At 42.6% G+C, this 144179-nt stretch overlaps 3 protein-coding genes across 3 annotated transcripts; 1 reads left to right on the top strand and 2 right to left on the bottom strand.

The window, feature by feature from the left end:
* The first annotated feature begins 5312 nt into the window (after positions 1–5312).
* LOC127053766 (pancreatic triacylglycerol lipase-like) lies at positions 5313–26341 on the top strand. Its single transcript, XM_050959040.1, has 13 exons — positions 5313–5327; positions 6496–6544; positions 7296–7450; positions 8435–8560; positions 12253–12387; positions 14184–14292; positions 17844–17963; positions 18239–18358; positions 20374–20492; positions 21461–21590; positions 22617–22728; positions 24768–24935; positions 26278–26341. The coding sequence occupies exons 1-13, from the start codon at positions 5313–5315 to the stop codon at positions 26339–26341; spliced, it is 1422 nt and encodes a 473-aa protein (XP_050814997.1).
* Positions 26342–41191: 14850 nt separating this feature from the next.
* C6H10orf82 (chromosome 6 C10orf82 homolog) lies at positions 41192–47200 on the bottom strand. The gene is made up of 5 exons (XM_050959069.1): positions 47143–47200; positions 45869–46090; positions 43866–44052; positions 41876–41976; positions 41192–41346 (listed from the first exon to the last, which is right to left on the bottom strand). Exons 1-5 carry the CDS (start codon positions 47198–47200, stop codon positions 41192–41194), a joined length of 723 nt encoding a protein of 240 aa, XP_050815026.1.
* A 7514-nt stretch (positions 47201–54714) lies between these two features.
* HSPA12A (heat shock protein family A (Hsp70) member 12A) lies at positions 54715–137787 on the bottom strand. The gene is made up of 12 exons (XM_050958989.1): positions 137400–137787; positions 113339–113424; positions 107287–107414; positions 98355–98541; positions 97314–97418; positions 94341–94457; positions 69111–69282; positions 65479–65565; positions 64747–64851; positions 62815–63073; positions 61010–61113; positions 54715–59066 (listed from the first exon to the last, which is right to left on the bottom strand). The coding sequence occupies exons 1-12, from the start codon at positions 137425–137427 to the stop codon at positions 58432–58434; spliced, it is 2013 nt and encodes a 670-aa protein (XP_050814946.1). The 5' UTR covers positions 137428–137787; the 3' UTR covers positions 54715–58431.
* Between the last annotated feature and the right edge of the window lie 6392 nt (positions 137788–144179).

Here is a 144179-nt window from a genome sequence, read left to right as displayed (position 1 = left end):
GAGATTGCTCAGGCATTAAGAGCAAAATTTAAAAACAAAATGTGGTTACACAGGTAAAAACTAAAGGCAGAATTTGGCATGAAGAATCTGTATTACTGATGATGACATAAGAACAATGTTAGCGTGACTCAGAGCCCAGAGTGGGCTTCTCAAGCTCCTGGTTAGGAGTAACACCAGAGTTGAATTTGTTCTTTGGGGTTGCAGACCACCCAAGTGCCCAGGCAGATGTTTACAAGCTCTGTAAATAAAATTATTATTTTCTCATTGTTATTTTTGTGAGCACTAAATTCTCCCCAAGATTATTCTACAAGCAGAATATTAACATAAACTTGTAGTGACCCATAGTGTCTTGATGAGAATGTACTGAGACTTTAAAGGGCTGCTGCAGCTAAACACAGTAACCCAAATCATCAGCCAGGCCACACTTATATTCAAAGCAGTTTGAGGGAATAGAGGCAGGGTAAGAAGATTCTAAAGCTACCGTTACCCTGTCTCAAGAACCATAACAGTTCCCAATGTAACTTAGAGCCACCTCAGAGCTGCTTTAATTTGAGCCAGCTAGAGTGGTCTCATAGGGACAACTTCTCCAATCAAGGCTCAACCAGATTCCATTCTATTCCAGGGCCCAAAAACACCTCCTGCATGGAGGGTGGATGAGCAGCTTGAACCTGCCTGAACTTGGGCCAAGTAGATTAGGCCAGTAACTACATTTGCTAATGATTATTGTTTATGGTTATTCAGAATGGGAGAATCAGATCAGTTAAAATAGGAATCAAGCTGCATGTTCTCGCACTGATTCATAAAATTGATGAGAGGGGCTATTGCTCCCTCTTATCATTCATGTGATCATTTAATAGGGACTCGCACAAGTCCCAACAGCTCTCCGCATCTGAAACCTCTCCCTTACCACCCATATGGGCCTACTTACAGGGTGTGGTATTACTCAGAGTAAGACTGGCAGAATCAAGCCCTGAATGAAGTCCAAATGTCATTAAAAAAACACCTCTCGTTTCTGTGGTTGTTGTCAGCTTGATACATATGTGCACAGCTGGTGTCCTTTCATTCCTTCTCACAGGTAGAGATTGGGGGATATCAGCTCCTGGAAGGTCAGATAGTTCTAAGAATACACCTCATGGGCATAAAGAGGCTGGCAAACCCTTCTTTCCCACTTCAGCCTGCTCCAGAGGACCAGCACAACATCTATGCACTTCTTGAGCCCACTTCAGGCCCTTCTATTTTAACCCAGAGAGCTTATTTAACAATATTTTATTTATCAGGAATGCAAGAAACCTACAGGTCTACACCCTGCAAGACATGAACTTACGTAATTAGCATGAGGCTGTGGGTTCCCTGATCCTTAGCATGCCCAGCTAGCTCAGTCATTAGAGCATGGAGTGTGAGTATTGTGGGTTGGGGTTCCCAACCAGACCATGAACTTAATAACCGGAAATGTTAACAGGTAACCGCAAGCAGCCAGCCTAGGATACACTGCTCTACAGCCAAAATGCTTCTGAAATAAATGTAGTCCAACTTTAGTAATTCTGGGTCACTGAGAACGAAAATGATGCTTAAAATTGTTGATTGGGTCTAGTTTTCAAGATATGCTATTGGGTCAGTATATGCGACCCTTGACTTGGGAATGGCGGAGGATAAGTGAGTTATAAAGGGAAGGGATCTCAATTTAAACCAGAAATGATTAAAATACATGTTTGACTGGATCTATGAATAAATCTATGACTGGGTTTGGATAGTACTTGCTTTTTAGGCAAAACAATGAATGATGCAATCTGAAGCTGGTATTGCATCATACATGATATGAATTGCATCATGTTATTCCTAGAAGTCATGGATGATGCAATCATAACGAAGCTTACATCACTCTGCTGAACAAATTGCCCTTATCAGCTCTAGAAATCATACAGTGTAGTGCTCTCTTATTTGTCAGTGTTTGATTTTGCAAAGGGACACATTTCTGTTTAGCCAAAGTGAGCAGAGATGCCTCGTACTTGTGTGAACAGTGCAGATAACTTCTGCTATGTTTGTGGTGAAGTGACTTTTGCATCACAAAAGTGCAGTATAACCACAATGGTTAAGAAAGCCTATCACCTTTATTTTGGCTGCAAAATTGGAGATCAGGACAAGAGGTGGGCCCCACACATATGTTGCAACACTTGTGCAAGAAATCTTCGCCAGTGGTTGAACAGGAAAAGGAAATCTAGTGCCAATGATTTGGAGAGAGCCAACAGATCATACCAGCAATTGTTACTTCTGCATGGTGCCTCCAGTTGGGAAAGGTGTGTCCAAGAAGAAAAAGTGGACTGTGCATTATCCAAACATTCCATCAGCTATACGCCCAGTACACCATGGAGATGGACTGCCGGTTCCTGATGCACCAGAATCATTCTCACTTGAGTCAGACGAGGAAGAGGAAGAGGATGAAATTTCTGGTCCTGAACCATCAATGTCACAGGACCCACATTTTCTCCCATCCTCCTCCTCTGAACCACACCTCATAACACAAGGTGAACTGAATGTCCTTGTCAGGGATTTGGAACTACCCAAGAGTAAGGCAGAGCTGTTGGCTCCAGACTACAGCAGTGGAATCTCCTGGCAGGCTATCAGGGCAAATGGAGCCCATCAATGCTTGCAGACTATTGCTGGACAGTGACAAGAGATGCTCCATTTAATGAATGCAAGAGACAAGCCAAGAAACACCGAGTAGACACTGAATAGGACTAAACTATGCACATAATAGTTTTTTGCCTTTTGTTTCATCATAAATTTTATTTATATAACCCTTTTGCTGATTTTTAAAGTGTTACATAAACAGGACAGGTGAAATATTATCATGTAAAGCAACCATAAACACATGAAAAAACCTAGGTTTACAATTTATGATTAAAACTCTACTATCTACACAATATACATAGACATAAAATATAAAAACTTAAATATCTTAGAAACAGTAGCCAATCAGTTGTTTTAATTGTCATATTTGAATTCAGCACATCAAAATACATAATAAATATCACAATTTATCTCTGAAGCAGACGACTTCTCAAAAATTGTAGACCAGTGATATTTAAAGATAGGAACATCTGAGCAAAACTATAGGATGTGAGTGAGACTCAAGTGGTGCAGAAGCCTGGTGCTGGGCCTTTGCACAAGTGTGAATGTCACTTCCTGAAACTTATGTCCTTTACAGACAGAACTACAGAATTCCTCAGCAATGATACAAACCCCTCCAGATTACAACAGCCGCAAGGCAATGCGAGGGGAGGGATTTATTTTTAATAACAATGACAGCAAAATTTACAGTTAAACGTGTGATGTGCAATTTATCAATGCTATATACCAACCTAATGGAGCAGGGTACTATTTGCAACAAATGATTTAACCAGAGCTAAATCTCAATTCTGCTGTATGCAACCAGACCACTAGAGACGAGCAAGTGAAGACAGATGGAGTTAAAAGCCTTAATTTACAGTCAAGAATGAAGAAGGCATAGGCTTATGTGGTATTATTATTAATATTATTACCATAACGCTGCTAGTATGTAAAATACGAGCATTCTAAGGGCATAGCTTAATTTGGCAAACAGAACTTTTTTCAGTTTACAGTTCCTGCAGACCATCTGGGGCTCAGCGCCTTGGGATCTTTTCCCTATTGCATTGTGGGATGCCAGGAATGAGCTTGGGGAATTATGGAATCTTGGGGTCATATTTTCACAATTTTCTTTCCAATATCCCATATGTTTTTGCCATCCCATAAATTTTGTGCCATTTTTTAAAATCCCCAAGTGCCTCACACCACTTTTTCTCTCGGCCACCTCACGGTCAGAAACATGGATCCTGCACAGACCAGAGTCCTCGTGTCTGTTTTAGAGACAGGTCACACAATTCTTCTGTAATTCCATAACATCAATGACTACTTCTACAACAGCAGCTGGAGGTGCAACAAGGGTAAGATGGGACATGCTGAGGTGGATGAATGTGTGATGCAGACATTGTCTAAAAACCTCAGGATGTTACAGCATTCATTGACCAGATGCATAAGGTTTCTCCATTAATGAACAAAACCACACTATAGGCCTGATCTGGTAATACATTCAAAGTCCCTTCAATAGGTCTTTTGGGTGTATACCGTAAATAGTATCAGGAAACTTATAGGTAAGTAAATATATCTAAAATTATTAACATCCTTTGAATTACAAAATATGTCAAACACAAAAACTATTTCTGACACATTCAGATCTGTATTTTTTATATTTTAAAGTTCACCACCAAAATAAATGACATATGCTAACAGTTTACAGCAGTGCTTCTCAATCAGGTTTATATGTACCTTTGGGGGCATGCAGAGATCTTCCATGGGGTATGTAGGCTCATCTAGATATTTGCCTAATTTTACAACAGGCTACATAAAAAGCACTAGCAAACTCAGTAGAAACTAAAATTTCATACAGACTGCTCTATATATTAGATGATAATGTAATAGGCTGTACTACACACAAGTCTGAGGTCATTTACTGATGTTGAAGTTGTCATGGTATGTATGTAGTTGTGTTTTAAAAATGGGAAGATTTATAAAATGAGGAGTGGGAAGCGGCAGTAATGACAACAGTGAACATTGTAAGAAATTGAAAATGACTGAAAAAAAATCCATTGTCAGTTCTGAGAGAAAGATATTGCTTTTGGATTCACATCTTGTTGTGTTTCCTTTGCAGAGAAACTCTATTAAATAACACTATGAAGCTGGCACATTTGCAACAACATTTGAAGACAAAAACACCCTGGGCATGTGGGTAAGCCAGTAGAAGATTTTTCAAAGAAAGCTTTCTGAGTTCCAGACTTCTCAGCTTAAAATGAAACCAGCTTCAACTACTTCTACAAAAGCACTGGAAGCTTCATATGTAGATCATTTGGCCCACTTGCCATCTGAGTTCAAGTCATATTTCCCCAACATTCAACACAACTCAGCTCAACTCGACCAGGTATGAAACCCATTCATTTTGTCAGATGTTAGCAGCAATAACCTCTCTGCCACTTAGCATGAAAATCTTGAGCTGTCCCCAGACCGTGGTCTGCAAATGAATTTAATGACTCCACACTAATGCAGTTCTGGTGGTGTTTAGTACAAAAAGCATACACTGACCTTGGGAACAATGCTTTGGATGTCTGTTACCTTTTGGGTCAACATTTCTTTGTGACGTCTCATTTTTTTCTATGACTGGAATCAAGACAAAGAGACTAAGTGTGGGGAAAAACCTAATTGTTGCTGTAGCTTCACTGTCTCCCAGAATGACAAGGCTCATGAGTGAAAAACAAGCTCAAGTATCACATTGAAATATAAGTACAATGTTTATATTCCATTTGATTTATTTTATATAGTAAAAATGAGAATGTAAGCAATGTTTCAGTAATAGTGTGCTATGACTCTTTTGTATTTTTATGTCTGATTTTGTAAGCAAGTCGTTTTTAAGTGAGTTGAAACTTGGGGTACACAAGACAAATCAGACTCCTGAAAGGGGTACAGTAGTCTGGAAAGGTTGAGAACCACTGGCTTAGTATATGGATTTTTTATCATTAAGGGTCTATGACCTTTACTCATACTAAATACCGTACTCTGCACTATATCAGAGGGGTAGCCATGTTAGTCTGGATCTGTAAAAGCGGCAGAGTCCTGTGGCACCTTATAGACTAACAGACGTATTGGAGCATGAGCTTTCGTGGGTGAAAACCCACTTCGTTGGATGCATGTCATACAAGGAAGTGGGTATTCACCCACGAAATCTCATGCTCCAATGTGTCTGTTAGTCTATAAGGTGCCACAGGACTCTTTGTACTCTGCACTGTCACGGGGTGAAATTTCTGGCCTGTGTTATGCAAGAGGTCAGATTAGATGAAGACAATGGTCGTATATGGATTTAAAATCTATACAGCTATGCATAATCCTCTATTCTTTAATGGGACTATTGAGAGCCACGTGCATAAAGGCAGCAGAACCCAGTTCAGAAGATCTGTTTATTTAGTAAAGCTATTTTTCTTTAAGTACTCTGAAAGCATCATGCATTGGCACATGCATTTCTAAAATGCACATTTAACAAAACACCTTCTTCTGCTCCAGAAATTTAACATGATAAAAACAAGTTACCTGATACATGTGCTGGAGCTGCTGTGTGTGTTTATGATAATCTACAAATGAAGTACACACCTGCCATTTTCCATCTTTCTGGGAGTTTCCTTTTGAAGAAAAGCCTCAAGGATAAGTCAGGTTATAAAAGCACACACAAAGTTTGTTTAGCAATTCCTGGAGACTCCAGGTAGAGCATTGAACAGTAAGTCACTTTTTATCTTATTTAGTAAAAGCTGCTGCTGAGACACTGTCATTGTGTGGTACAGTTACAGATTTATAATGAGAAAAAGGAATCGATACAAAGCTTTGCCTGTCAAATGGATTAGCCAGTCTAAGCTTTTCCCTTTTGACTTGTTCTAGATGCTTGGAATTTGGATTCTTGCACTTTTTCTACTTGGTACAGCCAGAGGTGAGGCATAGGATTTATGTTTATTTCAATACAGCATTTCTATTCTAATCACAATCATTTTCCTTTGCCAGGATTTTGCTTTATGTGATGAAGGTTCTATGTGTAATGACTATCTTGAGTTTGCAGCTCATTTATAAGGAGGGTGAGAGGTATGGTTTGCCATTCCCTCAGGAAGACCCAGCCTCAGTTTCTGAACCTGGCAGGTTGACAAGCAGGTTTACAAAACAGGAAGTATGGGAAGATTTCTTTCCCCCCACAATGTTGGTATCGTGGTCTTCTCCACAGGGCCATTAGATAAAGTGAAAGGACCTTTGTTCCTACTTCCTCCCTTGTGCATCCAGATTAGCATGGGCACAATCTGGCTGGCAATCAATTAGGTTCACATTGTGCAAATTGCCCAGGACAAGGGACAGTGCAGAGCCAGGGAGAGCCTATGGAGGAATATTCTCCAGAGAGTAGATCAAACCTTGTCAGGGGGAAATACATACTCCCCACTGTATGCTACCCCTATTCTGTGGGCCTGTGCAGAAGGCCTTTTCACCACTGGGGTGGATTGTGGCCCAGGGGGAGCAGTTGCTATGTCTGCCAAGGGCAATGCCTGCAGTTGTAACTGGCCTGAATGCAGGTTGCTGTGTTCAGAAAGCACCAAGACACCATTGGGGGAAAGGTGCTGTCGGGACAGAATGTGACAACTAGAACCTACCATATCTTTGCTCATTCACATCCTAATAATTTGATCTGTGTGCTACAGGAGAAGAAGTTTGTTTTGAAAGGCTCGGGTGCTTCACAGATGATAAACCATGGGCTGGAACTACAGAAAGACCAGTGGGAAAGTTACCATGGAGTCCAGAAACGATAAACACCCGCTTCTTTCTTTACACAAAAAAGAATCCTAATGACTTTCAAGTAAGATCTATTGCTGTTTAAATATTGCAAGTGACACGTACACACAGAATCATCACCTTCTAGTGCTCTTGGCATTCCCAAGGCCAGTAAGAGAAATGGTCAACTCTCCAATGTGGTCAGGAGGCAACATTTTCCAGCCCCTCCGAAATTTCCTGTCCACTGTACCCCGGGCTGGCTCTACAGTTTTCGCTGCCCCAAGCAGCGCACTGAATTGCCCCCCTGGGTGGCAGGGACAGTCCGTGCGCCCTTAGGGCGGCAGGTGCTTTTCCGCGGCGGCAGCAATTCAGGGGCAGCTTCTATGTTTAGCTGAAGCTACCCCAGACAGCTAAACATAGAATCTGCTATCGAATTGCCCTCATCGCGGAAATGCATCTGCTGCCCTAACGGCACATGGACTGTCCCCGCTGCCCGGGGCGGCAATTTCGTGCGCTGCTTGGGGGCAAAACAACAGGGACTGCCGCCCCGTGCAGAATGCTGCCCCAAGCACCAGCTTGGAATGCTGGTGCCTGGAGCCGGCCCTGACTGTGCCACAAGTTTCACTAAGTCACAAGGGACAAAATTCTTACTGGTGGCTGCAACAGGTGATTCTTTGAATAGACCCCTAAAGACTTTTCCAACCCTGTGCAAATGACAGACTGAAGGCTCCCTCACAAAAGTCACCCCTACCCACATGTCACATTTTTCCTGTGTCTACTGAGAAACGTTAGGAAAATCTGTAGCACTGGAAGTTGTTTGGTGGGAAATGGAAAGGACACATTAAAGGTGAAATCCTGGCTCCACTGAAATCAATGGTGAAACTCCTCAGCCCCTGTCCCACAAACATACACAGACCTAATGTCACATGTGTAAAGTTAAGTGCATATATAAATGCTTGCAGGATCTGGGCTTACATAATAACAGTGTTGTTTTCTATTCACATTGCTGTTTTGACAAGATTTTTATAGGAAATAGCTAAAACATTTACTATTTTAATATCTACAACAGGAGATCACTGCAATAAATCCAGCATCGATTGGCTACTCAAATTTCGATCTAAGCAAAATAACACGTTTTATTACCCATGGATTTCTAGGCCAAGGAGAAGAAACCTGGCTGTCGGACATGTGCAAGGTATGGTACTATCTGGATATTCTGTGATTCTCAAATCACTTAGTTCACATTTATGAAGGTATCCTTGTAAATTAATCGTTTTCTCTATGTCTGACCAATGCATATTGTGCCATCTGGGCTGACAAGAAGAGGAAAGCTGTCCACATCTATCTTTACAAAATTAAGACATAAAATGTTGTTCACCTGAAATCTAGTCAGTTCTAGCTCTGCTTCCAGGAAAAATCTTAAACAAAATGGGCCAAATTGTACTCTGTGTTGAAGTCAAAGGGTTTGTATAGACATAAATGATGACAGAGTTTGGTCCAATTAATGTTTTTTCTCTGATATACAACAAAAATGCAGTAAAATGTGGCTTAGAAATTAAGGAGATTCCAGAGTTTGTTAAATGGGGAGAGATCAAGTTTGTTGCTTCCCAGTTCTGCCGATAATGAGCTCGATTAAGCTGTCATGGTACAGGAAGGCTCTGAGTGTGGAAGGTCCACTGAGGAGAGGTGGGACTGCCCATGACACTGGACTGGGCCTGATAGCTGGGGAGATGACATGGCTCCTAATATATCTGTTCCAACCATCTGCCCCCAATGAATTTTTATTCATCTTCGGAACCATCTCCTCTTTTGACATTTATACAAGACATTTTTCTGTAAGTGAGCATTTGCAATCAGGATGGGTGAGCTGTCAGGGCAAAGCTGTGCGTTTAGTCCTTTGTCTCCAGTCAGTAGCTAATTCCAGTGAAGCCTGGAGCCCAATATCTGAAAATCACATTCTTTGTTTTGAAAGTTGGCACTTAAGACAGATTTTTTAAATATATTTTATATTGGTCTAAACAGACTGCTGCTATGATTGGTTATAATCCTTCTGTTTCTAAATAGGCATTAATATCAACAACTCAAATTTAGAAAATTTATAAAAAATCAATTCTCCTCGAAGAGCTGACTTGCTATCTGGTAAAATTCTGCTACTACTTCTTCTTTCTGACACCAATTGTGACCCACCTGCATCAGTGGATGGGGGAAATTGATGGGGCAGGTGGTGAAAGGGGCACAGTCCCAGTGGCAAGGAAGGGAGACACTTGTCAAGGGACAACAGTTTGCTCATCCCTTGGGAGTCTCTGGCACCCATTGGCCAGTTGGGGGAGAAGCAGGGGTGAAAGTAACTTAAAGGACTTACCGGTACTCCAGAGTCCTGCGGAGGGAGAGAGGCATTGACCGGATGAGGTATGGCCTCTATAAGAAGAGGTGGGCCTTTAAATCCCGGGGCTTTTAAATCAAGATTTAAAGGGCTCGGGGATTCAGCTGAAGCTAGGAACTGGGCCCTTTAAATCACCCCCGGAGCTACCAGCTGCAGAAACGGCTGGGAGCCCTGGGGTTTAGGCAGGGGCGAAAGTAATTTACATTTCTTACCTATATGGTCCAATCACAAGCAACCCACCTCTTCTACATACTTCATGGATCCCTCCAATTGCATTACATAGATAGGGAAAATAAAGCTACTATTACTAATACCAGTACTGTCTGTAATAAAACTTTACTATTGGAATAAGCCTGAAAAAGTGAAAACTCACTGTCACATTTTTCTCCATGTCTTCCCTCCTCCTCCAGCCAGGCTGCCGACACTAGGCTCCATGCTTTCTCCCTGCCTGGCACTCAGCAGCAGCAGGGGCTTCCCTCTAGCTTGCAGCTTACAGCAGGGAGCAGGGAGACTGGCTGAGGGAGGGAGAAGCCTGCCTCCTGCATAAGAACAGCTTAAATTCAGCTGTTTCCTGCTCAGTTCAGTAACATTTCAAAGAGGATCTGCAAGCAGTTTGGACATCACAACTATGATCCTCTACTGGGGAGGGAATGGGATAGATTTGAACTTGGAAATGGTTCCTGATTTTGATTGCATTTTTTGTGTATAGGAGATCCCCTCATCCTGGGGGCAGAAAAGAACTGCCTCTGCCATGGTCTCTCTCTCTCTCTCTCTCTCTCTCTCTCACACACACACACACACACACACACACACACACACACACACACACACACACACACACACACACACACACACACACACAACAACAACAACAACAAGTGGGAATGAAATTAACAAAGATGCCAAAAACGGCTCCTAACGCTGAGGGCTCAACTGCGCAGGGAACAGCTGAGGTTAAACTGTTCTTATGCAGGCAGCAGCACGCATCTCAGCCAGTCTCCCTACTGCAAGCTACAGCCTAGAGGAGAACCCCTGCTGACGGGGGCGTGGGAGGGGGGAAGGAATTCAGAGCCTTGTCTGCAGCCTGGCTGGAGGAGGGGGAGGGAGGAGACGGGAAACCAATGTGACAATGAGTTTTCCCCTTCCATCTGCTTTTATTAGCTCTGGATTTAAGCTGTGCAGCCAAATGCTTGTATTTGTTGTGTATATTAGTATTGGAGAGATCCCTTCATCCTGGGAGCAGAAAAGGACTGCCTCTGCCATGGTCAAACACACCCTTCCCTCCACCCCCCTGCTGTGAGTGAAATTAACAAGGATGCCAGAAACCACTCCTAACCCTGGGGGGCTGAACTGCTCAGGGAATAGCTGAGTTTAAACTATTCTTATGCAGGGGGCAGGCTTCTCCCTCCCTCAGGCAGTCTCCTTTTCTTACCGGTCCTCCATACAGGCCTGTACCGGTTTACTTTCACCTCTGGGGAGAAGGGTGCTGATTGGCCAGCATTCCCCAACTCCCAGGATTTTAGCCCAGTGCAGGAGACATGTGGAGCCTTTTTGGGCTCCATTCCAGCAGTAAAATGCTATTTCTTTATCTTTGTGCGCTACTAGAAAGAGCCCTCTAGTTGACAGCTCTGCACAAAACCACCCTTTTGCAGCTCCAAAAGCAACAATACACAAACACAGGACTTTGCTAACCTTCTCCCTGTGCTGAATCCTCCTCCTCTCTCCAGCTTTTATCCCCTCCTTCAAATTTCCCATTGTTTGGTTCTAAATGACCTCAATCTCCAGATCACCAAAGAGACTGGTGGTCCATTGATCACAGTTTGAGAACCACTGACATACAGCCAGGTTCTGCCATCCTTATTCACAACAAGAAGTACTTTACTTGCTTTCATTGGCATTACCGCCACGTAATCCAGAGCATAACATAATATACAAACTATATCACAGCTGTTAAAACAGAGTGTCTTTAGCAAACCATTCCACAGGTCAGAGCAAGAAAAGCAAAATCTAATATTATGTGACAGATAGCTGAGCGGATACTTTACTGTGTGGATACTAAAACAAAACCATAAACTTGAAACCAATGTAAACTGACAGCAGAAACTTATGTATCCTCTTGAAAACAAAAATCCATGTGTTTGATAAATACAGAACATATGTAAGTTCTTAATTATCCAACCTTTTAATTATTATGGAAAATATATGCTTCTAACTGAATTTATAATTTATAGGCTGTGTCTTCGCATCATTTACATAAAGAATCAAGATATGAATAGAGTCCTGGTGTAATATAGAAGGTGCCACAGGATTCTTTGCTGCTTTTACAGATCCAGACTAACACGGCTACCCCTCTGATACTGGTGTAATATAGGGACTGTACTTGAAAAAATGTACAGGGAATTCATATGACATTTGTAAGTCTCTGACTGCATTAAGTAATCAGCAAGCTGAACCGGGGTTGATAATATTTGCTTCTGTTCTTTTCAAATCTATATTTGCACCAGAGGATGTTTGAAGTGGAAGACGTGAACTGCATCAACGTAGACTGGAGTGGTGGGTCAAGGTGCCTATATTCCCAGGCAGCAAACAATATCCGTGTCGTGGGTGCTGAAGTGGCTTATTTTGTAAATGTGCTTAAGGTAAGGGGTCTTCTTCTTGTTCCATAATAGGATTATAGTCATAGAGCTGCTGAAATTTATTCTAATCTAAATAGACAATGACAATGAATTGTCATATAGCCAGCAAAAGACTCCTCCCAGCAAAAGACGGTTCTCCTCCTTTGAACTCCTATCAATTCCCCCATAATACACAGAGTTTGAATATTTTCATGCTGCGATTACTTTTATATACTCTTGTGGATGTGAAGGGTTGGGTAGTTTTAAAGATAGAGAAGTAATGAACACAGCAAATTACCCTTTCTCAGCCACGAAAGCTATAGGACCCATCTTAAGTGATACCCATACAAAAGCCTACAATAATTGGCCATTGGATAGCAACAGCCACCTCCCAGGGGGAGAGAGCAGGGTGCTCTCCCCAATCCATGAAGAAGTTTCACCTAGGTATGGGTGTTTGGGGACAGGTGGGATCTTCCCAGCTGCTCTAGGGCAGGGAGATGGGGTGTGGGTCTGTAATCAAACTAAGAGCCAGATGTTCAGCTCGTCCAAATCACATAGATCTCAGATATTAGGAATGGCAATAAACAAAAACCTGTAGGAGAACACTTCAATCTCCCTGAACACACAATAGCAGATCTAAAGGTAGCCATCCTGCAGCAAAAAAACTTCAGGACCAGAGTTCAAAGAGAAGCTGCTGAGCTTCACTTCATCTGCAAATTTGACACCATCAGCTCAGGATTAAACAAAGACTGTGAATGGCTAGCCAACTACAAAAGCAGTTTCTCCTCCCTTGGTTTTCACACTTCAACTGCTAGAAGAGGGCCTCATCCTCCCTGATTGAACTAACCTCGTTATCTCTAGCCTGCTTCTTGCTTGCATATATATACCTGTCCCTGGAAATTTCCACTACATGCATCCGACGAAGTGGGTATTCACCCATGAAAGCTCATGCTCCAATACCTCTGTTAATCTATAAGGTGCCACAGGACTCTTTGCTGCTTTTATAGATCTACTGATGTCAATGTAACTCACCATTTTACACCACATGAGGCTCTGGGGGGCATTTTCAAAGGCACAAAGGGCCATTAGGGGCCTAATTCCAGTTGAAAGTCAGTAGGAATTAGGCACCTAACTGCCATTTTTGCCTTTGAAAATCTCTCCCTCTGTCCCTAAATCTAATGACTTAAAAATGCTTGCAACCAGACCTGAGTGAAGCTATGAGGAGAGGGATGGTTCCTAATATTTTCTGAACTAATTTGCCTCTGGTTAGCGTAAATACTAGAGGGCTGGCTCTCCATTTCCTTGCAACCTGCGTTGTCAATTACATCAGTGCAAATTAGATATCAGAATGGTAGTGTTTAACACTCACATTGCACTGGTGCTCACTCCAACACAAGGTGCAAAGCAGTGGAGAATCAGGCCTTAGAGTGAGGGTGTCTTACACAAGAGCAGCCATGAATTTTTTTCCCTTTGCCATTCATGAGTTGGCTAAAACAATGTCCACAGGAAACCAAATACACTTCGTTCGCTGTGGGGCAGGGAATAAGGGGTCTGGCTGGTGGAATCATGACTATCCACTGCCAAAATCTCACATGTGTGCAGAAGTTGCAGAGGTTAATAATGCCTTGAGGCTGTAGTAGCAGCTACTGAATGACTCTGTTACTGCTCTACATCCTGGACTCTGTCCTCCTTCCAATTCCATGGACCTCTGCTCTGTGCAGCCCATTTCTGGCTTTAGTTGTGTGAACCAGAGCTTCTCTCTAGGCCTCATATTAGAGAAAATATAGATTCCCTTTTGTTACAATTGATGTTTTCCTCAGGAACAATATGGATACTCTCCTTCCAAAGTCCATTTCATTGGCCATAGCCTTGGAGCACATGCTGCAGGGGAGGCAGGGAGAAGAAGTCCAGGCTTTGGAAGAATAACTGGTAGGTTAATGAATTATAGTTCAGTTTGTACCAATGAAGAATTTGAAGAGAGCATTGTTAGACCTTAACATTACCTCATGTTTTTTTACTAAAACAACTACAGTATCTGACTGAAGTAAAACCCTGCAGTGTAATGAACTGGTGAGTATGAGTGTGTTTGCCACTGCCCCCTACAGGATGGAATCAGAACTGCACAACTGTATTATAACCATTTTGCTAACAGCCAAAATTGTGCCCTCCCTCAATAACACCATCCAGCTCTCAGGAAGGTATTACCCAGGTGGGAATCTCCATAAGGATCCCTTCATGGTGTTCTTGTCCTAACTTTAATCTTTGGGGGAGGAGGTATATACCCCCTGAAGAATGTCCCTGAGACCTTCTTACATCAGGGCTGAATTTGTCCCCAAGAATCTCTGCATGAAGTGCAGTGCACAGGAGATGGTTAGCTGCATGAGGTAGTGATCTGCACCAGCATCCCATCTCTAGAATATGGCTGGCCTCTGCTCTGTATAGCAGGTCCCCTTTTGTCAGGGGGAAGGATAGCTCAGTGGTTTGAGCACAGGCCTGCTTAAACCCAGAGTTGTGAGTTCAATCCTTGAGAGGGTCACTTGGGGAACTGGGGTAAAAATCTAAGGATTGGTCTTTCTTTGAGCAGGGGGTTGGACTAGATGACCTTCTGAGATCCCTTCTAACCCTAATATTCTATGATTCTAGCTGTGCTCTAAGGATGGTCCCAGGGAGCATGGGTTATTCTGGCTCAATACATGATGACTTGACACTGTGGCATGCTGCACAGTGCAAACACACAATAATCTACATTCATTTGACAGATTTTAATTTACTTGAACCAGTGTTAATGAGTCTGATTTTTCCCAAAGCATTTGCCCAACCCTATTATGACAATGTAGGCTTGACATGGTGATTCCCACTTTCCTTATCCTGGTAGATTTTCTCCTATCATTTCCTTTTCTCATTAAGCCAGCTTGTGCGGGTGCAGCCGTATGCCCAGTATTTAAGATCACCCACTATTTGGAGGCCTGGCAAAGTGTGCTGTAGGCAGCACAGTAGTGAGCAGAGCTAATTGTTTGGTGCCATGGTTTTGCTGTCCAATATCCATTCCCAGAAAAGGATTAATTGAAATGGATGTAGCGAAGAAAGAAGGTTGAGCCTTCAAATGTAACCCTTTAATCTCCCTGCTTTGCTAGGTTTACATCAAAGCCTTCACATCTGGGCAATGCATTTACACACATTTTTTCTAGTTTATGTTATTTTTCCAGCAGATTTTTTTTAGTTTAATTTCTTAGGTTTTAAAAAATAACAGGAAAACAAAAATGTGCAGTGAAACTAACCATAGCAACTGTTTTAGGGCTTGATCCTGCAAGAGGCTGAGCACTTAGGCCCTAATCTAGCCAACCATTTAAGCATGTGTTTAACTTAAAGGTTGTGAGCGGTCCTATTGGTTTCAATGGAACTACTCCAATGCTTAAGGTTAAGCACATGCTAAAGAGCTTTGCTGGAGCATGGACAGAGCGCTCAGCATCTTGCAGGGTCAGGCCCCATGAGCCATTAAGGTATTAGGTCAAACCCTAACCCCCTCTCCCTTAAGCTCCTTGGATGCAGCAGGCTTGACCTCAGTAGAAATGCCACTGTTCCATTGTGCAGAGGAGAACAAGCAGAATCACAGAATGTGCAAAAGGATTCCACAATCACCTGCATAACCCCAGCACAATGCTCCATGGTAGCTATCTCCGGGGGATTGTGCAAAGGGTTCATAACTGGGTGGGAAGAGTGACACCAGAATGGCCATTGAGTCTGCCAACAGCAGTCACTGGCTGCAAAACCTTCTTTGAATTAAAAGAGAGAGAGAGCACATCAGCCTGTGGCCACTACTACAGCTCATGGGCCAGAGTAATAGCTGCAGACAGAGTGTTCAGTACCCTGGTACTGGGTTGGATGGATGGGCGGAGAATTCCCTCCTTTCAGAAGCCACATAGGTAACTCACACAAAGCTCCTTTACACCAGGGCTGTGGCCTTCACGTTTTATGAATATAGTCCAGACAAGCTGCAACTTGACTATTTTTAGTAATGTTATTCATTATGCCAAGAGAGCTCCTGCACAGCAAACCAATCTATCACGTAATACACATTTACTTACCTACTTCTGAAAATACAGCTAATGTATCCCCTGGACTTCAGTGTCAGGCGGTTTTACAGACATTCAGCACTCACCCGGACAAGTTGTTTGTTTGGACTCCTTGTTCAGCACACAGGCCAGACCAAGAGGGATGTGCATTAGGCAGAAAAGCTGCCCCTCATGCACAGATGCCAATTTGAGATGTTATTAACTTAAATTTTTTCCATTATAGCATCTTCCAAAGAGCCTGGGCCTGCCAACCCTTGGACTAGTAGTCTGCAAATTTCAACTTATAAACAAAACTAAAGCTGCTGCCCACGGAAAGCATCAGATACCAGCACAGGATAATAAGTGCTTTGTAATTTACAGGATTTTACAAGCACCTGAGACGGATACAGTGAATGAGACAGAAAATGAGTCTCAGTTTCATGCTAATGTCAAAAGCAGGTGTCTAAAGTTAGGCTACGTCTACACTTGCAATTGAAGGACAAAACTTTTGTTGTTCACAGCTACTTAAGCCCCCCATACGGGAGCCACAGGAGCAGCGCGCGGGGCGGCGAAATTGCCGTGTGCCTAGGGTGCCAAAAACACTGGTGCCGGTCCTGGCCACGGCAAGTGCCTGTGTGAATGCCCGCGTTGTCGGCAGAAGAGCATTCCTGTCGACAACATGAACCCCACTTGTTGGGGATGGATGTATTTTGTCCGCAAAAGCGCCGACAAACAGCATTCATACAGCCCGACTTTTAGCAACACGGCCATGTTACTAAAAGCTGTGTAATGTAGACATGGGCTTAGGCTCCAAAATCTGTATCAGGGCACCTAAATAAGCATCATGATTTTCAAGCATGTGGAGCACCCAACAGCTCCCACTCACTTCAAGCACTTCTGAGAAACAGACCACTCAGGATATGGATTTAGGAGCCTCACTTCAGGCACTCTTAAAAAAAATGTTAACCTAAAACAATAATCTGTGTTCCAGTTGTTGGGATTCAAGACTAAACATTTATGAGGCCAGATCCTCAGCTGGCAAGAATTGGTATAATCCCATTGACTTTAATGGAGCTACCAATCTACACCAGCTGGAGATCTGTCTCACGTTGTTTACCAGAGCTGTAACTAGGCATTTTAGCGCCCGAGTGAACGCTCATATTTGCACCTCTACCATTTTTTTACCCCATTTTACCACTACCCCCAGCTTTGCTTCCTGGGCTGTTACCCTGCTCACCCTGCTATGGTTACAGCCTTGGCATTTGCCACTGAGAGATCGATCACACTATATATTTCTTAGCAACTCTAATTCTGAGGTAAATAAAACTATGTGGCCTCCCTAGACCCATCTTCAATTATTTACAGTAGTATAGCTAGCAAGCTATATTTATTTGCACGCACATTTAATGGTGGATATATTTCTTTAAGGACTGGATCCTGCTGAGCCTTATTTTCAAGATACTCCAGTTGGAGTCAGACTGGATAAGACTGATGCAGCCTTTGTTGATATTATTCATACTGATACAGCTCCCACAATTCCGAATCTGGGTAAGTTTCCAGCTGCATTGTATTATTATTATTGAATTGTCCTGTGGTAGCACCTAGGAGTCCTAGTCACAGAATATGACCCTATTATGCTAGGTGCTGTACAAATACAGGAAAAAAACAACAAAAAATAAACACACACAACCAAAAATATCCACCAGTTATTGCCTCAAAAAGCTTACAAACTATAGCCCTAGCATTAGCAGTAGAGCTGCTGCCACGAAATACATGACAGTATTTAAATTAAAATTTGCTTCCCCCCGTTACAAACATTGCAGGTTTTGGAATGAGCCAGGCTATAGGACATCTTGATTTTTATCCAAATGGAGGAGAACAAATGCCAGGATGCGCGAACAATCGTATTTCACAGATTGTTGACATTGATGGAATCTGGGAAGGTAAATATGTTAAGCAGATGATGACTTCTATTGAGGGTCAACATCAAAATGTATTGAGCTAACATAACAGCAATCTTCTTATTTCAACTATTTTTGATACTTTTCTTTATGAATGCCAACAATTACAGCCACAAACAACAATGAAACTGATAGTATGGTCCAAATGTACTCTGGGGGACACATTCTGGTAGAGGGATCAAAGAATGAGTAGCACGAAGGTTTTGCTTGGGGAAAAACTTGATGGGGTTGAGGTTTGGTGTCTCTAACTCCAACCATCCAGAGTGTCTGCATTGTCAAGTAATGGGTATCTGTACAAGGTTGGGAGCGAGGAGCAATAACAATAGTTCCTGCTCCCCTTCCATGTGTGTTTGGGCTCCATGGGTCTGCAAAGACCCAGATTCCACCAGCCATGTTCCTTCAAGGACCTTGGTGGATCCACTCTTTAAATTATCCAGCTTTGGATCTAATGGAGCAAGATTAACTGGAGTTTATTGTAAATAGTCCATTATGCTGCCAAATAACAGGAACAAACTTCAGTGTGATTGTTCCAGTGCCCCTTGCTCTGTTCCTAGGTAACTCCACAGTAGAAACAAATATTCATTAATTGGTCTATCTCATAAGACACTGCTGCCAGTTATCTACTCAAAGAAACAAACTCTACTCAAACTGTGCCAGAAGTTTAGCTCTGGAAAAACAACATTCAACTTTGTTTCTATTATGTAGTCACCTGGCAGCCGCACTGGGTGGGAGTGGGAACAATAATATTCATGCCTATTTCTGCTATGGGATCTCTGGCTTCAATTGTTTTGTGAGCTTTTGCAGTTATATTCAAATGTGTTTCTGTTCTGTTGTTACCTGTGATCAATTTGGGTTGCACTGGAACAATGTAATTTTTATTAGGCACTAGGAAAGCGTTTGGCGTATGATAGATCATGCACACTCAGATTTGTTCCTTATTTTGTATATTCCAAATCCTGTTGTTGTTATTATTGTTAAGAATCCTGTACATAGTGCCATAAATTTACATTGTACCTGACAGGACATTAATAAAGCACATACCCTGCCCTCAAAAAACTTGCAGTCCAAGATCCCAAAACTGCCAAAGAATCCGCAAGCATGAACCTTTACACCTTTGGGAAATCACATTGATAAATCAAAACATACAGTAAGGACAAGACCCCAGCTATAGCAGACATATTTTCCCTCTCATAAAACCTGAACATTTTCCTGGGATTTCTTTCCTAGCCTTTTCCTACATTATTATGAGCACCTTAAAAATCATGATTCTATGAATTTCTTGCAATTACTGGCCTATTTCTGCAGTCTTTACTCACAAATTCTTGCCTGTGTAAGTACCGATCAAGCTTTTTATCAATAATAATGCAGAAAAACCCCTTGCACTTAATTACTTCTTTTTTTTAACCTAAACCCAGAACATTTAAGGAATTTTAGTACAAAACAACATATTTAAAATAATAACATGCCCCTTCGCCCCCTCCCCCCCCAAATAATCAGGTGGCCAGATCCTCAGTCTGCATAAATCAGCATTGCTCCAGGAAGCTCAGTGTTAAGGAGGACATAATACTTAACACTGCATTTTGTTTCCTTTTATATGACGATAAGGTGAGCTGTTTCCTACAGAGGCCCTTTATTCATTTTGGCGAGCAGTAATGCAATTAATCACACATTGTGGGGCTACTCATGTGAGTAAGTATTCACCAACATGAACAAGGATTGCACAATCAGCCCCTATGTTTGTTACACATCTGCATTTTACAAGTTCTGTATTACGTGCATTTCACAAAGGGTAAATATAGTCACTGAAGAAATAGGTCTCAAACTGCAACTCAGGTGCTGCCCAGAATTGTGACAATGTAACTTGGGGATTTACAAATCATTCAAATGACATGATCAGTTCAACACCACAATTCCAATTTAAATAGTTTACACAAAAGAAAAAACCTAACAACCAATAGCTTTGCAGTACGATATGTAATAGGTGCTTCTTTCCACAGGAACTGTTGACTTTGTTGCTTGTAATCATCTACGAAGCTTCAAGTATTATTTTGAAAGCATCATCTCTCCCAATGGCTTTCTAGGATACATCTGTGATTCATATGACATTTTTCAGACAGTAAGTCATTCTCACATCCCAGCGGATGAGTGGCACTTGTCTGTGCATCTGCATGAGGTAGAACCAGACTCTATTTGGCTCAGGACACTTTGCACTGTGTGAGTGCAGGCATAAGAGGAAGGAAGGGGTGCGCTGGGGCATTGGGGGATGGGGATGAGGCACAGAAGGGGCATGGTGGAGCAGAGTTATGCCTGGCTTTACAGTGGCCTGAGGTTTCTGAGAGACCTCATGCCGGTGGCATACGTTAGAGCTGCTCCTGCAACCTCTCACCCCCTGGGTCAAAGAGTGGATCAGACAGGACGAAGAATCTGCCTGAGTAATTATTTATTGCGCACATCCAAGGAGAAGTGAGCACAGCAAAGAATTTTGAAATAAAATCATTTACCTTAAGGTTCAGTGCATGCTCAGTGACTCCCCTGATGACCTCAAGGAACAAATACAGATGGGATGTGGCCAAAAGCCACTGCTTTCTCCTTTGTCCCATAGCTCCATCTATGACCCCGCTCTGTTAGCTAACACTATGGCAGGCTCATCAACCTAGCTATGTGGCCCACCCACCACTGGAGGGGAACAGAGCTTCACACGCAATGGGTAAATAACAATAATACCTTTGCACCATCAAAGCACTTTACAGCCACTCATTAGAAGAGCTGGGGAGAGCATGATTCCTGTCTGCTACCCCCATTTTAAAGCACTGAGTTTAAGAGAGGGAACTTAGAGAAATGGAGAGGCCTCCTCCTCATGAACAGCAAACTGTGATGAAGTACAAAGGAGACATCCATGCCTTCAAATCCATGAGGTGCCAGACAGGGCCCTTCCACCTCCTGCTCTCTCTATGGCAGCATATTTCAAGCTGAGTTAGAGTTAGCCCATAGACATGGCTTAGCAACATTTTTCTGTGGCCAAATGATTTTTTTCCTGTCTCCTTGGGATAGAGCCTCATTAATTGGCACATGTATTTCGATTAGGAAAACTGCTTCCCATGCCCCAAAGGCGGGTGCCCCCAAATGGGTCACTATGCGGATAAGTTTAAGGACAGAGTTACTTCTGGGATCCAGAAACTTTATCTGAACACTGGAGAGGCCAGCGATTTTGCTCGTAAGTTCCTACTTTTTTACTTGCTTCTACTTAAACATGAGCACCAACATAATTTAAAATATTTCCCTCTCACTTTAAATTAGTTTTACTGGACAAAGGCCCTTAACGTGGTGGAGAAGCAGAGCGCTGTATCATCATGCCCCCTCCCCTCCCTGTCTTGACGACACCAGTCCCAGAAAGCCCCCAATATAACTCCATAGGTGTGCTTTGACTTCTATATTTTGGGGGACAGCTCCAGTCTGGCCAATGGAGCTATGCGTGGGGTGGGGGCAGCAAATTCCATGCCAGCCCAAGGCTTACAGTTTGGGGGTGAAATGCCCCCTCACCCCCCAAACTATGCCCATGCAGAACTCCTTCCCCTTATGCTGTGGGTGGGGACGCAGCTGGAATAGGAGGTTACATAGCCACCTTTCTCAGCTGTAAGTCAACGGAAAGTTCCCCTACATGGAATACTCCTTTGGCCATCGGATGCTTTAAATCCTCTTTGCCCTGCTTATGGGCCAGAAAATCCAGTCCTCACTCTTCAGGGTTGTTCCTTACAACGCCCCCAAGTTGTGAATAGATACTCTCCTGGTCACTATGACAAGCAATATGTTCCTTCTATCACATCATGGACTATTTTTCACAAATAAACACAAAGTCCGTGAATTTCCTCTGCCTTGGATCTTCGTGTAGTCATTCACGCTGTGCAAACTGGGAATAAAATGCTACTACTAGTGTGAGCGGAGAATTGTGATTTGCTAGGGTTTGACACTCATTTTCCTCAGCTGTAAATGACTGCAGAGTGTGCAAAGCAGTGGAAAAGCAGGCTCCTAGTATTCTCCTATAAAAACATTCTCTTCTATTCTATGCTATTCTCATCATTCCAGTTAGGTTAGGATTTAATCTTGAGCTCAAAGTGAAGCGACGGTCATGTTTTTCCTCTGTTTTGTCCTGAAACATAAAGTACTGATAGAAAATGAAAATTTGGCATGTTGTGTTTGTTTCTATAGGTACAATCTAATTCATTTTATTTCTGCTGTGTAGGTTGGAGGTATAAAGTATCTGTGGCAATTGCTGGAAAGAGTAAAGTGAGTGGGTATGTAAATATTGCCCTGTACGGCACTGGAGGAAACACAAGGCAATATGAAATTGTTCAGTAAGTTCAGTATTATAATGAAAAATAAGCTTCTCTGCTATAGGAATATTTAATTCTTCTATTTTTAATTAATGCTTCTTAATCTATAGGCCAAATGCTGCTCTCACATCCAGTGGTGTAAATCCATATTAACTGTATTGACTCTGGATTTATATCAGAAGAAGAGTTAGAATTTAGCCCTACTTCTCTGATAGCTATAAGGATACAAGAACCTGGGCCTAGATGCTGATCTCAGTTGTAACTTAACTGAATTCTAAAATGATACTATGGATTTACACTAGTATAATTCTGATCCCTTATCTTTTGCATGTTTGTAAAATGTTGTATCAGTTTATGGTGCTAGCTCATAAGCAGTGCTACCAGCTCGGCCTATAATCAGGGTTGCCTGACACTTTCTTTCACAAAACCCTATTTTTGTGTGCTCGTTACTTTGCCAAACTTTAACCATTTCTGCTGAAATTTCCTATGTCAGGTGTCTGTTTTGGACAGAAAGACAGGCAGATATTATAGTTCAGCTAGAATGGTTCAGGTGTTTCTGAGAAAGAGATAAGGGGAAAATACAGTGTTTTGCCCATGTTAAAGAAATCCTTGCAAACTTTAAATTTACCAGTGGGGTCATCCTGGTGTCAGGACTGTGTCTTTTGCCATCTCCATGAAAATTCATCCATATTTCTGAAAAATCTCAGTTTGCACATGGTTAGTAAAGACCTGTTGGAGTTTGATGTTAAATTCTCCAAAGAATCCATCTGCACTGAGTATGCTCCAGCCCCTCACAAATGCTATTTGCAACCACATTGTGCATTCATCATCCCAACAAAGCTGTTGAGTATGCTCTATCCCATGGTTGCAGGGGCTGAGCAAGACTTTCCCTGCAGATGTTGCTCTAGGCAGCCAGGAGCCACTGTGGCACCAGGCCCAGGAACTGAGAGTAGGGACACTGTGTCTGTTGTACCCTCAATGTTCCCTCATGCCTGGCAGCAAGGAGGAGAAGAAAACATCCTAACTGGAATGCGGAGATGTGAGGAGGTGCAAGAAACTGGAAGAGAACAGGATTAGTGGGAAGATGGGGTTGTGGAGCCAAAGTGCAGGGGATAGATGGGGGTGAAGGGCACGGAAGCAAAGAGAGAGGAAGCAGGAGCCAGGGGGTGGAGGTTTGATGTGGCGGGGCAGGGATAGAGGAAGATGGATGGTACGTGGTCAAGTAATTTAAAAGAGATAATATGCAACTGTAAAAAGAACAGGAGTACTTCTGACACCTTAGAGACTAATAAATTTATTTGAGCATAAGCTTTTGTGGGCTACAGCCCACTTCATCAGATACATAGAATGGAACATATAGTAAAGCGATATATGTACACATATAGAGAACATGAAAATGTCTCTTGGATGAGTCTACACACCTACATTTTGTAGCACATATGGCACCATGCCTGTGTTTTGTAAATGAACTGAAGATAAAACAGGTTTAACATATGTGTAAAACACGGCCAAGACCCTGCCTACGCTACCAAATGTAACCATGCTGCAGCCAAGCCTTAGGGCACTGCGTTGTAACTGGATCCCCTGGAACACCATATTTTAATATAGGTGAGGTACTATAGAGCATGTACATGCCAGGCAAACATCTCTTTGATCAGCAGGTAATGCATTCTGATGAACATTGATTTCATATGAGGACAGGGAAATTTCATTTACAAATTTTGATATAACATGAAGGTTTACATGATATTGAGGTAACCGAGACAATAGAATGGGTTACCTAGGGAGGTGGTGGAATGTCCATCCTTAGAGGTTTTTAAGGCCCGGCATGACAAAGCCCTGGCTGGGATGATTTAGTTGGGATCGGTTCTGCTTTGAGCAGGGGGTTGGACTGGATGACCTCCTGAGGTCTCTTCCAACCCTAATCTGTGATCCTTACTCTTTGACAAGCTGAAGGCTATGTTTACTATCTATATGCTACTATTGCTATTCAAACAACTACACTGTATTGGTAATTAATATTAAACTTCATTGGACATTATATACTTTTGTTCTTGAAGGGGGACCCTCAAACCAGGCGAAACATATGCCAAATTCATTGACGTTGAAATTAATGTTGGGAGAATTACTAAAGTTAAATTTCTTTGGGACAACCATGTCGTAAACCCAACTCTACCCACACTAGGAGCAGCAGCGGTCACAGTACAAGCTGGAGAAGATGGAAATGTGTATGTATATTTATTGTGAAAATCTCAAATTCTTTAGGAACTACAAGGACAGCATGACATATGAGGGTAATAGTGCTTGCACAAGAACAGCTATTTAGAGTTTTAAAATAAAGAAAGAGGAAAAGTTTAAATTTCCTTCCCCACAAGATACCGATGTAGCTTATTGGTACATTAAATATTTCTGTCAGATATTGTCAAGAAAAAATTATAAAAACATCTGGATTTGGCTTCAACAGGAGCAAAGTTTTTGTATAAACCTCTGTGTTTTGGGTAGGAAAGATTTACCTAAACCATGATTAAGTTATCAGCACAGCTCTTTCCAGATATCGGGCTATTGAGTACTGTAAGTTTTACACTAGAAATGGCCATCAGTGTTTAAAACTTACATCAGGGGGTCTGATCCACTGTCCATTGAAGTCAATAGCAGTCTTCCCACCTACTGATTTTAATGCGTGTTGGATCAGGCTCTGGAAGACTAAGAGGTAATGGTAATATGTCTTCAGGTCCCACAGACAGAGCTAGTAGTTATAAATTGTGCTTAAAAGACCTGATCCAAAGCCCACTGAACTCCACAGAAAGACTCCCATTGATTTAATTGGATTTTGGATCAGGCCTTAAGACTGTAGACTGTAGAAGCAGTGTACAGCATGGCACTTACTGATTGGAAGGTGCTTATTAAGTTAATTCTTTTAAAACAGCATGTTTCAATCAGTTACCCACCAATGGTGTTGTGTTACCTTTTCTGCCCTTCTGAATGGAGACACAATGAAGTACGAAGTACATTCAATGGGTCATGGATATAATTTTAAAAAAATCACACAACTAAAGTCCATTCACTTGAAATAGAGATGTGCTAGGGGAATCTCAAGCAAACCAAAATCTTCACAGACCAGTGAATTATGGTACAGCAGAGCATACAAGTCTACTTCTGGTTTTTGCATTCAACAGATCAACATGCTGAGGGACACTGTTCCCAAAAACGTCCCATCAGCTATTCTATTTATTCATGTCTTGGCAAACACTGAGCAATCATCATCTCTCTAATGCTGGTGGCATGCAAATTCAACAGAAAAAGTATAAAACCAAAGGAATGAAACCAAAAGAGAGAGGCCAACCAATCAGGATGATTAGAGTCCCTTGGAGGTTTAGCAAGACATACTATTTCACATTTAGCAACCCAAAGCATTTGCTTGTTCTTTTGTGCCAATGTAACAATATTCTATCATAATTTTGTCAAAAAACAAATTAGGTTGGCTTATTCTATTAAAAAACACTGGTACTATTACAAAAAATAAATAAATCTAGACACACTAAAAACACTTTACATATTTTTTCTCCTCAGGTTTAATTTCTGTGGCAGCGAAACTGTGCAAGAGAACGTTCTACAAACTCTTACATCTTGCTAACAACATACAAAAATGTCAGCCCAGTGTGTTAGTATTAATAAAAGTTGATAATGCAGAACTGCCCCGCTTGTTCTATCATCATTATTTGTATTGTGGGAGAACCCAAAAGGTGCTGGCCACTATGCAAATGTACAAGAAGACACGCTCCCTGCGTGTAGGGACTTAAAATGTTCAAAGATGCAAACATATGGAACATAGGGAACAAGGATATGATACGTAAGCATAGTGATCAAGGAGGTTGTCATCTGTTAAGGAGGTGAATTGGTTGTCTCAGATCAGAGGACATACTGAAGTAAATCTTGATCTCAGTTACTCCCATCTGACCCCACTGAAGTCTCTGGAGCTGCACAGGTACAACTGAGTGCAGAGTTTAGCCCAGCTAATGTTTCCACAAACTGATATAAGTCTCACATTGCCCAATGTGTAAAAACAGACAGACTGAGTCTGAGCGTTCAGAGAGGTCACACAGAGGCAAGTGAACATGGACAAGCTGTGGATGAAGAAGCGAAGGAGAAAGGGTATTTGTGAAAACATAATTTTTAATAACTCTTACAATCCTGCTCCATACGGGCACTCATAGTCACACAGGATCCAATACTAAGCTGGCTCGTTCAGGCAGGCGTAACAGCCCCTTAAGAAGTGAGCGTGTTCCATTGTGGCCATACTGGTGAGTCAAAAAAACAGAAGACTCATCCAGGTGAATCTGCAGCCACTTACTCACTGAGCATGTGACCTCCACAGCCAGTCTCCACAGGAAAACAGGATGAGAGATGTACATGTGTGAGGGACATGGCTACTGGGTACATTCATAATACATACAGCAGCAGAGTGGCTGCTACCCCATCTACAATCAGCAGACACAGCCTGGTTGCATGGACACCGTACCCTGCAACATGATGTCAGGGCTCATTGCATCTTGCAACCTCTTGACATTGCAGCACCTGGTCCTTTTTATCACAGCGGGGCTGTCCTACAGAATCTGGCTCACAAATTTCAGTTACTCCTCCTAGGGCAGCTTCTATAGGGATATTAACTTCCTAATGCTGAGGGAGATTTTTGCCTTTGTTTTTCATTCCTCATGGCTTGGTATAAGCAGATACTTGCCCACACTCTTGTTTTGACCGTCATGATATTCTCAGCATTATCCTCTGCCATAGCCACTCCAGCAGACCATATAATTTTAACAAATACCTAACAGAATCAGGATATTAAAAATGACAATGGTATAATAAATAAATCCTTCTTTAATAATGAACTGGAACAGCTTCCCCCTTGTTTTAGCAGAATAAAAATGAACACTTTACAAAGCTGTTACATAAAATGCATTGTTAAATGAACAACAAATTACTTTCCCTTTTGCTAGCTTTTAATGCTAATGGTGCTGTTTATTCCTGACCTTTTGAAATATTAGATTTTTAAAATGAGAACATAAAAAGAATTCTTGTTTGAAAACGCAAGTGACTTTAAACCATGCTATTACTTCTAACTATAGCATGTGCATGCATCATTCATTTCAATGTCCCATTTATAGCTAATGGGTATATATTTCAGTTGACATATATTGTTCTCTTGCAAACGTGTCAAATTCTTTAACCATGTCAGTAACAAAAGCATAGTGCTTGGGATATATAAATTACACTCTTTACCATATAATCACTTTTATCTATTAGAAATGATGTTTGTGACAAATCATGTTCAAAATACATACCGCATTGATTTTTTTTTACATTAGTATCTCACCATTCACAGCAAATCTTTGATTGAATCTTTAAATGCAGAAATGTTTTGGTTTTACCTGCGTCATTTCAGAGATTTTTACTGCATTTTAAAAACTGACTTTGTTCATCAAAGGAAGAGAAATACAACTCAGATCTCAAAATGTCTCTTTTATTATCAACACTAGAAAACACAAGTGGGAGAGCTTTGTTGCAGAATGAGTTATTTGATGACCAATACCTTACACTGTAGTTTAGTTTTTAAAATCCCTGCTAGAAATTACTATTATTTTGTTGGTGTGCAGTGTTACTATCAGAATTTCAAATGCTAGAGACAAAATGGCTTAGGTACTTTAATTACATTTTAGATTGTCTTTGTCCTGGGCTGCGCATTCTCTCTCTCATATGCAATAGTACTGTATTTTCAGCCGTCAGGTATTTTTTTGTATATTGGACTTGAGTAAGCCTGGTGATATATACTGTATGCTGTAAACTAAGCAACATATCTTCTTGTCTGTAATCCTAATGAGGGGCTAGTCCTTTGGGAAGCAGTAGCAGGGTTAAGGCAAGGTTTTAATGCAATGACTTTTCCTGGCATTCATTAAACCTGTCCTTTCCTTTGTGTTGTAATTGGCTCCCTTTCCAAAGGGAGCAGAAGAAAGAATAACCTCTACATTAATCCATCCAGGTTTTCAAACCATCTCCATCAACATGGGAATATGAACGCAGAGGCCATGATTCAGCAAAACACTGACGCATGTGCTTAATTTCCACTGAAGTTAATTAAACGTAAGCACCTGCTTAAAGTTAAACATGTGTGTAAATGATTCATGAGGTAGGGGCTTTGTAATTAGAAAATGGTGGGTCACCTCCTGCACGATTCCATTCCTACGCATGGGGCAGGAACAGAGAGGGGAGGAGAAAAGGTGGTTTTAAGCGCTGACATTTTTGCTAATGCCCTGTGAGGTTAATAAGGGAACAGAGATGATGCTGCAGAAACATGTGTCTCCTGTCCTGTCACCCTACAAAGCGTGAACCCCATGATACACCTGTGCAAAGGCCTCGGCAGGTGCAGGGGATCAGGGAATGATCCCAGTAGGGAGCAGGAGGGGGGAATCATTCCTGACCCATGTGGAGCCCAGTGCCCTTGACTGACAGAAGCCCTATTGACACTATTATACAGAATTAAAAAGCAAGGCTCTTCCAATACGTGTAAAACAATTGGCATTTGGGGCCAATTTCCCTGCTGGCATAAGTTGTCTCAAATCTCTGTTGGCCCCCTGGTTATGCAAATTGTGACTTCCACCCATGGCCTTCTTGCAAACAATCTTTTTGGTTTTCAGTAACCAGTAAGGGGCCATTTTTAAACCAGAAGGATGATATATATGTTGTTTGGGGAAACCTCTGATATAATATAATAAACTCAGCTCCTTCCTCCTCTTCACATGCTATAGGCAGCCACTCATGTAAGTCACTTAACTTGCCAAACCACTTTTTCAAGAATCAAAGAGGCTTCTTCCACACAGAGTGCAAATGTACTTTCATCATGTAGTCTACTTCATCAGAAAACAGCTAAGTGACCCTGAAGATCTTATTTGACTCTAATTATTCTTGATGTATAGTGATACTCAGTGTTGTCCATAGAACGTCTCTTCTGATTTGCTTCATAAATCAATGCGCTAATCAAGTCCCACCTTTCTAGAACTATTTCTTTAGTGCAACTTAATTAGACAGTGATTAATTTACTTCTTGAACCTTTTAAAGTTTTTTTAATCACTTTGTTATACTAGATCTTTCTTTAGCCAGCCTAAATATTGATAAACATTTGTCCCTGCTATTGCTAGTATTTTATATATTATACTTCTCTTCAAGTCTTACTGGATACCCCCTAAAATGTAATTAATAGTGCTTGTATAAAATTTACTCTACGTGTATTTTATTATGAAATTGAATTTAAAACTAATCTAGTTTTAGAGTCCAAAAACGCATAAGTCATTTGCTATTTGGCTATTGCTTAACACTTAAATTAGAAAGCCACACCTTAGAAATTTGTATTTAAACTTTAGGAAAGCAGGTCTTGAAAATAAAGCTAGTCAAAAATTTTCCATCAACATTTTCTTTAACTGAAAATAGCTTTTGGGGGGAAAAAATGGGTATTTTCCAAAAAAAAGTCCATTTTTATCAAGAATATTAGGTTTTCATTGAAAACTCCCAAGTTGAACATTTTCAGTTTGTGGGTTTTTGTTTTTCGATAAAAACTCCAAAATCTGAAGGAAATGTTATTTTCTGACCAGCTTTAGGTGAAAAATTCTAACTACGGTCTAAATACAATTTAGTCCTGTCTCATTCCTATACATAAAAACCAACCAGAAAAAAACTAAAATATATTGGAAATTATATATGTGTAACCCTTCTACCCATCTGAGTTGGCAGCAAGAAGGGCCAGGTTCAGTATCTAGGGATTCCATTTCAATAACACAATGCAAAACCGGCTTGAGCCTCCACCCAGTGACCTGGGACAACTACATATCACCCCCCAGGTGCCTCTAAGAGGCAATACTTCCCCTCTCGCATGCACGGAGTATGAGTGTAGCAAAATCCTTTTAATAAAGGAGACAAACAATGTGGCATTCTGTTGGGGAATCACCACAAACAGGATTCATAATGCAAACCATGAGCAAAAGATGCACCCCCAAGTAAGTTTGGCAGTGTCCTTTTCCCCTCAGGGTCTTAAGTCCAGCAACCCAAAAAATCACCCAAAAGTCCAACAACCCAAATGTCTCTGTCCCTGGTCAGTGCAGCCCCAGATTTTACATGTTTATCTGCTGAGTTTTACCTCCCAGCCTGGGTGTAAATGGGGAGGAGGGCCAGAGAGGTGTTAAGGGCACCTTACATGGTCCAAGACTGACTGCGCCATCTCTCTGTTGGGTTCTGCTGCAGCCTTCATTGCGAACCACTCCACGAGCCGCTTTGCTCCACTCCAATCCATCAGCTGTCCCTTGAGCCGCTCCAGCCATCCCGCAAACATGCTCTGCTCTGCCAGCCACTCAGCAATATATCTTCAGCCCCTACACTCAATGATTTCAGGTCTTAGTAATTTTAGCTCTTTAGCGATTTCAGCTTGTAGTAGGGGAGCCGCAGTACTGGTGCACCATTGGCCCAAAGTGAATTCAGCTCAGCAGCCTATAACTAGACTCCTAATTATATCAAAATTAGCTCTGATATTCCACAGTGGAGAAAGAAGGAAGTGCAATTGGTGTTTCAGGCCCTCAAAAGAGGCCCATAACATCAAATACACATACCTTTCTCCAGCCTCTCTCAGTTCATCGGGTTTTGGAACCCATGTCCCTTGTCTAGCGAGTGCTACTTAGTTGGTGAGTTCCTCTGTCATAAAACAGTTCCACTGCCCTTGATTCACATAATCAGGGTGACCAGCTGGGCTGCTGTGGGCTCTTGCTAGGTGGGGTGGGTGTGCCTATGCAAACAAGATCAGCCTCTGAAGTTCTTTTCCACAACTTGCCACAATTCACCACCAGATGTCAGGGTAGAGCTCATCCTGTTTCTGCTTACATCTGTATCTATGCAATTATACAGTAAAAATGAGTGGATATTGCAGAGACAAGCTTATTTAAAATATGTATCCCAGACAGTCATATAAGGCTCTACTCTGTTAGGAGCTGTGCAGTTATTACTATGTATATATAGTACTGCAAGATCCTTGTACCTTTAATTCTGTTGATGAAGGGAATAACTATTGATATCAAACCAGTTAAGGGAGTGTAGAAAAAGGAAGGACCCAATCCTGCAAATAAACCACATTGTTTCATGATCTAATGATCTCACAGACAGTCTTGAATTAAAATTATACATGACTTTATTAAGAACAAAGCCCAGAATGTACAGCAGTTGCTACATATTTGGGATGGTTCATTTGAGGGCAATATTTGAGAGGCTTTAAAAGTTGGGGAGGGGTTGACTTTTAGAAAGTGCTGATTACCCATACTTTAAAGGTCACACAGGTTGGACACCCAAAAATCACCCCTAACGTCTGACAATCTTGGCTCAAATAGATAACATTCTTACAACCTAATTATAGCTGAAATTTTCTGATATTTGCCACTTTCATAGTCTCTTTCAATCACAGGTCTAAAAGTGTTCCAGACCTGTATGTCTTAATATCATAATTTTACATCTGAAGAGGATAAAACACACAAAAATCCAGTGCACTTACCCAAAATGACCCAACAAGGGAGTGGCAGAGTTGAGCATAGGACCTGTGTCTCTTTATTCACAGTCTCTTTATTTACAAGCTGTATTTACTAAAACACAGCATGTAATGCTATGAAGAGAATCCCAAGATAGCTGACACTTGATGATGAATCAGTTGATGATTACCTGTTCTGTTCATGTCCTCTGGGGCACCTGGCATTGGTCAATCCCAGAAGACAGGATACTGGGCTTGATGGACCTTTGGTCTGACCCAGTATGACCGTTCTTATATCAGAAGTTCTTGGACTTATGAGCTGTCTCTTGATACCTTTACACCTCTGGTCCCATGCTGGCTGTCACTCGATGCCTTGGGAAGGGGGCAGTGGAGATGGCAGAGAGAAGTTCTCTGATGTCACCACTCCAACCTTGACCCAAGTTATTCTTAACGTCTAGAGGTGCTTGGCTGGTCTGTAGCCCTGCACCATCTTTTCCTTACCCGTCTCCCCCACTCTCCCTGGTTAATTTGGACAGTGAGCACATGTGAAAACTTTGTATCCCTGTGAGGGCACACTCCATTTTAAAGGACAAGAGATGAAGAAGTATCCATTCCCATTGCCAATTCATCCTGCCCCAGTTGATCAACCCAACAGTGCCCCTCTCACCTTTGTTTTTTAATCAAAAAATAAAAGGAGTTGAAAGGTCAAGCAAGAATCATTCTCACAGTGCCTCCCACTGAACTGGAATAATAAGCCTGATCCAACATGTACTGATAACAATGGGGGTCCTTTCATTGACAATACTGTGCTTTGGATCGAGGTGACATGAAAGCACATCTCACTATACTTGCCACATATGGTGGAACAAAATGGAGGCAAAAGTGCAGGTCTTGTTCTACTCTCCTGTAGGGTTAACATTTTTAATCAGGGAAGCATTAGGAGCAGAAAGACCATTTACTATACTGAAGAATAATTCTCCTTTTGACCCACTGAGGAAGAGGTGCCTAATAAAAATATATGATCACGGACAATCTGAACTGTGTGTGAAGATAACTGTCTGATCAGAAAATGGAATTGTTTTCAGTGGTAAGAATGAATCCATTACTAATGCAAATAACGCTAATAATTATAATTTGCAATACAGTAAAAGTCACCTAGTCTACCTCTCTCTCTGACAGGAGACTATAATAAATTATAGGCTGAGAAAAAAATCAAAGGGATAAAGGTTAAAAGATTTTTAAAAAGAATTGAAACTTAAATGCTTAACAAGGAAATCAAAGACCTGAAAGCAGAAATTGCAGAGATTAAATTATGCTGTTGTAAAGAATTAGATAAGACGGTTACTCACCTTTGTAACTGTTGTTCTTCGAGATGTGTTGCTCATATCCATTCCAATTAGGTGTGCGCGCGCCGCGTGCACGTTCGTCAGAAAATTTTTACCCTAGCAACACTCGGTGGGTCAGCTGGGTCGCCCCCTGGAGTGGCGCTGTTATAGCACTGGATATATACCCCTGCTGACCCAATGGCCCTTCAGTTCCTTCTTGCCGGCTACTCCAACAGAGGGGAAGAAGGGCGGGTTTGGAATGGATATGAGCAACACATTTCGAAGAACAACAGTTACAAAGGTGAATAACCATCTTTTCTTCTTCGAGTGCTTGCTCATATCGATTCCAATTAGGTGATTCCCAAGACTCACCTAGGCGGTGGAGTCGGAGTGAGATGTTGCAGAATGCAAAACTGCTGAGCTAAATGCTGTATTATCTCTGGACTGTTGAACCAATGCATAATGTGAGGTAAAGGTGTGAATCGATGACCAGGTAGCTGCCCGACATATTTCCTGGATGGGAACATGGGCCAGGAAGGCAGCAGATGAAGCCTGAGCCCGAGTGGAATGGGCGGTGAGGTGGCTAGCTGGAACGTGAGCCAAATCATAGCATGTACGTATACAGGATGTTATCCAAGATGAAATTCGTTGGGATGAGACCAGTCGGCCTTTCATCTGGTCTGCCACAGCTACAAAGAGCTGAGGTGACCTTCGGAAGGGTTTTGTTCTCTTGATATAAAAGGTAAGAGCCCTGCGAATGTCTAGGGTGTGCAGCTGTTGTTCCCGACGCAATGGGTGCGGCTTCAGGAAAAAGACTGGGAGGAAGATGTCTTGATTGACATGAAAGGTGGACACCACCTTAGGGAGGAAGGAGGGGTGTAGTCGCAGCTGTACCTTGTCCTTATGGAATACCATATACGGGGGGTCCGCTGTCAAGGCCCGAAGCTCGGATACTTGTCTTGCCAAAGTAATAGCGACGAGGAAGGCTGTCTTCCACGAAAGGTACAATAGCGAGCAGGTGGCCAGTGGTTCGAAAGGAGCACCCATAAGCTTGGCTAGCACCAGGTTGAGATCCCAGGTAGGGGTCGGGTGTCTGACTCGCGGGTACAAACATTCCAATCCCTTGAGGAACCTAGAAACTATGGGGTGAAAGAAGATTGATCGGCCATTTTCCCCTGGGTGGAAGGCGGAGATGGCTGCCAGATGCACCTTTATGGAAGAGACTGCTAGGCCCTGTTCTTTCAGGGACCAGAGGTAGTCCAGGACAGTAGGAATGGACACCTGCCTGGGGACTGAGTTACGCTGAGCGCACTAGCAGGAGAAACGCTTCCACTTGGCCAGATATGTCATGCTAGTGGAAGGCTTCCTACTGCCCAAGAGCACCCGTTGGACTGAGGCAGAGCAACGCAACTCAGACTGGCTCAACCATGCAGCAACCATGCTGTGAGATGAAGAGACTGCAGGTCCGGATGGTGAAGTCCGCCGAAGTCCTGTGTTATGAGATCCGGCCAGAGTGGCAGGGGAATCAGGTCTGCCACTGAGAGGTTGAACAACATGGTGTACTAGTGCTGCCTCGGCCACGCTGGAGCAATCAGGATCAGGTGGGCGCTGTCCCTGAGGAGCTTGAGTAGGACTCTGTGAATGAGTGGAAACGGTGGGAAGGCACAGAGTAGGTGCCTTTTCCACTGGATCAGGAATGCATCTGAGAGGGAGCCTGGGGAGCGTCCCTGGAAGGAGCAGAACACCTGGCATTTCCTGTTCTCTCGGGAGGCAAAGAGGTGTATGTAGAGAAACCCCCATTTCCGGAAAACAGAATGGATGATGTCTGGACGAATCGATCACTCGTGAGATAGGAAGGATCTGCTGAGGTGATCGGCCAGAGTGTTCTGGACTCCTGGGAGAAAAGACGCTACCAAATCGATCGAGTGGGCTATGCAAAAGTCCCAGAGGTGGACGGCTTCTTGATAAAGGAGGGAGGAGTGTGCTCCGCCCTGCTTGTTTATGTAAAACATGGCTGTTGTGTTGTCCGTGAACACTGATACACAATGGCCTTGGAGATGGTCTCGAAACATCTGGCATGCTAGACGGCTCCCGCACATTGATGTGCAAGGCCAGCTCTTGAGGCGACCAGAGGCCTTGAGTACGAAGGCCCTCGAGGTGGGCACCCCAACCCAGAGATGACGAGTTCGTGGTTAGGGCCATCGAGGGTTGCGGTGGGTGGAATGGCATCCCTGCACAGACTAGAGTGGGGTTTAGCCACCAGGTTAGGGAGCCCAGAACCTTCCAAGGAATATCGAGCACCGAGTCCAGGCTGTCTCTGCATGGTTGGTATATTGAAGTAAGCCAGGTTTGAAAGGGACGGAGGCGTAGCTTTGTGTGCTTGGTCACGAAGGTGCAGAAGGCCATGTGACCTACTAGGCTGAGGCAGGTGCGCACCGATGTTGTCGGGAAGTTTTGAAGACCTCGAATAATTGAAGCCATTGCTTGAAAACGTGACTGTGGGAGGCAGAATCTGGCCAGATTGGAGTCCAGAACCGCTCCGATGAAGTCTATTCTCTGCGTGGGTGTCAGAGTAGACTTCTCTGTCTTGATCATCAGACCTAGGCTCCCGAAGAGGTCTTTGACGATGCGCAGGTGCTGCGACACTTGTAACTGGGAAGTCCCTCGAATGAGCCAATCATCGAGATACGGGTAGACGTGTACCCGCCGCCGCCGGAGGGAGGCGGTGACTACAGCCATGCATTTTGTGAACACACGCGGAGCCGTAGAAAGGCCAAACGGAAGTACAGTGAACTGAAAGTGTTGATGGTTGACCACAAAACAGAGGTACCCTCTGTGTGGCAGGTAAATTGCAATGTGGAAATACACGTCCTTCATATCGAGGGCGGTAAACCAGTCTCCCAGATCCAGGGATGGGATAATGGTCCCCAGGGTTACCATGTGGAACTTCAGCTTTGTCATGAATTTGTTGAGTTCTCACAGGTCTAGGATCGGTCGTAGGCCTCCCTTTGCCTTGGGGATTAGGGAAGCAGCGGGAATAAAACCCCTTGCCCCTCATGTCTTTTGGCACCTCCTCTATGGCTCCCATGGCTAGGAGCGACTGGACCTCTTGTAAGAGGAATTGCTCGTGAGAGGGGTCACTGAAGAGGGACAGGAAGGGAGGGTGGGAAGGAGGGGTTGAAACAAACTGGAGGTGGTATCTCACTTCCACCATGCACAGGACCCAACGATCTGAAGTTAGCTGGGACCAGGCAGGGAGGAATTGTGAGAGGCAGTTGAAAAAGGGAGGAGAAGGATCCGGTAGAGCAACTGGTGGGCTGCCCTCTGGCGTCCCATCAAAAGTTCTGCTTGGGCCCCGCTGGCGGTTTATGGGGTGCCTGATTTTGACCTCCTAGAGGGCCAGACTGCCTCCAATGATTCCCTCTACCACGCCTTCTGCTAAAGTCCTGACGCGGCCTCGGTGGAGAGTAAGGCGGTGTGGCTGGAGATGGAAGCTCCTGCGTTGGGTCAGTGGCGTGTGCATACCCAGCGAGCACATTATAACGCGATTGTCCTTCAGACTTTGCAGTCTGGGGTCAGTCTTATCTGAGAACAGGCCCTGGCCTTTGACGGGCAAATTCTGAATAGTTTGTTGTAATTCAGGGGGAAGGCCTGATACCTGGAGCCAGGAGATACACCTCATCATTACTCCTGATGCCAAAGTTCTGGCTGCAGAGTCCGCTGCATCCAGAGAGGCTGGGAGGTAGGTTCTTGCTACCTTTTTACCATCCTCAAGTAGGGCTGTAAATTCTTGACAGGACTCCTGGGGAAGAAGCTCCATAAACTTCCTTAAGGATACCCATGTGTTAAAGTTTACCCATGTGTGTAAGTTATATCTACTTAGGAGGGCTTGTTGGTTTGCTACCCTAAGTTGGAGGCCCCCGGCCGAGTATATTTTGCAGCCTAGGAGGTCCATGCGCCTAGCCTCCTTTGACTTAGGAGCCGGAGCTTGCTGGCCATGACGCTCCCTTTCATTCACCGATTGCGCCACTAAAGAGCAAGGAGGTGAGTGAATGTAGAGATATTCATACCCCTTTGAGGAGGACCATATATTTTCTCTCTACTCCCCTTACTGTAGATGGAATCGAGGCTGGAGATTGCCAAATGGTGTCCGCATTAGCCTGTATGATGCGGATAAGCGGAAGATCCACTATAGTAGGTGCATCAGCTGATAGGATGTCCATGACAGGGTCCTCTATTTCAGGGACCTCCTCCACCTATAAGTTCATATTCTGAGCCACTCATCTCAAAAGGTCTTGATGGGCCCTGAGATCAATTGGTGGAGGGCCTGAGGAGGATGTTCCCGCCACCGCCTCGTCAGGCGAGGAGAGGCCCAGGACCAGGGGGTCCTGTGGAGGCTCCTGTACTTGAGGAGCGTCATCTGCGTCAGGTGGAACCTGGGTGTCTGCAGATGGTATCAGAGCCTCATCCATGCCTGTGGGGGAAGGGCGGCTTACTGTCACCTCTGGTACCCGGTGTTCTGACGGGGCTGACCGTGAAGCCACTGATGGAGCACCTTGGGCTTGGTGGTATGCCCACAGTGTCCAGAAGGGCCAGTGATGAGGCCCTTGCTCGTGGCTCTGGATCTCTGGAAATATATGGCTGGGGACATCAGAGTCATGCTTCTGAGGATAGGATGCGCTACCAGCCTGCGATGACACCGATGTCTTTCTCGATGGCCACGGTGGTGCCGATAGGCCCTGGGACGGTGCCACTGATCTGGATGCTCGATCCCAGGGCGGTACCAGCGAGTGGTACTGGGAGCTATAATGGTACTGTGAGCGAGACCGGGACCTTCTACCATAGCGGTGCAGGGAAGTCGACCGGGATCTCAAGTCCCTTCGTCTCGAGCGACTGTGGGATACACGGTGCCAAGAGCGGTGCCGTGAGTTGGATCAATACCGGGAGTATCTGGCCAGTGAACGAGATGTCGAACGGTGCCACGAGTGCGACCGGTACAGTGATAGAGAGCAGTGCCCGGACTGCGAGCAGCGCCGGGAGCAGGAATGGCGTGATCGAGTGTGTCTGTGAGACCGTGATCATGAACGACATCTCTCTGTTGGACTAACGGAAGGTGGCCTTACTAGGGCCATTTTCCCGATGGATTGTATGACCCGCAGCAGCAGTGCCGGGGGTTGAGGTCGTGTCGGCTCCGTCAAGGCGATGAGCTCCCTTGCCATGGAGAAGGTCTCCGGTGTAGAAGGGAGGGCAAGCTCAACCACAGCATGAGCCGGGGAGCTGTCAGGCACCGGACTTAAAGGTGCCGCACTCGGTGGAGCTGCAATCGGCGGTGCCACAGTCGACGGTGCTGCGGCAGATGATGGTGCTGGACGAACGGTCTTCGAAGAGCGCTCCTTCTGTGGAGCTGAAGCAGCTGGAGCGCTATGTTGCTTCCTGGGTCTCAGGGATAGGGAGCGGTGCTGAGCAGATGTCGGTGCTGGTAGGAGTCGGTGCCGGGGCGGTCCGGGGCCAAAGGGGTGCTCCTTACAGAAGCAGTCTGTTGGGCGCTCGGTACCGACGCTGCAGGACTAAGTGCCGACTCCATGAGGAGCTGTTTCAATCGAAAGTCCCGCTCCTTCTTCGTCCTTGGTTTAAATGACTTGCAGATGCGGCACTTATTGGTAAGGTGGGATTCCCCTAGGCACTTGAGGCAGGAGTCATGGGGATCCCTATTGGCATCGGCTTTTGGCACGCCGAGCACGGTTTGAATGCTGGTGCCTTGGGCATGGGCCCGTACCGAGGTGGAGGAAAAGGGGCTAATCCCCGATCCCCCCTTAAACTATATACATTAACTAACTAATACTAACTATAGCTACAAGAACTTGAACTATATACACAATAAAACAGCAAAGAACTACGAGTAGCTAGGGACGTGGAGATCAACAAAGCCACGCTCCACAGTTCCAATGACCGTCACGGGCGGTAAGAAGGAACTGAAGGGCCGTTGGGTCAGCAGGGGTATATATCCAGCGTCATAATGGTGCCACTCCAGGGGGCGACCCAGCCAACCCACCGAGTGTTGCAAGGGTAAAAATCTTCTGATGAACGTGCATGCGGCAGGCGCACACCTAATTGGAATGGATATGAACAAGCACTCGAAGAAATTATAGAATTGATTAGCAAATCTAAATCCAAATCTTCTCCGTACAACCTCATTGGGTCACAGATTTTGACACGTTTCACAGAACAAATTGTCAGAGTTCAATATATAATGTGCAAGCTAATTATCTATAATACAGATATGCCTCTCTCACCAAATGGGGATACCAAAGCCTTGCAAAGCGCAATGGAGTCGAATAAAGCTGGGGAATTTTACGCATTGCTTTTGCCCCTTCTTTGATCTTGTTTCTAAACAGCTCCATTTGGCCAACATGGTTCTGAACAGAAAACATACCAACAGATATTTGCAGCACACGCACTGTTATGGTCTAGATCTTCTTGGTCCCTGGCCCTTTATGCATGTCAGGATTCTGGAGATCATTTGAAATTCTGATATTACTACCATCATCTTCTCTGGCCATGTGAGAGCTCTTGCATACAGGACCAGGGATAGGACCAGTGGGGCAAAAATGATTTCTGGGGAGCAGTGCAAAGCATGTGGGACAGGTATGAGGAGCCAGCCCACTGATTACACTAGGGAAACTCACCAAAAATGTGTGTCTGTTGCTAACAATGGTTCTGCTCCACCCGTGAGTTGGCAACGCTGGAAACACTAGTGTAGGTAGGCCACCAACTGTTGACACCATTTTAAAAAATATGCTGATTAGAGCTGAAGCAGAAAAATAGTGACCCTTTGAGGCCTGGAGTTGGGGAGAAATGGGGATACTTAGAGTTTTTGACAAGAAAGCATATGATTCCGCCTCCACACACCCATCAACTCTGAATGCAGTAAGGTTTAAATGATTGGCTTTAACCCAATCGGTCAGTATATTTTGCCCCCTCCTCCTCCTTTTTCTAAGGTTCTGTTTCCCAAAAGGTAGTGTTTCCATAAAGCAGCACAAAGCATGTGCCACTGTGGGGAGGAATGTGGAAGGTATATACATGAAGATATGTGGAGTTGGTTACAGGATGTGATTGCTTTCATTTTCCTGAAGTGGGACTCGACTTCTAAAAGTTTGGGATATGCTGTTTCAAACTAAAGTTTAATTCCTGTTTGTGTAGCCATGTGTACCCTGCCTTTCCCAGTGGGTCACTCTGGAATTCACTGATTCCTTTTGCTCTTTGGCATTTTTCTTTCCAGTGCTTTTCACTTCAGCCCAAAAACTGAATACTCTTATTTTGGGAAAACCGAAGAACTGAATTATATTGAAGCACTGCCAGCAATTATGCTAGAGAGTATTAGGGGAAATGCTTTAGCAATACTGATCTACATGAGTTCATAACTACTGAATCACACTGTGGTTTATAACCATACTTCCATATTTACCTCACGTGTAATTTTTCCAAAACACTGTACGTCTCAGATGACATAGCATTAAGTGTTGAGATCAAGCCTAATGACATGCACGTTTCAGATAGTATTTCAGCAGATTTTAATGAATTGCCAAAGTCCAAATCACCGCACGTTTCAACTTTTTATGTTACATTTCAAGTTCTTCGTGAGCTTCAATGTGGCATTACGTTTCTTAGTGAGATGTGCACCATAGGACTCCTCCATGTGCGTGCATACCGAGCAGCTTCTGCACAGGTTTCCAAAGGTTTTCCCAATGACAAGATGTTCATCTGCAAGAAACCAATGTCCACTGTTTAATCCCTGAAGTCCCATGAAATACTGCTGTAGTTCCAGTCAGTGGTGGTTGCCTATGCCTCATTGGTGCAAGAGAAAGGAGGTGGTGGCTGGCAGGCTGTTCTCCATTACAGCCCTGGACCTGTGGAACTCACTTCTCCACTTTATCCACAACTAATCAAGTTTGCTAGTCTTCAGAAGTTGCTGCAAGGCTTATCTTCTCTACCTTACTTGTAAGGAGATGGACGAATGGGTGAGGTAGACTAGGGACAGTGTTGGATTTCATGAAGTGGTTAATTCATTTTTGATATATTTATGTTCCTGTGGGGTTATTTAATCTTGACATGATAGGTTTATTTAGATGGGCTTTTAAAGGATTATCATGGGCTCCCAGATCATTGAACAGGCACTCTTACTGGCTACAGTAATAACATTCCAAATAAATAAATAATAAATCCGTGCTGGAAAGTAACGTGTCAAGTGCAAACCACATGTTTTTAAAGGACATAAATTCTAAATTCTTACGTGGAATATGACCGCTGTACTTTGGCAGCATCCCTTCAGGCCTGTAGAATCTTTGGTATGTGTTGGGAACTTTGCTAAGTTTAACTTCATGCATTTTGCCTCTAAATTAAAACAAAATTGCAGTTCAGAACGCATCCTCTAACTTCCATCATTTCAGAATTTGCTTACGTATCCCCGTGTTTTACATAACTATCAGACTTAATTTTTAACTCTCCTGGCCTTAGCTGTCTTCCAACTGTATGTGCTCTGCTCACTAAGCATTCCCCACATGCCCACAACACTCATGTGTTCCTTGCACACCCCAAACACTCATTGCCTTTCCAGGGAGTTTTGTGTGTGCATGGAATATGGGATCCAACTGACATCAACAGAGAGAGATTATTATACAGTTGCCACTGAATCCATACACTCAAATACAAGAACCTTAGAATAATTGGCTGAAATCCTGACCCCACAGAAGTCAATGGTAAAACTCCTTTAGACTTCAGTGGGGCCAGGATTTCATCCATTGGATCCAGTTCTGCTCTCTGCTAAACTCATGCAAGTCCATCAACTTCACTGGGCGCATAGGTATACCTGTGTGGAAAATGGGGTGCACGGGTGAGGCTGTGTAGGGGGGAGCTGTGAACATAGGTCCCTTACGCTTTCCAACAGATGAGTAAGCACTCAGCACAAAACCTCAATTACAGCCTCAGCAAGTGCTAGCACACGCTCAGTGATGACACCTGTAGGGTGCTCTGTGTGTGTGTGTGTTAGGAAACACCAACTCATAATTAGGCTTGTGCACTGTACTGGGAGGAAAATGGATGTGCTGAGGCCAGTGTATTCTCTTAATCAGCAGGAGGCAGAAGGAAGTTGCCCGCAGAGGTGCAGCATCTGTCACTCAGTGGAAGGAGGGAAGAAGGGAAATACTCCCTCACGCCAAGTTTGGGAATGAAAGTCCTTTTCTGATGCCTTGACCACCCCTCTGTGGCAATTCAAACTCCCAAGTCTTCACAGCCACACTCTTCCCCCTGCTCCACTGCCAAATCCTTTTCTAGTTAGTAAGAGACCTGCCCATTCTGCTTATAGTGGTACAGACCAACTCTCCTGTCCTCCCAAGGACAAAAGCCCAGACTCACTTGTCTTCCCGCTCCCAACCCATCATTGCCTCTTGCTGACAGCTGCTAAGGCTATGTCAACACTAAATTCTGAGGCAAACTGAAATTTCGTTGGCAATGCAAATGTCAGATAAGCAGAAAAAGATTCAGAGCTTTTTCTATTACTGAAATAAGCAGATGCTTGATGTGCTTTTCTGGATTAAAAGCAAGGTTCCCAAGAGTTTTTCCTCCTATCAACACTGAATTTTCAGTCCTACCTAGGAGCTGCAGGTCTTTTTTATACTGGCCTTTTAGCTACTGGTATATGCCTCACTGGGGCAAATAATGATGCTCTAGTGAAAATCCACTAGATGTTTGTACCAGTTAAGCTACACCAGTACCTGAGATTATTGCAGGCAAGGCATTAGATCCACCATGCAGCAGGATGTACTGGAAATACTTGAAAAAAGGATTATCATCAGGGCTTCATACAATTTTTTAGAATGTTTGTGGTTCAGCTGGTGAACAGAAAAGGTCTGAATATCAGTATAACCAAAATATAACAACGTGCTTCTGTGTACAGCAGTTCTTGTGTGGTGTCTATGTTCACTACCTCCTGTAGATAAGGAAGCTTTTAAAATACAATTATGAAAAATACATAGCATACTTCAGTCTTTCCAAAAAAAAGTATGCTTTATATTACAAATGCTGTACTACACAGATTCCTGGCATGCTCCAGGAGAGCCCCTAAAGTTTATGTAAACCTGTTATCTGTCGTACTCCCTTTAATTGCTTTAGTGGTTGGTGAGGTTATATTTATTTACTGCTCCACTCTACCATACAATTAAACATCATCATCGCCACCATCTTATATTGTACTTTTCAATTGATATATTTTAGTATAAAATTACCTCTGGAAATTGCTGGTGAGATCATCACAGACCCAATCTCTTAAGTTCTTAAAATCCTGATAGCAATTTTTTGTCATTTCATGATAACGAACACCGTGTCCCAGTTCAGTGACCCTTGCTCTGGGCACAAACCCAGTCCAACCAGGAATAGGTGGCTCTAGTAAACTTCTCTTAGTTATTACAGTACCTGCAAAATGACCAAATAAATGCCACCTCAAAATTACACTTAACTGACCAAGAAAATATCTGCTTATATTTTCCTTAGAGAATAAAAAGGTTCCTGCCTTATAACAAATGTTCTCCGTTAGTTGACATGCTTCATAGAATGTTCATTAGTCAATTTATATCACCAAGAGTGGGTCTCACCACTTTTGACATGCCCCTTAGTGGTGCCTAGATAACTTTTTCTCTTTTATGGGGCCAAATCCTGAAGTCCTTCCTCACTTTTGAATCAGTCCTTCCTCAGGCTATGAAAGGACTTTAGAATTTGGCCAATGGTCATTAAAGGCCTGATCTAAAGCCCACTGAAGCCAGTAAGAGTCTTTCTATTGAACATAATGGGTTTTGCATCAGTGCCTAAGTAGGGAATAGGCTCATGCATATAAATATATGTTAGTACCCATGGCCTGTCAAAATTCTAACACAGGAAATTACATTCTACCTGCTGAAAGATGCCTTGCAGTTTCAACAGGACACAGTTGAACTTTCTATTCTAAGCTGCAATGTTGTCTTGCTGTGCATTGCCACGTTCAGACAGAGCTGGCTGCTATTCAGTGGTGCATTAAGTGAAGTAGGAAGAAAGGCACTAGTTACAGACTTAAGAACTGTCACTTAGAAACATTCTATCTGATGACATTGGGGTTTCTAAGGTAACTGCAGGAGGAAGTTCTGAACATCTTTTACAGGGTGGTCCTGGTTCTGGAACGCTTCTGATCAGATGAGAAATGCATTTGCGGCAAGTGGTAGTTAGGAATCCATGATGGGCAATTGGGGTTGACCTCAGTTTGGGTCAAAACACTTGGAGTCATGTTTGGGCCTTGGTGTTTGGCGTTCATGGATACTCACAGTCTATGAATCATGGAGAACCACAACAGGGGCTCACTTACCCAGAGTGAGGAGCCCAAGGAAAGATTTGGAAAGAAGCTATTGCTGAAGGGAAAACCAGGATACATGAGACATCCTGAGATCCACATGAGTCCCAAGATCAAATGAAAATGTTTTGCTTTTCCTCAAGACTACTTTAAGAGCTCTCTCTCTCTCTCTTTCTTTTAAATAAAGAAAACACTAAAGGCCAGATGCTGCCAGCCTGACTCATACTCAGTAGCACTTTACTCTGCAAACAGTACCACTGCAAGAATGAGAGTACTTGCAGAGTAAGGTAGCCATCAGCATGAGTAAATGTGGCAGAACCAAGCCCCAGAAAGGCAGGACAAATTCTTCAAATGTGAGTGCCTAAAATTAAATACCCAGATAAGATGAGGGATTTTCAGGGATGGTGGCCATTTGTAGTTCCTACTGCAGTCAGTCAGGGCAGCAAGTGCTCAGCCTCTCAGAACAGCAGGCTGGTTTTACTCTAGGGTTAGGCAGCCAGGTTTGAAAACATTGGCTTCAGATTTTTAGATAATAGTATAATTTGAGATCATGCTATTGCATGAGTCTATTCAGAACCCCATTTCTGGAAAGGTTTCTGGATAACAATTACAATTGATTCAAGATCCATGTAAAATGTTTCACATCAAGATGAGACTCTGTCCTTAAAAATAAACACACCTATTTGAGAAAACCTCGAGATTTAGAATAGAAATGAAAGACATAGGGGCCAAATCCTGTCACTGAATGCATGTGTGTAACTCGTACAGAAATCAGAGCAATGTGCTAGCAACTGAAGGTAAAATTTGGTTCTTACTATGTCCCTGAAGACTGTAATTTTAATTCATATTGTACTAGTAACGTTAATTGAATGTTTGGCTGAAATCAAATTCATTACAACTTAAATACAGTACCTAGCACATAAGGATGGTGTTTATAATTATAGTCATAAAGTGCTTGTAAAACATCTTCATTAGAGCAAACAGATGGAAGTTTGGGTGTAGTGGCTGCTATGTATCTCAGCTCATTCTGTGCGTCTCTGCTTCTTTGAGTAGCATTGTGGAATGAGGTCATACATGCCACTGAATCATCTCCATAAGCAGTGCCAATTCTATAGAATCTTTGGGGGACATAGCCTAAAAGAGTAAGCAGAATACATTTTAAAAGTTCACAAGATCTAATGAACATATTGCAAGCATTTACAGACAGAGTGAAATTATCAAACCAACATAGAACATTATCTGCCATTCTTAGTTCTTCAAATTACACATGCACACTGCAATTATATAGATGGTTACAACCCCAGTGATCTCCTATAACCTTAGAAACAAGCCACATTTTGACAAGAGCTATGAAAGTACAACCCCCTTGTGACAGATCAGTTTTGCTAACAGCAATTCTCTTTACTGTACCAAAATGTCAGTCTGAAGGGTGGTTTGAAAAGTCTTTTTTTTTTGATGCTTTGAAAAATGCAGTTTCAGATCATTCATTTTGGTTGGAAATAATGATTGTATTAAAATGAACTCCTGAATTATAAGAAATAGATGTAGGTCTTTTATGTGGGACCAACCCTCAAAGCAGACTTTCGCTGTGTAATCATTTTCATTATAAAGAATAGATCCATATAGCACAACTACATATTCCTTTATATTGAACCTGAATCTATTATGACTATGTTAAATGCTAAAGAAATAGAGATAAGAATCTGATTTGAATCGGATGGGTCTGAACGAAAAGCTCACTTCCAACTGTCTCTGAATTTTGTCAGTCTGAACTTTGCAACTGATGAGCCAAAATCCTGGTTCTGAACTATCTCTGAACATTGGGGTGGTTTAGTTCTGGATCCAAACGCTGTGGATCAGGTCCAGCTCTTATGTGAACTAATCCAAGAAAGTAAATTCAAATGCAAAGCTCCTATTCTGGCCCAAATTCTCCAGATCAGCTGAGCTGTGCAAGTTGAAAATCTAGGGAGGGGACTATTTTAAGGCATGTTTACATTCCCCCAACTGCAGGGCTGTCAGGGTTTGGCATGGTAAAATAGAGCAGAGGATCGTGATACAGTAGCGGCTATTGCAGCTCTTTGTGAACGCAGGATTTTCCATGATGCAGGTGAATCCTCCACTGGCCAGTTAAGTTGGGTATAAAGCTGAGAAAGGAGCTCAGGATGTGGCCCAAACATATTATTTACCTGTGTATCCAGGTATCAGAGAATTGCACGCATCCATGGGTTTTTTATTTGGTTTCATGCTCTCTCTGTACCTGTTTGAAAGAAAGTGGACATTTATATGTGAACTTATATCCTAATATCAATTAGGCCAGTTCATGACATATCTGTTATACTACTAAGAATAAATATTAGGCAATCTTAAAACTCAGCTAATGGGCCAAATTCAGCCTATTACATTGGTGTAAACTCAGAGTAACTTCACTGCAGCAATCTGAACTCAATAATATTACTCCAGTGTAATCAAGAACAGAATATACTATATTTCTCTTTTAATATTCACTTTTTCTACTAAGCAATGTCATGCAATAGAACTTTTAAAATATACAGCTAAATCATCAGGTTTTTTGTGCAGTTATATTAAGATACTTGGAAAGGAACATTAAGGTAGATAGGATGTATTGATGTTATCACCAGGGAAAATACTAGCCAGATATGCATACACTATTTTTACACTACTGAAGTATGCACATAGGCCCTCTTATGCCCTAGCCTGCTGTTTGAGATAATGCTTTAGCTAAATTATATTTAGGCTTTAGATCATGCCTAAGTTCATATTACTTCTGTATTTGCAGTATTTCAAGTATTTCCTACAAGTATAGCTGCAAATATTGCACTGAGGGAACTATCTCTATTTATATACGGCAAAATCAGTAAGGTTTTAAAGGTGATCACTGTGCCTCCACTAGTTTTCTTAATGAAAATCTAGATGCCAGTGACATCTCCACCATGATCAAATTCCTGAGTATAAAATAACCGGAAGAAATTGGACCAACAAACTGCAAAGATGTGCCAGAAAAAAACGATACACCAGGGAAAAGTCGTACATCTTGGGACAGGTGGAATTATACCTGCAATATAGGATCGGTACTGGGACTGGTTCTGTTTAATGTATTTATAAATGATCTGGGAAAGGGGGTAAATAGTGAAGTGGCAAAGTTTGCAGCTGATACTAAATTACTCAAAATAGTTAACTGTGAAGAGTTACAAACAGATGCCACAAAATGGAGCTACTGGGCAACATAATGACATATTAAATTCAATGTTGTAGGTTCAAAACATTGGAAAACATAATCCCTACTCTACATATAAAATGGTGGGTTCTAAATTAGCTGTTACCACTCAAGAGAGAGATCTCGGAGTCACCAGGGATAGTTCTCTCAAAGCACCTGTTCAATGCATAGCAGCTGTCAGAAAAGATAACAGAACCACTAGGAAAAAGATAGATAATAACACAGATAATATTATGCCACTATATAAATCCATGGTACACCCTTACCTTGACAACTGCATGCACTTCTCATCTCCCCATGCCCCAAAGGCTATATTAGAATTGGAAAAGGTATAGAGAAGGGTAACAAAAATGATCAGGCATATGGAACAGCTTCCATATGAGGGGGGATTAAAAAGAGTGGGACTGTTTAGCTTAGAAAAAAGACAACTGAGTGGGGGAATATGATAAAGGTCTATAAAATCATGAATGGTGCAGAGAAAGTGAATAGGAAAGGGTTATTTACCCCTTCAGATAACACAAGAAACAGAGATCACACAATTAAATGAATAGGCAGCAGGTTTAAAATAAGCACAAAGAAATATTTCTTCACACAATGCACAGTCAACCAGTGGAACTCGTTGGCCAAAAGTAAAACTGGATTAAAAAAAAGAATTAGTTAAGTTCATGGAGGATAGATCCATCGATGGCTATTAGCCAGCATGTTCAGAATCACAACCCCATGCTCTGAATGTCTCTGAATCGCCGACTGACTGGACGACAAGGGATGGATCACTCAATAATTGCCCAGTTCTGTTCATTTCTTCCGAAGCATCTGGCACTGGCCACTGTCAGAAGACAGCACACTGGGCTAGAAGGACGAGTGGTCTGACACAGTATGGCCATTCTTACATTCTAACAGTGTGTCTGTAAAATTAACACTGCAAAACAAAAGAAAACACAAAGAGAGCAACAAAGATGACACAAAGATTGGTGATTAAAATGGAAGACGATGGAAGAAGCTAACATGTGACAGCCTTGAAAAGCCAATATCCAAGGCAGGGGAAAGGATATGATCACAAACTTAAAAGTACTGTCAAGGCAATAAAAAATGAAGGAAAGAAACTGCCTGCTGAGAAGCTAGTAGAAAAAGAGCAACCTCAAGGTAAGGAAATTAATGTGTCAGCTACATATTAGGAATAACTGCTTAGCAGTAAGAGCAGTGAGGTCAAGTATAGACTAGAAAACACCAGCCCTGTAGTTACTCGATAAAGGCCAGTTGCTGCCATCCTTATATATGCTCAATAGTACCTTATGCCACAAAGAAGGATGGACGTTGAAGAGAAAAGTCAGGATATAACCCCACCACCAACAGAGTAATTCCCTTAACTACCAGTGTCACGTGCCTGTTCTGGAACAGTGCTGTCCTGAGCATGGAGCTGTATGAGCACATAATGTATGGCATAGACATCAGTGCATACACATTATAAAGACAGACAGGTCTGCTTGTGACTGGTGTATATCAGAAGTAACTTTACTAAAGTCAAACGAAATACTCTGACACTCACATTTTAAGTAAGATCCTATTTGTGTATAGTTCTTGTAATCCCAGGGGTACTTTATAGATTATGCATCTTGGACCCACTGCCATTCTGTCCAACTCTGAGGTGCAGCTCTGGTGCTGCACAGCCACACAACCCAACTCTTGAGGAAGGGAAAGTGAAAGGATCCCAAGGCAGTTTCTGTAAGAGGGTTAAATTTTAATATATTAAAATATTGCCTTTGTTCTTAGGCCCCACCCCACTTTCCCACCTCCGCACCACCTCTTCCCACCCAGTTCCACTCTTTCCCCTGAGCATGCTGCATCCTTTCTCCTTCCTCTCCACCCCCCGCAGCCTCCTCCATGCTGCAAAACAGGTGACTGAGATAGGCGGAAGGCAGGGGGAGCTGCTGATCCTTGGGGCCCACTGGCAGGTGAGAGGTGCTGGAGGGGAGGAGCTGAGGGGGGGCTGATAGTGGGTGCTCAGTACCCACCATTTTTTTCCTGTGTGGCTGCTCCAGCCCTGGAGCACTCATGGAGTCAGCACCTGTGTTCCATTGTAGTGACCCCTATACCTAACATGAAACTGAATTAGATATTGTATTAAATTTCCAGTGGCGTTATAGCCGTGTTGATCCAGGATATTAGAGAGACAAGGTGGATGAGATAATATCTTTTATTGGACCAATTTCTGTTGGTGAGAGAGACAAGCTTTTGAGCTACACAGAGCTCTTTCTCAGGTCTGGGACAGGTAGTCAGCATGTCACTTCTAAATCCAAGGTGGAACAGATTGTTTAGCATAAGGATTTGACATGTTGCAAGAAACCATTCAAGGTAAAGTGGGCAGTTAACACCTCTGCTTAGGACAAAGGAGGGTTAGTGGGTTATAGCTTGTTGTAATGTGTCATATTGTACGAAAATCATTTTGTGCACCTTAGATGAAAAATGTCAAAGTACAAAAACTCATATGAGATAAACTACAGGAGTAATTTATAGAAATAAAAGTTTATAAGACTTAAGAGAGCCTGTATATGTCATCTAGAAAGCCTGCAGCTTTAGGGCCTGATCCTGCAGACATACCTTATCATTATCAGTAGTAGCCTTGTGGTAATGCCTAGGAGTCTTGGCTAGACACGGGCCCCATTGCGCTAAGCATTGTACACACTTACGGTAAATGATAGTCCTTGCCTCAAAGAATTATCAATGGGAGATCTATGCGAGGAATTGTTTGCAGGATCCAGGGTCTTAGCTCAGTCTACAATTTTTAATTTAGGATTTTTCTGTGTAATTAAAATACCCTGTCTGGGACTTTCATTCACACGCCACTAGGGTGCAGGTAAAAATGGCATTATACTTAGGGGGACAAATCTACTTTGAAGAGGTTTTTAAGTATAACACCACCAGGCTTTTAGTTATTTATTTTTAACAACCAGCTAGTACTCTGTGGCTAGTGGTCTCTGGAAGTCAATATTAGCTAGTGTAGTGCTGATTTATGCTGTGGGTATAAAAAGGCTCAGAAAAATTCAGGTGGGCCACAGCTAACAAGTCACAGCTAAGGAGCCCGATAAAAAGCACCAGCTGGAACCAAACATTCACTGCTTGGCGCAATGGCCCACAGGGGAAGTCACTCTGCACTGAAGGGACAGTGGGGCTTTGTTGTTGATTCCCCTGGCAGCACGCATTCACCCAGCCCTGCACTGGAGATATCAAGGCTTCCTGTTGCCGCTAAAGTCCCTGCAAAGCTCCCAGCGACTTAGTGGGAGCAGGCTTGGGCCTCACACTACGGGGGTGGCGGGCAGGGTTGGACTCACAACAGGTACTGGGCTGGGCTTCAGCACTATAGCCAAGGGCCCCTAACCCAGAGCTCTCCCCAGATCCGAAGGCACCAGGTGCCTCCTGCCGCTGGCTGGGCTCCACAGTTGGATGAGCTCAGCCGAGACAGCTGCTACCTGCAGGCCCTGCACCCAGCTAGGGTATTGTGACCTCAGCCAGCCAGGGTGGGATAGCAGGGGCTGGGAGTGAAGCTGTGCTGGGGAGATAACCCAGCAGGGCCTGGTCCCGAGCCCCCGAGAGCAGGGCAGCAACAGAACTAGGTAGCATTTGTGTCTGGGACTGACAATTGTCACTGTAACCCCAAAGAGCGTCTGCTCTCTGCCTGTGACACACCATCACCCTCTCCTCCACTGCTCAACCAATTACACCTGTGCTACACCCCTAGCCAACAACCAATCTGGGCTGCAGTGCACACTCCGCTTACACACAGCCTTTGCTATACCTCTAACGAACATCCAATCCGGGCTACACACCCATCTGCATCCAACAATAGACTATTGCACACTGCATTCACACACAGCCTGTGCTACACCCCCTAACGAACACCCAATTAGCCTACGTACACACCTGCATCATCTGTACTGAACACCCCCTCACAGTCTGTGCACATGGCTTAAAAAGCACCTAATTTGCGCTACATCCACATGCATCCAACAACAGTCTGTATGGTACACCCCACTCACACAGAGCCTGTGCTACACTCTCTAACAAAACCACAACCCTTGGCTATAGTGCTGATGCCCACACACCTGCAGCCATTACTACCACTCACTAACACACCCAGAGTCTGTGCCTACACACACAAATAATTACACTTTCCTTGGTGGTAACCAGGAAGCAAAATATATCCTTCAACTGTGGGGAGGTCATCACACTGTCATTTTAATACATCTCCAATCTGCAATCTGTCTCTTGATTGTTGACCAGAATGCTAGCTTGTGAAATATTATTTTCCAAATGCTGTTTCAAAATAGGGCAGAAATGGTCATTATGGGTGAATTTTGTTAACGAATGGATTATTTTTTCAAATATCTTTACTGTATTTTAATATAGCCGGTGATTATTATTCTACTTGAAGACAGAACTGAGTGAAATGAGTTCTCTTTCTGTGTTATCCACTGTTTCAAAGGTACAGTCCCCCAGTAGAAATATAGAAATGAATTATAGCATAAATATTGCACAGACATAATTCATCTATGTGAAGTGCAGCCTGAAGTGTTGAGAGTCCAACACAGTTATTCAATATATCCTATAAAATGATCTGTTTGAGTTTAAAGAGCTCCACAAGCAAGGTTTAGAACAAATGCTTTGAAGTCCTCCATTCACAAAAGCTTGAATGTCAGCATTTCTGTTTTAAATCTCCATGATCTATCTAATCCTTGTAAATTTTTACATGGACTCCATCACCAAAGCAGGTGACAGTGATTCTATAGAATCATTTAACATTAGTAGATACAATGCTCTCGAATTTACCCCTTTTACAACATTTGTGTGTTTTCTAGATGTGTCGGTGAGGGGCTCTAGAGCGAATACTAAAATAATGGTGGGAAAGGACAACTCTGTCATGTTCCTTTGAGGCAGTGGGAAGCTGAAGCTGAATTATGTACACTGCTTACTAAAGCTGCTTGGGAAATTTTCTATCAGAATGTTTTTTCAATGGAAAATGCAGTTTTCGCAACAGCTAAATTTCCTGTGAGAAAATTCTGATGTGCCTCAAAATATATTTTTCCCTTCGTTTTGATCTGAAATGTTTCAGTTTGTGGAACTAAACAAACATTTAATTTTCAGTCAGTTTGACATTAATCTGCGTGTGCCTCACCTGCTGTGCCTCATGTCCATGCCCACTGACCTCTATGGGCTGAGCTGCCGGGCTGGACTACATCTCCCAAGAGCCCCTAGGTCAGCTGCATCCCCATCCCCATCCCTCAGCATAAGGAGGAGTAAGTAGGCCTGGGGCAAGCTGATGGGGTCAGAGGCAGAAGGCGATATGGTGGAGCTCACACCAGCCTGTTTCTCTGTTGGTGTGAGCTCCATAATGGAGTTTATCCCAGTGGTAGAAGTTAGAATAGTTCACACTAACCCTAATTCGAACCAGAAATGTCGATTTCAGCGCTACTCCCCTCATCGAGGAGGAGTAAAGAAATTGATTTTAAGAGCCCTTTATGTCGAAGTAAATGGCTTTGTTGTGTGGATGGGTGCAGGGTTAATTCGATTTAGCGCTGCTAAATTCGACCTAATCTCGTAGTGTAGACCAGGCCTTAGAATAGCTCCCTGCTGCTCTACCTTCCAGTGGTGTTGGATGGCCAAGGGTAAGGGAGCTACAAACGGGTACCTGCAGCTGCCATTCTCCACTATGTCCGAGCACAACTCAGCCCTAATAGAGAATCAAAAGCTGAATCTTCTGTTATAGGAGTGCTAACTCATTTTTGTCACCTTGTATAAATAGCAAGATTTCAAACTTGTTCTGAAAATACAGCAAAAAAATTCAGATTGGTGCAAAGAAACTTAATATTCAAAATATGTTCTGAGTTCATAAGCCTGAACCAAACCAACAGACCTGAACTTTAGAATACTCAGACTCCAAATCAAGAACCAAATCACAATTTTGCAGCTGGACCCTATCTTTACAATAGTCCAAATCAGAACTGTAGCCACTGAATTTGGGTACAAATACAAATAGATACAAATAGCCACCTAAGTTGGGGGATATTTATAATCCTGATCTGAATTCTGAGGCTTGAGGCCAACTCAAATTAATATCTTGAGGTTGTGTAATTAATGTAACTTAAGATACATAAGCGGTGGCAATGTCGCTTCTCTAACTATGCTGCCAACCATTGCCTAGCTCTCTCTCATTGTTCATAATATCTCTGCAGTATACAAGAGTGTATAATATGCTTATTGGCTTTACAAAGCCATTTATGCCTTAGCTATATCTAACAATGTAGAGAGAGTTGGATCATCTGGCAGGAGCCTCCTAATAATCTATGACGTATGTAAACTATGCCATCTTTGCTCTGTTGCGCACATTAAAAAATAAGCAAATGCAGAAGTATATTTAAATATATGCTAAAATCTGCTACTTTCTAAAAACAGTTGCAATACTTTTTATAACTATTTTTACATTAAAATCAAAGATGAACAGTAATAAAACACTACCACACAAAACCCAGAGCTTTATTGTATTTTATTTGACACTTTTGAAGACACAGGAGTACTCAGGTACAATCCTAACAAGTTGTGAACTGCTCCAAAGGTCGGTGAAATTTGAATTCATCTTGCACAGAGAGGTGAACAAGACCACAATGACTGATATTTTATAATATAGTTTAAGAATACTCCAAGCAGGTGAGTACTGTAATGTTATGCCCAACAACTTTTATGCCATTCATCCATTTAAGCCACTTCGTATTATAAATATGCAGCTTATCTCAGCTATTAAATCTCTGCAATATGTAATTAGGCCTTCTCATAATAATGCATTCAATCTCCTGTATATAAAAATCAGTGTAAGAATACTGATACATGCTGTCTATACCATCACTGTACAGTTATCAGACTCAACCACAGCAAGCTGCTAACTTCCGAACAAGAGCTAAGCAGCTTTAGGTCAAACTCTCAAGTCGTCACCCAAGCAGAACTTCCACTGAAGTCACTGGGAGTTTTTCCTAAGGACTGGAGGGTTTGTTCGCTTAAAATAGCACAATATAGTCTGAAATGCCGTGTTCTGCAGGGAATTTGCTGCAGAATACACTTGAATGTCTATTCCATAAACAACTCAATTAGAAACTTCTGTCCTACTGAAGTTCCTACCAGTTTTACAAGCCTAACAGATGGTTCAATTGATGTTGTTAAAATGGGCTTCCATATGCCACTTCTATTTTGAAGTTGTTTAAAACGGCTACAAACTACAGCATGTAGTTGCAGTGTAATAGTCTACTTCTAATTCTAAAAGGCTACACCTTTTATTTTGGGGTGGGAGGGTCAGGGGAATGAACTGGGGACAGTGCGGTCATTTGCTCAGCAATCTTCAGTTCTGGGAAAATAAGTTTTACAGTGCTCCCACTAGATTGAAAGAGGAAGCTGGAAACTCTTCTCATTTCACAACAACAAAATCTTTTAAAGAATAAAAAGCTTGGATCAAGTTTGAATCTTTTAAAAGGCGAATATAAAATGTGCAAAGAATCACTGCTGTTTAGGAGCTACATTTTTGAGGGGCTGCAGAGCTCCCTTCACTCACTGCCAACATGCTGCAAGCATCACTCAAAAATAAAGGGACAAATTAATCCCTGCTGGATCTCCATTCAGTGAGTATTGCATCCATGTAACAGGGCATTATTAACCTTAATTCTGCGCTGACTTATGGCAAGGTAAATACTTTAATATCAATGGAGTTCTACGGGGTAAAAGTCTATGCAGAATTGGGCCCACATAATTTAACATTGGATGTAAGGATCTTAAACCTGCTTTTCTTTATGCAAGTCATATCTTGGCACTATTAGACAAAGTATTGGGCCACATCCACAACTTGTGCAGGCTGGCATAGCCTGGACCTGTCATGATACACAGCCTTCCCTAGGTAGTTGGGTAAGTACCTATCACAGTATCTGAAGTCTCAGGGCATAAGTTCTATATTTTCACATATTTTACAGGAGAATTCATTTATTATTATGATGCATTCTTGAAAATGAAATGGTGACCATTTGGAAAAAGAAACAAAAACCCCAGCAACTGACTAACATGTCTGTATAGTACGCTCAACTGGTCTGACCTGCATTGCAGGAAGGCTGTTGAGTTCTCTGACACAGCAACACTGCTCTCCCATTATTATAAGATCATCCTTGCACATTCCATATCTTACCATCTTTAAAAGCCTATAATTACAAAAGCTGAGTGAGAAACTGTGTTATCTCCAATTAACAGCTGAATGCAACCAACAGAGGCAAAGAGCATTTTTATACAAGAAAATAGCACTGTAGAAAGAAAGAGTCTGTACAGTATTTAAATATTGTATATACATAAAATTATATTGTTCATAACTCATCTTAAAGGTTCTCTTATTTGTAAACCAGGAAAGGCAACCAAAAGAAATCTTATATTTAACATTTTAAGCAGAGCAAGCAGCAGGAAACAATGCTAGCAAGCAGTTTGTAACTCTATAAGAAATATCTAGCCAGATAATGTGACTAGCATTTTCCAGTCCCTTTTTTATTAAATTCAGTACATTTTTTTCACATTCTACTAGGGAATTCTGCAAGAGAGAGACAAAGAATTCAAGGGCAGAACATAAGGGCCCAATCCTGCACTCTTTTCTTAGGCAAAATCCCAATAGAGCAGTATCTTCAAGTAAGTAGTGCAGAATTGGGGCATAAATTACTCAAGTGATTGATAAAGCTTCCTTTTTCAAAAGTCGTCAGTAATGGCTTCTATGGCTGTAACCTATGCTGAACTAAAGGAAAACGGTTCCACTGAACAATTAACCTTTCAATGTCTTGAAAGTGTAATACATTGCAGCAGGTGAAGGGGCAGCCTTGTTTAAAATAAAAATGCTAAAAGTATTTAAAATATCAGCGTTTTTCAGCTGATGCTACAGTTTTGTCCAGGACCTCAAGATTGGATGGGGGTTTGGATTTGAATCTGAGATTCCCAGTTCATGGGTGATGCAGGGTTCCAGGAGTGGCTCATTTATTGATTTTTATAACATGAAAACTGCCCTGTCTGGAGCTGCGGTGCTCCAGATGTGTGAGTGTTAGAAAACATCTCAGTAAAGCAGTACCATTTGGAAAGCATGGTGATGCCACAGGCAGTACTGTATTGTGCCTGCATTACAGACAGACCCCTGATCATGCATTGTACTCTGGTATCTTGCTGGTGCTCATTGCTGAACTGGGGCTTTTGTCTTCTGTCTCCCACATTACTTACTGCCTGTGCAGCACACCTCCAAAATATATTTTGTTCAACTGAAATGTTTACTTTAAAATTTATAATATTATTGATCCAGAAAACTTCACCTTTTTCACTTGTATTCACTTCTGGGGAAGTCCTCAACTGAGCACTCTTCCAAAATGACAAAACAGTGGATTAACTTGTCAAAAAATGTAATCAGAGATTTCAGATTAATACTGATAAAAAAAAACCCTAAAATGGAAAGTTTCTTTGTTATCAGAGAATTTTCAAATCTAAACCAGGGTAACAGTTAACTTTTATATAAATATGAGCTTTAGAAATAAAGGCAGACATTTTCAAACAGGAGGACTTAATGTTAGGCTCCTAAATACATAGGCAGGCACCTAACACAGAAGAGCCCCGATTTTTCCCAACTGGTGAGTATTGTCCATTCCTAGTGAAGTCAGTGGGAGATGTGGATGGTCAGCATCTTTGAAAATCAGGTCTTTATTCTTTATGTGTCTAAACACAGATTTAGAAGCCTAACTTTAGGCATCCAGATTTGGAAAACTTGGCCAAAATATCTAAAACAAATGAACACTGTCAAAAAGTGATGTGTTCTCATAGTCAGAAGACAGTGCTGATCAAATAACCAATTCTCACATCAATCCTGTAAGTAAATTTTTGCAACCATCTGGGAATCTTCAGCTTAATCTTTAGCACGTGACAACAGATTGTACTATTTAATAGAGGTGGGATTTTCAAATGCATCTAAGTGATTTAGGAACATTGACTTTCAATGAGACTTGTGCTCATAACTCTTTTAGGACTTTTGAAGATCTCACTAGATCGTTTAAGAGGAAAATAAACCTTGATATCTCTCTACCTATTGGCTGTTCTCATCTAGCCTGCTGAAATTCAAGTGGATTGCGTCATATATGAAAGTCAAAAAATGGAACATTGAAATAAGAGTTTCGTAGATGGACTATGGTGAGAGGGACTTTTAGTAATTTAAGAAATCAATACCAGCTTTGACGCTCTTAGAAGTGGCAACATCAATGGCCATGGCTTTAATCTCAGTGTCCCCAAACTGCATTAGTGTTTTGATCTCCCTCCGAGTTGGCACCAAAGTATCAGTTCCTGTGAGATCCAGACGAAGAGTGCCACACTTTTTCACTCCAGGCTCGGTGATGAAACCGACATTATCTTGCTCCGAGCTGTAGATATTGATCACTATTACTAACTGGGAGGGCTTGGCAGGTGTGTAACTGCGCGACACTGTTTCTCCAAGAGCTACAGATTGGTCGGCTGAGATAAATTTGTCAAAGACGTCAGTGCACCATCGTGTGCCGTCTTTAACCAGCAGCTTCTCTGGCGGGTGCTTTCCTTCCACGAATCGATTCAGGACACCCACCCCATAGGTCAGAGGGGAACGTCGCACTTTGATGACAGCAGGGTCTAAGCCAAAAAGGACGGCGCCTTTGAGGATAGTGAGGCCCACATCCTGAGGAATGATGATTCGACATTTTGAACCGAAAGCATTCTGGACAGCTTGTTGGAGTAAAGGGGCTTCGGCAAATCCACCCACCAGGAACAGAAACTTGACATTGGTTACTTCTGGCTTTTCAAACAGATCACCTAAACAGAGAGACAAAGCCTGCTCAGCTAGGAAAACTTCCTGATGGCAAAACCCATTAGACCAGGGGTAGGCAACCTATGGCATGGATGCCAAAGGCGGCATGCAAGCTGATTTTCAGTGGCACTCACATTGCTCGGGTCCTGGCCACCAGTCTGGGGGGCTCTGCATTTTAATTTAATTTTAAATGAAACTTCTTAAACATGTTAAAAACCTTATTTACTTTACATACAACAATAGTTTAGTTATATATTATAGACTTATAGAAAGAGACCTTCTAAAAATGTTAAAATGTGTTACTGGCACGCGAAACCTTAAATTAGAGTGAATAAATGAAGACTCGGCACACCACTTCTGAAAGGTTGCCAACCCCTGCATTAGACTGTGGAATAATCTTGCAAGAGATATGCTGGGCGCCCCATAACAAATATCCATGCATAGGACCAGAAAGAAGGGACATGTCTGGAATGGCTCCATGAACTCCGTGACACTTCCAAAGTGTCTTTTGTTCTGAAAGAGTCTATTGTTTTGAGAGAGAAATATCCTGTATTTAACATGGAGGATGTGCCTGAAGGGGCATAGGCCTCAAAACAGAAGAAAAGGTTGAAGTAGTAGAGATACTAGATACATATTTTAAAACTTATTTTTATCTTCAGCCAGATTTTATTTATTTATTTTTGCTAGATGAAAGCGGGCACATTTCTGTGCAAACCAATCCAAAAGCCAGTCTGGAGGCAGAGAGGGAAGCCGTCTAGATGAATATTCCACATGAGCTTCTGATATACAAGACAGCAGCCAGGTATTCTCAGGCAAAACTGATTAATGCTCACTTTATTACATTACATATAATCATCCAATTTTAAAATATTAATACTTCTGATTCTGCCATCTCAACCGAAATGTATTCCACCTGCAAAATAATACCTTCTTAAATTCTTCTTACATATGTTCTCTCTTTACTTTAACCCTTGTTCTCTAGTTCTGGTCTCTTCAAAACACTCATATCGATTAAGTTTAATGTTATAGTTACCTGTACCTAGTTTAAATGCTTCAATCACGCTGCTTCAATTATTTGTCAAAACAAAATAATCTTAGTTCTCTCATTTTCTATTCATATATAAACTATTTTGTTGCATTTATATTAGTTGTCTTATTATGCTGTGCTCTAATATAATTATACAATTTTTCATATAGGATGCCCCAAATTGGACACTATATTCTAGATATAAACAATCCAGTATTGTGTACAGTGTTAAAATAATATTCTCATGCTTATTATACATAATATACTCCAGTTGATACAAGCCTAATAATCTTATGTTGGATTGAGAATTTAGACATGGGGTTTCTCAATCTGGCCACATCATCTTCCACTACTATAGTAACACATCCAATTATGTTTAAACCAAGCTTGGAATTATTTTTACCCAGATGCATCACTTATTATTTGTTTATTGTCGGTGGTAAAATTGAACTGGACAGAACAATGAAGAATATTTTGTGGGGGACAGTCCTGCATTGGCACAGAAATGAACTAGATGTCCTAATATGTCTGTCTGTCTTTCTTTAGACAAGATCCAAATTAATGAGAAAGACAGAAAGAAAGAAAGGGGATGTTGACTATTAATTAGATTTCAATCGTCTAATGACTTGTATTCCTGAAAGCTCAAGAGGAAATAAAGTTTATGCAGCTTTAGTACTGATTGCCTGGTCAACAGCTACAGAATAGCCAGAAATATCTATTAAGATACTAGGTGACTTGGAGCAACCCTGATGGTCAGTTTTTGGGTGATTTGGGGGAATTAAATTTTTCACCCACCATTCATGGGGTCAAATTACTCCATTAAACATAATTCCCAGTTTTGGGGCTGTGATAGATGGGTATTTGGATAAATCATACTTCAGTTTACGTCCACTCAGAAACTCTTGACACCTTGATACATACTAAGATGTTGAATGATCTGGTCAATTGTGGGTTTGAAAAGGGCATTCATTGCATCTGGACTCATCCTTAGCATTCCTTGGGAGGACCACTTGACAAAATCCACACTGCAACAAAAGAGCAAAGGAGGCTGTTAAAATGAGTAATTTTAAGAGTAAATCGGTCCTTGAGCTGAAGGACATGGCTGGTAAGAAATTCACAGATTTACAGCCTCTGTGTTAAGCATGTCACTTGCAGCAGGTAAAATGGCCAGTCCCTGTCCACCTGCATACTTGAGTGTGCCTCCCACCAGCAATAATGCCTTCTGTTTAATTGTGGTTTTCCTGGCCTGACTGCCTCTCAGCAGCATCACTAAAGTTCAGAGTTCTACTGAAACATTTTATGTTCCCTCCAATGTCAGCTCATCTGAAACAAAGCTAATGCATCCCTCAGAAGGAAATGATCCTTTCAGTGCAAGTAGCAGGAGATCTTAAGGCCACTGCAAGCACGCAAAGAAGATTAACAGGCTTGGGAACTCTAGGGACATAAATAAGAGCACCACACGTGCATGGCAATTCCGTTCTGAGCAGTGTGCTGTGAAGTGCAGGCAAAATGGCAAGGAAATGTTTGAAAACAGGAATAGGTTATTCCACTGCTGACTCCCTTACATGAGCTGGTCACAGCTGGGTAATTTTCTCCTTTTCATTCACATATATTTAAGCAATTTTCATCCCCCTCTCATTGCCCTCTCCATTTCTTTGGCATTTATATTACTTCCAAAACGCACCACTATGAATGATTCATGGGAGGGAAAAAGGGTTTGTAGTAAGTAGAAAGTTACATTTTTTTAAGTGTCTAAGCCCCATTTTCTAAAGTGGTTTTGGTTTAGGATAGGATTTAGGCTCCTAAATCATTTAGGTGGTTTTGAAAATTTTACTCAAAAGTCTAGGAATAAGGAGGCATGGGGGTTCCAGTCAGCCACATAATTCCCCTGTGACCTTTGGCAAGTCACTTAACCTCTCTGAACCTCATTTTCTCTATCTCTATCTGCAAAATGGGGACCCCAATTTAAATAAATAATTGACAAATAAAAAATAAAACACCCAAACAATTCTAATTGATTTGGAAAAAAATAACACAGAATGCTTCTTGGAAGGCAGAGAGTTGCATGGGAATGTTATGAATATGGATGGGGTTGTGCGAAAGGAAGTAAGAGTGCAGGTGTGTTCATGTACAGAATGCGACAGATTCTTGGACTCAACTTTATCTGCTTTGCACTGCTGTCCAGAATTCCTCCAACAGCCAGCTGTGCACCACTGGCTCCTGCAAGCCACTGTATGAAGGGCATGTCAAGGGTGGAACCCTCCGTGGAACTGCTACAGTTGTGTAGGCTGCTTTCAATTACACCAGAAGCTCTTGTGGCTTCTGGTCAGCCCAGAATCAGATAAGTGGGAAGGTGACTCTTAGTGGCACTGAATATAAACTCAGTGCAGTGAAGAATCTAGCCCTACACATATAGCCAGAAAAACAAGAGACTGTCTCAATGTGGAACCTTAGGAAATGGTGCCATATAAATGAAGATGGTCTAGTGGAATTCGCGGAAAGAAGTCTACAGTAAGATGCAAGTGTTATGGAGAAAACTCTTAAGAAAAACTAGAATATAACTTTCTTTTCTGGTAACTGTATCTGAGGCAGTATGATTTTCCCATCATTTGATTACATTTTCTCACTACAATCTATTATGCTACCTGCTATTAGGATAGTTTGTTATTCTTTCCAGCAGTTGAGTAGTTAATTATGAATCTATCTAGGTTCAATCGCCTACTTACTTGCTTTTCCTTAAGGCGTGTTCCACGCTGTGACCTCGAAACTTCTTATAATAGTCAATGAAGGAGAAAGGCAGAGTGATATTCAGTGGATTAGTTCTGTCTGGGGCCGCTGCCCTTTTACGGGACTCAAATGCTATCATCAGATCCACCCAAGCAGCAGGACGCTTGATTTTAAATTGTTCAATGAAATCCTCTCCAAATATTTTACACAGGAGTTTTTCAAACTCATAGTCAACGCCTACAGAACCATATGGCCCACCTGTTTTAGAAACAAAACATAATATTAACATAGTATATTGCTCACTAGAACTTGAGCCCATCATATACAAATCCAGATCATACTGACATAGCTTAGTGGATGAAAATGCAATGACCAGAGCATGATAAGCGTATTTTCACTGTCAGGGAAAGGACTAAAATTACTGATGGTTCCATCTTGTACATGAGGAGATCAAGACGGAGCTTGTGTTCATGAATAGGTTGCCCTGCTGCACAGAGAAAGACATATGCTGGGTTCCTCTGTGGTGGCACTGGCGTCACCAAGGATGATAGTTCAGGAATCATTTAGAAGAAGACCAACCCAGGATTTCATGGGTTCTGTGACAACTAAGGAATTGTCTCAGGTGGCTAATGGCAAAGCTCACAAGGCAAAGCTCAACTGGATCTGGAGTTGGGGGTGGGAATGTACTTTGGGGAGTTGAATTTTACTTCCTGGCCACGGACCAATCATTATGTCATTTGATTTGAGATAAGGGCACACCTTTCCCATCAGGGTGATGGACCCATCTTGGTGCTCTACCTTTAGGAGTTAAAGGCACATGTGTGCTTTCACATGAATCTGTGGGAGAATACTGTTCTGCTGACAAATCACTCAGTTAACAGCCTGGTGGGACTTTACAACAATTTTTTGTTCTGATTATCAGCCAGCCATATAGTGACCCTCTAAATGCCCATGCAGGTCACCATAGTTTAGAGATGACCTAGGAGAGATGAAATGAGAGGGGAGATATCTAGTGTGTGTGGCAAATTGCCGATATTGTTATGCTGGGTCTCACGCTTTCTCTTCTTTGGGGAAGGTTCAGGGCACCATTGCTTGCCTCTGAATCGGTATTTTAATTACTCCACTAGTGTCCTTGAGGAGGGGAGTGGAGAGGGAGGGACCTGGACCCACCCTCTTCTCCAGGTCCCAACTCAGGGGCCCTGAGGTTTGTGGTGAACCACTTGAACTAGCGGTTCCTTCCCCTGGACTACCTCCCTCTCCTGCCCGTCAGCTTGTGAAGGGGTTTCTTGCCCTTCTTCTACATAAGCCAGGTGCCCCTTACCTAGGGTTTTTTGGATTTCTCAGCCCACCGCAGCACTCCTCCAAACTTTCCTTTTGGTCTCTCTTCAAAACTGTTCTCTGCTCCAACCAAACCTTCCTGCTCCAACTCCCACACTGTCTGACTGAAGCAGGGGTTTTTAATCACATGACTGACTGCTGGTGCTCTAATTGGCTTCAAGTGCTCTAATTGGCTTCAGGTGCTCTAGTTAATCTATAGCAAACCTTCATCCCCTTGCAGGGAATAAAGCTCCAAGCTAACACTCTCCTGCTGCCCTTTGGCCATGCTGTATCACATGTGCGAGTGATGGAAGTCAGACCAACACTGGTGCTGAGCCAAAGTGAGGAAGAGTTTGACACTGTGTCTTATCTTCTCAAAGAAAGTTTTACTTTTCTCAAAGTAAACATATACTGAATGTTATTTAACACTATCTATTGACAGAAATCGCATGAAATTAGCAAGACCTTTTGAATGTTGATTTTAATATAAGATGAACTATTAACTAATTTAAGCAAATAGTAAAACGTCACAGCATCCTTATTGGCAGTAAGGGTGTAAGATCAAACTCGAAGTACTACACAAGTGAAATGAGTAGTAAATAATGTAATTTTACCAGTTGCCTTGTACAGTTCCTTCAGATGTCCTTCAGGTAGCCTGATCTGATGGACAGTGAGATCCACTGTACCTCCCCCACTGTCAACAACTATGTACCGGTCACCTATGAAGCAACAGGAACAAACATACATCATTTTCATCGGTATAAACACAACAGTCTACTAACACTTAAGCAATAGGAATACTAATACTGCAGGCAATGTTGCCATCATCCCGAGCAGAAAGCCATGAACATCTGTACTGGGGACAGCTGGCTTGAAAATTAGCAGTTCCTAATGGAATAATTTGCAGTGATTTATAATGGAAGTGAAACTTGTATGCCCTATGCTACAGACTTAAGCACCCATGTGGGGAGAATGTATCTTTATGATAAGTGGAATTGTGCATGCCATCTGTGTACGTTCCATTGTGTTAACCGTTCTGTAGACATGTTACAGTGTCAGCTTGCTTATAAGGTGTATTCTGAGGACATTATGCTCTGGCTTGTATTTTAAAATCTGGGTTTGTCCCTTTTATAACCCATCAACTTAATAATACATGCTTTTCTAGAGCATGCAAAATTCTAGTCCAGTCTTGTAGACTAAGAGCAGTGCGTATACTTGTATTTTCCTTTAAATTAGTCATTTGAGAATACCAAAAGCACACAATAAATTTGTGGGAAAGGTTTGTGGGTTTTTTACCAGCAATATAAAACCAGCAAGAGTAAAGATAATTCACAAAAAGACCCTACCTTCCTCCAACTCGGACCAGATCTCTCCTATGACATTTTCCACCAAAAAGGTGCGGCTCTGCCGATTACGACGTATGTGTTCCTTAGCTAATCATTGACAGAGAGAAAATTACTAAGTATAAGAAAGCAGGAACAAGCTGATAACAAACAGTGCAGGAAGCAAACACAAGCAGAATGAGAGCTTCTATGTATCATTCAGTAAGGTTCTAACAAAACAGATGAACAAAAATTGCTGTATTAGAATTAGGAATTTACAAATTGAGTTCTGGAAAGAAAAAAATCAGATATTCTATTCTTTACTTAGAATAATTGGATTTCAAATAATGCTCTAAGATTTCTTTAAAAGCTTTCTTAATAGTACATATTTATTATATTTTTAATAAACAAAATGAAATATTTATATGTAGACACATTTTTTGGTTCTAGAAGTTCCAAGATGCATTTTTGCCAGTAGATGGCATACTTAACACATAATAAAATAATCAAGGATTGACTTAAAAATTGTCTAGGAAGTGAAGACACTTTGGCCAAGATTTTCAAAAGTGATTACTGATTTTGGGTGCCCCCATTTTTGGTTGCTCCAGAAGAGATGCCTCAAAGGAGCCCAGTTTTTGGAGGGTAGGGGCTCAGGGCCTTCTAAAAATTAGGACCCTTCGAAATATCTCCATTTCAGCAACCCTAGTCATTAGTTACTTCTGAAAATCTTGGCCTTTGTCAGTTTTGTGCTATGGACCTTCGCTGTAGGAGCAAATCCTGCTGAGGATTACTCAGGCATACCTTCCATTGGATTCCAATTAGAGTTTTGCTTGATGGAGAACCTGTAGGATTTGGCCCATGACATATCTGCACATACTAGCATAGGTCAATTTAAATACATATGATTTAAAAATGAAGTATAATCTAGTAACACATAGTTATAGCAATAATGTATTTATGAAAATCAATCCCCACATGGAATTTAAAATATGTCATGTGATTTGCTAAGTGTCTCTACTAATGTATTTCTAAACCCAGCTTGTGCAACTAAATGACTACTAAATCATTTCCAATGTAACTTTCACTCATCTTTAAAGGTCATTTATATGATACTACAGAAAAACGCAGACACATTCCATGGTATAGCAAAATATTGTTTCATTTGAAAAAATTCTATCTAAAACTAGAAAAAAGGTACATTTATTTTATATAAGAGGACAATTATATTTTGCTAGCTAATGATAATACTACTTCACATTTCTATAGTGTCTTCCATTTGAGGATATCAAAAGCCAATAAATAAAACCTCAATTCTCCTGTAATGGAAGCAAATAATGTTATCCTCAGTTTACAAACTGAGAAGCAGACACAGAAAGGTTAAGTGACACCGCAGTCAATTACAGAGCAACGGACAGAATCCAAGGAAGGGCCTGATCCAACACCCACTGAAGTCAATGAGAGTCTTTCCATTGACTTTAACAGGCATTGGATCAGACCTGAGATACATTCCTTTAACCATTAGATTATGCTTCCTCTCCTAATGCAAATTTATCCTCTGTATTCCGAAGAATACAACTTTTGTTTTGACTGCACAGCACTAAAATAGTCCTTGAACAGCTATTCTCTGTTTATGTTTAAAGGGTTTTCCTTCTTGATCTCGTTTCAGCTGTGCTTGGGTCCCTGCCATGCTTTTATTGAATTTTAGATTAAACCCAAATTAATTCACTCAAAGCTTTGTTTCTATTAATTCTAATTGAATTAAATCCTTTTTGTCTATACCAACTTTTACCTTATTCAGTCAAGAAAGAGAGCTGTAAAAAGAATTTTGACAGAATCCCATGACTTTGTGAACAGATTTTGCTCAACGGCCCAGCCCTGTAGCTCCCTTTAACCCCCAAACCAGAAAATGCTTTCGTTTGCATAGGGACAAATGCCCTGGCAGCCCAAGTAAGGGGTCACGGAAGGTCCTGAGCATGTGGCTCAGCTACACAGAGGGCGGGGCAAAATGTGTTGAACCCACACACAGTTTTGCACCCTATGTTCTGTAATAACTGAGCTCTGCAGGGGCTACATCAGCCTGAATAAGGATGGCAGCCAGAGGGCAGGTGCAGAGGCATGACCAATGCATCGACAAATACATGGTTGCACCAGCCAAAAATCGCTTGCTTCGGGGTGCACAGTTGCTCAAGCTCCAGCTGTGAAGAAGTTCTGGCACAGGAGAGATGCTTCTGTCCTCCTGCCCATCAAGAGACACCCCTGAGCAAAACCTCTTTACACAGACTTTGTCAGTGGCGAGGATCTTACCTGTGGTACTATTGAATAAACCCACATCAGGGTCTTTGTGGCATGCACAGGGCTAAAATTGTGGTGGCTAAATATTATTTCATCTAGATAAATAAGACATGCTTTTTTAAAAGGACTCAATCAGGTTTTACTAATTATGAAATTTCTGGGGGCAAAGTGTGTCATCACATCCTGTTAACTAAAAAAAAGTGGCTTCCATTAAGGACAGGGAGAAATAAAATGTCTTGAACGGGTTTATTAGCTGAATCTTCCATTTGCTTTTGTTGTTGAGCTGGAAAACATGACAAAGTATAAGATCTTTTGCCAAATTCTCTGCAGGGGTAAACTGGCACAACTCCACAGCTCTCAAAGGAGTGCACCAATTTATACTACTGGATAATTTGGATCTTTACGTTACAATCAAAACTTGTCCCATCTTTACTGCCTAACTTCAGAGTCAGTCAGAATGATAGTTTTCAAAAACATCTATAGTGAAAGATGATCGATCCATCTGCAAACCAGTTAAATTACACTCCATAATCTGCCTCTCGGTGTAAATGAGTCTGCATCAAACCTACCACAGGAGCTAGTGAAAACTCAACATTCACAAAAACAACGAGAAGTCCTGTGGCACCTTAAAGTCTAAGAGATTTATTTGGGCATAAGCTTTCGTGGGTAAAAACCCCACTTCTTCAGATACATGGAGCGAAAATTACCAACATTCACAGTAACAACAGATAACACACCATGGTATCTGAAGCACAATACTTAGTTTCTGTTCACAGTTCAAAGAAAATGCTGTGCTGTATCACGTGGCACAGTTTTGCTAACTACTGGTGAATGCTGACTATTTCATGGCGACCAACGTAATTATGAACCAAAAATCACCAAGTGCCCAACTTTTGACAAAAATTCCAGAAACATTAAAGGTCTGATGGTAAATTCAAGTGTAATCCCTTGTTAAATTAATATAGCTAGTTTAACACATCATTGTTGGCTCACAAAAGTAAACTTAAATCTGCACTAGGAAACAATTAGCCATTACATTAAAACGGATCAGTAAGGTCCCAATCCTGCAAACACTATGCCTTTGCTTAACTTCAAACCTGTGAGTAGTCCCTCATGTCCCAATAAAGTCAATCGTGCTACCTGCATGCTTAAAGTTAAGCACTGAGCACAAGCGTTTGCGGGATCAGTGCCCAAAATAGTCAAATTCAAGTAAATAGAGAAGTTCTTCTATACTAGCTTGTAATGTTCCACTAACACAAAGAAGCAATGAAAACCTACAGGAAATAGTAAGAAAACTGCCCTAATGACCAAATCTAATGTAGGCAAAAGGCACTAGATCTCAAGTTGGTTAGTAGAAGAGGTACCCTGTGTAAATCCAGCTCCTATGGTGTCACTAGCGTTATAACCATTGACAGGTGCTTTGCTGCTCAGGTCTATCATCTGGTGAAGGCGGAGCTTTCTGCAGTAGATGGAAGCAGCCTCAGGTTCCAGGGCAATTATCAGCTGCTCGGGGTTTTCAGGAGTTGCCATTCCTGCCTGTGAGACAGAATCATTCAGAGAAGTGGGGTGGGAAAAAATGTAACCAGATAGTCTTCATCTCAGACTGGTTTGATAGGTGAACAATGAACATTTAAACCAGCTCTGCATTTCTTTCTAAGTTAAATGTCACTAAAAAGCTGCTGAGCCATTGGCTAAGGATCTTGGCCTGTAAAAAATTATGTCTTCAGTTTTCACAACTTTGCAGGTTGTAACTGGGGAAGATGCATGCACTTAGCATGCTTAGTATCTAGTTAAGGAGGTGAGTGCGTATGATAGGCAGAGGAAGAGAGCTAGAGAAGACACGTTGAAATTCAGGGTAAACTGTCTACAATCTGCGCTCCTCGTTAACCCAGCCAAATCTAAACTTCTCAAGAGTCCCAACCTTCTGTCAAGAAATGGAGACATACTTTTGCCCTCCTTTCCTTGTAACAATAACATTAACGCATCATTCTTATTTTATCACTACACAGAGCAAGTGGATAATACTGTGGTTACTGTATCAGCCCAGGAAATTTTGTTTACATGTGTGGTGGGGCTGAAGAAATTTCCACACGTAGCTCTTGCAGAAAGCCAGCAAGAGGAGTCCCCTGAAGTCACTGATTTGTATGATGCCCTTGGCCAGATATCCATCTTTTCACTTTGAGTTCTCCTTTTCCGATCACTTTACACACACCCATATTCTGCAATAGCTTTAAGATGCAGACTCAGTATTGCCAACCCAGGCATTCAAAATCATATGTCAGGCCTGCAAAACATCATGAGACTGGCTTAAGAATCAAGACATTTTAAAAAACAACATGTTCAGTTCTTATTTGCTTTCTGGTTTGTGAGCCCTTTAGGGGTCATGTTTTTAAGGTTTTCTCTACAACTATAAGGGCAACAAACTTACTTCTCCCACTCCCCATGAAACCTACGATTCTCAAATAATCACATGACTCCAAGAGTTGGGGCTTTAAGAAAAATTCTAAATATCACAAAAGTTGGCAAGTGTGCTCTTGTCCTATTTTTCTTTTCTCCTACAAGCTCCGGTGTTTCCCCCTAGATCAGGGTGGAGAAACTTTTTGGCCCGAGGGCCACATTGAGGTTGCTCAACTGTATGGAGGGCCGGGTAGGGAAGGCTGTGCCTCCCCAAACAGCCTGGCCCCCCTGCCCCCTCCCACTTCCTGCCCCCTGACTGCTCGCCTCAGAACTTCCACCCCATCCAACCACCCACCACTCCCTGTCCCCTGACTGCCCCCCGGGTTCCCCTGCCCCTTATTCAACCCCCCCACTCCCCGCTCCCTTACCATGCCGCTCAGAGTGGCAGGACTGGAAGCCACATCGCCCGGCTGGAGCCAGCTATGCTGCCCACGCGATAGCGTAACTGGAGGGGAGGGGGGACATCAGGGGAGGGGCCGGGGACTCGCCTCCTCAGCTGGAAGCTCAAGGGCCGGGCAGGATGGTCCCGCAGGCAGGATGTGGCCCACAGGCCATAGTTTGCCCACCTCTGCCCTAGATTCTGATTTTCTCTTATGACAGGCAACACTGACATTTCCAAGCTCCTACAGTTCCAACTCAAGTTGAGGTTTTCCTGCTAATGTTATTTATTGGTAAACTGTGTTCCTTAGTGCTAAAGCACGTTGGTAAAGAGGAGAATGGTTTTTTGCTTTGTTTGTTTTCATTGTCAGTCTCCCAGGCAACTTTTGGGTGCTTTGATTCATGCACATACACTGTCACTGCATGAGAGCTTTCCAAAAAAAGGCAAACAATTACCTAAGATGTGAACAAGCCTTTAAAAATACAAAACAAACAAAACAAACAAAACGCGGCTCAGATGAAGGAACAGCTGACCTGCACTGGAACCCAAAACAGTTTAACAGTTATACTTCACACTACAGTAATAAGACAACTGCTGGTTGTATGTGCTGGGAAATAACTTGCTTGTATGAGAAAGTATAAGTGAAAGTAAAGCTTGTTCATAAGCCAATGCTCAGGCCAGACTGCTCAGTGGGAGGGGGTCAGGGCGCGGAAGGGGGTCAGGGGTGCAGGCTCCAAGGGCACTTACCTCAAGTAACTCCCGGAAACAGCGGCGTGTCCCCCCTCCGGCTTCTATGCGGAGGCTGGCCAGGTGGCTCCACGTGCTGCCCTGTCTGCAGGTACCACCCCTGCAGCTCCCATTGGCCGCGGTTCTCAGCTATTGGGAGCAGCAAAGCTAGCGCCTGGGGCCGGGGCAGCACACGGATTCCTCTGGCTGCCTCTCCCTTTCAGTAGCCACGTGGAGCCTTGGCAGGCAGGGATCCTACCTTAGACATGCTGTGCTGCTGACTGGATTTTAGACAGCCCAGTCAGTGGTGCTGCCAGGTTCCCTTTTCGATCAGGTGTTCCGGTTGAAAATCAGACACCTGGCAACCTTAGTCTAGATTGGTACTTATATGGCTCTCATCACTATAATATCTGGATGCCTCAGAATTGTTAATAGATTTTATTCTTTCAATACTCCTACGAGGTAGGAAAGTGTTATCTCAGGTTTAGAGAGGAAGAACTGAGCACAGGGTAGGTAAGTGCCCAAGGAGTTTGTGGCTGAGCCAGGAATTGGACACTATTTTTTGAGGTCCAATCCCAGTGCCCTCCCCATTAGATTGCCATTCCTATATGCTGAAGGCACACAACCACCATCTCTCTGTGTGTGAATTTGGATTTATACAAATATTTCCCTTGTAAACGGGGAAGAGTTCTTGGGAGATCTGCACAAGGTGATGAGGTGATGTTTTATACCACCTCAGTGGTGGGTGTCTTATTTTAGGTTCTACCATTTGTATGTGTGTGTGGAGGGCAGATGGGTGGAGAGCAGGTTTCAGGAAGGTTTGGTCACCTATATGTCTGTGGAGGCAGACAGGGGAGGGTGCATATAAAGGGACTGACTCCAATTAACATCTAAGTCATAATAGATCAGGATGGTAAATTCAACTGATGAAGCATAAATTTTGTTTTTGCACTAATTGATCCCTTGGTGTCAGTTCTTCTCATCAGTTTTGCAATCCAAAGATATTTGTGTACTTCATGGATAAGCCATATTATTCAGTACTGTGGATTTTATTGCTGTTGCCTTTAGTTATCCTGCCTGCAAAATGATGCCTAACGTGTCCTTTGAAAAAAGAACCATAACTGCGGCCTTTAGTAGTTCAAACAGATAGTATTAGGAACTGTACTTAAACCTTGTGAATTACTGTGTATTCCCTAATACAGCATTCATTTTGAGTAGGCCACTGTGAAATAAATAAAGCCTAATACAGTAGAGTGAATGATAGCATGGTGCATGGCTTTGTGAAATACAAAAGTGTTGATGGTGCTAATTATGGAGGCTTTCGGAGATGAGAGCCATTCACACAGGCTGGATCTCAGCTTTGTACATGTTCCTTTCTTAAAAGCTCAAATTATGCTGAATATTTCTCTATAGTGCTGTCTGTATTTTATTGCATTTAAAAAAAACCTCAAATCAAAACGATATTTCATTGTGTCCCGTAACATGGCAGACTAGTCTAGGGAGAAGAAGGGTCATTCTTGAGAACACTGACGATGATAATTCTGCATTTCAAATGACTGAGGACTATTTAGTTCTCTGGAGCTACTCAGAGCATCGCTATCTTGAGGCAGAATCCAGACCTAAATGTCTGTTAATTTGGAGCCAGTCTACCGCTTTCCAAGCCTGCCATGACGTATTATATTTGTTAGTCACTAGAAATTATTTCTAACTAACTATCACTAGCAATGTTGTAGGAGTGATGCACTCCAGTGGTCCCAGCTTCTACAGGCAACAGAGCCAGCTCATCAAGCTATGGCCTCATCTGTATCAGCAAACCAACTCCTTGTCCCCATTCAGTTGTCCATGCAACAATGCACAATGGATCTTTGGCTGCTTCTGCAATCCTGAGACTAGGTGTTGGAGCATTCAGAGATCCTTTGGAGACAGAGCATGCAAAGCTGAATGAGAGAGGGGCAGTGGCACACAGAGGCTCCTCCTTACTGGAGTGCCGTTCACAGTAAGAAATACCAGTGCTAGTACAAGCACCAGCAGTGAAGCACTGCTGATGGCTCAGTACTAAATAAATTATTCATTTTTATGGCTAGTACTCACTTTTCACTTGGTGTTATCTGGTTTTTAAGCATGTCACCATTTTCCAGACATACAATGTGTCATTTTTCAAGAAAAGTAGCTGCCCCATAGCTAGCATGGTCTCCTAAGCCTAAAGCAAAGCTGTACCTGCATGCACTGAGAATTGTACCTTCAGTAGGCTACTCATCAAAGACTGCTTGGCTAATCATGATTAAACATCGGCATGCTGCATCATGGTTTTTGTGCGCTCTACAAAGAGAATAAAAACAGAGTCCATGGCCGCATCCTGAAAGGTTACAATCTAGCTCACTCTATACTCACTAATTTTCAGAAATGAGATGCTCAGTATAGAAAATAATTTACATTAAGTCTTTGAGATAAATCCAGTCATCATTAAGACACAAACTACCCTTGTCCTTGTGTTGGGATGGGTTGGCTTGGCTTTTAAGTATTTATATTGTAGAAGGAACACTGGTCTGCTTCCTTGATGCTACATAAGTAGCTGCGCTTTATGCAAACTGAGTGGGCTGGGGTAGGGAAGTCCACCTCTCCAATCTTGAGTCAGGATGTGAGGCCGCAGTGCTGTGCCCCACAGCTTAGGCTGGAGTAGGACCCATAGCATCTCCACATTGATCTATGTAGAGTCAAATCCCAGGGCCCATTTCCTGGCCCATCCCTGTTACAGCCCATTAAAACCTAAATCTCCCCTTTTAATAGTTGTATGTGTATGTGCGCACATACGTTTCAGAGCATGAAAAAAGGTGGAAAGAAAGACACAAAGACAGAAGTTACACTTAGTCCCACAGACCCATGCCTTAACATCTTCAGCAGCCATGTTCTTTTATTCCTGTTGACCTTGTCCTGCTCTTCCCTCTACCCCTCCACCCAGTGCTTGACCGCACTCCTTGTGCGTGTGCCCTCAACTTACGTCGTAAACTTCATGGGATAACGACATTGTCCTTTATGTGTCTGTACCATTCATATTTAGGGTGCTGTAGTAAGGGAAGTTTCAGTGCCACATTCCTCCCCATAAGTCCATACTTTCTGTCTCTACGTACGTGTGTTACACTGTGCATTATGTGTATGTTAATATAGAGACAAACGTATAATATATTATTGGGAAAGCTGGTATCAACCCCTAGATATAGGTTGCATACCACTTTTCATGATTAAAATTTCTTTCTTTCTTTCTAACACTAACACCTCCATGGTTTGCAGCTGGCCTTTGAAATTCAGCAGGGAGAAAGTCCTAGGGTTAGAAAAATGCCCTGTCTTTGCCTCACGGAATTCCATTCAGGTTTAGTTATCAACTGTTAAAATTGTTATATACCTTCTCCTGCATGTGTTCCCCAGGATAACGTTTTGAGTACATCAAAATGACTGAACACAATGCATTCTGAAGAGCTGGTCTCATGTCCACTGGTGCTGCCACTGCAGCAGCAGCAACTCACATTGTACTGGGAGTGCCACATCCTTGGGACGCAGTACATGACCTCAGAATCCTATCTCCCCTCTAAGGTCATTGTAAGGGCAGAAGCCACTCTTCCACCTGACCAGGGCAGAGAGAGTGAGAGAGCCCCAGGTCAGGCTTCTCTTTAACTACCCACTGGATTCAACACATGGCGTCAACAGCCCGCCTACCCACCCCCAACCCCCATTAGACAACAGACTGCTGCTGCTTGCTAATGTAGTCAGTCCTATAGCTCAAATAGTAGAAGTCTATGCTGCAATGCTTAAAGTTCAGGTTCAAATCTAGCTGGTGATGCATGGAGGGGGGAGGAGGTTACTATAATAGCGCATAACAGAATTTATTTTTACCGTTTTCTTTTAGAAAAAAATAAACCTAAGAACTTGCCTATAAAAAGGTACATTAAAAGAAATTTATTTTGGTTACAAAGTCACACTCAAATGTCAGGAAATGCCTAACTGACAGTTGAACATGCAACCTTAATTCTGACCAGTTGTGTGTCTGCATTATCATATAATTTTAAATTATATTATCACTTACTATTTTTTCACATACCTTTTTTCCACAGAAACCGTGCCTACTTCAGTGTGTAGGGTGGACACAAAAGGGAGTAACAGTGAGGTTGCATAGGCAACTGTACGCTTGTCATTTCCTTTCTTTTAATGTCTCTTTTTTTAATATGTAATATGAGATAGGTGGCCAGATATGACACCCATACTCATGTTGTACAATACCTTACTCTATAACAAGCCCCACTGAATTCAGTGACACTCCTTGTGGCATAAAATGCTACCCAGCATGGGTAAAGGTATCCAAACTGGGCCCACAGTGAATTGAGCACAGACCACAAAGCTTTCATGGTTTGTGTGCTTTCAAACCAATGAACAACCTTTGTAAATTTACTCCCATTCCATCGAGTGGAAATTTACTTACCATACAATTTCTCCATTTCACCCTTCCCAGTAGTGGTGGGGAGAGTGACACTTTTGTTGGAAGTACAGGTCTCTTATGGTTGTTACAAATGAGAGGAAAAGAACAAGGTGATGAGAAGACAAAGGGTGAAAAAAATCACTTTTGTTGTTCTGAGCAGTCTGGCCTGAGCAAGCATTTTTAAAACAGAAGATGTGGATTCAATTCCCGGCTCCACCCCAGACTTCATGTGTGACCTTGGACACATCAATTAGGCCATGTCTACACTAGAAATCGTACAGATGCTGTTAGATCTCTCCTATAGCTGCTCAGTGCCGATGGGCAAGAGCTCTCCCATTGACAGAATTAAACAACCCCCAATGAGCAGCAGTAGCTGTGTTGGCAGGGGAAGCTCTCCCACTGACACCGAGCTGTGCACACCACTGCTTACATCAATGTAACTCATGTCGCTGAGGGGAGTGGTTTTTTATACCCCTCAACGACATAAGTTTTGCTGACTTAAGTGGTAGTGTAGACATAGCTTTAGCCTCTCTGTAACTCAGTTCCTATCTGTAAAAATGTGAATAATAGCACTTCCCTATTTCACAGGGGTATTGTGAGAATAATTACACTAAAAATTGTGAGGGGCTCAGAGACTAAGGTAATGGGGGCCATGGAAGTGCCTTTTCTAGGCAGATGATCAACACTTGAATCTCGGTCTTGGGCTGCAGGGTCAAAACAATTTCTTTGTGCTGAGACAGAGTTGAAGATCTAACAAACTTGTGTATGTACTACTTATATTGCTGTACTAACCACAAACCTGGACCTCTCTTAGCACCAAATCCTCAGCATAATGTGATTTGACTTTGTGTGAAATGTCACAGTCCTGCAGAGATCTGGCCTTCCTTCAGTGGCTCATTATATTCCAAAGCAGTGTTGCTTGTTCTTTGGCCATGTCACCAAGGGTGGCCCAAAACACCTCAGCACACCCTGCTCCCAAACTCTCCATCAACATGGAGAGCAGTGCATGGACACCCTAACCCTGCCTAGTGCTGCCCTCATAGCCTGCCGCAGATATCCGTAGATTTGCAGGACTGAGCCAGATCTGGGAACTCCACTACACTGGCTGGCATGACAATCCTCTGTACATTGTGCATGTTTGATGATGATGATGATGATGGTCACAAAGGTCTAGAGCAGGGGTTCTCAACCTTTTTCTTTCTGAGCTCCCCCGCGCCCAACATATTATAAAAACTCCATGGCTCAGCTGTGCCACAGCAATTGTTTTTCTGCATATAAAAGCCAGGGTCGGCATTAGTAAGGGGGTAGTAAGCAGGGCAGTTGCTCAGGGTCCCAGTCACAGGGGGCATCGCGAAGCTAAGTTGCCAAAGAGGTCGGCGAGTGGCTTCTTGCTGATCGGGAGCAGGACCAGGATCGGTACTGGTGCTCCCAAGACCGAGATCGGGGTCTTCTGGGATGACCGGCTCGTCTCCTCCTGGTACCGGCCTCTGGGGGGCGCTGGAGAGTGGTGTGCTTTTTCCACCAATTCCACGTGTTGACTTGCCTCCGGTACCAGGACTTCCCTCTGAATCAGGGGTAACTGGGAGTCCATGGACTCAGAGCTTGACCAGGACCAACGCCGGGAGCGATGCTGGGACGGTGTCCTTGAACGGCGCACCATTGCTAGCTTTCCTCTCGACAGAACCCTGGGCACGGATGCTGGAGGCTTCTCCCTGGCCGGGAAGGGGCTCACCACTGATAACTCGATGAGGTCCTTTGCTGCCTCAAAGGTATCAGGTGTGGAAGGCTGATCTATTACTCCCTCGAGCCTGTCGTCCACACTGAGTTCACTTAGAGCTGGACTCAGCGGGACTTGTGGCGCTGGTACCGTTGGTGACGGCGCCAGTACAGCATCCATCACTCTCTTCCCGGTGCTCGGGGCCTTGGATGGCGCTGGTCTCCTTTGCGGGGAACGTCTGCGCCCTTCCTTTGGCTGTGCCTTGGGCCGCACCAGGGAGGATGAGCGGTGCCAGGGCCTACTTTGGCGCTCTGAGTTCGATGGCTTGTGGTGCTTGGCTGGCACCAGGTCTCTTGATGACTCCAGGGCACTCCGCACCGAGGAAGTGGAGCCGACATCGGGCGTTCCACTCTCTCTTTCTTTATTCTTGGCTTGAACGCCTTGCAAATCTTACACCACCTCGTTTGGTGTGCTTCCACTGCAGCATGCCCCGCAGCCCAAGGCGGTGCTGGAAGCCTCCAAGCACCTAATCTACTAAGTGTCCACAACAAGGGAATGCTAACGAACTGATAACAGCTATGTAACTCTAATGCTAAGGGATTGCTTCTCGTATGAGAGCAAGAGGTTGTTCCCATGCCACCACGGATGGTAAGAAGGAACTGGAAGGCACTGGGCCAGTGGGGGTATACATGCACAGCGCAGTGGCACCACTAAGGGGGGACGCCTGCTAGCCTGACAGGAACCGCTAAGGGAAAAGTTTCTGATGCTCATGCATGCAGTGCGTGCACACCTAATGTGGAATGGACGTGAGCAAGCACTTGAAGAAGATTAAATGACTTGCCCAAGGTCACACAGAAAGTCTGTAGCAGACACAGGAATTCTAATTTCACAACTCCTGAGTTCCAGGTCAGTGCCTTAGCTTTAGCTACAGCTAATAAGGCATATAAATGCTAGTTGATGTGTGCAAAATCTGCAGGGGCAGCTATAAAGTTGGCTCTATATAATATCTGCATAAAGTTGATGTGGGTCATTATGAAACTGAGTTCCACAGGTTGGTACCATTCACCCAACTGTTATTACAAATAAACAGCAGCTGAGAATAAATGGCAAATTTTGGGTTTACCAGAATATTTACTATAATTGCTAACAACAGGAAAGCTGTGATCGCAAGTTGTGCACAGCATAGCATTTGTATGGGAATGTATTCTGTAATTGAACTAAGATGCAGCTGCAGCTGGAAATCAAGTACCTTATGAAATTTACACTGTTTAAAATTATCAGTTCATTGTGTTAACAGATTTGTGATAACATCGCCTGCTTAGTGTGTCAGTAAGTGAACTCTTCTTTAATCCTACTTTTTTCTCACTGGCTAGCACTTTCTCCAGTTCCATGGCATCAAACTGGGATGTCACAAATAAACAAGGAAGACCTAATTACACTGTTGAGCATGCCAGCAAAGAAGACGAGCAACAAGGGAAAAGACTCGTTGCATTAGCACCAAGAGGCTCACAAAGAGGTAACACATTTCAGAAAGCTACCTGAACAACATGCTTAATACCATGGTGTTAAATCTTTAGGTTTGATACTTAAAAAGCTTTTTCCCAAAATATTTGAAAATCACAATACCCTCACACAAATACATGCTATGATTTTAGCTTTCAGAATAATCAGAGACGTACATTACAGAAAGTAATACATGAATATAACAGAATGAGGTCAGATCACCTAGTTAACTCAGTCCACTTATCTTCTTAGGGCCAGATTCCCAAAAGTGCTCGGCACCCACAACTGGCGCTGGATTTTCAAAAGAGTTCAGATTGCATTTAGGCACCAGAATGAAGTGAGAGAAAAACGGGAGCTTCTGGGTGCTGAATTCTTTTGAAAATCCAGACACTTCATGTAGGTGCCTCAGTGGGAACATTTTTGAAAATCTGACCTGGAGGGCAAGAGTAAACTGCAGCGCTACAGCAGCACATTGTCTGGTAAAGACACGCTATGCCGACAGGACAGTGCTCTCCCATTGACACAACTACACCACTTCTATGAGAAGCAGAAGCTATGTTGGCGGGAGAGTGTCTCCCACCCACATAGCGCAGGTGTGGACAGCGCTTAAGTCAATGTAACTTGCGCCAGTCAGTGGAAGACTTTTTCACACCCCTGAGCAATGTAAGTTACATTGACTTAAGCGGCAGTGTAGACAAGCTCTGAGCGTTTTCAGGCTTCAATCCTACCAGGGGCTGAGCTCCTCAACCTCAACTGAAGTCAAGAGAAATTGAAGACACTTAGCACCCTGCAGGATCAAAGACTTATCCTCTAATGTGTTATTTTTTAAAATACATTCATGGTTGTAGCTTCTATTGCTGCCTTTACTTGAGGCCAAAACAACAAATTATTTGCCTTCCCCAAAATATTTGTATCTATCTGTCTTCTTCCAGCGGCACCCGTCACCTCAGTATCTGAGTGCTTTCCAAGAGACAATAATTAAGCCAACACTCTGGATATTGGTGAAGAGTCAGAAAGCCATTTTCATTAGAAAATTCACATTTATGAATTTAGAAAGCTCTGGAGGAAGAAATGGACAAGGTTACCTCTAAAAAACATTTACTCTAGTGCAGGGTTAGCAATCTTTCAGAAGTCCTGTGCCGAGTCTTCATTTATTCACTCTGATTTAAGGTTTCGCGTGCCAGTCATATATTTTAACATTTTTAGAAGGTCTCTTTCTATAAGTCTATAATACATAACTAAACTATTGTATGTAAAGTAAATATCTAATATTTAAATATTTAAGATGTTTCATTTAAAATTAAATTAAAATGGAGAGCCCCCCGGACTGGTGGCCAGGACCCGGGCAGTGTGAGTGCCACTGAAAATCAGCTCGTGTGCTGCCTTTGGCACATGTGCCGTAGGTTGCCTACCCCTGCTCTAGTGGATTAAGAATGGAAGTGGGAGACAGGATGCCCTAAACTCTTTTCCCATCTGTGCTACTGACTGCACGTAACATTTTGCATTTACAAATGTAAATGTAGTGGGTAATTATCGTTATTCTCATTTATCTCAGCATCCACTTCTCTACCTGTGAAATTAAGTGACAAGACAAGGATACTCACTCACCTATCACATATTTGGTTATCCTCAGGTATAATTTTTGGATTTCACTTATGGCAAAAGGCAGTAGCCCCATTTTGCAGATGAGGGAAACTGAGGGTAAAAAGGCAATGTAGTCCAGCGGACTGAGCACAAGACTGGGAATCAAGAGACCCTTATCGTATTCCCAGTCTTGATTTGGTGGTGTTTTACACACACTGAACAGGAGTAATTGGCTGTGCAATGAGAAAAGCATGCGAGAATTAGCAATATGGGCAAGATTAATAGCCATAAGTCGTATAACTGTCCTGTTAGCTTCCTTTGAGACCCCTCTTATCTCCTCTTTTTCTAGCAATGGAGTAAAACTGCTACTATATATTTATACAATATTTATCGTTGTTTTAAAAATGCATGTGTGCTGGCTGTCCAGTCCTCTAGCCTTCTTCACCCTTTGTTAATATATTCCTCTTCCCTGTCATCTATTTTGGTGCCATCCCTAGTTTACTTGGTTTCTTCCCTTTTATTTTCTGACACCCATACTTCTCTGTCTGGCATGTTCCCCTCACTCTTCCTGGTGAGCACAGGCAACTGTTCCTATGCTCCTCAATTATCTCATTAAGTGCCCACTTACAGGCTCTCCCAGACCTTATATTTTTGACTTCACATATTTTGCCATCATTTCAGTTTTCAGTTCTAAACACCTCTACAGTCTGAACTGGCATCCACTGACCCAATAGCTTCTTAAACCATTCCTACCAGCTGCGCTTACATTCTTACATGTGGTTACCTCACAACACCTAGACTCTAGGGATGCCCGGAACACCTCTGAACTCTGGGAAAGTTCAAACCCAGATATAAACTTGGTAGCTCAAAAGTCATCTGTACAGAACATACAAGTGTCCTGAAGACAGGAGCTGAAAATTCTAGTAAACCAGTGATACAAACAGCACAAACAAATAATGCAGCAGTGGGTCAATATCTAAGTTTAATCATTTATCATCAACCATTCATTACATCCTCCTGCATCATTTAAATACTGAAAGCACAAGGAAAATGCCCTCTGGGTTCAACAACCCCGCTGAGTGGAAGCCCTGTAATGGGATAGAAACAGGACAGATGATACGCAAGATTCCTACAATAGTTTTCCCTGGTTTTTCAGGGCATTTTATTCTAATGATTTCACGCCCACTGTGCATAATCTCTCAGAAATGTTTTCCAGTTGATTTAAATTAGGCATTCTAAATATTCACGTAACAAACGATTATGGAGTTCTGAGGCCAAGATCAGCATATTATTCATTAATTTCATCTAAAATACTTACTACCAGGGTTTTGGAGGGGAGCCTGGAGCTGGAGCGCAGAGCAGCTCTGGAGCAGTGGAGCTGCAGGTTTTTGCCTGGAGCTGGAGCGGAGCCGGAGCACAGCTCCAAAGCCCTGCTTACTACCAGAGGAATTTTGCAGTAGCCAAAGATATGGTAACCTACTTATTTAGACACATTGTAGAGGAAGCAAATCAGGAAGAGAAAACAGAAAGTGGGGCAGTAGACAGGGCAATGGTAAAGCAGAATGTTGCCCCCATCTTCCAGCAAGTCATCTTTTCCCTCTACAAAATATCTGCATGACCCCATGTCCATATGAGGAAAAAGTGATCATGGCTAGGGTCAGGTGGGGAAGCAACTGCATTACACATGCTCCTCACCAAAACTGTAGCTAATCTGAAGGGGAAATCAATGGAGAATTAATGCTGTCTTTGGCAGCATAATCCCCAACTGCACATGCTTTGGAATCATGGACTGTATCTCAGACAGGGAGTCATTGGAAGCATGGCTATTGGCCCTGCCATGTTCCCATGCTACAGAAAGGAGGAAATACCCAGCAGTGGGAAGGAGGGAGAGTTTGTCTAAAGAGTGCCATGAAATCTGTGGGGTGGGGAGCCATGATCTTACTGGATTTGTGCCTCTGAATTTGAGACCACTTCCCTTGCCCACTCCACAACCCTGGTCTTCCCACAGACTGGGGTGAGACTATGCAGACTAATAGCTATGTGCAGTTAAATGCTACAAATCCCTAATGTTTCAGGAGTACTGAATTCACCCAGGCTATGTCTACACTAGAAACCTTACAGCAGCACACCGCTGAGCGACATAAATTTTGCTGACACGAGTGGTAGTGTAGACATAGAATCATAGAAGATTAGGGTTGGAAGAGATCTCAGGATGTCATCTAGTCCAATCCCCTGCACAAAGCAGAACAAACACCAACTAAATCATCCCAGCCAAGGCTTTGTCAAGCCGGGCCTTAAAAACCTCTAAAGACGGAGATTCCACCACCTCCCTAGGCAACCCATTCCAGTGCTTCACCACCCTCCTAGTGAAATAGTGTTTCCTAATATCCAACCTAGACTTCCCCCACTGCAACTTGAGACCGCTGCTCCTTGTTCAATCATCTGCCACCACTGAGAACAGCTGAGCTCCATCCCCTTTGGAATCCCCCTTCAGGTAACTGAAGGCTGCTATCAAATCCTCCCTCACTCTTCTCTTCTGCAGACTAAATAAGCCCAATTCCCTCAGCCTCTCCTCGTAAGTCATGTGCCCCAGCTCCCTGATCATTTTTGTTGCCCTCCGCTGGACTCTTTCCAATTTGTCCACATCCCTTCTATAGAGGGGGGGACCAAAACTGGACGCAATACTCCAGGTGTGGTCTCACCAGTGCCAAATAGAGGGGAATAATCACTTCCTTCGATCTGCTGGTAATGCTACTACTAATACAGTCCAATATGCCATTGGCCTTCTTGGCAACAAGGACACACTGCGAACTCATATCCAGCTTCTCGTCCACTGTAATCCCCAGGTTCTCTTCTGCACAATTGTTGCTCAGCCAGTCAGTCCCCAGCCTGTAGCAGTGCATGGGATTTTTCCTTCCTAAGTCTAGAACTTTGCACTTGTCCTTGTTGAACCTCATCAGATTTCCTCCAATTTGTCTAGGTCATTCTGGACCCTATCCATACCTTCCATCGTATCTACCTCTCCCCCCAGCTTAGTGTCATCTGCAAACTTGCTGAGGGTGCAATTAATCCCATCATCCAGATCATTAATAAAGATGTTGAACAAAACTGGCCCAGGACTGACCTCTGGGGCACTCCGCTTGATACCGGCTGCCAACTAGACATCAAGCTAGTGTTAGTAAAAGAAAGACGAGGAAAGGACAATATTGTGTTTGCTAGGACCTGAGCTTTAGCAGAAGCAGATGAAGTATCAATACAATTTCAGAAGTTGGAACTTGCTTGAAACTGTCAGGAACTGAATGCACAAACTCCCACACTCTGCATCTGCTCAAACGACTGGGGACTGATTTTTCTTGTAGTACTGACTTTGCCCAGTGCTGACCAGATGCTTAGTATAATCATATGAATTTATACTGATGATAAATCCCATCTGGTCCAGACGGGTATGGTTTGGAACATTAACAATCCGTGTCAAGTATCTATCTAAGGGTTCTCTCGTTCACTAATGGCATTTTGGCAGTTATTCTCCATCTAGTGCCTTTATCTAGCCAATAGGCCAATACTGTAGCCCGTATCTTCATAGTGCATGACAGCACCATTTGAAAGCATAGGGCATGTGTTCCTTCTTGAACAAACTTTCCCTTAGTATCACTTGCCTCTCCCTCCCTCCCCCCCTTCCACTCCAAACCCCTGGAACGAATCCATCACAATCCTACATGTCTGCTTTCACTTCTTCCTACTTTCACTCTCTTGCTTCCCAGGCTTCTCCCAATCCTTTCAGTCTATTGCTGTCAGATCTTCTGACTCTCTATCATCTCCTTGTGCTGCTCTGGTGGAGCAAAGGGGACAGAAACTGGCTGGAACTTGCCAGCTGAGGATTCCCCCAGTGTGAGGGGTCCTTCGTTGGCGTAGAAGTGCCACCTCCACTCCTGATCCTGGTGTAGGGGACATGCCAGAAGAGTATGAAGGGAGTGAGTGCTACCATCTGCTGCAGATTAAGCTAGCCATTCTTGGCTGTGTGCCTTTTCTAACATGCAGTCCCCTAAATGCCAAACACTTCCCACTTCTCCAAATATCCTCTCTCTTCTCCTTCAAGCCTATTTCTAACAGGACCATTTCCTAACTTCTCCTCCTCTCCAGTAAGGTCTCTTTGCCCTCCTTTTCCTGAACTATTGTTCTGAGTGTTGTCTTGACACTTAGCGTTGCAAGACTTTACAAAGATAGCAAGACATGTTCCTTGCCCCAGAAAGCGCTCTGTGTGACATCATAATACAAGGATAACAGATATACAAGACAGCTTCTGGAACACAGTGCTGACTGCTGTTTACTGTGGAACTGGGAATAAGGACTTCTTTTCATTCTCTACTGTGCCACACCGAGGAGGAAGGTAGCCTCTCTATGCCTCAGCATCTGCATTTGTAGCATGCACAGAGCAACATAGCTGCCCTCACAAAGTTGTCTTGACACTTCACTAATTTTTAACACCTCTGAGATCCTGAGATGAAAGGAGCTATCAAAGTATAAACTATTGCCACTATGGTTTGTTTACAAAGGAGTCTTTGGAATTACTTTGGGTACACTCTGATGATCCTTACACATATTGGGTAGTACTTATGCTTGCAAGTATTGACTAGCATAATGTACTGAAAGTAAGGGCTGTGGAATGCACCCTAAGTCTGTTGCAGACTATATTATTGGTGAATGAAAAGGACCAAAACACTTTATAAAAAGCTGATAAGGAATCTGTCACTATCCAGTGCTTTTCCCATTGGCCAAATCCACAAGAAGTCCTTAATCTCTCTCCTTTGTGACTGTTGTGTCAAGAGCCTGCCTTGGTGTATCAGTGAGAAGGAGCAAATCACATCTGACACCACGACAGCAACATCAGACTCACTGCGAAAAGGCTGAAGTTATTCAAGTGCTCAAGACTATTTAAAGAGTTCAATAATCTTTTCAGTTAGAATTTCTACTTGATCCTTCTGTTTTTGAAGGGAAATATTCCTCACGCTAACTGATTATTTAATCTGAGTAGGTAAAAAGTGTAGCAGTTTTGAGAAGTCTAGAATGTTTTTACATCCTTAGCAGTAATCAGACATTTTAACAAGTGAATTAACACAGAAAATATCCATTTAATTCAACATGGATACAAATACCAAGTATTTTCACTGTGTACACCATCAATCCGAACATTGCATTGGCATCTCATCACAAACTGAGTTTAAAACAAGAATTCAACCTGCATGAAAAACTTTCATCTAACTGCAAAGAGGCATTGGGGAAAAATTTCCCTTTCCTAGTAAAATAATTTTCTGTTTGAAGAATAAATATGGTTTTGTGGGTAAAGCCTGAGACTGCAAGTCAGGAGATCTGGATTTGATTCCTCTATTCTTGGTTGTACTACAAACTTCCTCTGTGATCTCTTTCCACATCACTCAGGCCTACATTTGCAAGAGGGTTCAGTAATTTGGGAAGCCTCAGTTTCTAAGTCCCAACTTGAGACATACAGGGACTGGTTTACAGAAGTGGTGTGCATTGCAGCACCTACTGAATTCAGTTGGAATTGTGGGTGCTTGACACCTTTGAAGATCAGGTAGAAGGCATCTCAAGCTGGGCTCTTATTATACATGTGCCTGCTTATATTCTTTAGCCATTTATTTCCAACAAAGTGTAATCTATTTGATATTTCACTTCAATCTACTAATCTATTAATAAGCAAGTCTCATTATGGGTGCAGAAAGTACAGCCTGTAATGGGGCTTATTACCAGTGGCTGTTCAGAAATTGGGGCACTGCATTCAGTTAAATAAGATGAAAAATGAACCTTCATCCCGGGTGTATACTTGGTGGCACCTAGAATCTCAACAAGGAATGCAGTTTGCCTTCAGCATGATCTTTGAATAATCAACTAGGTGTGGTTGTAAAGGCACCTGCAGGTGGCACAACCACTTCAGGGTCAGGAAATCCAAGTATCTTTGGTAGCTGATTAGATGAACCAGTCTGTTCTATATGGCTAAGTTGTCTCATTGAGACAAATTTCTCTGTTATGATTGTTAGATTGTCTAAGTTTGTTTTTCCTCCAGCTATTATGACAGAGATAAGAGTCCAGGTTGTTTGGGTGCCTTAACTGTGCATTACTGTACTTCCAAATGTTTGGGTTTCTTTAATTTTAACCTGAACTTCCTCAGTTTCTAAACACTGCTTCTTGGAAACATGTCCATTATCAACACACTTCTGAACTCCATCTTCTCAATTTTGCTAACTTCGTTTATAAAAAAGTGAAATGCTATGACATGCACTGAGAGCACAAGAAGGCAGAGAGCCAGATACCCTGCAGATACTTGGAGCTCACAGGGTACCAGGCCCACAGGAAGTGGGAGTTCCACAGGACAGCTGAGATGAGAGGGTGCAGGAAAAGCTGTGGAGCTTAGTTGCTCTGCTTGATTCCTGGCTTGCTACCTAACCTCTGTGCATCAGTTTCACCCCTTCTCCCCAGCTTTCACTCATACTTTTGACTCGTGCTCCCAATCAAGCCTCTTAGTTCCAAAGCTCACAAGATCACCTGCAGATCCTAGCATATCAGCAGGAACAAGGGGCCAATGCAGACTTCACAGGAAGCCAAAACAGGAGCTGCAATCGATGTATGGATTATGGGTGTGTAGGAGATGATTTAGGAAAGCAAGAGGCCCAAAGGTCCACTAACTCCAGGGGAGCCTGTGGACTCTGCTGGGTTGCAGGAACTGATGGAGCCAGGGGAACTCAGAATATCCAGCTGCCTTTGTTGGGAATTGCTTCTGATGGCTGCCACCTCCTTCTTATTCACTTGTACACATGACAGCACATTCTAAATCCAAAGCACCCTTCCCTTGTATGAACAGGATGAAGTAATTTTGTAGCAGTGTTCACTGAAGTCATGAACCCCTGGATTCTACAGCACTTTCTTGAGCCCCACGATCTTCCCTTTCTGCTTCCCCGAGGTGATGTTGTAGTGCAATCATCACGTGAGGGGCTGCCTACTGACTGTTGTGCGTGTGAAAGGGTGACCGTCTTGCTGCCTGCTCCCTGCTGGTAGTGTCTTTGTGAAGAATCTGTTGCCAACTCACACGGCACAGCGGAGTGTGAAGATCCTGCTGCTACCAGCCTCCCCCATGCAGGGGAGATGGGGATTCTGTTGCCTCCTTTATGCAGTTGCTGAGATTATGATTTACCATCCCTGCTGGCAGGGAGCCAATGAAGATTGTCACTGGAGAAGTACAATAGCATCTGTTTCATGCTGCCTTTAAGGAATCTTCATAGGAATTAGACTGCTGGTGAGAACTGCCTCAGATCTCCTTCCTTGCTCCAAAATTATGAGTGGACCCATGCTCACTAGTAAATTTAACATCAGTCTGGATAAGGTTAATGTGTACATTGCAGAAGAAATGCTTGCCAAGATGAAGGGCTGTGCTGGCAGGTCTTCAGGCAGAAACAGGACTGCACTAGCACAAATTCTGTTCTTCCACTATGGTAATTTTGCTGCAACTAGTTCAAAAATGACTGTTGCTTAAGGGTGCTTTTATGCAGTAGATGAAGTCACAGCAAACAGGGCCATTACAGTAATCATGGACTGCATTATACTACATTTTACAGGGCGCAGGAAGCTATCAGCCATACAGCAGCTGGAATTTTTATGCCTAGCACTCTCAGTTTTATAGCCTATTAGACTCTCATGAGCTCTCCAATGTCACAGGTTATATTTTTGCAGGAATATTCTCTGTACACTGTACATGCACACCAACTGCCAAGACTGAAGGTGCTGCTCTTTACTCACGTACCTTCTGAACATTACAGTGTTCAGCAGCCTTCCTCCTTACTTTTCTGCCATAGGTTCTTGTGGATCAAACTAGTTCTATAAAGAGACCTATGCAAACTTGGTTAAAAAGAGTTTAGTGTGGGAAATTTTGATTTTGCCCCAAAAAAATATTGATTTTCTGTTGGGAAAGTTTAAATGAAATACTTCATTTTGGGGGTGGTGTCAGTTCAGACTGAAACATTTTGCCTTGTAGAACCGAAGTGAAATGTTTCTGGGCCAGGTTGACATTAATCTGTGTCCACCTGAGCCTCATGAAAGTTATAGTTTGGTTGCCTGATTGCCTCTTTAGCCTCTGTGGACTGGTATCCCATTAGGTACTGTGGTCTTTCCTCAGGAAGGACGGACATTCTGATTTTTCAGTCAGCTCTACTATTTTCATTTATCTGATACACCTTTCTATGCCATGTCGGAGCAAACTGTTAACATTTCCACTTCTAAGTACAGATTCTCGCCTTTCTACATAAAAATACAGTGTGGACTTCAATGAAGTGAGACAATTGCTATGGAAGAGATTCCAAATGCATTTCAAGGAGGCTATACACAGTTTACACTTGTGAAGTTGTGCAAATTTACTTCCTAAGCACAGAATAATATCCACCTGCTCTGTTACCAGGAACATAATGAAAAGCCTTACATTTCACTTACCTCTAACAAGTCAAACCAAACAAATCTTGCCCCAGGCAAGTGGATGAGTAGAATTTTGCAAAGCTGGATAAAATGGCTCACCTAGTCCATTGCCTGGTGATTTTATGTAAACCTATATGCAGTTATTAAGAGGTGTAAAATGAGGTTTGTTAGCACATTTCCCACTATGCAGATCTTCACTCCATGACCAATATACTTCCATAATTATTTATGGTTGCAAAATTCAGCAGTATCACTTTATAAACACTTTAATGCTTATGTTAAAAAGAATTCACAAAGATAAAAGTGAAAGTATTGTCAGGGCAAGATAACCCCATGAGCCTCTGATAATCACGACAATCAATTCATTAACACAATTCTGTCTCTGTTAACAAGTGCCATTAAAGAAAAGTCTCCTGTCTCTCTAGTGCCATTAATATGTCTAAATCCATTTCCTTTCCTATGCAGTTTACATCAGAGGCTTGCTACAACGCAGTTGGCTGCAGTATGAGGACTTCACAAGTTCAAAACATCATCTTCGTCTTCAGGCATTAAACACCTGATCTACACTTAAAGGAAAAAAAGGTTATTATGGCAGCACCCAATAGAAAATGAACCACACTGTGCACTGCATCTCAGTCTAAGTCTCTCTAGCGTCTTAGAAAATGAAGGGAGAATTAAGTAATGAAATAGTAATACAATACAAAATAATACAAACAGCAGCAGCAGCCTTTCAGTGAGACCTAGGCATGTAAGGGCCAGATTTTCAAAGGCATTTAGGCACCTGAAGATGCAGATAGGTGCCTAGTAGGATTTTCCAAAGCATCTTGACAGGGAGGGCACCTAACGCCATACACAGGATCTGTTTAGGTGCTTACACAATAGAAAATCTAACCTAAAGGCTCTTTTGAAAATGGGACTCAGGCTCCTAAATCACTTTGGGGCTTTTTCAAATGTTATCCTGTCTGCGAGTTTTTAACAGTACTGAAGAAAATAAATTACACTCCTCCCACATGTATGGAGCTTGAGCCTGCAATCTTTAGATAGGCATAGCTTCCACTGAAATGAATGGTAGTTAGACCTGAGGTAGAGCAGGTCAACAGGACAGTGTCATGAGGTCACAAGAAGGTAAGTTTGGTGAATTGGAAAGCTTCATTCCATTATGGGCTATAACGTGCTGATGTGATTGCATTTTTACTGCCCCTTAATGCAATTACTGTTTCTCCAGTTATGATTTTGCTTTCTGCTGATGTAGTCTTCACTAATTATAACCACATTCTGCAGGAAGTCCTGACATTTCTATTCTTTTTGGTTTCCTGTCTCTCATAATATTCACTCTCTATCCTAGAGGAAAGCCAAGACTACAATACATTCTGGGAAAAGATTAAGTATTTAATTGCTGACTTTTTTTTTTTTTTTAAAATATTGCCTTTCAAAAAGCAGACTTCTTTTCTGGTGGAAAATGTTTGACAATAGAACAGATGTGCACAACTGAGGCAACAGCACACAAAAAAAGTAATGGCATGTTGCACTATTTTATTACAAAGAACATATTTTGAAATATCTCTCCGGAGAGTTGCAAAATATTCAGCTTGGTAAAATAGCTACAAATGGTTCTATGTCAACGTCTCATTGAATTAGAAAGCCATTTCTTCTTTGCTCTTTTAAATCCACTTACTGATGTTGGAAACCTAACATCAATTTTTTCAAATACATTTTATATGTATAATCAATATAGATAATAAACTATCCAGCATTTTACATCTTTAAAGGGATGTATATATGAGCATAGGAACTGTCAGTTGGATCAGACCCAAGGTCCAGTCCAGTAATCTCTGACAGTGACCTGATCAAATGCTACGGAGGAAAGTATGAGAACGCTGCAACAGGCATATGTGGAGTAATCTGCCCCCCACATTAGGTCTCATCCTGATCCCTAATACTGAGATATTGACTTAAGCCCAGAAGCATAAGGATTAATATTCCTTCCGCAAAATTTGTTATAATTAATTACAACAACTATGGATATTCTTGATATCCATATAAATGTCCAATCCCTTTTGGAATCTTGTTAAGTTCTTAGCCTCAATGACTTCCCGTTTCACAAGAGTTACACACTCTCATCATGTGTTGTGTGAAACAGGATTGCTTTTTAGCGGTTTTGCATTTCTCACCTTTTAATTTAGTTGACTATCCCCTCTGGTCCTGACCAACCTAGCCTGTACAAATATTAGTTAAGCCTCAAAACCAGTCTGTTAGGTAAATATTATTACTCTCTTTCTACACAAGAGCGAAACTGAGGCAGACATGATATTCAAAAAAGAGCCAGAGTTAACCCACTGGAATTCCTGGCTCTGTGCTTAGTCCTTTAGATCCGACTTCCTCCCTCTATATTTATATGAGCTAAGCATGTAATTTATTCCATTCCCTGTTATCTGTCATCAAACTACAAATCTATTTTGAGAGACTCGAATACACAGTATGGAGATTCATAGAACCTACAATGAAACAATGTTTACAACATCACTGAATAACTGCTCAGTTAACTGATGTTTATAAATCTGCAGGCTAGTTTGCTCTGCACTGATCATATTTCACACACTGTGCTTTACTTCCTTACTTTACAGCTTCAGCATTCATATATTCCTGTCACACCCAACCCATTGCCTAACTCTTATTTCTACTGGCATGTTAGAGAAATTCCAGTCTGCAGTTCCCACTCCTTTAGTGCGTCTGAAGAAGTTGTAGTGAAACATGAGCTGGAAGAATGCCACTACTAAAAAGAGACACCTGACTAGAAATATTAAAGTCTCCTGATAAATAGGCTACTGCACTCAAAATTTCATTTGTCTGAAGGGGCACAGTCAGAGGTTACAAGTGCCTCTCAAAGCAACATATTACAGCAATAAACTGCTAGAAGATGTGCAAAAAGAACAGGAGTACTTGTGGCACCTTATTTAATTACACACAATGCACTTCATGAAATTTACCATAAATGCTATTAAATAGTTTGGATAGCTTTAATCTTTTCATCAGAGAGGCCTTTACTGTACTGCAACAGGAAGACCTCCTTCTGGCATACATAGCATAAGATTTTCAAAGTCCTGAGAAAGCCTATTTCATGTTACTCCCATGCTCAGGCCTAGCCCTGCTACCCTTGAGCTAATTGCAAACTTTGCTGATTTCAGTTGCAGCAGCATTGCGCCCATAAATCCCCTTAATGCATAACCATACCACTATACTGCATAATCTTTGGGTAAGACAGAATAAACAGAGAAATAGAGGGATCTCTATGACAGATATTGGACATGGCATAGCAGAGTTATATCTTCTACTCCTTTTCACTGTTCCAGGGAATATTTAGCTTCTGTTTGGAAACCCATCTGAGATGGGCAGAAAATCCCTTTACTATAGACTGCAAAATTATTTTCAATACTTTGTCTTACAAAACTGCATACTATGAGGTAATGACTTCATATGGTTATTCTTTGCCCAAGATATTCATACTTCTTCTGTTATACCACCTGCCCCTGCTCCCTCAGACAGATTCCCCCGTAGTGCTCACTGATGTGAGCCACCATCACACCACATTAGACTAACTAAAGTGCAGAGTGTTTCCAATTACAAAGTGATCATTTGTTACCTCTTCAAACTTTCCTCTACTTACTTCTCTTGTTACTCATGTTACTCTTGTGGCAGCAAATCCTCATGTTTAAGATACTTGCATGTTTCAATATTAAGTAGCAAAGGCTTATTTAAAAAAAAAACCAACCAACCAACCATTGCAAGTATTGGTTTGAGCAACAGAGTGGATCTGACAGTCGGAATATATAAGACTGCAAGACAGTTACAAAGCAGAAGAATCAGTTTTCTTCCTTTGTTGTTCTATTTCCATGTTTAAAGAGTCAATTTATGTTTCAAGGATACATTCAATTATCTCTCCATTTCCTTTCGTTTTTCTTCAGCTGATCACACATCCTCATTTAAAGCCCTATCAGTCCTCACTATTTATCAAGCTTGCTGATAAAAAAAACAACACAGTCACAGACACAGACACTATTCAACAACATTCCACTGTGCCACAAATGAGAAATGTCAACAGAGCTACTCTTTCCTTCTTACATAGCTCCCATTTCATGAAGACACATGCACATAGACAGCAGGCAGACAACAATATACATAGATAACAGATGGGTCTCTAGTGTTTCGGATTTACCTATAACTGTGTCCTTCCATCAGAATTTAAGTGTGTTTTGCTTCTGGCACTATGATTAGCAATCCCACAATAAAGACTGTTAAGAAAAATGGTGCTCAACATTAGAGATAGGAAGAACAGAGTCCAAAAAACTTGGGTGCCTCCCTGTAATGCTTTGGGGGATTACGTGCGTACCCCTAGTGATCTTACAAACTGGCAATGCTGTAATTGGGACATGTAGTTCTCAATGGCCAGAAAAATTAAATACAAAATGAAGATCTAAATATAGATACTGGAACTAGGTGTGCAGCAGCTCGCCCTGGCTTGAAATGGTTTCCATCATATACAGGGTTTACAGTTTGGTTCAATGACTCTCAGCACCCCCACTATATAAATTGTTCCAGCACCCCTGTATCCTAAGGAAAAGAAGGATATGTACATCTAACATAGCAAAGACACAAACTGAGTCTGAAATAAAAGGACAGATAGACACTGTATGAATTTTCTAAAAGGATTTCAGGGTATTTTAAATGCACATAATCTGTTTCTGAAGGGAAATTCATATCTGCATTTAATTTTCTCTCCAGGCTGTCCAGATCATTCCTATTGTGGGAATATGGGCAAGGGGGAAATAATTCCACAGAGGAGGATTTCTGCTCTCCCTCTTCTTACTTTATTTTTTTAGTTACGATGCCAGTGTTGACAGTTAAGAAAAAGCTGTGACTAGTATTTAAACTGTCTGGTTCTTGGGCCTGAATTCTGCATCTATTCCATATGCAGAGCTCTCACTGAGTTCAGTGGGAGTCCTGGGTACAGAATGACTGAAGGATCAGAGGCTGCAATGATGGGTGCCAATACAGGAATCTAGATAAATAGCTCAGGCATCTACTAGGGTGAAAACATACCACTTGATACATACTGCTTTTGGGCATCTCAGCCCTCCAATGTTTCTAACCCAGTCCATTTCATTACTCTCTGGCCTGCTTTTATGTAGAATACATTCTTGCTAGTGATACTGACAAATGTTTTAGAGTGAGTCTAATTACTAGAGATTTAAGGGGGTTATTCCTTCTCTCTTATTTCACAGTCTTACCTTGTATGCTGCTTGTCTCATAAACTGCTTTGCAGGCTGTTTCCAAATAGCAGGCACTGTAATGACCCATCTTACCTCAGAGTTTTCAAACTCTGAGCCAGCTTGGTCACTGAGCTCCTAAACCAAACGAAAACACAGAGACAGATGTAAAATTGACATCAGCTGTTTTACAAGTTTTCAGCTGGCTCCTGCGAAGGTAACTTCCCCTTTTCATAATTTTTTTTAATGTTACGTCTACATTACAAGTCAGAATGTTTAAATCACTAGCCGACATTTCAAGAATGCTCACAGTCCCAACACTGGCCTTCTCCAGGAGGCCCATGGAAAGGGTTGCTGCCGTTTCTTAACACGGAACAGGAAGAGTTCGTTTTTCCAACGAGGAGTTCAGATTTTGCTGAAAGTAATAGCATATTTATGTATGTTTATGGTAAAAGTCTGGTCTTTGCAGACGCTTTAAAGAATTCCCACTTTCACCCTGATCAATGTACGGCAAATTATTTGCTGTAGCACTGACAAACCTCGTATTTTACAATCTGAATTTGTCAATGGCTGCTTTATACATTGCCCATCTTTAAATCAATCCATTTTTTAAAAACAGAGTCAAATGTAATTTCTTCTTACTAAAAATCTGAAAACATTTGACTGTTGATGGCTTGAAGAACATTTACTTTTGAGCAAACATTTAATAGTAGCATTTTTTTTTTAAAAGAGCTTGTAGTCCATTTGCAGGTTAGGGAATATTTGTGACCATTATTATATGTCCTATTTAAACCTCCATCCAAACAGGGTAAACAACAACCTCCCTTAGAATGTAAAACATTTTTCTATATGCAATTCCCCAAGGTGTTGTGTCTGCTTAGCTACAATACAATTCAAAACTTGTGGCAAAAAAGCAGAGACCTGATATCCCCAGGACACTTTGTTTGATCTGATTATTATACATGCAAAGTAAAGGTCCATTTATACTGATTATTTTACGCATATATGCAGAACGTCATATCACAGAACTCTGCTTATTTATAACAGTTCAAGTCCAGAGGATGCAACAGAGCAAACTGTACATGCCACTGCGCATGGTGCCCCAGAATATGCATATATGCCTCGGAATTTCGCAAAGCTTGTATGGTTTTAGCTCTGTGACTCATTAACATTTGCGTGTGGGGTCAAAGCAAAGCAAAGTAGTTGGAGTCCTAAATATGGCTTTGAAAATGTAAGGGTAGGTTGGTGTCTTCTCTCACAGCAGCCATAAAGAAAGATAACAATCAAAGAGAATAAATGAATCCCATTCAAAAAAAAAAAAAAGTAGGTTAACTATCTAACAATGAGGCTATTTAAGTGATACTTGCCTGAATGGAGCTTTAGGAACAAATTCTTCCCTTGCAATCCCTATACAGATTGCACTGGTTTATGTGAGTCCAGAATTCAGCTCTTACTTCATGATCCTGAGTTGCACCAGCCAAGCTGTGGGTATACTGTTCGCCTAGGGACAGTAAACCTGGTAATTTCTGTGATGGGCTGGATACTACAGAAGATGCTTCAGAGGGGCTAGGGTGCACCAATTATTACCTATAATGCAAAGTAAGGGCTGGCAAAGCCTGGGAGAGATTGCCTGGGTGGTTAACACACTGGCGGTGTTAGGGAACTGACACATAGTGAAGCACAAGCAACTCTCTCTCTCTCGCAGAGACAGGAGGGTGACAAAGTAACTCTCAGTCTTGGGCACCCCAAGAAAAGGTTACAGTAGCATGAATTGTTTACCTAAGTAATGTCTTTTGTAGGACAATACATTCTGTATAGCTCCTCGTCATCAGCTAGGAAGCACATTACAGGAAGTGTGAAGTGTTGCAGTTTTTTAGTGTGTGTTAGGGGAGAATACAATTCCATTCTCTCTAATTGGTGAGGCTCATGTTAGGAATTTTGTTTTCTTTATTGCAAAGAAACCAGACCACTTTCATCTCTCTTATCTATAAACATCAGCCATGTTATTAGAAAAAGCAAAAACATAAAGGGTGGGCACTTACATTTGAAGCAGAAGTGATGCAAGAGAGGCAAGACACTAGAATAAGTTATAACAGATGTTGCTTATATGGTATCTCCCTAATGCTGGTGAGATTTTTTATACACAAACATTCTCTATAAGGGACAAAAAACAACATCTGCTTTCTGTTCACAACTGGGTGAAGTCTTCCCCATGCAGAGAACCGGAAAAAAAGTCAAGGCACCATGTAAGCCTCCAGAATAGGGGACTTGCATATGTATAGGGGTGAATTTCACCCAAAAGGTGCACAGAGGTGCTGTTTGACTCTAAGAATCATACAGCTAAAAGCCAGTAAAGCTTTGGAAATTCATCTCCATTAAGGGACAAACCCTGCTAATTTGACTTGCTTCTGACTACTCACAGCAGGCAACTGGAGTTTTGTGTGAACAAAGATCAGCAGGAGTTATAGCCCTAAGAGATTACAGTACAATCTCCCAGACAGGAGAGAGCGTTTAAATGAGTACAGAATATGGAATGTCCCAGCAGCAGGAGAATCACAATGAACAGAGCCAAAAGAGGCTCTCAGATGTATTACTTCTGGAGAGTTACATATACAGATAGTGCCAAGTGCTGAGTTTCCCATATTCAGATTTTTAATCACATTTTGTTCAGGCAAATGCCAAATACAAGAAGATTTTCCTTGACGAGAAAATAACAGGCATAAAAGCATCATTCCATTAAGAGAACATTCAGTCTCTGCATTGTTGTGATACTGATACATCCTCTTGTTCTCTCTGTGAGGAAGGAAATCACTTACGGCTATACAGGACCTTTCACAGTCCCCAACTTTCCTGGACTTCCTACAGCTGCCCCACTTCATTTATATCAAACACTGCTGGAGGCTGAAGCACGGTTAAAATTGTTAGGTCAGCATTTGTGTTAGTTACAAATATAATTGGATAAAGGAAGCTGGATAAAGGAAGTATTTTCCCTACCTTTAATGCCTGTTCCTTAAAGAACTGCAGGGCGTAAGCAAATATTTCAAGTGCTTTGACTTTTTTCCCGTTTGCAGCTGTCAGATCTGTCTCCATGGTAAGATTCTAAAGGAAGAAAATAAGAGGTAAATGTTAAATTCATTTCCCACTGCTTGAGGGAACAGAATTCTTCCTTATTGGGACCCACCAGCTTAGGAAAACTGATGTACATTGTTTTGGTTTTTTTCCTGGCTTTCTTTTGGAGAGGATCTAACCAACCACAGGGATTTCCTGGATTGTGATATTTTGCTGTTTGTTACAAGCCTGGTTTTTTGTACCTATCAATTGTGGCTACAAATAGTTGTAGGTAGACCTTGGTATGTGGATATTTAAATATCTCATTTGCATAAATTGCATCTGCAATTAATTGCAACCATGAAACTGCATGCAAAAAATGAAGCCCAAGGTAACAGTGAAAACAATCATGTATTTTGAATTCCTACCAAGACGTGAAACTGGAAAAGAAAGTATTGACCAACCCCAGAACTCTAGAACAGTTATTTTAAGATTTAAAATCAGAGTATAATAATTGGGAGTACAGTCAAATAGTGACGTCTTCCTTTTGGAATATACCACCAAGTATTAAAGGTGAATTCACTCCCATGCATAGGGTCACCCTTCCAGCTGTGTAGCTCTTAAGTTCCTCTTACACCCTCAGAATAGGGCTTCAGTGATGCATAGGTCTTAGGCTTTCTGCTCAGGGGTGAATTTCACTCAAAAAAACCCAGACAGGATAGGATGGTCCAGGAGAGGCAACTGCCAAGGTTTAGAATGGCATTAATTAAAAAGTTGAAGAATGTTTGATGCTGGCAGATGGAAGCAAAATAAAGCAGTAGGCATTACAAGTTTCACTTAATAAACAAATAATTTTTTTTGTACAAGTACGAATGCTGGTGCTCCATGCCTGGCTCATAATTTCTAAAGATAACTGGCATGGCCAATATAAAAATATGTTTAGTTACAAATACAGAACCATTGAAGCAGAGCTCAATTATTACTTACACCAGTGGTGTGTAGCTTCATCTTAAACTTTTCAAAATATAACCAATGCTTGGATTCACTGGGATCCAGGTCATGGTAGAAATCTCTTGCTGCATAACCAAAGCTGTGAAACTTTCTTTCTGGAGTTAAGAGGATAGTAGTTGGAGTCTTCTGATTGGATATACCAGGATCTCCACCTTCCCATCTCCTATGAAAAAGGTGAACCAGCTTCAAACTAGTGATAATTAACGTTCATAATGATATGCTTATTAGTGAATTGTGTAAGCAAGCTGGCAGTGGATTACACCCAAGAATTTCACATGAGCAGACTTGGATTTGAATCCTTTTTAGGCCAAAAGTGAATGTTTATTCACATCCAAGAAAACTTTGTTCCTGACTTTTAACAATCTTCATACATAGTCATGAAATTTTCAACAGTATAGTTATACCCTTCCCTTGATGGGTATATAACTCCCATAATGTAAGCTACACAGAAGTAACAAGGGGACAACAGTATCAAGATCACTGAAAGTCAATAATATAATGAACAAATTGAATATTTATTATTTAAAAAACACACTACAAAAGAACATTAAGGTTGCAAAGCCAAGCACTCAAAAGTTAGGAAATGGCAAAGTTGTTGTTGCCCAGGCAACCTTAAATCAGCCCCCTTGTTGATATGCATTATAATATAGCCTTTAAATGCATGATCATTTACTACTACCCCACAAGACCCCATCAAGAAAATCTCATCCAGTCAAATGCCACCATGGAGAATTGGATTCTATCCCTGCCTCTGCCGTAGAGTTATTTTGTGATACTGGACAAGCCAATTAAAACAAACTTTTCACAGCTGGCCACTGATTTGTGTGTTCCTCATTTTCTGGGTACCTTGTTTGAAACCCTAGGGGGCATATTTACAGAAGAGCTGAGCACTCACAGCTGTGACTGGACTTAATGGGAGCCATGTTTTAAGCAGAATGTGCTATAAAAATGCTAAATATTCTGAAAAATAACACCCTCAGCATCTCAATTTGGGCATCCAAAATGAGTGTAAACAATGTTAGCCTTCCTCTCTGTGCCTCAGTTGTCCATCTGCAAAATTAGCATAATAATAAATCCCTACCTCCCAGGGGGTTGCGAAGATAAATTCATTAATGTTTCTTAAGCACCCACATATCATGGTGAAAACAACACAGAAAAACCTATGATTAAGGTTAAGATTCTGTCACAAGTATTTTTAGTAAAAGTCAGTGACAGGTTGCGGACAATAAACAAAAATTCATGGAAGCCTGTCCTGTCCCTGACTTTTACTAAAAATACTCTTGGGCGGGGAAGACATCTAATAGTAAGAGCACTGCCAGGGGCTGACCTCCGGCAGCTGCCCCAGCCCCACTGCTGCTCCTGCCGCAGGGGCTGACTCAACCCCAGCCAGTGCTTCAGTCCTGGGGCCACTGCTCCAGCACCTCTGGATCTGACTGCCAGCCAACTGCTTGGATGACCCTGGGGCTGACTGCCAGCAGCTTCAGGGGGCTGATCCAATCCTACCTGCTACTCTGGTGGCCCCAGGGCTGAGAGCTGCTCCAGCCCTACCCCAACGAAGTCACGTCTGTCCCGGAAAGTCACAGAATCTGTGACCTCCATGACAGAATCGTACTCTTACCCACAAGAAAATTTTTAGTTTTATATTTAGTGCAGATTTGGATGGTGTGTGGAGAATACGGTATGGGGCCACAAACTGACTGAAGAGGATAAAAAGAAGTACTGAATAACTACCTATATATACATGAGTAGTGTATACCCTGTGCACTGAATGAGGCAGGGAACCTGTGTAAACAGTATGTGATCATGTAATAAAAGACTGCATCATAATTAGAGCTGGTTGAAAAATAAGGTATTTTCCCCTGTCGACAATTTTACTTTTTTAGGGGGTGGGTGGGAGGGAAGCAAGCAGCTGTGTGGGGCCTCACAACAGTTGTATCTTCAGGTGCCTTGGCTCCCTGGCCAAGCTATGTTCCCTCAGGATGCACTGCAGTGTTCCCTCTTGCAGAGTTGCCATAGTGCATGATGGGAGTCTCTGGACATGATGCATTGTGGGAGATGTAGTCTATCTGGGAAACACAGCCCATAGAGGAAACTGGAGGCATACGACACTCAAACAACTCCCATGAGGCACTGAGATGACAACTCCAAACTGAATAGTTCTGGTTTTGAGAAGAAATATTGTGGATTTAGTTTAGCTAAACACTCAATTTTCAGTCAAAAAACAGTTTAAGTGGCCAATTTTCAAGCAATCATAATCATAATGCATACACACAAGGAGTCCAATTTGAGGTTGCACAAGCAACCTTATTTCTGGCATTTCCTAATTTTTGAGTGCATGACGTTGTGACCATATTATTATTTTTTTCTGTGTAATTTTATGGTTATGTAAAGAAGGCCTCTCTCTCTCAGAAGAATCAGCAGCAGTGTGTGTCCATGTTATGCAGCAGGGAGTGCAAAGGCTTCTGACTAAGCCTCTCTTCTACAATTGTCTCTCTGCCTTTCTTCTTCTCCTCATCCATCAAGCACCAGACTAGACTGTCTGACCAGGCTGGTCTGCTTTAGGGAGCAGTGAGAGCACAAGAGAGACAGTTTTCTTGCTCTCAGTTCCTGTGCCTGGCACTACATCAGACCCCAGCCACTCCCTCCCGCCCCCGAACTCCCACCTAGAGCCTGCACCCCTCACCCGCTCCTGCACCCCTACTCCCTGCCCCAGCCTGGAGCCTGTGCCCAGCACCTAAACTCCATCCCAGAGCCTGCACCCCAGACCCCCTCCCCCACTTAAACTCCCAGAGCCCAACCTCTTACGCCTTCTGCACCCAAACTCCCTCTAAGAGCCTGCACCCTGCACTCCAATCCCCTGCCCCAGCCCAGGGCCTGAACTGTAGACCTCCTCTCCCCACCCAAACACCCTCCCAGAGCCTTAGGCAGGTGGGGGTGGAGTTTGGGGGCAGCAGGCTCTGGGCATTCTGGGCACCATCAAAACTTCTACAAACCTGCAGCCCCTGGTCCTGTTCAGTCTCTGCAGGCCTGGGATGAAGCATGTGCATCTGTTCTATGGGGATAGCAGCACAGGTGCAATCCAGTCACACACAGGGGCTATGAGGGGACTGTAGATGGAATCTCTGGAGAATTTAGCTACTGAATTCTAAGCCATCTCTACTGAGTAAGTGCAAACCAAGACTTTTCAGTCTTATAATTAGCCAAATTTGGGCAAATTTTCATGGGGACAGAAAAATTCATATCCCTGACATCATGGCCTCCCCTGCTGTGAATTTTCAAGTCCCTGCTCCATAGGATGACCAGACAGCAAATGTGAAAAACTGGGACATGGGGTGGGAGGTAATAGGAGCCTATATAAGAAAAAGACCCAAAAATCGGGACTGTCCCTATAAAATTGAGACATCTGGTCACCCTACTGCTCCAAAGCATGGGGGACATTAGAGATTTCAACCAAAAAGTTGTAAATTTTTTGAACATGGCAAAACAACATATTTTCCCTCACTCTCATCCTCAGAGACAATTTTTGTTGAACTGGGCTAACATCTAGTTTGAAGCAGACATGATATGGAAAATTTCAGCTTGAAAGGTTAGCATTTGGCAAAGTTATAAGCAACTGAGAACAGGGTCTTACAATAGAAGTTTTGGGCTATGTTAACTACAGGCTAAGCTACTTCCTCTGCATATAAGATAGTATATTAAATTTAGCATGCTTTGTTTTACCTATTGTATATTTTATACGAGTTGCAGTACTGATCCCAGGAAAACAAATTAAAATATAAAACAAATTATAGCATTTTTCCAGTTAAAGACCTTTTAAAAAGTGGATCACCGATGACTCAGTTCTTATTGAAATAGCACTCTGTGAGCAGTTTAGAGAGAGCACAAGGTAGAGTCAACTTTTCTTCATCACACCAGTACCCTGACACGCAGAGAAAGATCGCGGTACATACATGTACCGCAAAGTTCAGGGGACACTCCCAGTGGTCTGAAAGAAGAATAGTTATGATGGACAACGGAATGATTTTGATCTCCATCCTTTAGGACAGATTTTCTCAACACATTTGACCTGCCACTCAGCTGATCAGTCCTTGCAGTAGAAAATAATGAGCAATGGCAAGTAGCAAAAGATCAGCTCTGATTTTTCATTTTATCTTTTGTGACTTGCCACTTGGGGCTTATCTGATGAACTTCAAAATCCTGGGTCACATGTTAAAGGAGGCAAAAGACTCCAGTCTCTGAGGTAATAGAAGAGATAAGAATCCAACACTGGTATGTAGACCAAATGACCAGAAAAGACTGTTCATCCAAAATGTTAAAATCTTACATACCAGATATAAATCCAGGGAAGCAGAACAGTTATCATTTTGAGAGGGAATCCTCAGTAATTCATTCTGAGTCATTTCTGGAAAGTTCCATTAATAGAAAATGTACTCAGGAGCTAGATAATGATGGTCCTGTTTATTTTCTTTATGGACAGGTACATTATGCCTCTCTCTGGATTGAATACACTTAAGCTGCAGCTAAACTGGCAGCCCAGCATGCCACTCCATATTATGGCTGAGATTTCCAAAGCCACCTAAGTGATTTAAATGCCCAATTCCCAATCGTTTCTAATGGAAATCTGGCCTCCAAATCCCTCAGACAGCTTTAAAAATCTCAATTTACATCTCTGCTCAGACATACAAGAGGCAATAAATAAATATAATGGGAAGTTTGACTTTAATTTTAATAATAATACAGGCCTTTAAAAAGACTCTTATGGCATCTGTTCTCTTCTAGGGAAGAGAAGCTTTGATCCTGGGGACTGAGTTAGGTTACCTGTGTTCTACTCATGATTCTGCCACTGACTCACTAAGGAAATTTCTGGCTCTGTGAAAGCCTATAATGGGAGCTTGCTAAGGTAAGGACCTTACAAATATCTCGATAGAAACGCTGAGGAATTAACAGGACTTTACAGGCATGAAGGATTGTAACTGGTAAAACCAAAACTAAAACTATGCAATCAAAGTAAATTAGACACTGATCTAGTCAAGCACTTAAGCACATACTGGATTTGAAGCACTGAAGTCAATGGTACTACTTACATACTTAAATTAAGCACATGCTTTAAGTGCTTTGCTGGATCAGTGCCTAAAAGTTTTTCTTTGTTTGCAAGTATCGGGGCTTACAACAAATAATAACTGGAGTCAAACTGATCATTTTGGTTTGCCTGCCGATTATATTTTCCATGCATATAGCATGCCACAATTCTGCTGAGATCCAGCAATCTAGTAATCTATATCATTGAAATGCTGTGGTCTGCTCTTGTACCAAAGGAGGAATTTTTAGTTGAAAGTCAAAATGATACTACTTTGAGACATTTCACAGAAAAGCAGCTTTGCTGGAAGGCAGCCAGAAATCCAAGTGTCTGGAAATGATCAATGTTAGACAGGCAGAGAACCAAGATTTCTTAGCAAGGAAAGAGCACAATGTATCACTGGTGCGTTACATTTTAATGTAAACATTCTCAAGAATGGTTCAGTTGGAAGTGACATTTCCTGTGCTCAAATATTTGTAAATTATACTACTTGTAACTCTAATTATGTAAATATTTTGAGCTTCTTAATACCCTCTGAACTACTGGTTGTCAAACTTCTTAACCTTTTAAAATTATGTTTTTTCATTGAACTTCATAATTTCATAAACATGTTATAGCTGGAACAGGATCATGAAACACTTTCCCCCAGATTCTCTATAGTAATTAAGAGACAATGAAAGTCGAAATCTATAGATGTGAGTTACTGGCAAGAGCCTATTTCATGCACTTTCTGGTCAGAACTTCTTGGGTGAAAGCACCGAGTCAGTAATTTTTGTAAGTGTTCTTGTTGTTAAAATGCTAGTTATGCCACAACCACATTTATTGTCCTTCAAATTTTGTCCTTCCAACTTGATAAACTTTTAAATTTGTTCTTTCTAGCTTGAAAGAAACATGGCTTCTTCCTTTATTCTTTGTTTACACTAGCATGTAACATAATGTCTACACAGATCCATGTCACCATAACAGCATGTTGTTCCCTTGGTTGGCATTGGTTCTCTCTAGGTTCTATACAAAATAATTTCTCAGCAAGTTAGTGGTAAAGTGATATTTAGGATTTGAAGAGTATCTTCCATCAATTGTACAGCAACTACTTTTTAATTGTCAAACACTGCAATAACATCTGCACTGGCAGACCTCTGCAGCTGTATGGAGCCCTATGCTTTTAACTGGGTTCTGCACAAGTACAGGGTGTGGATCCAAATGCAGGCTGAGGACTTAAGATACAACAGGTCAAATTTTGGGCCTAAAAGTTTGAATGGTGTCACTACCTAAAATGTCCACAGTTTGTTACAGACTTAGTTAAAGATGCTAAACAGCAGTGGGCTGCAGGCACCACTGTGCTATGGCATTGTAAGAATGGCCCTGTAGTTAGCACAGTTTGGGATCACTAAAGTACAATCTCAGAAATGCCATTTCTTCCTCATCCTCAATATTTCATCCAGATCCCCTATTTTAACAATTAAAATTAAGAATTTAATTTTTCATTTTAAAACTAATTTACTGTCAAAAATGAATATGCAAACTTACTTCTAAATATGGGTCCAAGTCTGCCTCCCATACCTCTCTCTGATCCTTGGTATCTACCTGTCCCCAGCTGGTAGCACCAAGTACCTTCTCATGAATTGCACTGTGGGGTTTCTTGAAGGACCATTGATGAATGAGGCAGAAAGGCTTTTTACAAACTGACCACAGATGTTGAGTGCACAATCACGACTGTCTGCAGACAGCTTCACTGCTTGTCACATTTGGTTAGCAGCACTGTAGCCCTTTCTACTCCAATTTTCAGACTTCCAGAAGGATGAATAGTAAGTTGCCTCATGCCAAAAGTGATTGCTATAGTTAATATTTTCATACACTCAACTTTCCAAATCATTCACCTTTAGAGCTGAAATTTCCCATAATTTGGTCTCTGCACAAGGTACAATTTACCTTTTCATTTCTTTAAAGAAATATAGTTTTAGTCAGACTGAAGTCAATTTTGAATTATGGAAAATGAAAAAAGAAAACACAAAACTTTTCCTAAGGAACTCATTTTCCAGTGCTCTTTTCCTTTTGTGAATCCATCACAGTAGTCTTCATATTTGTGATCACATTATTAGACGCATACGTATCAAATTTCTAGGGGGAAAAGCTGTATTGCATTATATTATTTGAGAAACAATATGTAATCACATAACTAATACATATTTTGTATGCATACACACATATAACTGGTAGAGTTAAGCTTCACTTTCGCATTTTCTGACTTTTGAGTGCTTAACAATCTTAACATTACATTACCAGGGGTTTATGGCAAAAATAAATAAATAAATAAATAAATAGTAATAAATTTAAATAGCCCAAATCTTCAAACACTGGCCTCTGTTTTTGAACCAACAATTTGTGGGTGCAGATAACTGAAGTCAAAAAAATGTTGTGTGCACAACTGTATACAAGCATAATTAAGTAAGTGGCCATACCTTAGACATCTACATTACTTGACTTACGGATGCACCATTAGACGGAGAAAGACCAGATTCCCTTTGCCCTACTCCAGATGGAAAGCTGCTATAACGGGGAAGAGGGAGTCCAGGGATATTGGGGAACCCTGGCATAGCTAGCTTTATGCCATTTGCCTCCCTGCACCTCTGGCAGAAGGGGCATCTTAAGGTGTGTCTTATTTTTATAGCCTTTCCCCACTTTTAAGTCAGTTGTAGTGTTCAATGGTCACTGCAACTGGTTGATTCCTTGCTGCTGATCATGGAGGGTCATAGCCACTCTGCTTCCCTGGTAGAACCTTCTCTCTCTCTGTCCATTTCCTCCTACTGAGATGCTAGGAGAGGTAAACTTTGCCCCTTTAAATGAATATGCACAACTTTCTCCTACTTATTTCAGTTAGGGTGCACCTACTGCTCAGAACTGCAAGCTGCACCATTACTTAAAATTTAATTAGAGCATCATAAAGCAATGGTATTTCATCTTAAATGCTTCTCTTCAGTATGAAAATATTTAAGGACACCCTTAGCAGTAACCATCATTGTTCTTAGCTCTCTTAACCCCCTCTCTCCCACATCATTCTGCAATGTCTAGAGATGAGGGGTAAAATTTTCAAAAGCGCCTAGTGACCAGATTTTCAAATGCATCCAACTGTGCATTTTAGCAAATCTGGCCTCTTAATTTAGGTGCCTAATTGGGAGCTGAACATTTCTGAAAATCTGTCTCCAACTGTGGGTGCTGAACACCTTGGAAAATATGGCCCTATGTGACTTAGGGGCCTAAGTCACACTTTCAAAAGTGACAAGCTCCTAGGTATCTAGGTCTATTTTGAAAATGGGACTTAGAGACCTTGGAAATTTTTGCCCAAGGTTTCTAAATAATAAGATGTGCAGATATGCCAGCTTATACCTGCCAAATTCTGTATGCTATGAGACAAAAGGACAAGGGCCTTGCACCACCCCATGTGCAGTGATTTCTCTATTAGGCACTTTGGGAAATGCCATTATTACTTTTATAAATATGCATCCTTCATTATGTTAATATGGATAAGAAAGTCACGACCTCCAGTTATAACTGCTCCCTGAACGCTTCTGTATACTTAGCCAGCAATTTCTTTCTTTAGTTCACACTATTTTATAAATCTGCGCAATAAGACTCACAGAGAACATGTTTTTGTTTATTATTAAAGCAACTAAAATAAGAAAGGGACATAAGAGAAATTTACACCATGAATGGGGGTTTTCACATCGTTGGCTGTACACAAATCCAGTCATTCCAAACCCATGCTGACCTCAGATGTAGACACTGCAGATAATATACACTGTCACCAGCTCAATGCTGCAATGCAGCCCTTACCTCATTACATGAATACATTCTGGCTCCTTGGTGAAGCTGTAGGCGTAGCCACTGGATGTCGTGCCAAAATCAATAGCCACAACAACAAGGAATGACTGTTCTACAGCGTCATTTGCATCAGAGTCCTTCTGTTAAAATAACAGAAACAGAACAGATTCTGAGTCACTGTTTAGAGACGGAATTGTAATCTGCCCTACCTTTCAGTGGCTCTGAAGTGCAGCAAAGCATTCATCTGTCTCCTGCAGAAAAGTGCAGTCCCCCAGGACCATGTCAGTGGGCTACATCCCTTAATGGGCATGGAAATGCAATGTACATTCAAAGTAACTGTTAATTCTGGTACCTTTGACACAAATCCAAATGAATCAGAAATCCTTTCGTGTTTACTTCCAGTAATAGCTGAGACCCACATGGCTAGCTATCAAACTTTGAGAAATGTATTAACTGAAAACCATGTTATACCTCTGTGTATCATATATGGAATACACGATAGTGATACCAAACATGGAATACAGAGTAGATTTAAAAAGTTATATAAGCATGAGTCTGGGTTGGTAAGACTGCTCAGAAATGGTGAAGCCAGGAGAAAGGTGTGCAGGCCAACACAATAACTGCTAGTAAAGCTTTATACTGCACCACAGCATCACCTATTGCTGCATCTTTTATGGAAAACCTATTCTGGAAACATTCTAGAGATTGTATTGGAACTAATTCTAGTATCCTGCTGCCTATCCCTCTGCCTGTAAATCCATGGGCCTTAGTTACAATCAGTTTCGTTTGACAGGACTCAGAGGAGAGAAAACATTTAACTAATGAATTGAAAGCTTCTCTAAAAATGTCTTTAAACAGCTTTTCTATCCATAGAAGCAAGTATGGAGGGTCTCACAGGAAAACCAAGATTCTCCCTTTCCTCTGGCATGCAGTCCCCATTCCTAGCTTTATGCACTTATGAAATATCAAGCCTTTAACTGTTTACTGGCATGAAGCTGAATATTGCTTGTTTTGGGCCCTGGGCCACTGTTGTTTTGAAGGAAATAGGAAGAAATATTTTTGTGGCAGTTTGATATTTATTTAAATAAAAAGGCAGCTACTTGAAGCTGCTCAGGGAGCAGACTGATGGAATAAATCCTGGCAGAGATAGATTAATGAGCAGAGTTTAAGCGAGGTACATGATAAAATGTTACTAATTGTACGTTTCTACCATTTATCACATAGTTCTACCATTTGGCCATGGATTTTGCCACCATGGATATGGAAATAACCTTTATTGTATACAAAATGCAAAACTTAATTCAACCTTAACTGTGCAACTGCAACCAGCATCTCCAGAATATATATACGCACCTTGCACTTATTAGTGCCTTCCCTTCAGGGGTGTCAAAATACTTTATAGACACAGCCTATGTTTGTGTCCCTTTAAAATGTAATAAAATCAATTACATTGTTCAGCTTAAAAAACCTGAAAGGTGACCACTCACAGAAGTTCTTGTCCTAAATTTTCAAAACTGACTAGTCATTTTGGTGCCTAACTTCAGATACACCTCTATCCCGATATAATGCAGTCCTATATAATGCAAATTCGGATATAACGTGGCAAAGCAGCGCTCTGGGAGATGTAGCTGCTTTACCTCGTTATATCCGAATTCGTGTTACTGCAAGTGGTTCATCTGTGCTGCGGCCCTCCCCAGCGCCCCTTGCCCCAGCTCACCTCCGTTCCGCCTCCACCCACGAGCGCACTGCAGCTCCGCATCTCCCAGGGAGGATAAGCGGAGCTGCCGCACGCTTGTGGGAGGAGGTGGAGGCAGAGCAGAGATGAGCTGGGGCAGGGGGGCCACAACAAGGGGGTGGGGTGCAGAGGAACCGCTTCCTGCCCCAGCTCATCTCTACTCTGCACCCCAGCTCACCTCCGCTCCAACGCCTCTTCCTCCTCCTCCCACGAGCACGCCGCTCAGCTCCACTTCTCCTCTCTCCCTCCCAGGCTTGCCGCACAAAGAGCTGATTGACACGGCAAGCCTGGGAGGGAGGGGGGAGAAGCGGAGCTGCGGCGCACTCATGGGAGGAGGAGGAATGGAGGTGAGCTGGGGCGAGGGGGCCCGAGGAGGCCTGCAGCAAGTAATGGGGGGCGCAGAGGAACCACTCTCCGCTCCAGCTCATCGCTGCTCATCTCCGCTTCCCCCACCTTCCAGGCTCGCCGGGCCAAACAGCTGATTGGTGCGGCAAGCCTGGAAGGGAGGGAGAAATGGAGCAGTGGCAGCGCACTCAGGGAGGAGGCAGAGCGGAGGTGAGCTGGGGCGGGGAGCGGTTCCTCTCTCTACCCCAATGTAACGCGGCTCCCGAGGACTGCGTTATATCAGGGTAGAGGTGTACTCCTAAAGCACCCACTCTGAAAATCAGGTCTCTTAAAAGTATCTCCAGTTGATCACCCAAAATCACTAGTCACTTCTGAAAATTTAGGTTGAGCTTATGCCCCAGTTCCAGCCATGTATTCTCTTTTTTGCAAACCCATCATTGCAAATACTTAGAGGATATGACAACTTCCACTGAGAGATTCACAGTAAACACACCAGAACATAAACACTCATACTAGTATCGCTTTTTACTCTTATACTAATCAACTTTTCATGTACTGTGCTACTCTCAGTAACAACTTTATCAGCACTTTACAGCTGACTGCAAGGAGCAAGGCAATTGTCACAGTAAACTGTAGTTGCAAGCTACAGCGTAATTAACAAAATGTATACAGCAAATGATACCTTACTAAATTGTCCAAAGGGACAAGCTTAAAGAGATTTAGTCTAAATATGGAAGGTTGGTTCCTAAACTGTGATTTAAACTTTCTACACTCTTTGCCCCCTACCCATCATCAAAAGCCAGATGGAATGAGGAACTAGCCATCTTATTGATGCACAAAACATGGAAACATTTGGCCTCTTATCAAATGAGGCTTTAAATACGGCTGGGTGGATTGATTTAAATCAAAGCAATTTAAATCACCAATTTTAATTATGATTTCAATCAACAAGAAGGAAATCTTAATTTAAATAATCAATTTTAATCATGTTTTGCATTTGTATTTTTTAGTTATTTTCCTAAAGAAAGGGTGATTCCCATTGGCTGGTAACTGTTAAAACATGTTGATTTGCAACTAAAGATAACCTTTACGTGAAATGCAGTGCTAACCAGGAGAACACACTATATCCATACACATTCTTTAATGTAGTTAGATAGCGTAACCTACGTTTATTCAAATTCTTAATTTTTACATTTTTATTATGTTAGAAAATGGTGAATGATGCATTATTTATTTACTAGATGATGATTTTTTACTTGTGATCTGAGTTGAGTTCTATTTGGGTGGAAATTAAAATTTAATTAAAAATGCACAAAAACAGAATTTTATTTTTTGGATTATATAAAATCTGACTGCATAAGACAAAAAGTTTATCAAAAGACATTTTGCATTTAAAACTAGCTGATTTAATAAATAAAGGAAGTATTATCTGTAGTTAGTGAATTGAACTGATTATTTCTGATCACAACATCCTTCTAGATGGTACATCTCCTCCTCTCTTAGTTTTTATTCATATACTAGAAGAGAAAAACAAGCTTCTTCAATTCCCAATTGGTTTCTTAGCTTTGAATGAACTAGTCACTGAACTGAACTAGCTGAATAAACAGCGATGAAGGAAATATTCTCTCTCAGCCTGCAGAAGAGGTTACTGCTGTCAAAAAGCTGGGTTAGCACTTCAACAAACCCTGGTTTCAGATGCTTAGCCAGCAACTTCCACCAATTCAGTATTTTCACTTTCTTTAATACTTGGCAGAATACATGTACTGCTTAATATTATTATTTGTCTTTAATTTAAATGATTTTAACAGATTATAATAAATTCAGGCCCAAACCCAGATTGTCAATTTCAAAATTATTGTTGATTTGATTCAAATGGGCTTTTATCCACCCTGAAATAGGGATGGGCAAACAGGCTGTTATTTTGAGATATTCCGATTCAGGGGTCTCCATATTCAGTAGATATTCAGACCTACCATTCCTTCTTTCATTGAAACCCCTATATCCTAGTAACTGACTCCCTCAAGGACCACCTAGGTGCCAGGACTTGTTGGAGATTGGTGATTAGGAGTAAGGTCTTGGAGTTCAGAAACATGAAGATTTGGTGGGTAAACTGAGTATCAGGCATCTGGATATTTTCAGAGAGCAGTTTGGAAACACTGCTGGGTGCATAGGGCTGATGATGTTTGGGCATTCTGGAAAATGTGCTACTCAGTTCACACAGAGGGCTACCTGATCTTCCCTTCTATAAAATTATGCCTTCATAGTCTAGAAAATGACATTCTGCCACAAACCCTTTACATTTTACAGAACAATGTCAGTGTAGTCTGTGCTGTAAATAACTAAGACCCTGCCTCCAGGGGATTCCTATTTACAACAGAGAACACAGAAAAGAGCCACATCAGGGATGACCTGATGAAGGACTAATCTCAAACTCTGAGGATTCATATCCTTGATTTCTCAAATTATACACTTCACTGGCGCACCATTAAAAGGCTTTGCAGAAGGAGTGCATTCATAGGACAGATAGGAGAAAGAGGCAAAGAGTGGGAGAGTTGGACTATGGGGCCATGGAAAAGAATGCAGAAATCTAAGCAGGGGCTGAGCTGTGAAAAACCTTAAGGTAAGTATTAGCAGCTTTGAACTTGATATACAAAGCTAGACGAAGGTGGGAAAGGGATTCTACAATGGCAGTGTCACGTTCTGAGCACCGCTGTTTTGTGAGTAGTATGTGCAGTGCATTACAGTAGAACAGGGGTCGGCAATCTTTCAGAAGTGGTGTGCCGAGTCTTCATTTATTCACTCTAATTTAAGGTTTCGCGCGCCATTAATACATTTTAATGTTTTTTAGAAAGTCTCTCTATAAAAGTCTATAATATATAACTAAACTATTGTTGTATGTAAAGTAAATAATGTTTTCAAAATGTTTAAGAAGCTTCATTTAAAATTAAATTAAAATGCAGAGCCCACCAGACTGGTGGCCAGGACCCGGGCAGTGTGAGTGCCGCTGAAAATCAGCTCGTGTGCCGCCTTCAGCACGCGTGCCATAGGTTGCCTACCCCTGCAGTAGAATGTGCATTGCATTACAGTAGAACCTCATAGTTACGAACACCGGAGTTATGAACGCATTAGGAACCGGAAGTATTAAAAGCAGCATTTTCTTCTGCATAGTAAAGTTTCAAAGCTGTGTTAAGCCAATGTTCAGTTGTAAACTTTTGAAAGAACAACCATAACAATTTGTTCAGAGTTGTGAACATTTCAGAGTTATGAACAAGCTCCATTCACGAGATGTTTGTAACTCTGAGGTTCTACCGTACTTGTGTTGGCAATAGCTGGGGCTTAGCTATAAGGGGTGGAGTATGTCAAAGAAATTAATGTGATTTGTGCGTGTGGAGCAGGAGGGGAGGGGAAGTAAAGATAGGTTAAAGAAGCATCCTTTAATGGAACTTTTTCTGACCTCTTAGGGTGTTCCCCTTAGGCAACTGTAAATGTTTTATTTTTCTTTGTTATGAGAGAAGGAGAGACAGCTAGGACAGAGAGTGTGACACATATGTGTTGAGATCCCAATATAATATAAGTCACTTTCTGGAGAGTGGGGAATATTTCAGTGATTGCTCAAGATCAGACAGCAAGAGAATGACAAAGGTGGGGACAGAAGGGATTGTTTTGTAGAGTGGTAGTGCACCGGCTTATGCAGATGAGTGTCACTTTCCTCTACATCTGTCCTTATATATTTTGGATGGAATTCTGGCTCCCTTGGAGTCAAGGACAAAACTCCCATTGACTTCAACAGAGCCAAGATTTCATAATTTATCTCTTCTTCCTGAACTAGTAGAATTGCTCCTTTAACTTTTTGTATATAAGCTGTGAGTTCTGTAACTGATGACCAAGAGACTGAGGAGTCAGAAGTCCCTAGTTCTTATAGGTGAGACAGGCAGAAGAAAATAATGTCAATGCATTATACAACAGATATCCTATATTTCTTACCGCAATATGTGATGGAGACAATGGTGTTATTCCTGGATCTCCTAAACTTTTAGCTGGGGATGAGTAAGCAGGTGTGGAAACTGCTGCTGAAATAAAATGAAAGAAAACTCTTCAGCAACTGGAGCATATAAAAATGTCTATGCAGCAGAATAAGCAGGTTAGTATAAGAGTAGTTTGTTCTGTCTACCAGTGCACAGTTTGTCTAGTGTGGCAATCCTACCATTAAAGCAACCATAAAGAAGGTAAATTCTATAAAACCAGGCTCTATGAATAATTATGGTAGTTTACTTTGGTTTTTATAAACTACTAAAAATATTGCTGGTTCTTCTGAAGATTTGCTAGTTGACATGAGTTCCAGGTCAGGTGGGGGCTGTACTGACAGCTAATTTATTATTTGCGTCATCTGATGAATCCACACAGTTCATCCAAATCCCGTAAGTAATCTGGTATAGCAAGCTTTAAACTGAACAGTCGCTTCTAGTATCGCCACTGATGTCACAGTTTACAAAGTTGTGCTTTTGGCTTTGAAAGTTTATTTGAGTTCCCTGGTTGAGGGCCCTCCCATATTATGCATCATTTTTTAATGTCAGCAGACTCAAAGAGCTGGTACTACGTGCACTTCCACTAATATCTTACAATTAAAATTTGAGAATTCCTGCAAACACAAAAAATGAACACACGATGTGAGATCAAAAAAAACTAATTTCAATAGTAAAAGAGCAGTTTAAATCAATTTGACAATTCCGTAGGAGCAAATTGCAATTACTCTGTCATAAGCATTTATTCTTAAACTTTCCCAGTGCTCAGTTTCTTCTCTTTAACACATCCACAGTGAAACACATGGTACAGCTGTTAGTAGTGCTGCAGCAGCGCTCCCAGCTGGGAGGCAGGAAAGCACCATTAATCTTTGGTTTTGCATACAACATTCAAAATCTTACTTAATAAGCAGAATATCAAGTAATTTGCATAAATACTGAAATATACTATTTTTAAAAAATCATTAAATATTCTTACCCTCACTCTCAGAGCTAAAAATGTTCCATGTCAGTCCACTTGTGTTAGAGAACAAAGAGGGTAAAGGCCAAATTTCTGCTCTTAAATTAGAACAGCACTTCTCAGGCTGCTTAAAATATATCTATATTAGACGATTGTATCAGCTACTTTGTTCATCTGTATAAATTCCTCCTTGTTCCAAAACATGTGCATCTTGCAATACATACTTGTATGTGTTTGTGTTAGACTTGAAAGGGACATGTTCTGGCAAAAGTGGGAAGGAATTAGCACCCATATTTCTCCTAAGGTCTTTTGATACTTCAAGACTTATCCAATACCCTTTGAAGTTAGTCAGTGCGAGTCTTTCCCTGATGTGAATGGTCTTTAGGATGCTGACTCTGTAGGAAATAAAGTATTCTTTTCCGCTGTTGGCCTATGTGTTTCTAACATTTCTCCATGTTGCTATCCTTTATCCTTACCTGTCCAAATTTCTGTTTTAGTGATCCACATTCTGTGCATATTTTTTCTTATTTTCATATGCTCAATCACAGACTCTTACTGTGTGTGCCTTGTGTGAAACAAAGAAAATCCTATGTGTGAGTATACAGCTTCCTTTGTTTCCCAGACAGCAATCGATAAATAACCTTTTGATGCACTCACCATGGGGCAAATTCATGCTTGATGTAACTCCATTCAAGTCATGTACTTACAGCAGGAATAATTTGGTCCAAGAAGTATAAAAATGGGGGAATATATAAACAGATACAAATGTAATCTCTAATCAATAAAAAATGCTGAGCTGAGAACAGGGGGCTGCAACAGAAAGTAGAAAATGTATACAACAGAGAGAAACTGATTTATATGCTTTCATTTACCAAAATGTTTAAAATCAATTGTCCATGAGTCTCAGCCACAGAATGCTCTTCAGAATGTCTTTCTAAGGATCTGATCTACAGATGTGCCAAACACCCACCACTCCGGTTAAAGTAAACGGGAACTGCAAGTGCTCAGAACTGCTGAAAAATTAGGCCCTTGGTCGTTTTAAACCTGCGAAAATAAACCCACCACTGCATCGGAGTATGTTTAAAAACACACACAAACAAAAACAGATCAAGTCCCCTGTGATGACCCCGTTGATTCATCCCACCAGCACCACGTGCCGGCAAATACCTGATAAATAGAGAAACCTTATACTGAGCCTTGGGCTTTACTGGAGCAAGACAGGGAAAGAATTCCAGAGCTTGGAACCACCTTGCAGGACTCAGCACTAATATAGCAAACTGAACTTTTAGTCAAACCTTACTATTTATTGTGTAAGTACAGCATAAAGAGCCATTCTAATTTTGTTGCAGGCAGCAGTTTCATTATGACATTTACAAACAGTATAAATAATCTGATGACATTTCCTAATGCTACTGACAAGCTGTTTGCAATGACGAGGAAATCTTTAATAATCTGAGTTATGGCATAACAAAGTGGCACTGATATTACCAGAGAGTTGCCATGCGAATGAATGAATGCAGTTTATGATACCGGGGAGCCAGAAAAGGTGTTTATAGAAAGAGGCTGCAGGAATCTAGCCTCTCACACTCCACTCATTTTTGGATTAATGGTAAGTGTTTCATTACAAGTACGGAAATGATTTGCTAACCAGTGAATGATTAATTATGCATAGGAACTTTGCAGCACAAGATTTCATCTATCAAAAGGACCCTACTGAAATGTTTTAAAATATACCGGGGTTTGCATATTTTATTTTTACAATGTTAACCTCATACTGTCCTTTTGGGGGAAATATTGTGGCATAATTTTACAAGTCTGGTCTCAATAGTAGAAAAGACAGTGAAAGCTCAGGAAGCTTCTAGTATTTGGGAATGTGTTTTGTAGCCACAGAACCCTGACTGAGAATTCTTGCAGAGAAACAGGGAGCAGGAAGAGGAGATGGTTAATAAGAATTACAGGCCACGCGGTTAAGCAGCAATAAAAGATGAAGCCAGAACTTGGGGGGTGTTTTCTCCATTAAAAAACACTTTATTGTGGATAGTGCCATGAGATATAGAATAACAGTCCTTTTAAATGGGATATTTATAAAAGAAAATGTTAAATTATAGACCAAGGCAAACAGACATTCAAACAGTTCAAGTTCCAGATTCATCTCCCTTGTTTATCAGGGACCATATCCTTTATCTCACTACATAGCACACAGACATCTAGTGGCTGAATGATATATGGTAAACAAATATTTAATCACTGATAGCTTGAAAATTGTTCACCTAAGGCAGTTGCAAGAGTCTGGTCATAGGTCCAGATTGAAATCTGGACTACTACAAGTCCCCGAAACAAACTATTAACATTTAAAATAAAAATAAATTTAGTTAAATTGGTGCAACCTTCTTGCGTGGACATTTTTAACTCAGTTACAGAGTGGCTGAAATCAATTTAGCTTTATCAGTGTTAGCTTCTCTCAAAATGAGTTAAGAACATCAACACAAGTGATTTGTACAGATTTAACTCAATCTATTTTGAAACTGATTTGATTATAACAGTGCAATTTCTGAGTTTCCAGAAACATCAAAAAGTTATTTTGTTATGGGATTTGGAAGCCAGAGTTCCTCACATGAAGCTTTTAACATCTACCAATTTCATTAACTCTACTGCAGTTGCACGTTTATTTCTTATTGTAATTTCCACATTTTGTTCCACTCTGTTTCAAAAACTGGGTAAAACTCAGGAAGCCAAATGCTCCTGAAATTTGACCTTTTTTTTTTTTTTTAATAAAAGAGAATCTACATTGGGGTGGGCAAACTTTTTGGCCTGAGGGCCACATCTGAGTTGGGAAATTGCATGCAGGGCCATGAATGTAGCGCTGGGGCAGGGGGTTGGGCTGCGGGAGGGACTGTGGGATGTGGGTGAGGGTACAGCGTGCAGAAAGGGGCTCAGGGCAAGGGGTTGGGGCAGAGGAGGGGTGTGGGCTGTACGAGGCGGCTCAGGGAAGGGGGTTGGGGTGCAGAGTGCAGGAGGAGGCTCAGGACAGGGGTGCAGGGAAGAGTGAGAGAGGGGGCTCAGGGCAAGGGTTGGGGTGCAGGAGGGGTGTGGGGTGTGGCAGGGGGTTGGGATGCAGGCAGGGTGCAGCACGGGACTCAGGGAAGGGCGTTGGGGCATGGGGTGCAGGAGGGGTTTGGGCTCTGGCCTGGCGCCGCTTACCTGGAGTTGCTCCAGGGTGGCAGTGGCGCGCACCGGGGCCATGGCAGGCTCCCTGCCTGCCTGCCCGTCCTGGCCCCGCACTGCTCCCAGAAGCAGGCAGCACCATATCCCTGCAGCCCCTGGGGGAGGGGGTTGGACTCTGCGCTGCCCTCGCCTGTGGGTACCTCCCCGAAGCTCCCATTGGCTGCGATTCCCCAGCCAATGGGAGCTGTGGGGGGATGTACCCACAAGCAAGGGCAGCGCATGGAGCCCTCTGCCCCTCTCTCCCCCCACCATGGGCCCCAGGGACATGGTGCTGGCCGCTTCTGGGAGCGGCGTGGGGCCCACAGCGCCAAGGGAGTGGCAATCCCGTGGGCCAGATCCAAAGCCTCGATGGGCCGGATCTGGCCCGTATGCTGTAGTTTGCCCACCCCTGGCCTCCCCCCATGGATTGTCATTTGCACCAGTGCAAAGCAAATATAAAATATTATCCAATGACGATTATATTGTTTTAGACACATAGCGCAGAGACGTAAGTGATGACACAAGGTGGAGAATCAGGTTTCACATACCTAACAGGCAGCATGGAGTTCTACCTTTGAGCTTCCAGATGCAGGAGTTGAGAAGAGGACACCGGTATTCAAATTCAGATCTTTTCATACCATAGTGCCTCAGTAAATGAATCAGCATCAGTCAAAATACATTTTCAGCTTTTTAGATATTCTACCAAAGACCAGATTATCCTCAATGGGAGTAGTCCCATTGACTTCAACATAACTTGTATGAGTTAGAGTTTCAGTGTCTAGCCCACAGTCATCAAAACGAAATGGCTTTAGTCCACAAAATAATTTTTTCTATGCTGGCTGCATTTTTGTTCAGATACAAAAACTCTGGCAACCACATTTTAGCACACAAAGTACACTACACTTGTGCACATTATAATCAGCAGACAAATGTATCTGTGTGCTGCCTATCTACTGATCATTTATTATGGTTTGAGAATATACACATGCCTATACATACACATACATATATAAACATGTATATATGTAAACATGCATACACACATGTGCAAGGAGAACAAAACAGCAGATGTATAATATGGGAAAATACACAGACTCAAAAGAACACCTTGGAAAATGGAAGAGCTGCAGAAAGAGAATTAGGATAGAAAGGAGAAAAAAGAAGAAAAACCATAAATGTGTGGTATCTGCCACCCTCCTCATCTAGTGCAAAGAATACTTTATATTCTTGCTCATTTTTATATACAAAAATTCATCCCATATCTCCTGAAACTTGATCAGATGTTAATTCAGTGTATCAGCTCCTCAAGAGTGTGGTATATTGAAAACTGTAAAAATTATAAGCTCTCACTTTAAAGGCTGGTCCTGCTTCCAGGCTAGGGGGCTCTATAGTGAATTGAGAGATCTGGGCCTAGAAGACCCAGTCTGAAGAAGAACCAACTTAAAATAAGGTGTCATGAGTTCTGTTTCTCTGCTTTAGGGAGCAGCCTGTTTTGGTTCTCTCCGTTTTTGATTTTTGTGTGTTCTGAATTCTAAGAAATGAAGCAGTGTTAAATTGCAAGCTTCCAGCAAGGCAATTGTATGTTTTCATCTAATGTCTTTGCATGTATGATGTAAACATGACAAGAGGAGACTATATTGCCCATGCACTGAAGCCAAATTTTTAATATTCATATTTATATATTTAAAGGCATAATGCATACAAAAAGCAATTTGTCTTTACTTTGTATTTTATCCTGAAGAGTATCTAGCTTGAGAGCCTCAGCTGACTGCAACAGTGGCAGAATGACATGCAGGTCAGTTATGAAATAAAACCAACACCTTAATCTTCACCTGGAAAGCAATATGCAGCCAATGCATATCGCAGAGCGCTAGTGCTGTGCATCTCCTGAGAGATAAACCACTGGATAAGTGATGCACCAGTCTGCACAAGCATCCGTTTTAGACTTGACTTAAGGTGCAGTCCAATGCAGTTATTTAATCTTTAGGCAACAAAGGTACAGATGACAATGGCGAAGTCCACATCTGAAATAAACCCTCACAATTTCCTGACCAGATAAAGATGAAATAAGGGAGACGTAGTCCCAGATGTAACTGGATCCTGACCCACTGATGGCTTTGGAGTTCAGGCAGTACCAAGCTCTCTGCCAAGGCAATGGAGGGATCAGTACATAAGAGAGTTGGGGCAGCTAACCCCACTGAGATGAGCAGCCACATTCTGCACAAGTTGGAGCCCCTGCACTGTTTCCCTGTTCAGTCCCAAACACAGCAAGTTCCAACAATTTGATCAGAAAGTGACTGACACATGGATCACGACACCCAGATCTTCATCTGGGCGTTAGAGGAAGATTTACCTAGCAAGCTGCACACAGGAGAAGGCTTTTTCCACTACTACTACCTCATCCTCTAGGCTCAGTGGTGGGCTGAATATGGCCCTGAGGCAATGACTTCTTTGACAAATGGCAGGATGGACAGGGAAGACATGGTCATAGCTAGATAGTCCCCTTTTTACCAGTACCACCTCAGTTTGATCCAGCTGTTCTTCTAGGCATTCTGATCTCCTTGTCATGGCACTAACTGCATCTGTGGACAGTGAGATACACAACTTGGTACAACTGGTATATAACTGTCAGTGGAACTTGTGGCCTTCATCCACCTCTTCAGATGGTCTCATGTGGATGTGGACAATGGAGACAGGATGGATCCCTGCAGAATTCTGAAGGTGAGGACTTTTTGAAAGGAGAAGGGTCTCTCATTCTCTGGGACCTGTTGGAGAGGACTGACTGGAGCCATTTCAGTGCTGGGCCATCTACTCCAGCTATATCACGTGGATGGGTCAGTAGCATCATGTGGATGGGTTAGTAGCACCTTGTGGAGTTGAAAGCAGCAGAGGTTACTAGTATTACTCTTCCCATTAAAAGCATCATTATTTGTAGTATTTGATACAAGAACAGCTAGTCACCACAGGCCTAGCCATAGGATATGCACAATGTCAGAATTGCTGCTCATTGTCTTTCAAACTGCACCCAACGAAAGCTACGTCAGAAAAAGAATAGGGCTCTAACAGGAAATGAAAAAGGCTAAGAAGTTCAGAATTAACCATCCTCTTGTACCTGAGTTCTCCAGTGCCTTCCTTAGCTCCCTGATTGAGTATTGTGCCTGCCTTTAAGAAAAGCCCTATGGAAATATAAAAGGATTCTATAGGAACTATTTTAATAGTCTACAGAATGTAATGGAAAATGATATCCATTCTACTGGCTTTTTTAACCATCTTATAGAATTTGACAATGATAGTTTTCTAGAGAACAGTTTTCTATTAAACTATATAGAATAGTTCAAACCAAAAATAAATATATAAATAAAATGCTAGAGAAAAAGCTATAATTGTCTATTATATTCCATAGGACTCTCCATAAAGACAGATTTTAGAGGACCCATAACTGTGTCATTCTCTTTCTTGTCATCTGTCAATCTTCTAGTGTTCCATAAATGAAACTCTAGATAGATGACTATCATTTCACTATGATGGGATTCCATTTATCTTAATCTCTGAAGTCTTTAGGAATTTTCCCCTAGATGATTAGTTCAAGGCAGTAAGCTTGTAAATGCCGTAAGTAAGTAATAGAAATGATGCTAATGCTAGGTATAAATTATTTTAACCAAATGCACAGACTATTTCCTCCTTCATTAGATTCAATATCTTGTTTTCTCTTTATTGCATTCTTTTGATACGTAAGGCACCAATGGCAGATTTTCTGCTTCACATATTGGGGAAATCGCTCATTTCAACAGCAAAGTAGCATGCCATAACAATGCATTCAATCTCAGCAGGAGGTTCCCCACAACCTCAAATTTAGACAACAGATAAGCTGAAGATTTTGCAAGTGTATAAAGGTTTCTAAATAAGAATTTCACCAGACAAACGGAAGCAGTTGTTCAGCTGGTGGGGCGTGCTGGTAACCAGCACAATATACTGCAATCAGAACAGGTTTAGGAGCATCATGGAACGTGCCTCACATCACCAGCTTACAGAGATGTAAAGAAGGAACTTAAAAACATAAACAAACATGGCATTTTTATTAGGTACTGACAGAATCCCAAGATTTCCTTCAGATCACTAGCATGGAGTTGTTTATGCTCTTACTGTGGTCCTTTTAGAAATATGCTTCATAAAGAAAGCTTAGGGCCTTGGGAGTAGCACACTCTTCCAGACCTGATCCGTGAGGACCCCCGCCTATAAAGCCTACTACTGAAATCATGGAGGGTGAACAACTAGGAACTTACACTGATTTGAAACTCTTATTACTGTCGTGGCACAAAGAACTGGGGATGGGTTCTTGTGACATATTCTCTCTAAATGAAACCATGCTTAACATCTAAAGCCCTCCTATGGTGGTGAGTCCCAGTGTTTGAACCTCAAAGTCAGCTGGGCCCACCATGATTCTGCAGGGACAGCCATACATATCAAATGCCTGCTACCCACACTCATACCCACTTCTGAATTAATAAAACGATCAATTCTGCTCCCTATTTCATTTCTGCATTTCTAAAATTTTAGTTCCATTATTAAGAAGCATACACAGGATTGTATTCATGTAGTAAACTATTGTATTTTTCTTAACATTTATTTATTACTACAGACCACTGGTACAATATAAAGAATTACAATCTGCTATTGTACTATATTAAAACAATTGTTAAAACAGTTAGCTTTTGTTTAAAGAGACACTATCCAGAAATATACCCATCAGATTTTTCTATTTAACAAGCTCTTACCATATTACAGAGTAAGCATCATTACAAAGCCTATAATACGGTATGTCATTTCTAGAGATTTTAATAAATTGACTAAAATCCCTATATACTCACCTATATACTAGACCAGGCTTGTCTATCAAATGTTAATATTAAAAAAAAAAAAGGACAAGTGTGCTGGTTTTGTTGCAGATGAATGTGCTTTGTCTGAGTGTTGGAAAAAAAAAAAGTAACCAAATATCTTAGTATCTATCTGTCCTCTATTCTACTGCATACGTAATTGGCATATTATTTTTTCCATTATCACAACCTCACATATTTTTTGAGACATTTCTCTATTGGGCTATTTTTCTCTTTTTCAGTGAGAGGCTTCCAATAGCCAAGCAGCTACTAGCAAGGATTAATTCTTTTTCCTGTTATGTGACCATTTCAGCTAGGGAGCCCTAAAAGCATTACCAAAGGATCATTTGGTAAATATCCAACAATTTGTGGTATTTGGTTATGGACTGCTTCTCAACACTCTCTAATGCCTGGACATGTCCACCATATATGCATAAAAGCTGCTCTTTCACCACAATTTCTCCCACATTTATCCCCATTCAATCTCTATATATCTTTTAACCTAACTGGTGTGAAGTACCATCAAAACAGGATCTTAAAGACATTTTCTTTTATTATGCTATAGACTGAGGTTGCTGGTACTCTTTTCCAGCTCAAACTTCATTCCTCTGGGGCAATTTGTCCTGGTCCTTTACCTAGAGTGTCATATTTGGATTTTTGTTGTTAGGAGAGTTGCTTGCAAAGATTCATATACATTAGTGACAATTTTTTGTTTCTTAATTGACACAATGCGATAACGTCTATTAAAGTTAACTGTCTAAAAAGTTGAGATATATAATGCCTTACTTGAAATACTGATACCAGGAGAGAGAGGGCCAGTTAAAGTTAGTTTTCATCTCTAAATAAGTTAGAAAAGTTCCTCTACTGAACAGCTAGCTAACCAGGTGTATTCCATGTGTATTCAATCTTTGAAGCTCTCTGGTTCATGATTTGGTTTAAGATCTGGATTATTTGCAAGGCTGTCATTGGTGAGGAAAAAGAACTTAACTCTAGCTCAGTCACAAACACATGGAGTAGCCTTTGCTAAATAGGTATATCAATTTCTGGATGGCATGATTTTTTATTAATCTATGTTAGCCTAGCAATGTTTACACTGCCCCAATTTCCTATTCAATAAGGGCCCAGTGTTTGACTGGGTTAAAAAGCCCCAGTCCGCTATTGGTTTGAACCAGCTGGCTTGACAGTACCACAGAATATTTGGAACAATTAGCCCAGCCTGTTTAATGGGGTTGTATAAAGTATCTGCATTCACTCTTGATCTTTTCTTATTCCATATGAATTTTAACAATGCCCTTTGTATTCCTGCTAGGATTTTATCTGGAATAAACACAGAAAGTTTTTTAAACAATTATTATTATTAGCATTGCCTTCGAGCTGAGAGGCCCCATTATGAGAGGTTCTGTACAAAGATATAATGAGAGACTAGCCTTGCCCTGAAAAATTTACAATCTAAAAAGATTTTGTGGATTTTAAAGCCTGAAGGGATCATTATGATCATCTCATGCAACTTCCTTCAAAACCCAGGCAATAGAATTTGACCCAGTAGCTTCTGCATGAAACCCATATCTGGCTGAGCTAGAGCATATTTTTAGAAAGACATCCTATCTTATTCAAAGACTTCAGATAATGGAATTAAATTGTTCCAAAAAACGACAGATATAAAAAGACAAAACAGACTAAAAAGTGAGAGCAGAAGCCCAGAGAGTTCAATGATCACACAGCAGGTCAATGAAGGTGCCAGGAACAGAACCTCAGTCACCCCAAACTCCCAAGTCCAGTGCTCAATCCTCTAGACCATAGGGTCTCACAGTAAAGTAAGTACAAAGTGCAATTCAAAACTCTCTAGACTCATTTTAACTATCTAGAGAATTTTCCTGGAAGCAAAGCCGGGTGGGTCTGTATAGTTCACATTGTCAGTGATGTTCGCACAACAGGAAATGCAGGATTTACTACATGGCTGTTTGGGAAGCAACACAGCTGGCAAAAACTGTATTGAGGCAGACAATATTATTCGGTTACACTTAAGTAAAGTATTGCTGGGATACTACCTCACCTTAAATACAAGATTGAACGCAAAATGTCAGAGCTTACAAAAGTGTCACAACAACCTGGCACAATCTACAGCCTGGAGGGTTTTAGTGCAGACACAAAAATGCTTTGAAAGGAAAACAGGGAAAATCAAAAACAGACAGAAATACAAAAATTAAAAACATTTCAATATATAAATGAAAAGAACATATTCAGCATAAAAAATAAATACTTCCTGCTCTCAGTGCAGTCAACGAGAGTGTTGCTATTAACTTCAATGAAAATAGGGTAAGGTGCTTTATTTTAAACATCAGCAGGTTTCCCACCTTATTTCTTGAAGAGTACAATACCTTTCACTGCCATGGAGATTGCCCCAGCTAATGATCATTCCAAATCTAGGTTTTCTGTTAACTTTTCATAATAATCAATCAGCCAGAATATTGCTGTGCAATCTCACTGATTGCCTTTAACACACTATTACTGTGCTCTAAATGCTAAGATATCTGCACAGTTGAAGTAAACATCTACAAATAAAATTTGTCTCACCAGAACCAATGCCTTTTCCTGTTTATTATAACTACTCGGCTTTGGATCATTTTTATGACTCAACCCAGGAGCCACATCTATGCTCTTTCATCAAGTATTCTCAAGATCTTTTCAGTTTTACACTGTTATTACCAGAAAGAATTTTGGATTCGTACAACCTCAATGTATTTGCTACGGGTGATAATCCTGTGCAGATAGCTAACTTAATCAGAGTTTAAGTGGACCACTGGCTTTGTGTTGGCACACTGCTCAGAGGTGAATTTCACCCTCTCTGAGATCTTGTCTTCTTGAAAGAACACAGAATTCAGCCCAGTGATACCTTGGAGGCTGGATGAAAAAGAACAATCACGCTCCTCCTTTGCCATCTCCCACTCACACCTGTTGTCATACTGTACCCTATGCCTGGCACCTTTTCTGTGCACCAAGCAACCTCCTTTTCCCCCTGAAAACTCCCTCAAACTCACTTCCTTCTGGCATCCCTGCACTATAATCTCCAATCAGGCATTACCTTTGCCCACATCTTCATAAAAAACAAGCAACCTCCTCTTTCCCCCCAGTAAACAGAAAACACAAAGAAACAGAATCCAGATGTTGTGTAAAACTATCCTCTCCTAAGTGCAGTTTCCTGATGTTCATTCTCCTCATTCCATCTCTCATCATATCATCCAAATGGCTTAGATTGCAAGCTTTTCAGGACACACTGTATGCCTTAATTTTTTTCCATGCAAACCTGGGCTGCTAGATAAATATATGCAGTGTTACTGTAGCCATGTCGGTCTAAAGATATCAGAGACGCAAGGTGAGTGAGGTAATATATTTTATTGGACCAACTTCTTCTGCCGGTGAGACAAGCTTTTGAGCTACACAGAGCTCTTCCTGATCTGAAGCATTACATATAAAGCAAGAGATTTGGTATAGAAAATACAACTAATGTGAACAAACAGAAAACTACTCTGGATGTATTGTTTACTATCTTTGGCTGATTAGTCACTTACTCAGCTTTCACCACAATTGTTAGATGAACACAAAAACTCCTGTCATTCACTAAACAGAATGACATCAATTACTTTTGCTTCTTTAAATGTGCATTATATTTGGAAACATTTTCCCTTTCACAGTTTTTGGGAATACCAAAGATGCTCTTGGATCCAGATAAAAGCAAAAATATTATAGAAGAAAAGTAGAACAGGCTAGTATGGAAAAGTCTAACTGTGAAAAGCAATAAATAAATAAACAACAGATGGTCACATGGCAATGAGAGTTATCAGGAAAGCCCTTGACATTCTACAAAGCTAAAAGTCCTACATTTGCTCACAGATGGGGAAATAAGAGAATGTCAGCAGTTGCAGAAGGACAAGGATGGTGTCAAATTCCAACATTCATTGGCAGAGCCAACAGTGCGTCTGTAGACTAGGATTAGTGGGTTGGTATCTAAGTGACATCTCATAGCAAAAACAAGAACTAACCTATATTATCTTTATTGCCTGTTTATGATACTGAAAATGTTTCAGCAAATGGATTTTTTGGTAACAAGTGGTATTAATAGTTGTAGATCTCAGAAGAAAAGAAACTACATTTGAAAGCATGATGCAGCGGCAGAAGACAGCAGACCCTTAAGACACATGGAAGAATACTCCATTAAATTGTTGCAACTCCAAGCAGTTGTATATTACAAACCAAGGACATGTCTTCACGCTAAATTGGCGCTGCTGCGATTGGTGCAGTGGTGTCAGTTTAGCACATCGGATGAAGATGCACTATGTTGACGGGAGCACATTCTCCAGTTGACGTAATTAATCCACCTCAATGAGAGGCAGAAGCTATGTTGGTGGGAGAGCATCTCCTGCCGACATAGCACAGTGTAGACACCACATCAAGTCAATGTAAGTTATGTCACTCAGGGGGGTGGCTTTTTCATACTCCTGAGCAACGTAGCTTATAATCAACTTAAGCGGTAATGTAGACAAGGCCCAAACATGCCTATGTAGTTCCTGTATTGTGCCATCACTGTAATATCCAAGTGCCTTAGCTATATCAGGCAACAAGTTTTGAATCAGGGAAAAGTTATCAACTAAGCAGATGAAAGTTACATCTCTACAGTTGGGAGATGCGAAGAAGTTGATAAGCCTAAAAACATAAGGGGAACAGAGCTGACTAAGTGGGAGCGCTATTACAAAGACTTATTTCGTGAACGTAACAGTTCCATGAGGAGAATACTGGAAGCTTTTGTAAACTGTAGTCCCTACTGTTTTGATTACAGTGTGTGCGCTCTTCGAAGGTATCCATGGAAACTTAAGAAAGAAGTGTTAGATTTGTTAGATCTATTTGGCACAGGGAAATGGGGCTAATTGCCAGTCTGTCTGGTACAACTACAGCTATTTAAATCTTTAAGAGTGGAGACAGCTAAGATGAAATCCAACAGATCAAACAGTTAGCAGATAGACCAGGAATACATTTCCCCCCTAACCCGGTAGTATAGGACATCAAGAACATTTTAAAGAAATTGTGATATTTAAGTTATCATACTTGGTGTTACAGACAACCAGCCCAGTCCCTACAGCGAACAGGGATAGGTCAAATTCTCCACTCGCTCCCAAGATAAAGGATGCCAATACCTGGTGTCACGTGACATAAGACCATGAAGAAGAGGGCAGCATAGGGAACACTGGATGGTACAAGGAACTGGAGATCCTCCCAATGGAGAGAGAGTAGGTGAATGACATGCTCTACGCATCCCCATCTTCCAGGGAGAGAGGGAGTGGGTGAGTGGTGTCCAAACCCCAGCAGAGAAAGTAGGAGTGTGGGATAGATGATCTAAACCCACAGAACGTGAGAGAATGCAGGCGATGCTCCCAGAAGATGCTGTGGGGCATGGGGCATGGTACAGATTTCCCCACACTGATCCTTCACTGAAAGGTAATAAACAGTGGGCCTCTAGGTTTCTTCTTCCAAAAAGGCAACTGCAGGTAGGACAGTTCATTGAGGGAGTTTGGGGGATGGAGGAATATGGGTTTTCATGGGTGGGATGATGGCATCCACATGGTCAGTTAAGCATGTATCGTTCTGGGTGCTTATCTGAACCCCAAACCTTTTAAAGGTCCTTCTAGCAATTTTAGAATAACTTAAAAGTTCAGCAAGATATACAGAACAATTCTTTAGAGCAGTGGTGGGCAACCTGAAGCCTGCAGCTCCCATTGGATAGAAACGGTAAACCACAGCCACTGAGAGCTGCAGGGGGCCATGCCTGCGGATGGTCAATGTCAGCAAGATGTCTTGGGGCCCGCAATCCGATTACTATGATGGGCTGTATGAGGCCTGCAGGTCACCCAGCACTGCTTTAGAGTCTCTCTGGGCCTTGGCTCCTGGGTCTTTGGAGAATTGCTGCTGGAAAAAATAATGTGTGTAGGCAACAATGGAAGGGAGAAAAGGAACAGAGTTCACCCTTAACATGTGGAGTGTTACTGTTAAGGATTCTCTTTTAACTATAGCTGTGAGTAGGGAATTTCCAGTAGTGTTGGGTAAACTATGCTTTGTGTAGTCTGGAAATCAGATTCTGGCTCCAAATCCAGAGCCTTTGAGCTGTCACAGTGGTTCTAAAGGGCAAATAAAGCTGTCTTCCTGGCTTTGGTCCCAATTCTTCACTGTCTTGCATGCTATATACAGTCATTTTCACCTGTGCAAAGTGTCAGGTCCTCTGCAGTGACCAAGTTGTGCTCAATGCTGGGGGCATGGGGGTACAGGGGTGAGAGCTAGGGGAGGGACAGCCACTTTTGTGGCTGCGGGATCCTGGAGCTGCAGAGAGTCAGTCTAGACCCTGGTGTAATTTATCACAGCCTCAAGGTTGCTCAAAGTTATAATCTCAGTTAACTGGCTTTAAAGCTGCCGTGACACCACAGCAGTGCAAATCAGCCATAACGAAGCCAAGGATCTGGGACAGTGAGTGTGAAGTGGCTAATGTAACACACTGCCAGACAGGGCTGGCTTTAGGAAGTATGGGGCCCAATTCGAACATTTTCGGCGGGGCCCTGGCAAGGATGACTAAAAAAAAAAAAAAAAAAAAGTGTAAAAAAAAAATGCCTTTTATTTCTTCCCTGTATTATTTACTTTACATAACTATATAAATAATACAATTATATATTATGTACATTGCATCATATATGCTGTTGATTGCTTATTAATGACTGCCATTTCACAGGTGTGGGTCCCTGCCACTCCCTGCGGGTGTGCACATGGGTGGGTCCCAGCTGCTCCCTACCCCCCCTATTGAAGCACGTGTGCAGGGTTACTGCCCTGAGAACTGCAGGGGAGCAGTGGACATGAGGCTGGTTGGAGGCAGGGCAGGGGCTGACTGGAGGTAGGGTCTAGCTGCAGGCAAGGCAAGGGGTGCAGGGCTGGCTGGAGACGGGGTGTGGGGTGGGCTGGCTTCACGTGGGGTCACAGGGGGATGCAGCAGGGGTTGAGAGGGCTGGAGACAGAGGAGTGTGGAACTGGCTGGCTTCAGGCAGGGGGGTGCTGCAGGGATTGGCTGGAGACAGGGCAGGGGGTGCGGGGATGGGTGTGGGCAGGGCGGGCAGGGTGTGCAGGGCTGGTGCGGGCAGGGCTGTGTGTGGGGCTGGCTGGCTTTGAGCAGGGCCACAGAGGTGTGTGGTAAGGGTTAGCTGGAGACAGGGCAGGGGGTTTGGCAGGGGCTGGCTGTGGGCACGGGGTGCAGAGCTGGCTGCAGGCAGGGGGGGCAGGGCTGGTGCAGGCAGGGCAGGGGGTGCAGCAGAGGCAGCTGGAGCCCCCGCCCTTTAAATAGCCCCCAAGGCTCCCGCTATCCCAGGGCTCTGGGGGTTATTTAAAGGGCCTGGGGCTCCCCTGCTTCTACCCCCACCCCGGGACCTTTTAAATAGCCGCGGGAGCCCTGGAGAATACATGGGGGTGTGGGGGCTCCAGTGGCTATTTAAAGGATGGGGTGGCAGAGGCAGCTGGAGCCCCGGCCCTTAAATAGCCCCCAGAGCCCCCGCTATCCCAGGGCTTTGGGGGCTATTTAAAGGGCCCAGAGCTCCAGCCGGGAGAGCAGGGCTGCAGGGTAGGGCTTGCGCTCTGGCCGGAGCTGCAGGGGCGGCTTGCCCCGCTCCGGCTGGGGCCGCGGGGCAGCTTGCCGTGCTCCAGCTGGGGCTCCAGCAAGGACCGCGGGGCGGCTTGTCCCGCTCCAGTCGAGACTCCAGCCGGGACAGTGGGGCTTGCTGCGCTCCGGCCGGGGCTCCAGCTGGGAGAGCCGGGCTGTGGGGCAGCCGCGCTCCCGCCGGCGCTTTGATCAGGGGAGCAGGGCCATGGAAGACCCCAGAGCAGATTGCAGCCGAGGTAAGTAAAAAAAATTTAAAAGGCGCTTAAGGCGTGGGGCCCTCTTAGGCGCGGGGCCCGATTCCGGGGAATCGGCTGAATCGGCCTAAAGCCGGCCCTGCTGCCAGACCCAAATGGTACACAGGGTACAAGGCAGTGGAAAATCGGACCCAGCAACTTCCAAAGGCAATTCTCGTACGTCCTTGACCCACCCTTATGCAGTCCTAAATAGTGCTACTCGGGAGACGAGAACAAAGGCCCTCTGTGCTGAGAGCTCTCTCTCCTGTCCTTTAGATTCATTTTGTAAAGAATATTCTAGTGCATTCTATTTTTAGACTGACTGCATTTTACTTTTCGGTTATGTGATAACATTTTTTAAAAATCCTCTGAACCTGACTTGGGAGGAATTTCCTGTTACAACATCTATGTATCCACCACTACCAGTTCACTGTGGCAATCCTACTTTTAAAACACTGCATTCTCTGTTTTAAAAATACCTTATGGTATAATGAAAAGCTTCCATTTATTTTCTCTGTCTTACATACATGCATTACTATGCCACTCATCACCACAGCAAATGCGCATATTTATCAGCATTCATATCTTGTCATTAAGACACATAATATCACTCCTTATTAACCAAAGTAAGAGTCTGATCTACTCACTGACTTTGCTCTTGAGCATAAATCTTAATCGGGTGACTAGTCCAGCTCACTTCAGTGGGACTGAGTAAAATGTGTTCCTATGAGCACAGCTGGTAGGAACAGATTCTATGGGTCTGATCCTCAGCTACAGCAGAGGAGTGCTCGGCACATCTGAGGCACAGACTCAACGGTACCTACTATATCCTCCTCCCCTCATCCTGAGGCTGCTCTGACACAGTGTAGAGCAGAACGAAGGCTCTCAGGAGCACTTATGATGGCTGGTAGTCACCAGGACACAGAGACGCCAGCCACGGGAATGCTACAGAGGCCCAATACCACTTCAGATTTCCCCCTATGCGATGGTGACACCTCTCCTCCAAGGGCCATATCCTCATTATTTACGGTGCACCAGTGTGCTTGTGTAAAGTGGCTGCATAGTGCACTCCAGGATCGGGGCCTGTATATTTAAGAGCTTTAGAACTGTCTCCTATTAGTTCTGAATGACACTCCATCCTCTTTCCTGTTGGTGAATTCAAGCTGAACAGACCTGAGTGTCAGTCACCTCGATTCTTTCCTAGTGCTTCAAACACTTAAATGAAGCTGTTAGATGGAAAGCTGATGAATGCTATACAAATGCCTAATAAATGAGTAAATAAAATAATTATGAAGAGACAAATAGGTCAAAACTTAGCATTTAACAAAGAGGTACTTACTTGCAAACTTGTGGCAATTGTCAAATTAAACTGACAAAAAAAAAAAAGAAAAAGGAATACAGCCCATCAGTTTCCTCATAAAATTTGCTAATACTTTACAGAACAGTACGTCAATGAGTTAAGATCTTTCCTCTCCTAATCTAGAAACAGTGCACTTACATGAAACTCCTTTCTTCTATTCATGCTTTCAATAATTATTTATTGAGACCAAGAGTGACCTTAGCACAGTGTAAACATACAAATATTCATGGCTTCTGTTCTACAGAACATACAATCTAGTATAGACAGTGAGAGATTTTCAAAAACACTTAATAATAGTAGACCAACACTACCTCTCACTGAAGTCAAAGGTAAAATTCCCACTGTTAGAGTTATGCTAACAGCATTTTTGGAAATCCCACCTACAGGGCTGATTTCCTGCCTGGAGTTCCTCCACTGAAGTCAGAGTAATGTCAGTGATGAGTTTAGCCAATACTGTGTGAGAAGAGTCCAGACACATGTAATGAAGGTGGATGGGATACCAGCATGACAGTAAGGAAGTGCTGGAACCATTCATGGGTCACTCTGCAAGCCTTTGCAGAAAAACTGTGTTTTAAGGGAGGATTTGAATGAGCAGAGGGGGGTTTGGTGCACATGAAGAGAGTAGGGAACACCATGCAAGATGGGAAAAAGAGTGGGAAGGATACAAAGGGAGTGGTTGTGAGAGGTTTGGTATGGCACAGGGCAATGGTTCTTAACCAGGGGCCCGGGGCTCATTGGGGGGCCACGAGCAGGTTTCAGTGGGTCGGCCAAAATAAGCCAGAGAGCAGGGCCAGAGTTAGACTCACTGGGGTTCAGGGATGAAGCCAAAACCCGAGCCCCATCGCCCTGGACTGAAACCGAGGCTCAAGCAACTTCGCTTTGCGGGGCCTCCCGTGGCAGGGACCTCAGGCAATTGCCCTGCTTGCTACCCTGTAAGGCCAGCCCTGGCTTTGAATCTACTGGATATGCAGAGAAAGAGTTGTTGTGGCACACGCAGGCTGTGGAGTTTTTATAGCATGTTGAGAGGGGCCTCAGAAAGAAAAAGGTTGAGAACCCCTGGAATAGGGAACTGGAGACAAAATCTGGCATGTGGCCAGGACAGAAGTTGTGCACAGCTTTGAAGGAAAGGACTAGAAGCCTGAACCTAATGCAGCAGGAGAGGTGAAGCCCATAATAGGAATGAAAGTTGACACCAACATGCCCAAAACAATGATAAGCTGACTTTGGCAAGTCACACGAGGACTTCAAGTGAGGAAATTTGTGATCATGCAAAACAAGCATTCAACAGAAAATGATGGGGGTGATGTATTTCATTAAAATCTTCTAAAATGTATTATCCTAATTTCAATAAAAAAGACGTTGTCAGAGAACTGAATGGATTCAAATGCCACCTTTTAGTTATGGGGCCAGATTTGATGCACCTGAAGTGACGATCCTGTCCTCCTGCGTAAAACTGAGCAGCATAAAGGCTGCTCTAACATGCAATGACTGTCCACGTCCCAAAGAGGTCATGCCAGCTCCTGGTGACAGCGACTGTGGCTAAGGTATCCCTACACTTCAGTTACATTGGTTCAGAGTGTGGGGAATAGGAGCTGTTACATCAGCTCTATACCACCTGAGTATTCCCCTATGTTCATAGATTCCAAAGCCAGAAGGGATCATTGTGATCATCTAGTCTGACCTCCTGCATAACAGGCCATAGAACTTCCCCACCGAAATTCTTTTGAACGACAGCATATCTGGGGGCAAAAAATCCAATCTTGATTTTTAAATTGCCCATGAAGAGCCCATTATCAAATATTTATTCCCCATGAGGGTACTTATAGGCTGTGATCAAGTCATCCCTTAACCTTCTCTTTAAGATAAATAGGTTGAGCTCCTTGAGTCTATCACTATAAGGCATGTTTTCAAATCCTTTCATCATTCTTGTTGCTCTTCTCCAAACCTTCTCCAATTTATCAACATTCTTCTTGAACTGTGGACACCAGAACTGGACCCAGTATTCCAGCAGTGATCACACCAGTGCCACATATTTAAGTAAAATAACCTCTACTCCTATTTAGGATTCCCCTGTTTATTCATTCAAGGGTACCATTAGCCCTTCCGGCTAGTGTCACACTGGGAGCTCGTTCACCTGACTATCCACCACAACCCCCAAATGATTTTCAGAGTAACTGATTCCCAGGATAGAGTCCCCCATCCCGTAAGCATGGCTTATCTTCTTTATTCCTAGATGTATACATTTATATCTAGTGTAAACAAATGCATGTAGTTTGCTCATGCCCAACTTACCAAGCCATTCTGATTGCTCTGTAATAGTGACTTGTCCTCTTCATTACTTACTTCTCTCTAATCTTTGTGCCATCTGCAAACTTTATTAGTGGTGATTTTATATTCTCTTCCAGGTCATTGATAAAAAAACGTTTAATAGGCTAGGGCCAAGAACCGATCACTGATGGACCCCATTAGAAACATACCTGCTTGATGATGATTCCACATTTACAATTACATATTGAGACCTGTCAGCTAGACAGTTTTTAATCCATTTAATGAGGGCCTTGTTAATTCTGTATCATTCTAGTTTTTTAATCAAAATGTTGTACTAAGTCAAATACTTTAAAAAGTCTAAATATATAACATCAACACTATTACCTTTATCAATCAAACTTGTAAGCCCATCAAAAAAAATTAAGTTAGTTTGATAGGACCTATCTTCCATAAACCCAGTGTAGGATGAATCCTCTGGGGCCTGATAGGCTTTAGGGAAACTGCATCCATGGAGAAGCAAAATGTCGCCCTAGCAGGATCTGGTTTAGGGGCTAAAATGTGCTAGACATTCAGGTTAAAAGCTTATCACACTGTGTACTGTTTTTTTTTTTAAACAAAACAAACTAAACAAAAAAACTTATCTGCTAAACTGGTGTCATTCAAATATGAGCCAATGGTTTATATTTCTTTAAGACAGTATTATTAAAGCTTTAACACAACAGTTTCTATGAATAAAATTAGTCACGCTCATGCTGGCCAAACTGCAAACACTGCAGTGCTGTGCTACTTGGAGCCATAAAAATGATTAACAGCTGGCGCATACAGCATTTTGCTATTTTACATAGGTGTGTGTCATTTTTGCAGCACACCACACTGCTATAAATTTTTGCAGCCCTAACACTACCAATATTCGTGCTCTCATTCAGCAGTATTTTTTTCTTCAGATTCCTTTTTCTCCAACTGTTTCAGTGTTCCATAGCCTACAGAAGATGTAAGTATTCCTGGTATGACAAATCATGACTTTGTTACATCATATTCCTTCTTATGATGGAATCCTTCCTGCATAGGTTCTATCTCGGATATTTAAACATTGCAATACATCAGATTTGCAACTAACTGTGTAAAAATATGTAATATACTGTCATCTAACAGATGAGCGAATCTGCTTTCTACTCTTCCCTTTGTCAGCTGTCTGCTATAACAGCATTATAGTTAACTTCATCAAGCCAGACAGACAAATCACTACAGCCTTTATTTAAAAAAAAAAAAAAAAAAAATTTTACATGAGGGGAAGGAGAGTATTGGAGTTCCCGGCAACTCTTGGCAAGCAAAGCAACAAAAGAGCAAAGCACATATCTTTAAGATTCAACTAGTTTTTCAAACAATGTTTTGTTCTAGAGTTTTCAAAATGGATGCTCTCAGACATTCCCATTTAAGATGCATTGCAGTTGAAGTATTTTATTCAGGAATATACTCCTCTAAACCACATGCTAATCTCATATAAACCTAGCCCTTTATTTCTCTCTACATCATCATCTAGAATTTCATTTGTGCAGATACTGGGATTCAAAGTTGCAATGTTTTCAAACCTCTGCAACACCCACATGGAGAGGAAGCAAGTACATCACACTGGCTATATTTTATTCCCCTATAACTATTATTTGCATTCTGGTAATACCCATACTGTGCTGGCACCCTTCACAGACATATGCATACACAGTTGTAGTTCCTGCCCCCCCCAAATATCACTGTTTTATTCCTATGCACTGTAATTACAAATAGACCCTTTTTTCCTTTCTTTTTTTTTAATTTATTAGAATCCTCCTGAGCTGGATAAAAGGAGACCCAGAACAGCTCCTGCTTTTGATTTTACAAAGTCAAAACCCCATGTTCAAGGTTGTGCAAAACTGCCTCTGGTTTTATCCCATCTCTGAGACTCCTTAGATTCAGAGCTATCTGGCTGCTCCAGGATGCTGAAGATATGATGTGATCCAAAGGGGGGCGGGGGGAAAGATTATTCTTTATCACAAACCCCAGGGCATATTGATGCACTGACAGGCCTGCCTCTCTATTAGTCTAAGATGCCGCTTCCCTTTATTTCAATCGCAGCAGCACCTGACTTGAATTACAAAGTGTGCCCTTGCCCAGAGTCTGACCTTATCCTAGGAGACTGGCCAGTGGGAGACACAGGGAGAGAGGCCTGGGCTAGCTGGGTGCTGTACTAGCCTTTGGGAAACAGCTGCTGCATTTGGCAGCTTTGTTGGGGTCTGATCGCCACCGACCCAGCTGCGCCCCGCCCAGCCGTATGTGCGGTGGCTCCACGGGGCAGCCCGGGGACAGAGAGGAGATGGGTGAGCAGTGGCATCATGTTCCTCTGCATTGTTTTGTCACCTGGCTTCCACCATCAGCCCCCTCCCATCTAGGGCGACCAGACAGCAAGTGTGAAAAATCGAGACAGGGTGGAAGGTTATAGGTGTCTATATAAGAAAAATACCCCAAAATTAGGACTGTCTCTATCAAATTGGGACATTTGGTCACCCTAGCTCACTGGTTTGAGCATTGGCCTGCTAAACCCAGGGTTGTGAGTTCAATCCTTGAGGACACTTAGGGATCTGGGGCAAAATCAGTACTTGGTCCTGCTAGTGACCGCAGGGGGCTGGATTCAATGACCTTTTGGGGTCCCTCCCACTTCGATGAGATAGGTATAGCTCCAACTATTTTTTTTTTTTTAACTCCCGGCCTGCTGCACTGATTCCCCTCCGAGACAGCACTGGATGAGCAGCAGCGGCCCCTCCAGGGCTCATGTCAGGCTAAAACTCCTCTCTTCGGTGCCGGAGCAGGACTGCAGCAGGCTCGGGAAATGCCTGGCCACACCGCCCAAGAGACCCAGGCAGCCCGGGAGAAACCGCTCGGCTGCACTGCGCGACTGAATCTGAGCATCAGTCCAGCCCCAGGCCAGTATCCCCTCCCCGTGCCGGGAGCAGAGCGCTTCCCAGCCTCAGCAGCGCGGCACTGGAGCCCGCCCCGCGCCCGCGCAGCCCTGCCCCGCACCGCCACTCGGAGGGCTCGATCCAGCTACGCCCGGGCGCCGCGCCCCCGGCCGGCGTCCGAGCTGTGGCGTGGCGGGGCGGGCCTGGGCCGGGGCGATACATCCGACAACGACAAGGGCGGTCGGAGCCGTTTCTGCCCCGCGCAGCACGGGTGCCGCCTCCCGCCGCCGGTGTCCTTCTGCGGCAGGGAGCCCTCTGCATGCAGCGCACCCCCTGACGGGACGCGGCTGCCCCGGAGCCACACTCGTGCCCGGCCCCTTGCTGCAGAGGCTGAGGTGAGCCGCAGCCCCATGCGCATTCCCGGGGGTTTCCTGCATTGCGGAGCGGCTGCTCCGTGCCCGGCCGGCAGGGGCTTCCCCGCTGCAGGCGCTAGGGAACGCGGTTCCTCCTACCTGCGGTGCCGCCCTCCGTCTCGGCCATGGCTGGAGCCGCCTCTCGCCCCTCTCCGTCCTGCAGCTGCACGCGGGGCGCCCCTCACTCTGCAGCCTGAGCCATCCCCGGCTGCTGCTGCCTCCTCAGCAGGCTGGAGCCCAGACGAGGCTTCGCTCCCTCCCCCACCCTCGTAGCGCCTTCCCACCGATGGTGCAGGGAGCCAAGACGGCTCAGCGTTTGACCCCTGTGCTTTCCTGCGGGCTGCTGGGCTACGGCTGCTCAGATTGCTGCAGAGCCCCTCCCCTGCGAGCGTGCGCTCGCCCTCCGCTTCTCCCTCAAACAGGGTACCCCAGGCTGCCACTGACAGACTCGCTCGGGGAGCTGCTAAAGGACGGAGAAGCTCAGGGGAGGGAGCCAGCCTAGCTTTGAATGTGTATTTCGTTGTCATTGCTATCGCTTTCGGTGCGCAAACGAAGCTGACAGCGTCATGAGGCTAGTTCTACAACCAAACACCCTGCACATGGCTGAGTGGTTGGCAACTGGGGCATGCTGCTTATAGCATGGGCTGGCCTTTGTGCACAGAAAAACACCACCACCGCAATAAGGAGTTGGAGCAAGGGCAAACATCATTTGCAAAAGATGCATGGGGTATTTGACTTTGCATTTTCTGTGACAAACAGTATTGCCAGCCCTGAATGTTCAAAAACTGAGATTTTTTTAAAAAAATAACATTTGCTTTCTGGCTTTCAGGCCTTTAGCATGTACTTGAGACATCTTCAAACTCTCCTCCACAGCCATAAGGGCTAGAAAGTTTCATTAGGAAAATATAAAAATAAGCCAAGAAACTCAATCACATGACTCCATGAGCTAGGGATTCAAGAAAATCATCAAAAATTTCATGCCACATGCTAAAATCCTGAGTTGTCAACATTGGATAAGAGTCCGTTAGAAGCAAGAAAATAAAATGAGGGCTAATTTCCGACCACAACAAATAAACCTTTTAGTAGAAGAAAAAGTTCTCCTGAAACTCCATTAGCCTGAAACTCCAGTACCTTGTGTCCTGTGTGGTTATTCACACCCATAGACAGTAAATCCAAAGCAGGTGTTAATGTTACCAATTCTGATTGTGAAGCAATTACATTGACTTGGTGCTGGTTAAATGACCATACAAGATGCAAGGCAAGACAGAAACAGGTCCTCGGACCTTGGGTTTAGAGAGTGGGATTTGTATAAACACTTCAGCCATTGGCTCATCTCTCCTCCTATTGACTTTATGTCAGACTGAATGCTTTCAAAAATTCCACCCAGAGTTTCTACTGAATCCTCCCACTAAAGCTGCCCCTCAGAGAAGGCAGGGTCCTTGTGAAACCCCAGAAGACAGAGCATCCTTAAAACCGCGCATATGGCAGGACACCTATGCAGCATGCCTGCTTCTCCTTTCTGCTGCCAGGTCTTGTCTTCCATACCTCCCCTGTAGCACAGGATCCTTCATGCCATTAGCTCCAAGCCCTGTGGCTATGCACTGTCCCCTCTGTGAAGGAGGAGCTGTGGCAGAAGATTTACAATAAACGTGTGCACCTGACAGATATTATATTGATGAGCCCTTTAAAAGCACCTAGAAAGACAGACTTCAGCCTAAAAATCCACTGTGTGGCTAGGGGAGAACGTAATGCAGTTACTGCTCCCAACCCTGCTGCCTCCTCCCTTGCAAGTCAACCATAAAAAGGAGCTTCCTGCACTGACTGGCAGGAAGAAGAGGGGGAAGGAAGCATGCAGTATTCTCTCCTGCACAAAGAATTGGAGCTAAAGAGTGTCTCACCCCAATACTTATACTATCAGCAGACACTCTTGCAGAAGCCCCAACTGCTCCAGGTTCACATAAGGATCTCCCAGGGAGGTGAGGACACTATGGCCAGGTCCACACTACAGCGTTAAATCGATTTAAACAGCGTTAAATCGATTTAACGCTGTACCCGTCCACACTACAAGGCACTTAAAATCGATTTTAAGGGGTCTTAAAATCGATTTCTGTACTCCAGCTAAACGAAAGGAGTAACCCTAAAATCAATATTACTAAATCGATTTAGGGTTAGTGTGGATGGAAATCGAAGTTAATGGCCTCCGGGAGGTATCCCACAGAGCACCAGTGGCCGCTCTGGACAGGTAAAGGAACTCTACTGCACTGGCCAGGTATACAGGAAAAGCCCCGGGAACTTTTGAATTGCATATCCTGTTTGGCCAGCGTGGAGCTCTCAGCAGCACAGGTAACAATGCAGTCTCCTGAGAATAGGAAAAGAGCTCCAGCGTGGAACACACAGGAGTTATTGGATCTGATAGCTGTACGGGGAGAAGATTCTGTGCTATCAGAACTGCGTTCCAGTAGACGAAATGAGAAAACTTTTGAAAAAATTTCTAATGCCATGAGGCAGAGAGGCCATAGCAGGGACTCGATGCAGTGCAGAGTTAAAGTGAACGAGCTCAGACAAGCGTATCAGAAAGCCAAAGCAGCAAATGGCAGATCCGGATCTGGGCCAAAAACATGCCGCTTCTACGCGGAGCTGCATGCAATTTTAGGGGGCTGCGCCATGACAAGCCCCCCCTTGTCTGTGGATTCCGAGGTGGGGGTAATAATCTCAGCCATGGCTGATGATTCTGCGGAGGGTGAAAATGAGGAGGAGGAAGAGGAGGACGAGATGGCAGAGACCACACAGCACTCCATTCTCCCCAACAGCCAGGAGCTTTTTCTCACCCAGACAGAATTACCCTCCCAGCCCTCCCAAGCCACTAGCCCAGACAATGAAGCCATGGAAGCGACCTCTGGTGAGTGTACTTTTTTAAATATAAAACATAGTTTAAAAGCAAGCGTTATTTAATGATTGATTTGCCATGAGGGCTTGCATGCATTAGCTGGCATTAAAGTTACTGGAAAAGTCTGTTAACATGTCTGGGGATGGAGCGGAAATCCTCCAGGGACATCTCTATGAAGCACTCCTGTAGGTACCCCAAAAGCCTTTTCAGAAGGTTTCTGGGCAGGGCAGCCTTATTCCGTCCACCATGGTACGAAACTTTACCACGCCATGCCTGGAGCACGTAATCGGGTATCATTGCATGACAAAGCCTAGCTGCGTATGGTCCCGGGGATTGCTGGCATTCAAGAAGCATAATTTCTTTTTCTCTGTCTGTAATCCTCAGAAGAGTGATATCGTTCATGGTCACCTGGTAAAAATTAATGTATTTTATTAAGGGAACAGAGATGACCATTCCTTCGGTGATGCTTTCCTGCAGCTTAAAAGAAATCCTTCCCTTGCAGTTAGCCATGCGGGGGGAAGGGAAAAAGCAGCCCATTCCTACGGGGAGGTGTCTCTAATGGCGCTGCCCTTTTTAGCATTTGGGCAGCAGGAATTTTCACTGCTAATTGCCGAGGGAGGAGGCGTAAGGGGGAGAGGGTAAGGTTTCAGTGACCTGCCATTACAGCAGACATGCAGAGTGGGGGGGAAAACCATTCACAATTTTCCTCTAGTGCTTAACCTTTCTGATGGCATAAGAAAAGAAGCAAAAGATGTGCTTTTTAGCAGTTTGGCTGCCCAGCATGAATTTTACCTGCTAATAGCCACGGGTGGGGGGAAAGGAGGAGGTTGTACGGTTAACTGCCATTAGATGTATGCCTTACCATGTCCGCCTGCAAGCTGATTTGTAATCCCCGGACCTGCGTCTGTGTTGATCTGTTACACCACAGCCGCAAGCACTAAATACTAAAAGAATCCAAAGGCGACCTTGTAGTGAAGTGACATGTGCTATGTACGGTGAATAGTGTAGTTCACTGTGAAAGAGTATAACCATTGTTCTGTGAAATGTATCTCTTATGATCTTTCTATCACTCTTTTCCCCCACTCATGCAGCTGCACATTTTTCAAGCCTCCCTACTCCACTCCGAAGGATAGGTCAGATAAGGAGGCTCAGGAAGAAGAGGACACGGGAGGAGATGTTCACAGAAATCATGGCAGTAACCCGCAGTGAAAGAGCTTATCTGGGGGAGTGGAAAGACGTGGTAGCAAAGTACAGGAAAGATGCCAGTGAACGTGAGGACAGGAGGGACCAACGTGAGGACAGGAGGGACCAACGTGAGGACAGGAGGGACTCTCAAGATGAGATGTGGCGGCAGGAAGATCAGCGGTGGCGGAATGGAACGCTGGAGCTGCTGCGCGATCAAAGTGACATCCTCTGAAGTCTGGTGGAAGAGCTGCGGGGTCACAGAGTGCCACTCCAGCCCATGTTTAACCTCCCTCAGTACTCACCATGTCCCATATCTTCCACACCCAGACGTGTAAGAACGCGTGGGGGAAGGCTTTCTGCACCTGCCCACTCCACCCCCATGCACAGTCCAACCAAAAGGCTGTCATTACATTGAAATGTCCTTAATGGCCTTTTTCTTCCCTCCTATACTCCTCCCAAACCACTCCCGGGGTACCTTTTTATTTCTCTTACTCTTCTTATAATGACATGCTATTCAAAGCAAGTGGGAGGGTGGGTTGTTTACAGGGAATGACTTTATTTCCATAAGCAAGCTGTTAGGGAAGGGTGGAGGGTAGCTTGCTTGCAGCAGGAGTCAATACGGGGGGGGGGGGGGGGGGAGGTTCATGAAGGGGAAAGAAACACAGCAGTCACACCGTACCCTGGCCCATGATGAAACTCGTTTTCAAGGCTTCCTTAATGGCCTTTTTCTTCCCTCCCATCCTCCTCCAAAACCACTAGCGGTGTACCTTGTTATTTCTCTGTAATCTATTTTTAATTACATGCTTTTTAAAGCAAGAGGGAGGGTGGGTTGCTTACAGGGACTGACTTTTAATAAAGAATACAAGGTTTTTAAAAGATAGTAACTTTATTTCCATAAGCAAGCTGTTAGGGAAGGGTGCAGGGTAGGTTGCTTGCAGCAGGAGTCAATACAGGGGGAGGGAGGTTCAGGAAGGGGAAAGAAACACAGCAGTCACACCGTACCCTGGCCCATGATGAAACTCGTTTTCAAGGCTTCTCTGATGCGCACTGCTTCCTGGTGTGATCTTCTAATTGCCCTGGTGTCTGATTGCACGTAATCAGCGGCCAGGTGATTTGCCTCAGCCTCCCACCCCGCCATAAAGGTCTCCCCCTTACTCTCACAGAGATTGTGGAGCACACAGCAAGCAGCAATAACAAAGGGGACATTGGTTTGGCTGAGGTCTGAGCGAGTAAGTAAACTTCTCCAGTGACCTTTGAGACGCCCAAATGCACATTCTACCACCATTCTGCACTTGCTCAGCCTGTAGTTAAACAACTCCTGACCACTGTCCAGGCTGCCTGCGTATGGCTTCATGAGCCGTGGCATCAAGGGGTAGGCTGGGTCCCCCAGGATAACTACAGGCATTTCAACATCCCCAACTGTAATTTTCTGGTCTGGGAAGTAAGTCCCTTGCTGCAGCCGTTTAAACAGAGTAGTGCTTCTGAAGACACGAGCGTCATGAACCCTTCCTGGCCATCCCACGTGGATGTTGGTGAAACGTCCCTTGTGATCCACCAGTGCTTGCAGCACCATTGAAAAGTACCCCTTGCGGTTTATGTACTGGGTGCCCTGGTGCTCCGGTGCCAAGATAGGGATATGGGTTCCATCTATGGCCCCCCCCCACAGTTAGGGAATCCCATTGCAGCAAAGCCATCCACTATGACCTGCACGTTTCCCAGAGTCACAACCTTTCGTAGCAGCAGCTTAATGATTGCTTTGGCTACTTGCAACACAGCAGCCCCCACAGTAGATTTGCCCACTCCAAATTGATTCCCGACTGACCGGTAGCTGTCTGGCGTAGCAAGCTTCCAGAGGGCTATTGCCACTCGCTTCTCCACTGTGAGGGCTGCTCTCATCCTGGTATTATGGCGTTTCAGGACAGGGGAAAGCAAGTCACAAAGTTCAAAGAAAGTGCTCTTACACATGCGAAAGTTCCGCAGCCACTGTGAATCGTCCCACACCTGCAAAACTATGCAGTCCCACCAGTCTGTGCTTGTTTCCCGGGCCCAAAATCGGCGAGCAATGGGTAGAACCTCCCCCATTACCATCAGGAGCTCCAAAGCGCGGGGGCCCGCGGTTTCGGAGAAATCAGTCTCCAGGTCCTCATCACTCTCGTCGCCGCGCTGCTGTAGCTGCAGCCTCCTCTCCTGCGTTTGCTGTTCATGGTTCAGCATAGACAGCACGAGAATGCGTGAACTGTTTACAACGTCCACGATCAAGGTACTGATCAGACCAGGGTCCATGCTTGCTGTAAAATGGCGTTTGCTCACTTCACCCAGTAAAAAACACGCGAAATGGCTGTCTGCTGCTTTCAGGAAGGGAGGGGTGAGGCTGTACCCAGACCCACCCACGACAGTGATTTTTGCCCCATCAGGCACTGGAGTAGTAACCCATAATTCCAAGGGTCAGGGAACACTACAGGAACTATAGGATAGGTACCCACAGTGCAACACTCCGGAAATTGATGGACGCCTGGGACCATGGACGCACACCACCGACGTAATGTGCCCTAGTGTGGACGCGTAAAATCGATTTTATAAACCCTGTTTTATATCGATTTTAATCTGTAGTGTGGACGTGGCCTATGACACAGAGCTGCTGCTTCCCTCCCCCTTTCCTCTGCTCCACTCACGCAGCAGAGGAGAACATCTGGCCTTTAGTCTGCTTTAATTATATATTTAGAGTCTGGCTCAAAAATTGAACTGTTATTAATCAGCATAGGAAATAGGAAACAAAACAACTTTCAGTTAATGTCATGGTTTCCTGA

This window comes from Gopherus flavomarginatus, chromosome 6, assembly GCF_025201925.1.
Source record: "Gopherus flavomarginatus isolate rGopFla2 chromosome 6, rGopFla2.mat.asm, whole genome shotgun sequence".
NCBI lineage: Eukaryota > Metazoa > Chordata > Testudines > Testudinidae > Gopherus > Gopherus flavomarginatus.
This window is presented reverse-complemented; position numbering and strand designations above follow the sequence as displayed.

Coding starts and splice junctions, on each gene's coding strand:
- LOC127053766 (XM_050959040.1), top strand. Junction 7,451..8,434: donor AGAATCCTAATGACTTTCAA/GTAAGATCTATT, acceptor TATCTACAACAG/GAGATCACTGCAATAAATCC. Junction 24,936..26,277: donor GCTGGAGAAGATGGAAATGT/GTATGTATATTT, acceptor TTTTCTCCTCAG/GTTTAATTTCTGTGGCAGCG.
- C6H10orf82 (XM_050959069.1), bottom strand. CDS start 47,200: ATGAAACCAAATAAAAAACCCATGGATGCGTGCAATTCTCTGATACCT. Junction 41,977..43,865: donor CTCACCAGCAATTTCCAGAG/GTAATTTTATAC, acceptor GTTTTAATTTAG/AGGCAAAATGCATGAAGTTA. Junction 41,347..41,875: donor GTACAGCGGTCATATTCCAC/GTAAGAATTTAG, acceptor GGTTTCTTGCAG/ATGAACATCTTGTCATTGGG.
- HSPA12A (XM_050958989.1), bottom strand. CDS start 137,427: ATGGCCGAGACGGAGGGCGGCACCGCAG. Junction 94,458..97,313: donor TTAAGGAACAGGCATTAAAG/GTAGGGAAAATA, acceptor CGTTTGGTTTAG/GAGCTCAGTGACCAAGCTGG. Junction 65,566..69,110: donor AGGAGCTGGATTTACACAGG/GTACCTCTTCTA, acceptor GTCAATGATTAG/CTAAGGAACACATACGTCGT.